Below are 122804 nucleotides of genomic sequence, written 5' to 3'. Positions count from 1 at the left end.
CCAGTTGTTAGCTTGTAAGAGTGAATTAAAATAATGTGAGTTTCATTGTTTGTGTCTACTGAAACATAGGTGTAACCTATGGATTCCAATAAATATTTGAAATAATGCATTCAGCTTTTATCTAACTTTCAGTTTCTGCCACTAAATAAATGTCCTATGCAACTTGCTGAGTTTTGCAAAACTTTAGGTCACATTTTCCTGTAAAGTTATTTCACCTTTGAGATGTGCTTCAATATGCTGAAATATACTAGGCAAAACATCATTCAGTATCGTTTCAGCTTACATTTAGTTGTTTTGGGTTAGGAAATGCAGCATCCAGGAGTTTGATGAAATTCAAATCCAATTGAAGCTTCTTCATTCAATTACAATCTGAATCATGATCTGTTTCACAGCAAAGCTAACTGATTATTATACAGTATTTTACATAAAATGGTTATTCTAATAGGTTTGTTTTTTCCTGTGGTATAATATTTCAGTTGTATTTTTGATGGCTTTAGATTAGTATCTCTGAAATGCTACTTAAATGGATATTGTGTTATAACCAACATAGGAGAGGCAGCATTCAATTATATTGATAAAATTTTGCTGTTTATTCCTTCAGTGGCCAATATGGACGGCTTGATTTTCCCATTTATGCTACAGATTTCCAGGTTAGCTATCCCTGTTTCACATCAATTATTAAATCCTTCACCTGTCGGATGCGCTAATGTATTTTTTAAAGTAATGTTTTTACTTACTGATCTTTAACAAATAGCTTGCTTTCTTATTGAACATATCCCATTTTGATGCATTTTCTGGAGGTTTCCCCCACCCCCAAATCTGCATTAACTTGCTGGGTTAGAAGTGGTACCACGATGAAAGCAGAGTTAATGTTACTACAATATTTTTTTGTTTTCATTATATTGTAAGTTTATTCACATTTCCTTTTAACTAATAGTGATAATAGCATCTCTAATGTTCTTTGGAGATAGCAATTGCAGGTCCTTTCTTAAATATAAAACCTCTTCCCTTTTAAATGCTTTTCAGAATTCTAGATTAGACAATATCCTAAAGCATTATTTAATTATTATCAAACTTTGTAATATTTTGCTTCTTTTTTCTTGATGCCTCAGCCATCACAAGGTTGTGTCTTCTTGCATAGCAAAAAAATAATACACTAGTCAGTGGAATCTCTAAGGATTATTATATCATACAAGGGTAGCCCAAGATAGCTAAGTAACAATCCTAGCATGCTTAATCCATCTATAACAATTATCTAATACACTACATGCCCTACCTGTTTTACGGACATCCACAGGGGGAAATCTCACTTTGGATTCAAAAGTAAATTTCATTAGTAAATATGGATAAAGCTTAATTTTACATAATGATTAGAGCTTTGTTTTTAATCTACTATGAATTACTAGTAGGATTTTAAAATTAATTTTATCAATACTTCCTTATATATAGCGGTTGCAATAATTCAAAGGGATTGCCTTTAAATCAGCTTGTACCAAGAAGTCATGAAAAGAAATAAGAAAGTTCTTTATTGCCATCTAGTGGTTAGGTTTTTGATGCTCTGTTTTGATCTGGACCTGAAAGTACTGTAGTATTTTCTGAAACAGAATAGCTTAGGCTACAGAGCAAAACAAAGAGATCAGGAAAATATTAACATGTTCTGAAAATTAAATATTTGAATAATCTGAAATGGATATTTAAACTGATCACCCATCTACAGTGAACATAGTCTACAATGGTTCTGCTCATGAACAAATAGTTTTTAACTTATGACCATTGGTTTAACAATCATTTGAAAGTATGACAGTGCTGAATGAAGAGACGAATGACCTGTACCCAAAGTTAGGGCCTGAAAAAACCTGAGTGCTTGGCAATCCACCTAGCCTTATGTCCAGCTCAAGGCTGTTGCTCTCACCTGCCTTTCTCCCCATCTTGTGGGTCCTCTGGCCAACTCCACCCCACAGCTATGTACCCCTGGCCTTAGTTTGTTTCGTACCTTATTGGGTTTCCACTGCCTCGCTCCACTTACATTTCCAAAGATCACCTTTGCCAAGGGAAAGCAGCCAATGCACTATGCAAGAAGTGCAATGCACTATACAGAAGCCACATGTAGTGCCATCCTGGAAATGGATGCCATATTGGGGAAGTAGCTGCAATTCTCGGATTTACAATAGATCAGCTACTTCTCCTTGTGAGCTATGGAGGTGCTGCAATTTAGGCCTGGCCCAGGCCTCCATGATCTCAAGAAATCAATGATCCACATGGCTGCTTATGATTGCAACAGGGACAGCCAGGTTTGTGGTCATTTAATGAGATGAACATGTGGCTTCTTTGTTTAACAACCTCTATGACATACAACCATAATTCTGAGCTAAGTTATGGTCATAAGTCAAAGACTACCTGTTTTTAATTATCATAATTTTCTCTTAATGGGAAATCTTCACACTGCTTTCCGATTATGCATACATCTATTGTAATAATAGCTTTTAGAAGAGTCCTTTTCATATTATTATTTGTTCATATTACAGAAACTACAAAATAATTTGATCAGATGTTAAGCTTGGTTGACTCTACAAAACCATTAACAATACCTGAGTTTGAGTAGCAGCTTTTCTTTTCAATTTGCATCTAATTATTCCTGCGTGTTGTTCTTTGCCACTTCTCCTGGAGAAAATTCTAGCGAACACCTTGTATTTCTAGGGGATATGAAAAACAACATCATTGTCTCAAGTCAAATGTAGGTGCTATGTACTAATGAACTTCATGAAACATAGTGTGGCTTCATTGACAGCTCTCCATAACTATCTTCAATTTGATAGTAGTCTGTAAATTAACCTTCCACCCTAGAGTTCTTTCTCCTGATTTTTTTTTAAATTTTCTTTAGCATATATATAAAATGCAGAACTGAATCTGTGCCTAAACTGTTATTTCATGATACCTTGCCTGAAATTAATCCTTGGCTTAAGCATTCATCAACAAAATAAATGTGTATGTTGCTAATGGTCAAAGTTAGAAGGTAATTTGAGGCAGAGAGAGAAGACTGAATCTTTTTGCCTGTAACATTTACTGAGACCAGATGCAATACGTTGAGCACGAAGCGTTTAAACTGTTTGTTAATAATAATGGTAAGTCAGAAAAAGCAAGCAAAAATATAAGCTGGGATATGAAGAAATGTACAAGATGCATTACAACAGGTGAATAAAGATAGAACTGGTTTTTGGCAATCCTGTTTGTTTGTTCCCCAAAAATTCCATTTGTATGGAGTGCTTGATTCATTTCAGGTATCCTTGCCAAGGAATCTCCCAGCAGGAGTTTTTATATTACTGCTAGAGAGAGATCTCTTGGAAGAAATCCCATTCCTAAAAGCTTGTTAATGTTTTTCTTAATCTGTGTTGGCTAATTTGCCATTTTTGCAAAGGAACAACAAATACCAGTTAATGTCTTCAGGCACTCTAATTTAGATTTCCTGTCTAACTTCATAAAACATAGTAATACAATGCCTTTTTCTTTTAAAACTTCCTAAACAAAAAGGACTGAATTATAGCACACTGGCCCATCTGCATCCAGAAAACATCTCTTGCAAACACAATGTTACTTCACAAGGTGGTGCCGTTACTCTTGATCTGTCCATTACTGTTCTGAGAATCTAAAATACATGCAAATAAATGTGCAAGGAAAATTCAAGTTGCAACAAGCTTCCTGGCAGAGCTTATTGTGGTTTTTAAAGACTTCCTAAGTACTCTGCCTTTTCTCTTAAAATATGCTTTAGCCTTACTTCTTTCAAATGATACAAAGCTAATTAAGATTGGTGGCTTGTAGAAAACAAAGCATTTATCAGAGGGCACAGCTCCATCTATTCCAGTAGAGCTGTCATTCCGTTCTAACATCCAAGGTAAGCTCTTAGACTATGAATAGCTACTAGTGCTATAATCGAAATTCAAATGACATTATTTTATGCTAGGTAAACATAAATTCTGAAAGGGATGTACTGCCAGACCATGTGACACAAAGTACTTCATTCTGTACATTCTGGCACCTGTACAATAATGTCATTGAGTGCATGCTATGTTTTTGATATCCTTGTTATATGTTCTGGATGTCACTACCCCTTTATTCTCTGTAATTTGTGGCTACTTTTAAAAAAAGGTATAAGCAAGGGCATTATGTTAATGACGATGCACTAGTAGCCCAAGGAGCATATCAGCACTAGAATTGGGTTACAGCTCCTCTCTTTTCAATGAATCCCGATAATTAGCCTTCTGCATTGAATTCTGTAGTGATTGTGTTTATATCCGATCAGTACACTGAGAGTTTAAGGTAGAATAATACATGGGAATTCTCCTTTCATGGCTGAGAGATAGTGGCAGGGCTATGGTGAAATGTGCTATAAATGGGACACTTGAACTTGACTTTCCCAGCCCTCTTCCAAAACCTTTCAAAACCCAGCCCTCTTTCAAAACCTGGAAAGAAAATCTATGGGATGCCTTGGCAATAAAAGCAGCATGAAATCAATATTATGTTTCCCATTGTCTAGATTATCATATGAATGTGCCAATGAATAGACAATTCTAATATTCATGTTTCCAAGTCAGAGCTTATGTTTGGTTTTGCTGCTTTCAGCAATCCTCCAATCATATTTTATTGTTAGAGCTCTTCATGCCTTTTTACTTTCTGGTAGCTTTTCAGTCTTTTCTCACTAGCACCTAACAATAGCCCAATAGCACAAACATATCCCAGCAATCCTCTTTTTTTTAAGGCTGCCCAACTTATCACCAAGTCATGATATTGTCTCATGTCTAATTCATACTGAAGCAGCTGTAAGCCTTAGCTTCTCCAGTTTTCAAATATTGATTCTTCTTTTAAGCAGGCAATAAGCCATGACAGCTTTCCTATAGATACAATCTGATATGCTTCATTGATCCTTCTGTTGCTGATCCTAGGAATGGGATCATTGTGACATTATTGAACAGTTTAGGCCAGTGGATCTCAACTTTGGCAAGATTCCTGAACTTCAATGCCCAGAATTCCCCAGCCAACACTGGTTATTTTGCCTTGAATGGCAGAGTCTTCATATGCCATGTCTGGAGCTGATCCTGACTCAGAGTCCTTCATCAGCCTGAAGAGAAGTTAATTAATGGCAGCAACCATACATTATGAAAGAAAGTAGGAGAGAGACAGCTCTCTTTCCATTGTTTCATGGCCCAATATTCCTGTTCCCTGTCAGCTGCTAGGTTGGATGTTTCCAAGCTCAGAAGATGGGTGGGATGGATGAGCTTGCTCTCTGTGCCCTTCATTGTGCAAATCCCCAATATGCCAATCAGACTGAGGCTATTTTTAAACTTGGCCTCAGTATGCTTTTAAAAGAGCACTAGACCCAGGTTTCAATATAGGATCATGGAGTCAAGTAGGAAGGAGCTGTTCTGCTGCCATGAAAATTTGCTTCTGGTCATCTCTTTGAATTTGTCTACCCAACTTTTACAATTCCAGGAGCTAATTTTTCTGGCTGGACGAGGAGACAGATGAAGAGAACGAACCAACTTTTTCAAACTTTTGGTTTCCTGGCAGGTAAAGAAAGACCAGTGACTTTCTGGACCTGACATTTCTCCATAACTGGGATTGATTTGAAAGGCTGGAAGAGATGGCAAGTATCATTAGAGAGGTGACTTTTTAAAAGCCCTAGTCCTGCGAAGCCTCCAGACCTGCGAAGACACTCACAGCATTAGAAAGTTGAAGACCCCTTTGCCATCTTTCCTAATTTGTCAGAGTGAATTCTAACAAAAGGCTAAACCTGCTGTGCTGTCATTGCCAGATGGTTCCCTGATAGCATGGGTGAAATTGAAAGCTGGGGATACCAGCCTTCCAAGTGTGAGAAATGAAAACATTAACCTTTGGCTACAAGCCCAAATAAAAACAATTGGGCTTTGCAAAACAAATTGCTTTATTGGTTTCAGGAGGGAAGACCATTTTAGTGAAACGTGAGAAATGGTCCCTAGAGCCTAGAGTAGTGCATCCAGTTTTGGTCACCACATTATAAAAAAGATGTTGAGATTCTAGAAAAAGTGCAGAGAAGAGCAACCAGGATGATTAGGGGCCTCGAGACTAAGGCATATGAAGAACGGTTGCAGGAACTGGGCTTGGCTAGTCTAGTAAAGAGAAGGACCAGGGGAGACATGATAGAGGTCTTCTAATATTTGAGGGGCTGCCAGAGAGAGGATGGGATGAAGCTATTTTCTAAAGCGCCTGTAGGCCAGACAAGGAATAATGGATGGAAACTGAACAAGGAGAGATTTAACCTGAAAATAAGGAGAAACTGACAGTGAGAACAATCAGTGAGAACAATCAACCAATGGAACAGATTGCCTTGGAAGTTGTGAGAGTGCCATCACTTGAGACCTTCAAGAACTGCCATTTGTCAGAAATGGTGTAGGGTCTCCCGCTTGGGCGGGGGGCTAGACTAGATGACCTATAAGGTCCCTTCCCATTCTGATTATCTGTTATCTGTTAAGCCATGGAGAAGGCTTTACTATAGAATTCCAATATTCAAAAACTGATAGAAAAATTAAATGTGCAGAAGTCTTCCTTAAGCCCTGGGAAAGGAGAGAGCATTAGGAAGAGGCTTAGCATGATTCCTTCTTACCTAATTGGGGTGTAAGAGGGGCAGAAAGAAAAATCAATCAAACCTGCCAGAGTCTGTTAGCTGATCTTGATTTTTTTTCCCCTGCAGTGTTGTTTTCTGACCTAGGCAACTCGGAGGGCTAATGGGAAGGGGGACTTTCCTGCACTCTTTTACCTCTTCTGTTGCTGAGAAGGAAAATACCTTACTATTTAAGCAAGTATTTTTTCCGACTTCCTACCAGTCCTGTCTTACATGCCTACATTCTGTTACAATACAATTCTGCATTCTGTGCAGCACCTGTTTGGAAGGGGACTTAAAGACTTCCCCACAACCTTGGGGAACCAAGACACAGGACATAGAATAATAGGTTGGAAGGGACCTTTGAGGTCTTCTAGTCTAACCCCTGCTTGAGCTGGAAACCCTACATCATTCCGGAAGAAACAGTTGCCCAACTTCTTCTTGAAAACCTCCAGTGATAGAGCACCCACAACTTTTGGAGGCAAGCTCTCCAACTGATTAATTGTTCTCACGGTGAGGAAATTCTAGGTTGGATTTCTTTTTTAAGAATCTTCCACCTTACTTCTTGTCCTGCCCTCAGGTGCTTCGGAGAATAGATTGACCCCCTTCTTCTCTGTGGCAGTCTCTCAAGTGCTGGAAGAGTGCTCTCACATCACCCCTGGTCTCTTCCTGACACTAGCCATACCCAATTCCCCCAACCCATCCCTGACTGCTTTAGCCTCCAGCCAAATAATCATTTTTGTTGCTCTTCTCTGCACTCTCTTCAATATCTTTTATATATCTGGTGGTGACCAGAACTGGATGCAGATACCAAGTGAAGGGAAACCCAAAGGTGCTTTTTTTCAGGAGACAACTGGGTTTCCTTGTTTCTTCTTTGAAGACATTTCCCTTTTCATTCCAGAAGCTTCTTCAGCTCTGACTGAATGGTGGGGAATGGGAGGATTGGAAAATCCAGTCACCATCCATCCAGTCAGAGCTGAAGAAGCTTCTGGGATGAGAAGCGAAATGCCTTCCAAGAAAAAAACAAGGAAATGCAGTTGTCTCCTGAAAAAGCACCTTTGGGACAACCATGACCTGGATGACGGAGAAATCTCCATCGACAAAGTGAGGGGAAAAGTGTGAGACCAGTTCGTGAGGGATAACCGGCCACGAAACTCGGAGAAACTATGGGGAGTTCCTGGGAAGAACGAGGGCCGGGGGTGGGGAATCTTCCTTCCGGAGGCCCTTCAGGCAGGTCGGCTATTTGCCACCGTTGCATCAACGGTGCTGTTAGTGCAGCTCTCTCCGGAGCGCGGCGCCAGGAAGCCGCGCTCGGCGGCTCTGAAGGAGCGGGACGACCAGCGAGCGGAGCCTCGTTTAAGAGCAACGGCGGCCACAACAGCTCGTTCGCTCCGCCGCTCTTGTGTGGAGGAGGCAGAGGCGCTGGGAGGGGCGCGAAGGCTGGAAGGTGCTGCCCGCGGAGCCCGAGGGCGGCTGGGCAAGCGCCTTTCTTGGACGCCGGGGAGGGGCGGGGGCAGCTGTTTCGCTAATCCCGCTGCCCGCGGAGAGAACTTCCACTCGGAGTAACACAGCCCGGAGCTTCTGCCGCCGAGGGCGGCGGCGGCGGCTGTGCTGCGGTGGGAAGCGACCACGCCTCGCGGACTCGCAAAGGCGGTCTCGGGCTCTGGGAAGCGTGACGAGAAAGAGGCGGAGGGAAAGAAGGCGGCGGCGGCGACGGGACCCGCAGCTCGGTGGGCGTCTCCTCGCGGGACGGAACCCTCGCTCGCTCGCTCGCTCTCGGTCTCTCGCCACCGCCCCATCCTGTGGCTCCCAGCATGGCCGCGCGGTCCCGGCGCCCCTGGCTGAGTGTCGTCCTGGGGCTGGTCTTGGGGTTCACTGTCGCCTCCTGGCTCATCGCCCCCAAAGTGGTCGAGCTGAGCGAGAGGAAAAGGCGCGGCAGCCACGGCGGCTCCCTGAGTGGAGGCGGCGGCGGCGGCGGCAGCAATAACCTCTGTGCTTTCTATGGCCGCGTGGCTGGTCTGCCCGGAGGAAAGAGGCAGCTGCGACCCGAGGAGCCGGCCGTGACGGCTGCCGGCTTGGGGGGCACTGGCGGTAGGCACAGGCGGTGGGAGAAGGAGCGGGAGCCCCGGCCGCCCCCGCCGCCGCCGCCCGCCGCCGATGGGCCGGTGCAGAGTCTCCCGGTTGCAGCTGCTGGAAGAGATCCTCAGGAAGAGGACGAGGAGGAAGAAGGCGGCGCTGGCCGCCACGGCAGCAGCCACAACGGCAGCGGGGACTACGCGGGCACCCCGGGCTGTGCCAAAACCCGGCACTTCCTTTACGTCGGGGTGATGACCGCCCAGAAGTACCTGGGCAGCCGAGCGCTCGCAGCGCAGCGGACCTGGGCGCGCTCCATCTCCGGCCGGGTGGAGTTCTTCTCTAGCGAAGGATCGGTCCCTCCTCCCGGCCTAAAAGGGGAGCAGCCCCTGCCGGTCGTGGCTTTACCCGGCGTGGACGATTCGTATCCGCCGCAGAAGAAATCCTTCATGATGCTCAAGTATATGTACGACCACTACCTGGACACCTATGAGTGGTTCATGCGGGCGGACGACGATGTCTACATCAAAGGTGAGAACCAGAGGTGTGTTAGTGTGCCTTTATCTTGGGCGAAAGAGAGATGAGATGGATGTGACCATGTGCAGAGGGCACCAGTGGTGTGATCCGAAAAGGGTAACTAGCACCAGGAGGCTTGCGGTTGGTATAGATAAAGGGCAGGACTTCTTGAAAGCTTTAAAACCTGCCTTTTGCAGATAGAAAAACTCTGCAGCATCTGCCCACGTATTCCATAATGTCCATGTACTTGCTAAATATTTAAAATTATGAGGGATCAAATCTTGCTGAAATTCTGCATGAACCTGCTAAATATTTGCTAAAGCTGAGCAAGTAGAGAAACCCTCTTCTTTGTATTCACTAGTCCCTTGTTATCTGCTTGTCAAAACTGACTTATAAACAAGCTGCGAAAAGTACACCTTTACAAAAAGACTGCTGTGATTTGAGTTCAACTCTTGGAGGTTGCTTGAATACACACCTTGTCCAGAATCATCTAATGGAAGAATGGCAATAGCCATGCAAACATATTCATAGATTTCAAGTTATTGCAAAATCTGGGTCTAAGGGACCATAATGTACCATACCAGTTAGGGTATTTTTTTTTAAGAAGGATTATATTTAGACACAGCCTGCTACTGTTGGGTCCATCTAGTAGTAATTTGAAGTTATTTCCACCCGCAAACTTTTTAGCACATTGTTGATATTGTAGAATTTCACTGTGTACCTTCAAATCAATGAAAAGGGGGAAACAAAATCTAGCGATGCTTTTAATTTAAATTATATTTTCAGAAAGCTTTACAAAGTAAGTGGGGGTGCTAAATTGAAGGGCCCAGAGAAAGTTGTGGGGTGGAGAGAGCGACAGGGAATAGACAAGGTGAGACATTGAATATAAGACCTCTCTAATTGATATTGATAACTGTGAATGGGACAGAATATATAATTATAAATGATATAATTCTTTAATTAGATTTGGAAAGTTAGAAGTGCCACAAAATAAACCAGATTACTGTTTGTGTAATATACCACATGTAAACAGTCTATTAATAGGATGTACAAAGTAATTTACGAAGTTTTTTTCCAACTTTATTTAATATTCTTTTATACTGCTTTATAAAAGTAATAAATTATAAAGTAATAAATTGTTAGCTAACTCTCTCTGTCCATAACTAGAATGCAACATAAATAAACTTAAGTGGAATTAGAAAGAAAAGTTTATGGAAGACTTTTTCAAGGTGGTGGTGTTCTTAAATGTTTTCAGCGACTGTTTCCATCACCTCCATTGATGGGAATTGCATTGTACACATCTGGAGGCAGCTGGATTAAGTTGTACAAGTCTGGTTTATAGTTTCTGAAATAGCAAATTGCCAGATGTGACTTTTATTTTCTCTTTATTTCAAAGATTTTAATACCAGCTCTGGCATAGTCTTTAAATTGCTGGGTAAACTCAATTGACAGGTCCTCAGAATTTTAAAGGTGTATCAGTAATATTTATCAAAGGTCTCAATTCATAAGGTTGCTTTGTAAATTCCAATTCCAACTAATTTAGCTTTTTAACCAAGTATGTCTCATTGAAACTGTGCCTTGTAATACAGATAGTCCTCGACCTACTTCAGTTCATTTAGTGACCGTTCAAAGTTACAGCCGCTCTGAAAAAGGTGACAACTAATTTTTCACAGTTACAACCATTGCAGCATCCCATGATCATGTGATCCAAATTCAGATGCTTGGCAACCAGTTCATATTTACGATGGTTGCAGTGTCGTGAGGTCATGTGATCCTCTTTTGTGACTTTCTGACAAGTAAAGTCAATGGGGAGGCCAGATTCACTTACCCAGGTGACTAACTTATCAACTGCAGTGATTCACTTAACAACTGTGGCAAGAAAGGTCATAAAAACTCACTTAACAAATATCAAAACTCACTTTATAAATATCTCACTGAACAGAAATTTTGGGCTCAGTTATGGTCTTAAGTTGAAGACTACCCATACAATTTTATATTTACTTACCTGGAATAAATATATAGGATTCTATAATTCTTAGAAAAGTATACTTTGGACAAGAATGTAAATTTGATAACTAGACAACTAAATCATTCTTTCTAGTAATTAATCAAACAACCTCTACTGCATCTATTGTATAAATACATCCCAGCTCTTCTGGATACTTGCCTGACATCCACTAAAATAGTTGAATGTAAATCATTTTTTTGCAAAGTAATACAAAGTAATACTTTATGTTTTGAACAGAGCATAGCTAGATCACTGAAATGAAGAGGGAACCCTGCGGAATGATAAAAATTTGATTAGGATCCTAAATTCTATGTAGGTTAGTGGAGTTTGTATTGCAGAACTATAAAAGACCATCCATTTGCTACTATATGTTGTGATTTCTCCCTAAAATAACAGGATAGAAGGGGAGTAGAGCTTAGTGATTGATATGCCTCCTTTCTAAACATAGACAAAGCTTTGTTCTAGTATCTCCAATCATAGTACTTTAGAGGAGTAATATGAAGCATTAAGTTATCTTTTGCCTGCAAATATATAGTTCTTTTCAAAGACAAACCATTAAAAGCATTTTTCTTTTCCTTTGTATTTTAAAGTTGTATTTTTAAATTTAGTAAGAATTTAAAGGAATTGAGCTTCAAAACACTTGTATGCATTTCTCTGGAATTAGGCAGGATTCCTCTCAAGAATATCATGTACTGTGTCTGCCTACAGCAAAATACGGGTTTTCCATACTAATCAGTGAAAAATTGGTTCTTTGAAACTTGCTTAAGAGGGGACAAACCAAACCATTCCGCTTCTGAATTTATCCAAATAAAAATATGTGCTAAATTATGAATTTATGTAAATGTGTTTGTATGAAAAGAGAGAAATACATGCAAAGAGTAAATAGATTATTATTGAAGATGGTTTTAAGACACGTTTATGAAACATGTTTATGAAAGAAGGGTTTGTGTACTGTTGGCCTTACCAGACTGTGATACTGCTAACAAAACTGATTTTCAATACACAATAAGATGCAATGTAATTCCCATTGCTTGGGAGTAAGACCCATTATACAAAGAACACTGTAAAAGGCAAATATATTATTCTTTATGTAAAAGATATATTTGTCCTGTAAATAATATCTTTTGATATTTTTTTCTGTTTAGGTGAAAAATTGGAGGAGTTCCTTCGATCACTGAATAGCAGCAAACCTCTTTATTTGGGACAGACAGGACTAGGAAATACAGAAGAACTTGGAAAATTGGGTCTTGAACCAGGAGAGAACTTCTGCATGGGCGGGCCTGGGATGATCTTCAGTCGTGAGGTTCTCAGAAGGATGGTACCACATATAGGTGAATGTCTTCAAGAGATGTACACGACTCATGAGGACGTGGAAGTGGGCAGATGTGTTCGGCGATTTGGTGGTACTCAGTGTGTCTGGTCATATGAGGTAAGGAATGGTGATGATGGCATTTGTACATTATATGAGTACGCATTTCGACTACATACTCTGACCACATGTATCTGTCCACAAAAATATACAGCATGTGAGGTGTTGCAGACCTAAACAACATATTTTAAGATGTTGTATGATTTACTCAATGGGCTGTGCTATTTTGCATTCATAACAGAACTTAAATGTATTTTGTTTTGTTGATGGCATGCTACAAATCAGCTTACACTGAGTTCAATATATGCCGAAGTATTATACCATCTTCAGTTACTGTATGTACTATTGGGCTAGAACTCAGTTAATTGGAGAAATGGGTTGTATAAATGAAATTTAGTGCATATTCATCATAATTCTAAACACCACCATGATAGGATGCATTCTTGTATATTATTTTGTTATTTCATGGTTTTGGCATTAACTTGAAAGTGCATATATAAATAATGTAATAATCCATATATTTATTTAGATTGTAGCAATACCTGTCTGGGATTTATTTCTGGTTTAGCATAGAGCTGTCTGACTTAATGGAAAAAGTTTGGCATCACTTCTCAGAATGCAGTTTGCTGTTGGAACAGAAAAGAGCAAAATTTGGGCCATTCTGTCCTATGAAAAGCAGTTTTCTTGCAATCCAGTTTGCCACAGTTTGAGCTGGATTTGGTTTTGAATGATTTCTCAGTCTCTCCCAGACTAATCTTGAGACAGCAATTTTGATCTCAAAATGTAGCTGTAATACTAAAGTAACACTTTCAGGGATGTAGGAACATAGAATATTTTTATATGGTCAAAGCATATTTCAAAGTTCAGAATGTTTTACATATGTCTGGACATACATCACTTTATGAATTAACTCTAAACTTACTGCTTTTAAGAAAGAAGTTAAAAATGTCCACTCCTGCTAGATTTTTGTGATGGTATGATTCTAGTGGCTTGTAATTCTTTATTTTAAATTGGTACTCCTCATGAGTTTCTTATAGGTAGAAAGACGGGGTGAAATAATATTTACTGTACTTACCTGTAACATTAACCTCAAATATTTGGGGCTTAACATTAAGACATTGACATATAGCAGAAATCATAATAGGTTCTTTTCTACTGTGTTTCTCACAAAATAAGGCCAGGCCTTATTTTTTTTTGACCCCCCCAAAAATGGCTAGGCCGTCTTTTCGTGGGTGACTTAATTTCCTCCCCCACCTAGAGCGGCCCATATGCACATACCTCGCCGCGAGGCCGCTTCTATTGGCCGATGAAAGCTCCCCGAAGGCAGAGCTCCCCAACTGCTTCAGGGCGTGGCGTGGCTGCCCATGTCCCTCGCCTTTAGGCAGTCTCTTTCAGGCGATGGAAGCTCCCCAAGTGCAGTCATCAGCCACTTCGATCGGCCAGTAGAAGCGGCCTCGGGCGAGTGCACACACACACTCCCTCGCTGCAAGGCCGCTTCTATCAGCCGAAAAGCTCCTGAAGGCAGAGTCCCCAGCTGCTTCAGGGCGTGGCGTGGCTGCCCATGTCCCTCGCCTTTAGGCAGTCTCTTTCAGGCGATGGAAGCTCCCCAAGTGCAGTCATCAGCCACTTCGATCAGCCGGTGAAGCGGCCTCGGGCGAGTGCACACACACACTCCCCTCGCTGCAAGGCCGCTTCTATTGGCCGATGAAAGCTCCCCGAAGGCAGAGTCCCCAACTGCTTCAGGGCGTGGCGTGGCTGCCCATGTCCCCTCGCCTTTAGGCAGTCTCTTTCAGGCGATGGAAGCTCCCCAAGTGCAGTCATCAGCCACTTCGATCGGCCGGTAGAAGCGGCCTCGGGGCGAGTGCACACACACACTCCCCTCGCTGCAAGGCCGCTTCTATCGGCCGACGAAAGCTCCCTGAAGGCAGAGTCCCCAGCTGCTTCAGGGCGTGGCGTGGCTGCCCATGTCCCCTCGCCTTTAGGCAGTCTCTTTCAGGCGATGGAAGCTCCCCAAGTGCAGTCATCAGCCACTTCGATTGGCCGGTAGAAGCGGCCTCGGGGCGAGTGCACACACACACTCTCCTCATTGCGAGGCTGCTTCTATCGGCCAATGAAAGCTCCCCGAAGGCAGAGTCCCCAGCCACTTTGGGGCGTTGCTGCCCGTGTCCCCTCGCCTTTAGACAGTCTCTTTCAAGCGATGGAAGCTCCCCAAGGTCAGTCACCAGCCACTTCGATCGGCCAATAGAAGCGGCCTCAGGGGGAGGGGAGTGTGTGTGTGCGCTCACCCCAAGGCCGGTTCTCCCAGCCGATTGAAGTGGCTGGTGACTGCACTTGGGGAGCTTCCATCGCCTGAAAGAGACTGCCTAAAGACGAAGGGACACGGGCAGCCACACCTCGCCCTGAAGCAGTTGGGGACTCTGCCTTCGGGGAGCTTCTATCAGCTATTGGGATATTCTAGCCTAGGCTACCTGCAGGGCACTCCTAAAGGCAAGTTTTCTCTCCACGCCCCCTGCCCTTCCCCCCCATTTTTCTTTACCTCATGTAGTTCTAACGAACGTTGTGAGAAATGGCAGGGAAATGCCATTTTGGGGGTGAGGCTTAATTTTACCTCATGCCTAGAAATCATGCTGGGCCTTCCTATTGGTGGAGGCCGTATTGTTGGAGAAACACAGTATCTAATACACATATCAAAATAGATCTTACCTTGCATATCCAGTAAAGACATGCATACAACCAAGTAGTCATGGATTCCTGGAAGTTATAGCACTCTATTTCATTCACTGCTGAATATTACCATATGTGGACTTTCTCATTCTTCTGCTCTGCAGTGGGACATGTTCTCCTTTCCCATCTATTGATTTTAATTTTGGTTCATGGAAAAGCATTTTTGAAATGGAAGGAATGTCAAGGAGTACATGGGATATGGTATGGTGTTTCTTATATAAAATGAAATCATTTTACTGGATGTGCTTAAAGTGATTCTTAATTATGACATTAAAAGACTATTTAAATAGATCATAAATGCAGAGTAGGTAAATAGTTTACATATTATATATTATGGAATTAATTTAGTTGGCAGAAATAATTTATATTTTCACTATTGAAACATGCAATGCATGAATAGGATACAGTGGTTCATTCTCTGTAAGATTTATAGTAATCCCAGTATTGTTTAGATATTGACTTATGATTTTAGGGAATGCCATTTGAAGGTTATCTTCCATTCTTCCATTGTGTATGGTGAGCAACAGTTTCGATGCATCATCCCAAACTCATCTCTTGATTTCTCTCACAAGGTGGCCATTTTTTGTGGTGACAACTTCCTAGTCAGAATCCTCAAAATGCAATAATGTTGCTTCACATGCCTGGAACTACAAAATTTAAACTCTTCTTCCAAACTTCAACATTTAATTGAAATATATTTGAGATCACCACGTTGATCAGATAGCATTGAGATTACCTGATTTGCCTAGATTTACTCTGTAAATTGAAGACATAAAGGTGTATAATTATTATTGTACTTATGTTCTAACTTATTGTGGTACTAATTTAGCATTAAAATATCCTTGCCCTTGTGTCACTAGCTCATTAAACAGAAAAAAAAATCAATTTAAATAGGCTAATGAATGAGGCTATATGCTATGAAAGGCAAGACACCGAAAAGTAATTGGATTTGCTGATAACATAGCATGGTTCCATTTTCTTTTGAAAAACATTTAAAAAGTAAAGCGTGCAACATAAAATATCTGCTACAATCATCCAAATTCCATTATGTTGTTAAAACACAGAATATTAAAATATAATGAGGAACAAATATATGACCTCTGTAATCCTGCAAAACCCTTAAATTTCTGAAAAGTTGGAGCAAATTTCCCCTTCTTGTCTCAGCAAATTCAGGGGCCTGGGTAAAAGTTGATTGGTACAACATTATCTGTCATCTGATTCAGAGGGAAAGCAGTTTTATTCATTTTTGACACACAGTATACCTGTTGATTAATTAAGTATCATCTGGTCAGTGTTAACCCAGACACCCTCTTCTCCAGGATGATCTATAACCAACTTTGCCCTTCAGATCTCCCATATTTCACTCATGGTCATGGTAATTATTAATCACCTTACTGCTAGTTGCATCTTCCCTTTCCTTCCACCTTTCCAAACACACTGGACTTTTCAGGGGATGTGTGTCTTGATATATTGTGTTCAAGGTAATTTGAGTGTCTTAACAACTAAGGGTTGTTTAGTTCAATGAACTATTTGTTTTTTGGTTTTTTTTTTGCTAGCCATTATATTCTCAAGAGACTTCTCCAGCCTCGAAGTTCTTTCTATCCTCCTTCAGAGTCCAGTTTTGGTTTCCCTACAATGTCCCAAAGAAAACCATTGTCTGTACAATTCTGATTTTTTAAAATAGATATAGAGGTGTAAAGCATTTGAATATCTTTCTCTTGTCCTTCATTGTTACATGTCCAAGTGATAGTCTGAGCCATATTGATTAACTTCTGGTTTCTTTCCTGTTGATACTTTTATCATAAAAGACACAAGCTTTCTGCCATTTCATTATATTGCTGCTGTGCCTGTTGGCATTAGTTTGCTCTTCCTTATATATAACTACAGTATAATCCCATTTTTTTTTCATCATGTCCCTTCATTTTCATTATTAGAATCTCCAGTAAATTTTCAATAAATCACCAGAGTAATGTCATCAGGGCAAGGCAGGTTATTGATGCCCCCCCGCAATTTTAAAATTATACTCATCTTTATACAGTCCAGTCTAATTAATATATAATCACCATATCAGTTGAGTAAATAAGGAAACAGTATACATACAGTCTTGTCTCACTCCTTTGCTGCTTGGAGCCAATCTGTTTGACCGATTTCTTTCAGACTGTTGCTTTCTGGATATAGGTTTCACATTACAGCAGTGAGATGTTTTCAGATTCTCCTTTTCCCATGGACATTCCACGCTTAACATGGTTAACATAACAAAAGGCATTTAGTCAAGGAAGCACACACTGACCTCTGTGGCTTTCTTGATTATCTATGGTGCATCTGCAATAATCTCTCTTGTTTCTGTTTTAACTTTTCTAAAACCAGTTTGAGATTTACATGTAGGGCTCTAATCTGTTTTGCATGATTGAAAAGATTATTTTGTCAGCACATGAAATTAGGATATGGTGTGGTAAATAGCACAATATCCTCATGTTAAAGTCTCTTTGCTGCTGGTATGTAGACCGACCTCTTCCAATCTGTTGACCAAATTGGAATTGTATTGTTTTTCATATTTGCTGGTAGAGTTTGAGTAGAATTGATTCTTTTTTCATTGCACATCATATTTCTGCAGATAATCCATCAGTTCCTGTAGCCTTCCAAATTCATAATGACTTTAGTTTTGACATAATTCCATCCTGTAGTACTAGGGATTATTTAAGTAGAGAATATCTTTATGCATATCCATATTGTATGGAATTTCAGTATACTCCATTTCAATTCATTGACATTAAGTGTACAGGTAGTACTTTACTTACAAACATTTGTTTGTAGAGTGTATCCCTACTCTATTGACAGTTCAAAGTTACAACAGCACTGGAAAAAGTGACTTACAATTTGCACTTATGGCTGTTGCAGCATCTCCATGGTCATGTGATCAAAACTCAGTCACTTGGCAACCAGCATATATGTACAAAGGCTACAGCATCTCAAGATCATGTGATCGTCATTTGCAATCTTCTCAGCAGGCTTCTGAGAAACAAAGTCAGTGGGAGAAGCCAGATTTGCCTAATGACCATGTGATTAACTTAATAACTGTAATGATTTGCTTAACAACTGAGACAGACAAGGTCATAAAATTTGGGTGGAACTCACTTAACAATCACCTCGCTTAGCAACAGAAATTTTGATCTCAATTGTGGATCTATGTCAACGACAACATGTATGTGATTGATTTCATCTTTTCCTGTGCTGAATTTTCCCACATTCATGCTTCTTTAAGTTCTGCATTTATAGCAGGACTACGAGATTCTGTAACAGCTTTGTTTTTTTATGTCATCCGTCTTGTAAATTTGCAGGATTCTTTTTTTTTTTGCCATGCATATGTATACATTTGAACTAGATTGTGATGTTTCTCTGTGTCATCTATATATGTGTATGTGGGTATATGCATAATGGGTATCCTTTGAGAGTAGAACAAAATTTCATTTTAATGTATGCTGATTAGTGTACATTTAAAGTGACAATAAAGTTCTATTCTATTCTATTCTATTCTATTCTATTCTATTCTATTCTATTCTATTCTATTCCATTCCATTCCATTCCATTCTATTTATATTCATATTCATATTCATTGTAATTATCCCTTATAGGACTTACTTACCAGTTGTTTCACCATTTTGGCACCCTTCTCTGGACTTAATCCAGTTTACCAATGTCTTTTTCAAACTGCAGAACTGAATGCAATATTTCAAATGAGGTCTGATCAAGAGAAGAGTAGAGTGGGAATATACTCCCTGCCTGCACTCCTCCCCATTTCCTGGCTATAATGAGAAAACGAATAAATTTTTGTTTCTGTAAATTCTGGGTTCATTCTTTTGGAGAAGGTGTCTTAATTCTAAGCTTTCTAAGATAAGAACTATCTGGTACACTTTTTTGTTTTAAATTAACACTTTTATTTCTACTTTAGAAGGTTACTATAAGAGCACTATAAGGATGAATCAGATGAACCCTGAGGGTTAGGGCTAGGTAGCAAAACACAGATTGAAGAAAGAAATCAAAAGCAGATAATTCCCACCAATCTGGGGAAAGGGGAATAACACTTTTGGTTGTTTGGTTGTGTATTTTTCAATTCTAATGGCAAGGTGGGGGGGAAGAGAGTAACTGGTAAAGAAAGTTCTTCGCTTTCCATCTCTTACCTTCTCATTGACCCATCATGGAAACAATCATATAATTTTCTCAGCAAAAATATGAAAGTGGTTAAATATGAAAGTGGTTTGCCATCGTCTTTTTCTGGAATGACACAAAAAGTTCCAGAGTCTTGGAAACTTGTAGAACTCTGGAATTTCCTCTAGAATTTCGTTGTTACCCATAAAAGGACCTGATGATTTTTTTTTCCTAGGATGGCAACAAAGTTAGAGCAATTTGTTTGGATCCAGAGTAGCAGGATGGTGTGGGAAGATAGGATGGCTTGGAAGTGTTGGGTGATAAAAGTGTCCTCCTCCTCCTCAATCTAACAACCCTGAGGTCTTGTATGTATTCTTGTGGAAGAATGTCCCACAGAATATGTCAATTTATATTCGTGTATATAATTGTCATACTTTTATTTTTCACAGTGTAGGCCCAAGAATAGCAACAGTAATAGCACTTAGGCTTATATACTGCTTCATAGTGCTCTACAGTCCTCTCTAAATGGTTTACAGAGTCACTATGTTACCACCAACAATTTGGCTCCTCATTTTACCAACCTTGGAAGGATGGATGGCGGAGTCTACCTTGGGTGGGTCAGAATAGTTCAGGAGTAACTCTCAACTTTCATTCACTGCGACTCTGATTTCTTTTGTTGTTATCTCTTCCAGTAACTCCTTACCTGCTTCTCACTGCATGTCATCTGCTCCACTGATTTCTTTCAATATCTTGCTTCTAGTGCTTTTCTCGGCAGTTATAGAAGGTAGAACACAAACTGGCAGAGCTTTCACCTTTCTCACCACATCAACTGTAAGGTAGCCCTCTTCTACAAAAGGGCCATGAGAATAAGATATTTTCACACTTTCAAGAATGTGTACAACCTTGCAAGAAAAACAATTCTCTCCATGAAGAAGAATAACAATAGCAAAAGAGGAAGCTCCCTTGAATCTCAACAGTCCCTGAAGGAATCCAGGAGGGGGGGAAATGGAAGGGGAAAAAAAGGCACAAATAATTTTGGGCACATCTTTGGCAAGTGGGACATTTAGGCAGAATTGTTGAAAACAAGACAGGCTACACCACCCCTCTCCATCATACATTAAGCATAAAAGCAGTTTTCCCAACTGGCTTTTTTGGAATTCTGTTGGAAGAATATATGAATATTTTGAAAGCTTAGATATGAGAGGCTTCTTCTAAGTATTTTTTTTTCTTATTTGGAATCCCTAAAGCTTACTGAAGGAGAATCTGCAAACAGACTGACTGTAAGGGTTGGGGAGCTGGGGGCCCATTGGGTTAGTGAGGCACATTTACTGGCTGTTAGGATTCAAGCAATAGATCTCTAGGTAAGATGGGCAGCAAACAAATCTGACAAACAAAAAATAAAACAAATAAAGTCTATCATTACTGTAAAGATAGGAAGATTCTTTTTTAACTCTGTTTTTTTTCCTTTTCATTCTTAGTTGCTTTGACACTTTAATTTTTTCTCCTCTATTCTAACCTTTATGTTGCTTTGTGTTTGCCTTTTTAACCTTGTAAAAAAATGTTCAATAAAATTATATCGCTATATGACTACATATGGTGGCTGCAATAACTATATATAGTTGCTTTTCTCCCTATCTGCAGACCTAAATAGCTATGGCATTGCCCCATTTATCTATGTGGGTAAATACTTTGGGAGCTGGGATACTGAATTACTGTGAAACATAGCAGTGGAAAAGATGGAAGAAATAGGTACCAGTGGTTATTATAAAGGACTGCATTCTTATTTTGGTGGAGGGCAATCATATGTTTTTAGTGCCTTCTGTTTGGTGTGCTATGTTGCATGACTGGGTAGCTTCAGCTGAGTTCAAACCAGATAAAGGAAGAAGCCTGATACACTGGTAGACTAAATCTACTGAACAGAATCTAATGCTGACATCCAATATAATCCATCAATATAGATCAGGGGTGTCAAACTTGTGGCCATGGGCCAGATGCGTCACATGCTGGTCCCACCCTGCCCTGTTTAGTGAAGGGGAAAAAAGTCCCGATACATCATGTGATGCCGCCATGACAATGTGAGTTTGACACCCCTGATATAGATGCACATCTCATCCAAACAGCAGATATTTAAGTTTTGAGAGACAATACCTGCAGTAGGGATGGGTATCAGGGACAGTAATCTTTATTAGAATCACTGACTGGAATTGGATAGCTAATAAAAGGAAATATTGACTGACTAATTATGTTATGTATCCTGGATCTGAAATATTTGTAGGTTTCCTGGGCATATCTTGTGACCCTAGGATATATTGATTATTTGCATGTAGCCAATCCTTCTGATTGACTTTGTTATTTGCAGAGAAAAGGGATGTGCGATTTCATAGTCATCATCTATGGAAATGGAACAAAAGATCCGTTTTAAACCAGCTTGGATAATGCTTTCTAAAACTAGTAAATGATCTCTGGAAAGCCTTTTGTATGCTTCATTTCTGGCTAAGTATTTGTTGATAATTCTGTTTTGTTTATTATATTTAATATTATTTAATATTCATTAAAATAACTTTCTTTGTGAGAAGCATTTGTGAGATACTCAGAACATCTTTTCTAGATACAAGTTATTTTTCTATGTCTTTATTCTTTCCCAGAAATACAATATAATAAATTAGTTCCTGAAATTTTCATTATTATAATAAAATTGACAGCTCTTCTGGTTATAATGCAAAACTAGCACACTATTACAAGAATAAATCATGTTTTCCTTTTGCTCTGTTCCCTAAGACAGCAACTTTTTATTTATTTATTTAAATTTATTGGTGGTCCAACTCAAGTGGACTCCATGGTTAATAGAGCTATGACAGAACTTAAGGCACCAGCAAGAATTACATTATATGGTGAGAGATGGAGCTTGGAGTGTCTTTACCCATGGAGTCACTAGAAATTAGCTCCTAATTGACAAACCATAAAAGAACACACAACACAAACCATGATTTTGACATTACTGTATATCCTAATGCAGTAATAATGGGAAAAATGCAAAAAAAAGTACGTAATTATTTTTCTGATGAAGTTTTGTGTGATTTTTCTCTTGATTTTTAGCTATATATGTTCAATTAGTATTAAATATTGATAAATATATTGATCCCCCAGGAAACATTTAGATTATGATAAATTTGTTACTGAATGTAATAGCTTAATATTATATACTAATAGACAAACAATATTCATTTGCTAAATCCGTTCAGTCAATGAGCTAGTGTAATTGGTAATGAAGAAGAACCCATTTTTATGCACATTAACCACTTAAACAGCAATAAACTAACAAATACAGAGCTAAATGTTGCCTATGCTTATTCCTTATGCATAGTAATAGTGACTTTATTCATAGTATCTTAAATTAGCAGAATTTGACAGTGTTCTGTTCAGAGTGGATATCTTGGACTATTGGATTAAATTGTGGTGTTTATTTAATAGGACTAATTCCAATCTTGCTTCTGCTCATGTGTTCACCTCTAGTATGGCTGCGAGAATCTGGAAGTTTATTCTTAGTTATCCACTGTGCCACTTTTTAATGTTAAAAAAAGGCTAATAATTTTAAATGTTATTAATATGCACAATTTCTTGGTTACATGGGCAAGAAATGGATTTGCTTCAAATAAGTTATAATTAAAATGAAAAAAATTGTTCATTTCAGGTGACACAAACTGTTCGAAATGGGAGAAAATCTGTGCTATTTTTGCTTGCACAATAGGAGATGAAAAGTAACTGATTTTACTTTTATTGCATTGTCCAGATGCAGCTGTAATGGAGGTGTTTACTTCACACACTAGATTACTCAGTGAATTTGTCCAACACATTAGATAAATTTGTGACTCAGTGTGTTCTACAAACCAGGCTGTGTTAAAATCATAGTCATAGCTAATGATTCTTCCCGTGCACAGACAGGACTTAATTCACATTGAGCATTAGTGCTTATTTTCTCTTATACTATAATATGGATTGGAATTGAACACACATACATTAGTTTTACCCTCCTACATTTATTTTTAGATTTTTAGCCCTTTTGGGGTAATTCAAACATTACTCAATTTTGTGATGGATGATTGGGAGTTCATCAGACAGCCTATCTCAACTGGAGTTCCAATTGTGATTGCTGAAATCTGTTCACGTTGTTTTCTCCACAGGAGGGCAGTGATTTTACTTCTAAGTCCTCTTTTTAATTCATTTAGCATTGTTGCTCCAGAGAGCACTTTGTAGTAAATAATGACATGAAATTCTACTACTTTCTGTTCTGATAACCAGAAATCCTTTGATACTAAAAATGCATTTTCTTTACATGGAAATAACATGATCCCAGCCTGACCAATATTAACTGGAAATATAAGAATATTAATATAAAGCCAGTATTGGTTAAGAATGTTCTAAGTTATTAATGGTTTGTGTATTAGAATATTCTTACTACACACCTACCCACTCTCTCTCTCTCACACACACACACATAAATATATATTTATTATTGGTGTGATAAATTATGTTATCCTAAATTAAATTATATTGATTAAATATCAATTGATACTGGAAACTAAAGATAAAGGGAGAAGCAGAATATATTTTCTATTGATTTTTCTCCAGGAAAAAAATGATAACAATGCTTTCCCAAAGATTCTGTCTAGCTTTATATGTCTAGTACTGTATCAGTTCATTAATAACCTTGTTCAGGTGTTTTGAAACTAAGTCATTGCCATGAGATGGAAGCTCCACAATACTTAACATTGTATGATATCTAGAGGAAAGAAGTGTTTGTACATATAGATATTTATTGTATTCCTAATAAACAGAATCCTACTACTGTAGGATTATACTTACGGTATAATTACTGTGATCTGGATCCTGGGTTAATCATGTCTAGAACAGACCAATACAAATGAATAAAAATTAAGTTAGTCTTGACTAAATTTGTTCCCACTGATTTCATGGGTCTGTTTCTTTGTTTCTGGTAGTGTGATCTAGCAATTAAACAACAGTCATATGGTTTTTGCATTCTGTTTTTACAATGTGATGACTTTACCAAATTAGAGTTGAAAAAATTAACTTATGTAGTAGTAGTTATATGTAGAGTATTAAGGAAATTGTTAATGTGTAATCAAGAGGGTGGGAAATAGTCTATATCCGTTTAAGGTAAATTTTTTAAAAAACAGGAAGCACAAGAAGTCTTGGTTTTAACTTCCTGCATTTCTTCAAATAATTGGAGGGAGGCAAAATAACTGCCTCAGTAGCAATCAAATAAGGCAAATGTTCTTATATCTGGGGAAATTATGATTTATTTATTTTACTTGCTTTATATATATGTTTTCTTAAGTTTTTGCGGGTATTTATATGTATGGTATTCAGCTTTGTTCAGGTATTTTCCCACGTCATTATAGTTATGCTTTGAAAGTTGTAGCAACATCTTGGCAGAATCTCATCTGCCATCATCAGGCTTCTGTATTGTGTTTGTCTGTGACTCACAGATGAACACAATACAGAAGCCTGATGATGGCAGATGAGATTCTGCCGAAATGTTGCTACAACTTTAAAAGCACAACTATAATGACGTGGGAAAATACCCGAACAAAGCTGAATGCCATATATATGTGTGTGTGTGTGTGTGTGTGTGTGTGTGTGTGTGTATGTGTATATATGTATATGTATGTATATGTATATGTATATATATTAATTATACCATCTTCCGAAGAAGATCAGAATAATGTACATAGAGTTCTTTGGCAGTCTTTTTTTTTCTAGAATTAAGGTTTGCATAGTTCCTATTCAGAAGTGTATTATTAAATGGTTTCTTTTATGCTTATTTTTAAAGAAAAGTTTGGTTTCTTCACAAGATTTATTTCATGTTGTGGTTTAAGATGTGAATAAGGTGTCAGTTTTCAATTCCTTATATGCAATGTTGTTTCAATTTTATCTTGAAATAAGACAAGCTGATTGCCAAAAAAAAGGTGTATTTAAGATTGCAGTTGGCATCTTGTGTTTAATGAGGCAGTGTAAATGAAAATAGGAAAAAAGGAAAAACAAGATGGGTAATGGCTTCTAAAAAGGACTTCAAACTAAGTCATATTACTATTTCTCCATTTCTTCAGAAATAAATAAAGAACCCTAGATGAAATTTCAAATACCGTATTTATTGTATTTGGGAGATAAACTGTTGTTTTGTCAAAAGAAAAAAGGAGATTTGTAAATTGGACATTAGAACATATTGGTTTTTTGCTAGAACTGTTGAGTTCTAACCCTAGATAACCACACAAATTGTCTCACAAATTATGAAAGCTTTTCTCATAAAGTGAAAGATTGGGAAAATGAATACATTCAAGCAGGGGTATAGAAATAATTACTTACCAGAGAGAAATACTGTTGTATTTTAATTTTTTAAATTTTGGTGTGTTAATTAATATTAACCAGCATTCTTTAATAAATGTATAACGGTTGCAAATAGGTAAATCTGACAGGATTCTGATTCAATTTCCATTCAGATTTTGAAAATATTAATTTTTATTGCATGGAAGAGCAAAGTGGAAATTATGTCCTCTATTTTTGTTTCATGCTTACGTAAACTTCATTTCATTTATATTATTTCTGCTTTACAAGTAATACAAAGTTAGGGACAATGCTAAGGAGAAAGATAGTTGGACAGTGAGATGGGCAGCAGATACATTTAAACAAACAGACAAATAAACAATCTATTTTGTTACGATTTACTTGTATTGATCCAGCATTTCTTAGTTTTTAAAAAATAATACAAGCTAAAATATATATATATATATATATATATATATATATATATATATATATATATATATATGTGGATCTTTGGTTGTTCGGGTTTTCTCCCGCGTAAGATTCGAAGTATCTAGGCAACGTTTCGATGAAGTCTCATTCATCATCTTCAGGCTTCTGTCTCCGGCTCTGTGCTTTTCAGAGTGATGTGAGATTGCAGCTGCTTCCTCCTTTTAACTGCCAGTGGGGTGGGACTTGATTGGGTGGGGGCTTGGCTGTGTTCTGATTGGGTGGGGTGTGTTCTCATTGGTAGGGGTTTGGTTGTGTTCTGATTGGTTGGGGGTTAGCCGTGTTCTGATTGGTTGCAGGCGTGTTCTGTTCAGGTGGGGGCTTGGCTGTGCTCCGGTTAGTCTTAGTTGCTGGGGATTTGAGCTGGTGAGTTGTGATCTTGCTGTTTGGCTTCTAGTTCGTGGTCCTGTTGCATCTTCATAGTGGGTGTCGGTTTGCTTCATGTATGGCTCGGAGGGTTTGAAGTGGGTAGTGATGCAGCTGTGTGCAGCTTCTGGTCCATGGTCGTGTCTCATCTTCTGAGTGGGTGAGAGTCTGTTTTCTACATGGAAGTGTGGTGGTGGCATCTTGTGTGGCTCTCATGGGTGTGGGTCTGGTGTCCTTCTTCATGTTAGGTACTCGTCTGTTCATGAGGGCGGGTTTCCAAATGGCTGGAAGGCGGAAGTGTCATCTCGTTTGTTCATGCTGTGTGGGCGTTTTTCTATCTCTATGGCTTCTCTGATTATTCTGCTGTTGAAGTGTTCGGTTTTGGCGATAGTTCTGGTGTTTTTAAAATCAATTTCATGTCCTGTGGCTTTGAGGTGTTGGACCAGGGAAGAGGTCGTTTCTTCTTTTTTGATTGAGTTCTTATGTTCTTCAATGCGTGCATTTATTCTTCTGTTAGTTTGTCCAATGTATGTGGTAGGGCAGGCAGTGCAGGGGATTTCGTATACTCCTTGGTTTTCTAATTCGATTTTGTCTTTGGGGTTTCTTAGGATGGTGGATATTTTTCTGTTTGTGCAGAATGCTGTTTTGATGTTGTGTTTTTGGAGGATCTTGCTGATTTTGTCTGTAGTGCCTTTTATATATGGGAGGAGGGCTTTGCCGTTTTCTTGTTCTCTGTCTTGGATTTTGGTTGGGGTTTCTTTTTGGATTAGGTGGGTAATCTTCTTTCTTTGGACAGCCAAGCCCCCACCCAATCAAGTCCCACCCCCACTGGCAGTTAAAAGGAGGAAGCAGCTGCAATCTCACATCACTCTGAAAAGCACAGAGCCGGAGACAGAAGCCTGAAGATGATGAATGAGACTTCATCGAAACGTTGCCTAGATACTTGAATCTTACGCGGGAGAAAACCCGAACAACCAAAGATCCACATATAAATACCCGAGAACCTCAGAAAACATATATATATATATATATATATATATATATATATATATATATATATATATATATATATATATATATATATATATATATATATATATAAAGTGTGAATGATTCATACAATTTTGCAAAAAAAAAATCATACTATTTTCCTCATGAATATATCCCCAGTGGATTACTAGGTAAACTTATTTTAGGGGAAAAATAGGACATAGTATATTTTGAATTTCTGGCTCTATTCATCTTACTTTGTGGTAATTCCAGTACTGTGCAACCTCCAGCCTGAGGTTGCAGAATGAGGACTACTACTGTGAGGATGAAAAATTATTTTGAACCATACATACTAATTTCAGCATGCTGACAATATTTCTCCCTTGCCTAGCCAGCCAAACAAATCTGTGGTGAATTGGTATACCACAAATTCATGTCAGTTTGCCCTACAGTTTGCTCAGCTACATCAATCATATGGTTTTGGATTCCAAAATCTTAAATTTGTCTACCTTAAACTGATGTTTTATTTTTCATTTCTCTTGATCAGAAAGCCTAGTCTGGTAAGAACGTTGTGCTTCTATTTTCCATTTAATTTGGAAATTACTGTTTGGATTTATAATTGAAAGTATGTAACTTGTTTTTATTGTAAATATGAAAATCAGCTCTGAAAATCATAGTTAATTGGAACACAGAATACAAAGTTATTTTTTTCCACTGCTAAACATTTTGTTAATATTAATGCCTTAGTAATTGGATATAATACCAGAAAGGTTTAAACTTGTTACTTACCACACTATAGTTTAGCACATAGCCACAGTACAGTTTAATCCTGTTAAACTTCAATGGGCTAATCATATTTCTACTCTTGACTGCAGAATATTATCATTAAAATGATATAGAAATATTGTTTAAATTACTTTAGATTCTTTGGCATACAGGTTTTTTTTATTGTAGTCAATCTGCATTATGTTATTGCCACATATAACCACGTGAAGTGCTATTTCTGAAACTAGGGGGGGGGGAAATGCAGAAGGAAGCCTTCATCATATGATTGCTTAATTTATTATTTACTTTTTAGAAGCTTGTTCTAAAGTCTTCCCAAGAGAAGTAATAGGAATATAAAACTTTTATTGGAGAATCACAGAACTTTGGCAGATACAGTGATGTTAGCATGTGTAAAGTCTATGCATTTGATTAGACTTCTTCTCTGTGTTCTTTAGGGCTAGTATTTTCATAACTGTTATTACAGTGTCAAAATTATATAACCTATAATAACCTCTCAATCATGAGAAAAGCTTGTACACAAATCTGAGGCATTTTAAATAAACAAGAAACATGCAATTATATAATGAAGTTATTGGGGAATAAATTTATTGTGGCAGTTTTTCATATCTATATACATTTGCAATAACAAACATGATACAGTATGGAGGAAAATAATGTATAAATCCAGACAATTGCATTTTAAGTCTGTTTCAAGGAGCCAATAACAACCATAGGAACTGTAATTATGCAATAAAAACAATACTAAAACAATGTTTTCACTCAGAATTTCCTTGAATATATCCAACCAAATTTCAGTTAATTTTTAAATTAATGTGTTATTTGTTTCTTGCATCTAGACTTCTGATAAATTACTCTTGAGTAGACATAAAGTAGCAAGTACTTTTGCTTTATTTTTCTTACACGCAGTTCATTTTTTACATTATATTGTGTCTGCTGTTATGTTGAAACAAAGAGCTAATATAAATATTATAAGACTTGCAAGATAGGAAATGTATTAATTTTCCATATTGGATTATGCTTCATTACCATAGTAGCACATAATTATCATTTCATGTTAAATTTGTATAGTTGTAAATATGTAAAATCAAGAACATGGTTTGCAACTAGCAAAATTATATTGTTATATCATCATTATAGAAATTTAAAACATGTCTTTGAAGTAAGGATTCATTCTGTTACATATTTATACAAAAGAAGAGAAAAAGAATCTAGGAAAATGATTAGAGTGTTGTATGTATCATGTGATATTTCACTTGTAAGTAAGAGTGAGTAGTTGGTAATTTTATAATTCATCAACCAGTTACTGTATGATTAAACACTGCAGAAGTCATTCCATCTTTAGAATGCTTCTTAATGCCAGCTTTTGTGTTTCGTCTCAGATGTGCTACATTTCACAAGCAGAAAACAATTTAATCAGTCTCATAACTGGAATTCAGTGATGAAGCTTTCTAAAGCTATTTTAAAAAGCAGCAGTTGGGCCTTCCTTGGTGAAAGAAGGGGAACTTGACATTGTTGGACAAAAATGTATAAGAGGGAATTTAAGAATTTATCACTTTTTAGGCTTCCACATTCTTCTCCTTTGCCCTTATCTTCAAGGACAAGATGACGCCTGGTTTCTTTACTCAATTTGGACAACATAGAGTAATTCAGTTTCCAAAGTTTATTATGGGTTTGCAAAGCCAGGTCAAGCACACATGGGCATGTTCAATATTCTCCAAACAAAAGAAGCACATATTATCTACTACAGAATAGCAAGGAAATATGAGTCTATAAAAAAGGAACACAATTGATTACCCAGGAATTCAAAGATTAAAATAAGTAGGTCAGACTGCATCTTTATAGTGATTAAAATACACATGCTAACAGTTTAAGCCACTTCCTCTCCCATCTTTCTAACTTCTATCACAATGCGAATCCTGTGCTACATGATTGTTCTGTAATGGCTTATTTTATTACTGGCTATGTTCAGGAGTTCAATACTAAAGTATTTATTAATATTCAAATTAAATTCTTTCACAGCTTACATAAATTCACATCACAGGTATGCAAAAACATTTGCCTGATCAAATACCCAGTTTCATAAAGCTAGCAGTCAATATAGGCTAATGCCATCAAATTTATGAAGTTCTTATAGCATATAAGTGATAATACAGTTGATATTGAATGCTTGGTCTAAGACTGAATGGATTCCACAGTATTCATAAAGAAATATCATTTGATCTTAGGTTCGCCTGCCCCATTAATTAATTATAGATAAATGTTGCAGTAATATACATTCCTGATTTTAATAAAGTATATAAATCGCATCAGGAGTATCATACAGATCAAAATAAACAGGTGTTCTCACACAGCTATGCCTTTTGGAGTTATATCATATGATCAATGTTAATGTTAGAAGCAGGATAATATCAATGAAAAATTAATATAATTATATTTGTTAGAACATGAAAACTCAGTAACATAAAATATTTTATAGTGCCTGCAGAAAACTTTTAAGCACAATGCAGAATAAAGTTGATCAACACTGCAAGTCATTTTTTAAAACAATGAAGCCACTGTAAGTGTAGGAAATAAATGGATGGTTTAATGGATGATAGATAAAACTAGACCAAAAAATTTATCTCATTTCTCAGATCAATTGCCAGGATCCCTGGAAGGTATTTGCAGTGTCCAGGGAATGCTTCCATGGTTTTGCGTGATGTTACTTGTCAACTGCCTTGAGTGTATATGTATGTAAATAAACAAATATTCCTGCCTAAAAACACAACAGTTTTTATAATTTTTAACAGTTATCAGAGAAAATATGGCGGTAGGGACTCTCTAGGTACTACAAAAAGAAAAAGGGGAAAAGGAAAAAGAAAAATATTTGCAGACTGCATCCACTTTAGAGTTTGAATTGCCCATTTGGGCTAGAAATAGATTTATCTTCAGTAAAAAGTAGGTTTTGGCATAGCATAATAGATATGAGATTATAAAAGACCGAAAATAATTTTTAATATTGCCTGACTCTGAAATATATAGTCTGAGCAAACATTTGCACCTTGGCTTATAACAAAGGATTTGATGCATTTTTGGTACACTTTTTGTTACTCTTTAATTCAACTGATATGATGATTAATTCAGCTGATATGTGCAGAATTTCTGGAAAAGTCTGTGGTTTATCTTATATAGACAACTGAAAAAGCTAAATAAAAGAAGCATCTTTTCTTCCTATTCTTAAATTGCTGTGCAGAGGTGTGGGAGAAAGGAGGTGTTTAGCTTTAAGGAATTGTTTTCCAATGAAAACAATGGAATGGTGGTTGAGATAGCCAGGATGCCCTGATGTATAACATTTACTCTTTAAAAAGCATTTCAAAACAGATGTAAGTCTGTAGAAGTTGAAGAGCAGGCACAAGTTTGTATACTTTTTCATCATTGCCATGCCCTATAGCATATAATCCTAGGTCTCAAGCTGTGTTCTAGTGATGATGAATTCATCATTACATCATATTTTGGGTTTTTAAAAAGAATAAGCATTCCAATAATAAGAATTGTGCAATAGATAGCTCTCCCCTTTATTTCCACAAAGATACAGTGAAAACACTTGGGGGGGAGGAGAAATCTGTAGGGGATTTAAACTAATTTGTGTAAAGCTGAAATTCAAAGACATTTTGTATGAGATGGTTTACAGATCCCTATGCCATGTATGTATATCCAGCAGACAGAAGTTAAAAATATTGCCAGGTATAGTTCATGTGCATTAATTTCTTCCCTTCTTTCTTTTATAAAATGAGCTATTTAAATTATTCTGTATTGTCTGTACAATGGACTTCAAATAGTACATGATCCACTAATTTTATTTTTTGCAGTCACAGCCAAGCACATGAATCAAAGAGATATTACTAATTTCCCTTCCAGGAGGCCTGGGGATAAAGCTTTAATCCCCACTAAAGTTTTTTGATTTATATGTGTGAGATTCAGTACAAAGCTGACTGTTAATAAATCTATTTTATCCACGCTGGCCTGTCCTAAAATGAATAGCAGCTATACTCTCGACTTTTAGATGGTTGGTGTTCAGTACTATTTAAAACTAAATAGTACTAAAAAAAACCTAAAAACCACCCAGAGTTTTGAATATCTCAAACTGATTTTTTTACAGACTAAATTAAAATCATTTTAGAATGTTAGAAGTCCAAAAGATTCATTTAAAGCAGTAATTTGCATGGTATAGATCAGGGGGTGTTCTGGATTTCTTTGAGGGCTGGATCAGAATTGTAGTTCTCCTCTGCAGGCCGGCGGGGAGAGATGGGATGGATGCCTCCTGCAGCACTCTGCCGGCCAAAACGGGGCACAGAGGGGTCGAGCATGGCCTCTTCCCATGCCCCATTTTTGGCCTGGACAGTTTCCTACAGCACTTTGCTGGCCAAAATGGGTGCCCCACATGCCTCACTTTGGCCTCCATGGCCTTCTGCAGTATTCTCCTGGCCAAAAATGGGCTGTGCAGAGCCCCATGAGGCCCCCACATGGCCTGGTTGGGGCTGGCAGAGTGCTGCAGGAGGCTGTGGAGGTCTGAAGCAGGCTGTGGGGCAGTGCACGCAGTCCTCCATGGCCTGTTTTGGCTGGCAGAGGCACCAGGGGCCGGTCCTTTGATATTTCCAGGCCGGTGCCATGGGCCAGATTTAAGCACCCCATGGGCCGGATATACCCCTGGTATAGATAGTTCTCCTTTAAGCAAGCACAATTGGAACTGGCAACTTTGTCATTAAGTCATTAAGTTAGTCACCTCAACTCTGCTTACTTCAGCTTTTCTTCACTTTACAGACCTGCAGAGGATGTAAATGCAAGAATTGGCTGCAAAGTTACTTACTTACAAGACACTTCCTTGGTCATGGGGGCAACATAACTATTCACTGAGGTGTATGGAATGCTGTTTACCTTCCCACTGAAGTAGTACCTGTTTATCTATTTCCATTTGCATGTTTTCGAACTGCTAGGTTGGCAGGAACAAGTAATGAAAGCTCACCCCATTGCATGGCACTCAGGTCTCAAACCCAGGCTGTCTGGCTTACAAGCTCAGCATCTTTAACCACTGAGCCATTGGGCCTCCATAACTACCAGTATGTCCTATTAATTCATACATTAATGAAAATGCAGCCAGTATAAAACTCAGCTTCTTGTACTTTCAAATCATTATTTAGATCAGAATTTATTTTTTGCCCGAATACATAATTTATTTGCCCTTTTTATTTTGTAATTTTCAGTTGGGGGAATCTTTTTTGTGTAAAGAATTCTAAATATAGTGACATTTGTATATTGAAGCTATTTCAGTATCTGTAGTATTCAGTGAAAAATCTATGCGCTAAAATGGATGGAATATTTTGGTTGTTTGATATTTTTCTCCAGATCTCCTTTTGGATTATATTCCATGTTTCATTGCCTTTTTTTTTTTTTTTGCCATGAATCATTTAAACCCCTTAGAGCCATAGAGATTGGGACAGCCATCAATCAATCAATTAACCAACCAATCAGTCAGTCAATCGATCAATACACAGTAATACTTAAATGCCAGGAAAGTCTCCTTGGTTTATAGTTTATTTCAGCTTTAGTCAAAACTAATTATATTTAAACAATCAAAAGCTTGTGTAATTTTGCCTGGAATCAACTGATTAAAATGGACATAACAAGGAACTCTTTGGAATCAATACATTCATCTAAAAAGCAGTTTCTACATATCTTAAATTCATCCAGGCATTATGAATCTGTCACTCTGATGACATCAGCTTTCCTGCAGACATACATATAATGAACACAAATGTCTGTAGGAGAAAAACTGTATTGACCTGCATATAGAGTTAAATATTTGGTCCTATAAGCATTCATGCTCAGTGCACATATGCTTCAGGAAACATCATTTGAATGTCACTTAGGGCTTAATTGGAGCAATCATATGGTGAGTACACTAGCTTAACTAACTCATGAATACAGCTTTAAGTATCATTGAGACCATAATTGATAGGTCAGTCCTTATGGCGTTGAGAACTATATTTTGAATGGTCACATTACAGAAAATTTTGAGATGGGGTGAAAACACAAAACTAAACTCCATTTTATCTCAACTACAATTATATATTTAACTTTATCCTCTTTCTTCTGCTTAAAATCCAATTTTGTAACAATTTCTGAAAGTTTTTCCTTCAGAATTTCTCCAAAGGCTTTGAGAAGCAGAATGTAACTCTGGGCCTTCAGTTGTGTTTTGCTGATTTAAGTAACTGTGCAGCTGGTTCTGTGTTTTAGATTAACAATTCCTGGAAGAACAGTTCCTTCTGTTGCAAACCACTTTAGAAACAGAGAAGAATTTCGAGCACATGTAGTTCACTCCGTGTGCATTTCTTTTTTTTTTTTTTAATACAGTTTTACTGAGTTTTAACAAAGCAAATAAAACATCTTATTTCACTTTTCCTTTCCGTGGGTTACTGTATCTTTTAATAAGATTTCAGTTACAATGTATCCTCAGGAGTCTTTTCAAAGTTTCACTGTTAATCCTCTTTATTTTTCCAGGTGGCACTCCATTTTTCCATTATTCCAAGTCCCACCCTTTTGCCTCCACTCTTCTCCTTTTTAGGGCTTTAAAATGACCAAGAAAAAAAATCTTTATTCTCCTTTTGACACTTAGATTTCAGCTTAAGGTTGCCTATTAGTGTCAAAATAGATTAATATAAATTCCTTTCCATACCATTTGTAATTGTCAATATAAAGGTAAAAAGGGGTTTTTTAACCTCCTTTTCTCTCTCCTTCACCACTTAAAGATCTTCTTTTAGAAGTATCCCTCTAGGTACTTTTAGATTCAGGGTACCTTGCTTAGTTGTTCTCTGTTGTTTAGCTTGGTCTGTTCTGCTTTCCTCTTTGTCTTCCTCCTGCACAATCTTATCCAGTCGGGTTCTTCTTTGAGGTGGCCATTTCTGACCACCGCTGCAACCGCCTTCGAGGAAGGGAGTTTAGACCAGCCAAGGAGGAGAGATGTGGCTCCCCTCCACTTGGCCAGCAATCTCTCCCCTCTTCACCACCTCTACAGGGTGGCTTCAGCCCCGAATCCAAAGGATAGGGGCGCTCACAGATCGAAACAGCTCACGATCGTGGATTTCGGTCTGTCGCTGAAGAGACCCCACTCTGTGTGCGTTTCTATATGCATATGTTTACATACAAATGCTTAAAAATCCTGCAATCACATCAGCCTTTAGGCTTGCCTAAAATCATTTTCAAAGACCAGTAATTTGTTAGAGTTTGCAGCAGAAATTCAAGTCCAGAAAACACAGAGACTGATTCAGCAGGATCATTAACTTCTTTATAAACATATTAATATGAGTAAAGTTCACAATACCATTTGTAGATTCTTTCATTGTAATATAACACAAACACAAGCAGCAGCTCGGAGGACTCAGAACAGATTACTTTCAGTTTAGATGGCAAGCAAGTCATTTTTTCTTTCACTTCTCAGTAAAGCACACAGAGCCAAACCACATCCAGGCTGTCAGCTCCCATTGGCTGGTCTGTCAACATGCTTACTTTGTTAACCATGTCTCTGCCAGTTAATGAATATACTCAGACACGATTACAACAGAATGAACTGAATATAGATACAGGCTCCTGAGGAAAAGTCAGATATGCTTCTCTACAAATGTGAAAATGTATGTGGGAAGTCCTTCTGCTCTCTTAGCCTGGTTGTTTGCTTGTTACCAGATTAGGTAATATGGATTTAGTGATGTGCGCGTGTGTGCATGTGTGTGTGTAGATTAGAAGGAGGGAGTGGGAGAATGAAGTGCCAAATATATTGCTGATTAGCTGTTAAGTACCATGGATGAGCTTTTCTAATTTGTTTTCTTGTCAGATATATTCCACTGTGATACACATACTGTTTAAGACAAAAATATGTCTTAATTATAATTATAAATGACTCCCATGATAAGCTTGTCAGTAGTCATGATAACTAAATAGTAACTCCAATTCCAGAGGCAGACTATTACTTAAAAGACACTGATGGCACACTTGAATAGGAGAATACAACCAGTATTCAGGTATAGTTTGCTGATTTCCTATGGCTTTCAACCTATGGCTGAACATTGCCAGGACAGAATGGTTTACTATATGAACTATTAATTTAGGATTGCTCAGATTTAAATGTGAACTTGATTATTTTAACATTCTTTAAGAAAGACTTACCTTAAAATATGGGTGGTTCTTCTAAGAGAATCACAATTTTGGAATATGGGATGGAGGTGGGGTTACCAATCATGAGAACACCTGTATAAGAACTATATTATGCTTAGTTCTACATAATTATATAGAGCTATATTGAACAAAGTTTCTTGATTTTCAGAAAAACTTACATCGAAGTTGTACTTTCATTTGAATGTCAGTAGAGGAACATTTGAAACAAAAATGACTGAAAAGAAACAAAAATCTCATGGTGATGAAAATAATGTCACCTTTGCCATCCCTGCATGGACCACTAGAATTGTTTTGAATTCATGCAGGAAGGAGCTAAGAATTAGGAGGATTCCTAATGAAGTGGTGTGATGAGGTCGTAAAACATTTTGCTGATAACAAATCTGCAATTTTGATCTACAATTTTAGAGTCTACTCTGAAAGCAAGTTCTGGGCTGGTAGAGAAGTGACCTTTTTGTCTAATTGTTATGGAACATTTCATTTTGAATGAAAAAAATTGATTAGCAGACCAGAACCAACCTTTTTTTGTTGGACCACCATCCATTCTAGTTAATAAAGAATTACAGACACTGTAACCCAATATAAGCGGCAGATTATTCATGCTTTAAAGGGGTTACCAGATAGTTAATCATAGTAATTTGAACTGGAATCTCCATTGCTAAGTGATGAAGTTGTAAAGTGTGACAGTGGTTCTGGCAATCCCTTGGTGCTATTGTTAAGTGAGGATTGTGGATCATTAAACAAAGAACTCTTCCTGACTTCCTGCTGGTTTCCAACAAGCAAAGTCACTTGGGAAGCCTGCAGGAAGTTGCGAGTCCCAGGCAGCACACAAACAAGCTGGTGGATGGGTTAGTGACTGACATGATCCAGCACAAGTGCAGCCAACCAGTTTGTGGCTGCTGATGGGGGAGAGAGATGCACAAGCCCCCTCCACACCCAGCATCCCAAATGATCTTTATTGTCTTCTTCCTGAAGTGTGTGTGTCCGCTCACACATACATCACAGCCTAGCACTTTACAAGGTAAATGTTGGGGGCCTTCCTGAGATAGTGGAAGGACTTCAAAAGCCAAGCCACCTGCACCTTGTCAGCAGTAGAAGAAGATGGCAAACTTCAGCTGGGACAGCAAGGCCACCAGGGTGAGAAGAATGGCAGAACGCAGGATGGTGGAGACAACAGAGAATAGGGCAGTGGAGTGGAGGAATGCAAGGTGGCCAATCTGCCTATCTCCTCCTTATTTCTGCAGGGCAAAATGAGGAGGTGATAGGCAGATGGATAAGTTGAAGCTCACACTATGAAGCAGCTGAACTTTGATCATGTGCTTGTGGCAGCACGACAATAGCCATAACTTCAAGAACCAGACTTAACTACCATGTGTCCAATGTCTTCTGATTACACTTCCCAGAAACCCATAGTTTGCATGGCACAAAGGAAGATGGGGGGGGGGGGGGTATATCCTACCCATTTTCCCACCACTCTCTTGCCTCTGTGCCCAGATGGCAAAAAGGCCTAATGGGCCAGTGGCAATTGGCTGCTTTGAAATCAAGATTTGAAATTTCTTAATGGTGGTGAGCAATAAGGGAAAGTCACAGAAACAATTCAGATGCCTGATGGCAAGGTACAGTTGGCTAGTGGGCACCGACAGTAAACAGGTGATCCCTCTTTCTCCCTGGAGAAACAGGGCTGCAGTTTCCCTCCCAGCTCATTGCTCTCCTGTCTTCTCTTCTACCCCAGCAAAATTCTGCAGGTCAGCTTTGTTGGGGAGTGACTTCTGATGTTCCCTGCCAGCTTCCCACAAGCAAAGTCATTGGAAAAGCTGGTTGGAAGTTAGAAGTTGGTCCTGCTCTTGCTGCTTTTTTTGCTTGCTCATGGTCATTTTGTTTCTCTGTTTAGGTAAGGAAATATCCCTGAAAGGATGACCAATCGTCATAAGTTATTTAGTGCTGAATTATCTGGAAACGATAAGGCATGACATTTGAGATTCTTTTCATGTACATATTGAACATGAGTGCTGTCCCAGTGTCTTCATCAAAAACCCCAAAAGTGACTTAGATACCTGTTGTCATTCTTAAATTTTATATGCCATAACTTCATGCTTTATGTCAGGTGTGCATTAATGTATTATAGATCACACATGTGGCTGGAAATAAACTTTGTTGAGCTTTATACATTACAGTATATAGTTTACTTATGTGGTTGGACTGGAAGTGGAGAAGAGGATTAGATAGAAGCCACAAGTTTGATTTTAATGCAGATATTCCTTGACTTCGACTGTATTTCAGTCCAAAATTACTGTTGTAAGTTATGCCAGTCATTAAGCAGGTCATCATGTGACTGTGTCTGCCTTTACAACCTTTTTTGTATCAGTCGTTATGTGAATCACTGCAGTCTTTAAGCAAATCCATTGTCCAAATTCAAAGTTTACATCCACTCACACACACCCCTCCAAAGTGCTATGGAATACTGTGGAAAGCTAGACGAGATGAAAGAAAGAAGTTTCATTTCCTGTAAGTGCTTAATTTACTATTGGCCACCTGTACCATGGTGGCCATTCCAGTTTCCAGAGCCATCATCTCACTGTAGTGACTATGAGAGATGCACAAATAATGTTTTTGATAGAGTGAATGTGAATATTTAATCAGAGAGCACCTGAGCAACCAATATGAAATTTATATCTCTATTCAGATAAACTATAAAAATGGCATATATGTTTGCACTGCCAATTCCTTTCTTCCTTCTTTTTTCAGCACCCTCTGTGATTTGCCAGAAAGTTGCAGTACTGATGGCAGAATATTCCAGATACAACTAGCCATGTGGTATCTTTACAAATAAACACCAGGTTTTACTTTGATTAGTTGTAGCTGGAAGTATTCTGCATTTGACAGAAATGGATTAGATTTTTAAAAAATGGATAGTAGTTTTCTAGTCACATGGTCATCCACAAGAATTTAAGAGGACCAAAGTTGCAAACTAGGATTGTAATTTATAAGCATAAAACATCTTGCTACATATTGCCACAAAAAAAAGGGAGTCAAGCTCTTCTCCAAAGCACCCGAGGGCAAGACAAGAAGCAACGGGTGGAAACTAATCAAGGAGAGAAGCAACCTAGAACTAAGAAGAAATTTCCCGACAGTAAGAACAATTAATCGGTGGAACAACTTGCCTCCAGAAGTTCTGAATGTTTCAACATGGAAGTTTTTAAGAAGAGATTGGACAACCATTTGTCTGAAATGTATAGGGTTTCCTGCCTGAAAAGGACTAGAAGATCTCTAAGGTCCTTTCCAACTCTTCCAACTGTTCTGTTCTATATTACTCTACTCTACTCTACTCTACTCTACTCTACTCTACTCTACTCTACTATCTTATCCATTTTTTATGTGTATTAATTTTACCGGTATATATTTTGGCAGTTAGTCCTTTTCATTAGACATTTTCACATAATTTGCCATGAGAAAGGCTCATGTAGAACAGAAAAATGAAATTATTATAATGAATCAGATTAAAGTCAATCTAGCTCAGAGTTCATGCTGGTGGATTTTACATCTCAAGAATTCAAGGCTGCAGCTTATCAAAGCCCTGTGAGATAAAGTTAGGCATTAAATCTAGATTATTCTGTCTGTAAAATAGAGTCTGTACAGTCTGTTGTTCACTTTATCTTGGAAATATTGGTAAGCGTTCTGTGGAGGAGCAATGGCAGTATAAATTAAGGAAACATTACTAGGATTTTGAGTTCATGTTTAACTTCTATATTGTTGATCAGCCTCTATTTTAATCAGCTAACATTTGGCTTTTGTGCTTCTTCCTTATCGTATGGTACCAATGCTCTTGAAATTGTAGTTTTGTCCTGGAACTGCAGATTATATGTTTAACTGTTCAGTTAATTAGAAAATGCCTGACTGTTTGAGATAATAAGTCTACAATTTCTGAAAGTTTCAATGAGTGAGCAGCCTGAACAGTATTTAGATTGACTTTGAAAAATAGATATAGTATAAGGTATTCCTTCCATGACAATTTCTTCCTAGGTTTAAAAACCCAGGGAGATGGTTTAACGTGCCTTGATAAAATATTTTTTAGAATTTTTTAGAAAATTACTGTTTTAAAAATCTGATTCAATTTATTACAGATTACGGTCTTTCTTCCAACCTTTTGTTTTTGAGTAGATCCTCTATTGATCAACTATAGCTTTACTCTCTAGACAGAATCCATATCAATTATTACTAGGGCTGAACAAGGATTTTCCAAGCTAAAAACATCGAAAAACAGGACCACACATTCTAATAAAATGTGCAAGTAATGATGACAGATTTTTCTTTATACTTCATCTTGTAAGAAGATTAAAAAGGGGGGGGGGCTTTTTAATGAAAGCAGGGAATCTGGGAATTATAGCTCATCCAGAGAGCTAAAGCTCCCTTGGCCCCCACTGAGGACTTTCATGCCTAGTTACTTCACTTGTAGGAAGGAGGTAACAGATGCTTATCATTTGTTGTGCAATCCAAATGTGTTTATTATCTAATTATAATGACAGAATCTTAATCTTGCTTGCATTATCCTCTTTTTTGTGTGGTATGATTTCCCTGTCTCTTTTATTGCTTTTTTGGCACAACATATTTTGTTTTACTATCTGAATTTGGTAAAGTACAGATTGCACAAACAATGATTTACATGGAAAACATGGGTAGGAATTACAGGATGTGAAAATCAGCAGCATATCTTCCAAGGTAGTTGTTTTGGATGTTTCAAAAAAGAAACAGTTGGAAGGATGGATGGATGGAAGGAAAAAAGAAAAGAAAAGGAAGGTAGGAAGGACTGTTTCTAAGGGTGATAATAACTTGGTGATGGCAGGAATAGATCAAACAATGGAGAACAGAGGGAAAGTAGCAGAGGTGCAATGGCAGCAGTGCTAGAGGATTGTATGGCAGTATGTTTGAGTGGGGCCCAAGACATTGGCAAGGGTGATTGAAGGCCTGGGGTGCAAGCAGAAACCACAGAGAAGCCTAGGTGCCAAGTAGAATACCAAGAAAAGGGAATTGCCAGAATCTTGAAGCTCCTACATCACAGCAAGTACATTCTCTCAATCAAAAATTTAAATAACACAACACCACTCAAGTTGGAATCAGAGAAGACTATGGAATCTGCTAGCTGCAGATTGAGTGTTGCAGATATAAAAGTATTTAAGGAAGAATAAATATATATAAAGGGTAGAGATAAGATATGCTAAGTGAAGCTAGAATAAGTATCAAGAGTATCAGATGGATTAATGAAGAAAGATATTTGGGATAAAATTGAAAGTATGAATTGTAGCAGTGTAAACATAACATTAAATAAGATTTATTTGACCATAAAATTGGCCAAATAAGGAATGAATTATATTAACCATAATAATTTTTTCCAAGAGTATGGGAGGAGAATATGTTTATTTAATCAAAAGGATTGTAATCTCATTGCACATCAGTAACTGAAATGTTTTGTAACACAAGACTCCTAATTGCGAAAAGTTTATTTCTTTCTTTATTCAGTTCACCCAACCCCAAATGTCTCTGGAAAGCTTTTATAACACACCACACAATGTAAAAATGGTGTAAAAGCAACCTCTTCCTCATACACACCCAGCCCCAAAGCACCCAATAACCCCCTCTAAGCTCGAGGTTTGGGAAATTAGCCAGATTTTCAAGGCTCATTTAAAGTGGAAAGGATAGGGGCAATTTGACTTATTCAAATTAGACAATGTTCAATTCTACTTGACTCTGGAGAGCTAGAGTTGAAATCTCTAAGACGATTTTGTTCTATAGGACATACGCTGCAACGAAGAAGGCGTACTTCTTGAGTCCTGATAGATGGTGTTGTTTAATTGAAGGAACCTGGAGCATGCCTATATTGTATGGCAGGCACCATAAAACATCAGCAGTCCTTCAACTAACTGAGCCATATGTTCTGTGATGCTTTATGGTCCACAACCAGCACCCGAATCTTGGAAGCAAATTGGTAAGCAGTGGAAGCTTACAGAGCAGTTTTCCAAAGATAGCCTCTTGAGGAGGTGGGAGACTCAGCCTTTTTAAGGCTGGAGGTACCACGAGTTCTGGTCTGGAAAAACCCTAACAAATAGTAGATTTCAGCAGACTGTTAGCTTTTGAATCCATTTCTACTGTGCATACTACTTAATTTTATTAGCTCATTAAAATACTTTGCCTCTCAAAAGTCTTCTGTGAGAGTAAGGTTAAGATTATTTAGTGTTTAATTCCATTTATCAGCTCTTAATATGGGCAGCAACAAGTCTTAACTTACTCTTGGCAAAACTAAGCTGGTCCTATCACAGTACCTTAAAGTTCACTTCAGTTCTCTGAGCTCTTGAAAACGTGTTTAATGCTGACCATTCCAATATACACTCTTGGACTAAAAGATATAGTTCTGCCAATTTAACTTAAGATTCTCTGCCATAAACCAAGTAAATATTTTAACTTTCAGTTCTGGGATGTGAGCCAACCTCATCATAAAGAGTAAAAAGTTTCTACTCACGTTTCTTGTACTATAAATTTTTATTTTCTAATCTGTCAAATTATGGTGAAGCATAAGCACTTTTTCATTACCTCATTCTTGCACAAACATAGTTCTACAGTTATTCTCCTGTACATTCCATCATTACTATTACTGTACATTACTAATATTAATTTCTTACATCGGCCAAGTTAACAATCCAGCTAGAACCTAGTAAATTAGAGAATATCAAACTTGTAAATACAGGCAGTCCTTGATTTATGACCACAAATTGAGTCCAACATTTCTGTTGCTAAGTGAGACAGTTGTTGAATGAGTTTTGCCTCATTTTACAGCCTTTCTTGCTACAGTTGTTAAGTGAATCACTTAACAACTGTAGCAAGAAAGTTCTTAAGTTAGTAACAGGGTTGTTAAGGGAATCTGGCTTCCCCATTGACTTGTCAGAAGGTCGCAAAAGGGGCAACACGATTCCGGGATACGGCAACCATCATAATATGAATCTGTTGCAAGCATCTGAATTTTGATCATGTGACCATGAGGATGCCAGTCATGAGTGTGAAAAACAGTCATAAAACCTTTTTTTACTGCCATTGTTACTTCAAATGTTGTAAGTCAAGGACTACCTGTAATACTTTTTAATCAGCACAAACATTTTGATTAGTTTACTTTACTTTATTGTCATTGCACCTCTTACAACGAAATCAAACAATGACCATGAAAATAAACACAAACACACATCCTTCACCCTTCACACATTGAACTGGAAACCCCCGACACCACATCAATACTGCACTATATAGCAGAATTCAAAAGAGTTACTGCCTGGGATAGAAGCTGTTTTTCAGACTATTTGTCCTTGTTTTTATTATTCTGTGCCGTCTGCAAAATGGTAATAATTCAAAAAAGGGTTCCCAGGATGAGATGGATCTTTGAGAATGTTTTGAACTTTCTTAAGGCAGTGGAGCTATAAAGCTCTTCCAAAGAGGGGAGAGGGCAACCAATGATCTTCTGGGCAATGACATTAACCCTCTGGAGTGCTTAGATTTCAGCTGCATAATTTAAACTAAAATTTATTTATTTCATTTGTCTTTAGACATAAAATGTTGGAGGTATCTAGTAAGTCAAATGGCAAATCTACTGTATGTACTGTTTCTTATTGTGTTTAAGTATCTTAACTTTATTTTATTTAACAAGTTCTCTTCTTTTCAGATTTGGAGTAGTGTTCCTGGTCTTTTAAATCTGCCGTTGTGAATTCTTGTCTGCAAATATTCTGTACATATATCCACTGTGCATGCAGTCTATTGACCAGAAAGTAATCACATCCCATCAACTTTGTATTTAAAGTAAGCAGAATTTCCTGGATTAATGCTGTGTCTCATCAAGAATTAAAATGAAAGACAACATGGTTTCCTTAAAGATCTAAATACTCTGATCTTTTAAAGAATATGCTTAGGATGTTTACAATTCTTTTACCTTTCACATACAATTTGTAACAAGTTTAAAATTACATTAGTCTCTAAATTAATAAAGTGTATGTGCACATTATTTCAAGATTTCACAACAATTTATAAACAATAGACTCACAGCTCTTAGAATAATGGTACGTTCATTACAAGAAAGCTCTTAAAATGTTAATTCATTTTACCTCCTCCTTTAGGATTTCAATATGTTTCAAGCTGATTAGAACTGATTTATTTTTAATAGTATAGTTTTATTTAAATTTGCTGTATTTTATATTTCTAAGTGTGGAGCCTCATAAATTCATGTTTTAAACATTTTCATGAATCATTTTCTGTACATTCTTTCTCTTTAACATAAAAATGCTAATATTAAAACACAATTTATTATGAGTCAGTTTAGTATCAAATTTGAGCATATCACTTCCTATCTTATCTATCTAGAAATATACAGCAGCAGTACTTTGGATTAACTGGCATTGATATCTTTCAGATTTTTTTTTTTTTTGCCTGATCAGCAAGGTGAACATCGGAACAATATTTTCCTCTTTAGTGCTGCTTCATTTCAGTTCCTAGGCTATACGTGGTCCAGTGATGTTTTCCTCTCTAATATTTCCAAGTTTGTTATTCAACTGCAAGCAGCACATCTTGTTTACATGTTGTGTTGATTTCAAAGTAAACTTGATAATAAAGCTCATTAGGTGTTGGAACTTAAACTTGAATAATTGTCATATTAAACGATTTCCTGTGAAGTCTAATGTTGGTTGTATGTTTGCTGTGTCCTTTGTCACTACAAAAGCAATGGCTTTTCTTTCAATCCAATTTGTGGATGCCTGAGACATCAGTTCATTTCAGCTTTCATCATATCATACTTATTTATACTTTTTATATTCTTATATTCCTGCTATGATTGCATTAGTATTTACATTTTCTTTTCCTCTATGGCAACATCAGCAATTATCCCAAAGGCTTTAATCCAGCTTCGTCATAAACACTGTTAGTATCCCAGTTCTTCAGATTAGTCTTTAGTCTTCAGTTCTTCCTCAGTAGGATGCTGAGTACCTCCTGACCTGAAAGTCCATCTTCTAGCATATCAGCGTTCATTTTGTATTATCTGTCCAAGTGATATCTTGGTAAAATGCAGGAGCAGTGAACCATTACCACTGCCTTCTCTCCCACAGTATGAAATGCTGCCTTTGTCCTGTGATTTACATCCAGTAGTATTTTTCTATACTTTTGCTTCTTCTAGTTTTAGTCTGTCAGCTGTAGTGATGTTCACACCTTTGGGTAATCCTGCTGGATATATATATACTCCTAATACCCTTTACATATCCCTTTCAGTAATATCCCCCACTGACACCAGGCTGAGGCAGCATAACAGGAATTGAGAGGAACATTGAACTAAGTTATGAATCTATATCATTATGCAAATACCATAACAAAGCAAAATCCAGAATCTTTTCCCAGAATCATTTCCCAAAATCATTTCATTATATTTTTCTGCATAAACTAGAATTTCCCAATAGATAATTTTTTATTAATGAGATATAGGATAGTACTTAAGATATTCTACTTAATAAGCACAATCATTTTTAAAATATTTTAAAAAGGTATACCTTGTACATATGCTTTGACATGTATGCTCGTTATCTTTCAAATACCGAACCAGTAGTAATGCCAGTTGAATCCCACCCCTGGTTTTTATCCTAGTCCTTGAACATCATGGGAAGACAGTTCATTGGACAGAATTGGGTAGAGTTTCATGCAACATTCTGGCACCCATATGAATCCTCTTGCATTTATGCAACCTCTTGTCTTGATTGTGTGATATGATTATGTGCGTGGTAATATTTATTATCTCTGATGGCAGACTCCATTGCTTTTTCCTCATGTGATTTTTTTTTTACAAAATTCCATGGCTGGCTGGATTAAAGATTTCTTGTATTGATGTGCCTTCTGTTGCACTACAAATCTAATACAAAGGACAACTTTGGCTCAGGGCAGATGACTGTTACAGCTGTGCTCATAAGAACAGTGCATAATTCAGGAAGAAATACATGCAGCTTAGGTTATAGTTCTCATCCCAAGAGGTTTTAAGATATAGAGCAGGTATCTCAGGATCCGGTAATCACAAGGGCTGTGTGAAAACTAGTTCATTAGCCTGAGGGGAGCAATACTAAAACCCTTTAATTCACTGATATGAAAGCTAGTGCAGGCTGGCACAACTCATAGAGGGCAAGGCGCAACACTGATATTCGTAATAATAATTGCCAAAAAAGAATAGCTGGTGGGCTGATCAGCTGTTTGGTGGCTAGTGGCATAGAGCAGAGAATGAAGCTGGCAATGCTGATGAGGCCTGGGGCATTGGAGGAGGCGCTAAAGAGATTTTTTTTTTTTTACAGCACATGAGGCTGCTGCAGCTCCTTCATGGTGGCAGTGACATTTGCTGGTAGTAGATTTGGTTATTTTTCAAAAAACACAGGCAGGCCATACAGGGTTGCTTGGGGGCCACATGCTGTGCACACTAGTCTGGTATACACAGAAAAAAAATGGACGGTATGATGGTAAACCACCAAACACAATTTAATAAAATAGAAATCCTTTACAGTGAAACAGACCTGCTTCTTTGTTATTTCTCCTTAATCTTTAGGTCACCTTTAGGTCTTAGAGGCAGGGGGTTGGTTGGAGCTGCTACTTACTATGGAGTTTGTCTAGGTAGAATGCTCTCATATCAAAAAGTGTTTAGAGAAATGAAGCAATGCCTCCACACTTGGCAGAAAGCTGATAAGCTAAGGGAGCTGAATAGAGAGACAGGAGTGATGCTGACATTACTTCTCCACCTGCCACACCCAGGTACCCAAACTTTTGGGCACCCAACCTTTTGCGACAGGTTCTGTGAAGAAAGGTTTTTCTGTGTTCAGAGGGGGCATAGTTTTGTCTGCTGCCTGTATCCCACGAATTGGGGCTTCACTTGTTTGCATAGCCCAGTTGCTGGTATGCCGCAGACCAGTGCTGGTTCACAGGCTGAAGGCTGGAAACCCCTGGTCTAGAGCTAAATGTCTGACATAGCAAGGAAGAACTGTGGCCCATTTATCCCCTTGCTGCATTTGTCAACTTAAAGGAAGGTGGGTAAGCTAATGTCCTATTTATGGTTGTTTCTGTACAAGTCTTCTCTCTGGATGCTTCTATACAAGACAGCATGTCCATGAAAGAATGCATATAACTGTTTTTAGAGAACACCGGTTCCTGCAAATATTTAGGATCAAACTATAGTAGTCATAAATGCAGCTATAGTGTATATGTGAAGAAAATACATGTTGACTTTTATATCTAAGAAAATGCACAGCTCTTGATTCTTTATCTGCACCAGATATTTCCAAAGTCAGTTCATTTGGAAGGAAAAATAAATCGCATGAGGAAATATAAAATTCAGAATAAGGTTGAATTTATTGGATCCATGAAAATATGATAATGAAAAGGATATCATGTCTTGCAAAATGCAGATATTAGAGTTATGACCACTTTCTACGGGCATTCTATATTTCTTGTCTACTTTTGATCAATTGCCATCCTTCCTTTGAATATGTTTTCTCTCTCTTCCTGAGTTTCTTGCCTTTAGATTCTTGATGTGACTTCTGTTATGTGAGCAGCTCAAATGGCATATTGCCAATCAATCATTTGAAGAAACACTTTTCATGCCAGATAATATGAGATGATGAAACCATGCGTCATTTAGCAGTGCTCTCTCTATTCCCTTTAGTAGCTTAAGATGCAGAAATATAGCTCAAGAATTAAGTTAATTGGTACAAGTAATCCTGGAGATAGACATCACGAGGAATGAGATGAAGTTCATACTTCAATTTATAGCTAAATAAAGACAATACTAGTGAATTCAGATAATGAATATTTCAGTGTCCAAATATTAAATACTGAGAATGAAATATTGTCTATTATTTTACTTTGGTTGGTTACATAAATATCTCTTCTAACATTTAAAGAGAGAAAGGAGCTAATCAGTTAATATAATTCAAGCCAGCACAATAAAACTGGCTTTATAACTCAGTTTCACAGAAGATAATATCTTACGTAAAAACTTAATTGTCTTAGACTTTTTGGCTCTGCTTTACCTAGATTATTTTTGAATATTTTTGATTTGAAATAGAGTTTAGTAAAGTTTACTTCTGTGAATCTGTATACAGAATTAAAGTTAGAAGCAAATTCTTAGAACAAGATTTTTTAAATTATTTTTTTCAAAAAATATAAGCATATATTTAGATTGTGAATAAGTGTTTTAACCTTCTTCTAAGAACTCTTTAGAAGATTAAAACCAGACAAGAAATGATACACGTAGAAGTCAAAAAAGCAGAGGTTTAGAATCTAAATATTGTTATTTTGATCTGTCTGTTAATTTGTTTATCCTGAATTCATTTCCTTTTCTTCTGCAGTGGGCAAGGGACACAATTTATCAACTGCATCAAAGAGGAAATGTATTGAACTGTATTTAAGCAGAAATTCCCATGACTGTTTTCCATTTTAATAATGTAGAACCTTTTTTCTCTTTCACATAGTAGAAATCAAAAGCTAGTTTTTCCCGTTCATTTTTAAAGTTCTTATTTGTTACAGATGGTGGGAACGCTATTTGTTCTGTAACTCATTAATTTGGCAAATGTCCAATTTTTTCTGCTACTGCTGAAGCAACATAAGTAGTTCAGAATAATGTTTCCCTTAATATGTTTTCTTTCTTCATTGGAAAAACTTTCAGTAAATTATGCTACAGTTTTTAACCCTTTTTTAAGGGTTAAGTATCTACATGTGTGCACTTGTACATGCACAAACATATAAATATCCTCCTATATTTTAAAAATGGCAATAAGCATAGCCCCCTTTTAACTTAATAATGTAACAGCATTAGTGTTGATCTTCATAAGAACAGCATTGAAAAGACTAAGGCTATGAAGCAATTATTGCATAAACATATAGACAAGATGCCAAAATTGATGAGGTGATAAATCAGAAATAGCTCATAACTAGGTACAGAATGACAGGTGGTAAATTTTAGCTAATTTAGTGGTTTTATTATATAAATTCAGGATGTTAATATTTATGGCTTAAGCTGAGATATTTCAAAGTCTACTGTACAGTCACTCAGGGATCTAAAATGTTTGAAGATGGAAATACCATGAAAATACTATTTTCATCAGCATCCTTATAACAAGTATAGTTCTTATAACAGTGTTGTTACCTATTTAGGTCATTGTTTAATGACTGATATATAAAATCAAAATCACATGAAATATTAATACTGTTTTATAAATCCTTATTTAAGACCACACCTGGAATACTGCATTCAGTTTTGGTCAGCACATTACAAAAAAGTTTTTGAGACTTTGGAAAAAATGCAAAGAAGAGAAACTAAGATAATTAAGAGCCCATAGACAAAAACATGTGAAGAACAGTTGTAGGAATTGGGTATGGCCAGTCTAGAGAAAAGAAGGACATGATAGCACTATTCCAGTATTTGAGGGGCTGCTACAAAGAAGGAAATTTTCCAAAGCACCAGAAGGCAAGACAAGAAGCGATGGATGGAAACTATTCAAGGAGAGACGCAACCTGGAATTAAGGAGAAACTTCCTAACAGTGAGGACAATTAACCAGTGGAACAGCTTGCCATCAGAAGTTGTAGGCACTTCATTACTGGAGGTTTTTAAGAAAAGACCGGATAGCTATCTGTCTGAAATGGTATAGGGTCTCCTACCTGAGCAAGGGGTTGAACTAGAAGATCTTCAAGGTTCCTTCCAGCTCGATTCTGATTGATTGATGTAAACAGATTTTATGAATCCCCTTCATAGATTGCAAGGAGTAGCTTGCCTGATGTATTTAAATAGGCAAAGCTGCTGAAGAGTTTCAACAGATATGATATGCCATTCATGATTCTTAGGTATAGATGTTTGCACAAATCATTTGAAATCAATTTGTTCAGCCCATAACTTTTGTCCATTGTTTATTTTTCTAGACAATTAAAAAGTTCAGGTTTGTAAAAGTTACATTATTTTGTATGTCCTCGTGTTTATTTATATTGCTTGTCACTTAAATAGTTTGAATATTGGTAGTTCTCAACCTACAACCATCCGTTCAGTAACCTTAGACATTACAATGGCACTGAAAAAAGTGACTTATCACCATTTTTCACACTTACAACCATTGCAGCATCCCTGAGGTCATGTGATCAGAATTCGGATACTTGGCAACTAACTCATATTGATGACAGTTGCAGTATCCCATGGTCATGTGACCAACTTTTGCAATCTTTTAACAAGGAAAGGCTACAATTGCTTTGAAGCTCGATTAACTCCATCTGAAGGTGCTGGGTGCAGTGCAGATGTCGGTGGTGAAAGGATCGGCAAAGATGGCAAAGTCTGAGTGCTGCGCTTTAAAGTCAGAGAAGCGCCAATCAAACTCATTTATTAATTGGCTCACTTTGGTAGCCAACTGAGCACATGAAAAAACACTGGGAAATGAGGCTGAAATGCTTTGACAAACAGGAAAGTGAGCAAGATTGTCCTGTTTGACTTGGCACATCCACAGATCAAGTTTACGCTGGAAAACCGTGATCATGTCGGACATCTGCGTAATGATTTGTCTACGTCCCTGCAGCTTCTGATTCATTTGGGTGAGATTCTTGGTTATGTCACATAACCTAGCAAAGTCACACAGCCAGTTGGGATCTGACAGTTCAGACACGAATTTTCCTTTCCTTAGCATGAAAAGAGCAATATCTTCCCTAAGTTCAAAAAATCGTTTGAGGACTTTATTCCTACTCAGCCACCGTACTTCTGTATGGTACAGCATGTCTCCATGCTCTGAGCCCATCTCTTGCAAGAACAGCTGGAATTGACAGTGATTCAGACCACACGCTCGAATGAAGTTCACAGTTTTCATGACCATGGTCACTACATGATCCATCCCCAGCACCTTCCCACACAACGTTTCTTGATGAATGATACAATGATACATTACCAGAGGCATCTGATAATTACTTTTCAGCATTTTGTCTTTTATTAGTCCAACCAAGCCCGCTTTTCTCCACAGATTGCGGGTGCACCATCTCTAGTTAATCCCACCAACTTTTCCCAAGGCAATGCATTTTTACTCATGGACTTCTCTACCATATCAAAAATGTCCTGTCCCGTTGTGGTCCCATGATGGCAGCTGCATCCAACAGCTCCTCAGTGACAGAGAGGTCCAACTTCACACCTTGAATAAAAATGGATAGATGCACTGTATCCGTGTTGTCTGTGCTTTCATCAAGAGCTAATGAAAAGCTATGTAGCTACATGTCTCTTGGGCCAGCTGTGTCGACAGGTTTCCTACTAGTTCTGTAACTCGGTCCACAATGGTGTTCCTTGATAAACTGACATTTTTAAAAGTCTGTATCTGGTCGGGGCACACCTGCTCACAGACCTTCAGCATGCACTGCTTCAAAAACACGCCCTCTGAAAACACTTTGAAGCGCGGGCAATTTCTTCTGCAACGATGAAGCTAGCTTTCACTGCTGCAGTGTTTTTGGTTGTGGCTTTCGTGAACACATTCTGCTGCAATTGTAGTTTGCTTTTTAATTCTTCAACAATCTGTCATTTTTCTGAAAGGCTAACTTTGGCATACTTAGCTCCGTGTTTGGTTTCAAAATGCCGATGTAGATTGTACTCTTTGACAACCAATAATGCCTCGTAACATAAAAGACATACTGGTCTCTCTCCTTGAAGCACAAACATGTATTCACCTTCCCATCTTTCTTGAAACATCCTTCCATCTGCATCAACTTTCCTCTTCCTGGACATTTTGGGATCATTTGTAATTCCACATAATTCAACTTGCAGAAAATAACATTGATGCGGATACACTGCAACCTAGTGGCGGGATGTTGACAATTTGCTGGTAACATAATTGGTATGCATTCTGGGAAATGTAGTTTGTGGTTGATGCTCTCTTTTGCTTTAATTATTTAAATCGGAACTTTGTAGCTCTCTTGGGCTACATAAAATTACGTGGCGGCCCACGAGTTTGACATCTGTGATGTAAACAAAGCACCCATTCTCAAAGCATGAAAGCAGCTGCATCAACATAGCTGTTTTTCTTCCCCTACTTTTTCTCTGCCTGACAATCACTTTGTTTTTATAATTCAAAAGGTTATCTACTAAATTATTAAGCTTGAGTTGACCTAATGAAAGTACTGCCTTAAAATTAATTTTGAATTTCCCCCTTCATTGTCACCATGGTTCCATTGACATATGAAGCTGAGTGGATTTTTAAAATGCTGTAAAAAAAAAAATCCAATTTTTTTTTTAAAAAATGGATAGATGAATTCGTATAGAGTGTCTTAACATATGCAAATTACAGTCTCATCCTGCATTGAATCTTACCTTCAAGATATCTGTGAATAATACCCTTTAAGAGTAAGTAGTCTCTTAACAGTCTAGTAGTACTTTCACAGGAGTCTATTATTTTCACACCCAGCAGCTCTAGAGAAAATATCAGGAATTTCATCTCTTTCCTGGGATAAGGTAATCTATGTAATCACATCACGCTGTCCTGTTCTTTCTATATTCACCATATTTGCCCAATGAATGGCTATGAAAAACAACTTTTGTTACTTTATAAAGGTTTTGTCTTGTTTCTATATGTAAATACTTGGTTTAGAGATCTATTTGCTTCAGTTCATCATTCAGAATTATGCTGAGTTCTGTAGTAGTCTGTATTCATTAAACAGTATTATTGCTCTCTTAGGCATGCTTACATTATGCTATTTTCATTTTCCTGCAGATATGAATCATGTTATATACAAGAATGTGTATTTCCTTTCAACATATGGCCTAAAAAAAATGTTCTTACACTTGTATGGTGGAAAGTATTGAAGAATGTGCTCAAAGTTATCAAAGTTATCATCATACTGTATTTGTCTAATTGTGTCCTTTCATCTTCTATTATATGACACAATCAGTTCTATGATCTTTCTTGGTCAACTGCTAATACTCAAAAACAATACACACATGTTCATGTGGATAGGTTAGTTATTGCACTTGGAGAAAGAATTAAAATAGCACTGTTACATTTGTTGGCTCTTGTCAACTTCTGTAACTGCCTTCTGATACTCCTTTGAAAAAAATAACCTCAAGAAATTATTAATAGACAGCTTCATAAATAAGTTAATTTTGGGTTCCATCATCTAGAAGGCTACATCTGGCAATCCCTAGGCAGTGGGCTCTTTATTCTGTAACCCCTCTCACTGTGTAATCTTCTCCCTGATTCTGCCTCAAGACCTAGTTATGCCAACCGATCTGGGAAGCCCAGGAGACTGGTGAAACTAGTGAGGGAGCTTCATTACTATTAACACACCTTCATTTATTATTGTTTTTTTTATCTCTTTTTATAATTGTTAGTGTTTTAATGTTTATTTTAGATATTAAAGTTGTACACTGTCCATAATCACTTGTTTGTGATGGCTGTATAATTGAGAGGGAGAGAAAGATTAAATAGACAGAGATGGATGGATGGAAAAAATGCCCTTGTCAAATATCCATTGTATTTATGAATAATACAAACAATATTATCTGAAGAATAGAATGGCAATACAATAGTGATTATATTTGAGAGAATAAATGAGCAATATTGTGTAGCACAAGAGATCATTCTAACACGGATAAGGCTATTGGGTTTTCTTCAAACTTCATAGTTATTAAACAATTTTATGTAGCATTGGTATTATTTATTTTGTTCTAGACTGAAGTAATATTCTGCTCATAAAATAATGGCATGGTATATTAACTGCTATATCAGTGGCATAGAAATTTAATAAATTACACAAATAAATAAATATTAATTAGCAATAAAAAGCATCCTAAATAAAATATGCATAATTGAATAAAACTGGATAATTTTGACTTTAGTGGCTGATTTCAACTGTTTTATTCATTTTTACAAGTTGCAGTTTTGACAGTTGAGCTCATGAAATAGATTTTGTGGTTTAGAGCTGCTAGACTTCCTGAAAAATGTCAAAAACTATTTGCAGTGTTTCATTTTATATTAGAGTGCTTTGCCAGTTTTCTACAGCAGATGATGTGCAAAATGTATGGTTGATTGATAAATATATTTTGTGTATTAACTCCAACATTATACACAATGCATTTGGATTAAATTAGTTCTACAGAATTCTGGTGAAGAAGAGATATTCTAAAAATGCCACTGTTTCAACCCTAAAAATTTCAGATGTTGGACCCTGAAAGATATACTCTAAAACAAGCAATTATATAGAATTTATGAAACAACAATATACTGTATCTACTCTTTACATTTTTCATTAATTGGGCTTTACAGTATTTGTATTTAAAAAACAAACATGAAATTGGCTCCTAGTGACTTGGACCCAGATATTTTTCTTTCTAATAATATGGAAAGCATTTGTATTGTCTATAGTAAATGGACTGGTAATACAATTATTTTTCACTTTTTAAGTAGTTTTTATCACAAAAAATATATAAAAATTGCTAATTAAATCAACTGAAAATAACAACATAAGGGGATGATAGTAGTTGCAGAAATATCCATTCAAAACCATCCAATAGGGGCCCCATCTTCAGCAAGATAATTGGCACTAAAATGGTTCACTTAGGAAGTCTCAGATTATTCACATCTCTTGTTTTATTAAGAGAACACATACATTTCCTAATAAACTTTTGCGTATCCTTTTGGATCTTAAATCTTAGTTTGTTACTTCAAGTTCTCAGACAATAAACACAGTGTATACTGTATATATGAATGTTATTTTTTAAAAAAAATATGGAAAAGACTGAGAAAAAAGCAGATACCTGTCAGTTACTAAAACACCTTCATAAACTGACAATGTTAGCTCTGTCTTAAATGTGTCAAGAACTAGATTATTTGTCTCTATCTTATATGTTTGAGTTTATATTATTATTCACATTATTGTTTTGTAGTTCTAATTTCCTAGTAATCTAAATGGATTTTTGTTCATATAATGAAGGTTTTCATCAAATCTTGACTTGTACATTAATGACCTAACTCAGGAGTTGTTCTTCTTTCCACAATGAATTCTTCTCTTAAATCCCCTTAATTAAAATTAATTGTAAATGAAATCCTCTTAAGTAAAATTAATTATACTGGTAGTTGACATGTTTTTCTATGATAAAATATTACAAATTTAAATCATTTTAATGAACACAGATGAAACAGATATTAACCAATTCATTATTGCAAGTTTTCTACCTTCTTCATGCACCATATGAACAGAATCTAGAAAGTGTGCTTATGGTTTTGTTTTCTTACCATCAGTATTAACAAAGCATTTTTGCTGACTTTTCTTGGGACAGTTCATTTCTGGCATCGACTTAAAAAAAGAAATAACTAGGTGCAAAAAATGAAGACAATGAGAAGATTTATAGCATATTGGGTGGGGAGAGGAAAATAGTTACACAGAACATATTAAACAAGAGCAAAAAAAATGGTGCAGATTAAAGGAGGACAAGAAATTGCAAAGTTATTTTTATGGAAACAAACTCAAAGTGGAAGAGAGTAAAAAGAGATATAACACTGAATGGACTTAAAAAATAACTCTTGTAATAATGTGGTGTGAAGCATGATGCAATTCTTCAGTTAAATATATTAGAAATTTGAATATGACTTTTAAATATTAAAAATGGGAAAAATGCAAAAGCAGTTAATATAGATGCATGAGGAATAATGCAACTGATTTTTAAAAACTTGTTAAACCACAGTCACATGGAATCAGGCTGTCTCATCTTTGCATTGCATTGGTAAACAGTCAGTTCAAAGTCTCAAAATGTGAAGTCAGGCAGTTGAAATAAAGATTATGAATCTTAGCATTCATGGGGGGAAATAATGAAGTAATAAATACTGTGAGAATGTTGAAAAAAAATTAACACGAATATAGACCATGCAAATGCAGTTATTGTAAAACACAAAGCCTGCCTGTGGATTGATGTACATCTTGCTTAATATATTGTGAGGACTGCATTTAAGTTTGACAATTGAAGAATATTATTAACCCCTTATACAATACATCAAGAGTGAATTCAAGAGGTTTAGTTGTCTAAACTTGCCTGAGTACAAGTTTAGCAGAGTTTTGGTTCAAAAGATAAAAGCAACAATAAACAAAATGTTTATTAAACTAAAGAAATGGATGGAGAGATATTAAGACACAAATCTAATAATGGGAAGTATATACTTTGTTATGAAGAATAAATGAAAATGGCTGCAAATGAATGTGTTTCTAACCACTTTGTTATATGGAATTTAGAGCTGTGTGTATCAGGCTAAACATAAAAGCTTTAAGAATGGTTTGACGAAAAGTGTTTATGATAAAAGAAAAAGCCATCAATAGACACATAGAGATCAATCATATTTACACATAATTCAAGAGAGAAAAAGCTAAAAAAGAAAGACCAGGACACACACTCTCCAGAAGCCTACTGTAAACCCAAGATGAGCAGGGATTATGACTAGACCAACAAGCAGAAAACAATACCTAATCAAGAAACCACCAAGGAGAAAACTACACTCCCACAAACATTTGCAGATGTATGTAAAATATATATAATGAGTGAACCTAACCATGTATTGACTTGTCTATCCAATTAATCATCTTTTTTTGATTGTTTCTTTTCTATACTCAGCCTTCTTTGTTATTTTCAAGAGTTTTCTTTGATGGACTTCTTTTAATAAGGCTTTTCTTCTTTTGTCTTAGTATAGTCATTCAAGCCACATTTTTCTTTCTTTCACAATTTGTTTCACCTGCAGGAGTCCTCTGCCTCCTTTGGCTCTTGGCAAATATGTCTGATTGGTTTTTGGATATACAGAATGGTCATTAGTTTGCTTTCCAAACTAAGTTATAAAATTCCATCTGAGTCAACTGTATTACTGTTACAAATAATTGCACAGTTAGCCAGATGTTTTCATTGGATTTGGCATTTTTATCCGCTTACTGAATCTTTCCCAAGGACTGGACAAAGGAAGAAGTTGTTTGATACTGTTTAAACATATTGCCGTACGATGTAAGCTTTTCCGAATAAAGCTTCCATTTGTAGTTGACTGGTAGTGATTTTGTAAGTGTCAAGAGTATTCAAATGGTGCTCCAGATGCTTTTGGATTGGACCCAAGGCATCTATTGACACTATCTTTACTTTCTTTTGTCACAGTCATTCTACTTCTATTTGCAAGTCTTTGTATTTGGGGGTTTTCTTCAGTTCTTTCTCTTCAATTCTGACATCTCTAAAAAGTTCCCAAAACATGCATGAGCACTAGTAGAATCAGAGATAATTTTGGCATAGCAGATTAAGCCTAATTTAACCCCACCCTTGAGTGATCCTTCCCATAATGATAGAGGTCATAAATTAGCCCTGCCTTTTGCCATCCCTGCCTAATTTTTAATGGTTCAGTTTTTATAAAAATATTACAAATTATCCTTTCAATATGGACAATGATTATGATAATTAACACAAACATCAAGACCTTTAAAGTAAAACAAAGGTTTACAAAATTGGCTTATTCGACCAACATTAAAATGTGTGTGATTTTTTAAAAGTAGCTTTTAATGGGTTTTTCTCAACTAGGAGTGAATGATGACGCTTTAAGTATTTGTTTATGTACAGCATATGGAAAGAAGAGTATTTCTGTTGCATTTGTAGAGAAAGCGATAAACTGTGGTGTTAAAAATTGAGGGAAGATGAAAAGATGATAAATAAATTTGTGAGACATCACTTGAAGGGATTAAAAGATTACAATTTTTAATATGTTTCTGGTAGCTGGTTTCTGGTAACAAGAAATTATTTTACTTGTTTCAAGTGTGTATATGTGTATATGAGTGTGTATGTGAGGAATTTAAGTAGTTTCTAAGTTGGATAAATAAATACTGTTATTTCTAGTAGATCTTAATGGAGTTTTGCTGAATAAAATTGAATGGTGAGGCTTTATTATTTGCCAATAGATAAAAGATGGAATGAAGAAAAGTTTGGTTGAAATACTAGAAAAAGTATTTGTACTTGTCTTGATAGAGATGGAAGTCATTTCTTTCTATATTTTTCCTTTAGTTTTAACATATTTTTCATGTATATTAATTTGTCATGGATTAATTTGAAAATAGTTGCAACTGCAAATGATTATGTGTGCTTAAACAGACAATTGTGTTTGAGCGAGTTTTTTTATAAATAACATTCCCATTATTAATTCCAGATCACCTTTTACTTTATCGAATTGATTGTTCCAATTAGTATTTCTATTCCTGTTTCTGAATATTGTAAATAATAGAATATTTGCATCTAACCATATAGAACAGTAATAATAGGACACTAAAATTAGTGAAAGTGGAAACTAATTTATCATGTATAGTAAGAGAGAAAATGTATTAAAATTAAAAAAAATAAGATACATATTTATAAAAAGTCACTGTAAACTTCTAATGTGCATTTTAATGAACTATTCTGTATCCAGGTTTTTTCAGCCTTACCAAGTAAATCAGACTGGAAACACAACCAGATGAGCCAATTCTACATTATTTTAAGCCTATAATAAAAGAATCTTATAAGTCCGAAAGCACAAACTTTATACCCCAAGAAAATAGGAATAGTCCCTTCTGAGTCTCCATTTATTATCCAGCTGCAGAATATCCCCTTTCTTATCTGACTAGGTAGCACCACTTCATCAAGTCTCCCAAGGTCTTTCCCACGTATCATTACAGTGTGTGTGTGTGTTTTTAGCTTATGGTTACAGTTTGTTTCACTTAATATAGCAAGAGTTTTCAAACAGTGGGCGTCAATCCAGGGGACACAAACAATTTTGAAGGGGTAAAACTCTGGCTATATATTGATATGTTGTGGTTTTTGTCAAGCCACTGCCTTTGTGGTCACAGTAGTAGCTCTCTTTTACTGTGCTGTACTGAGCTCATTCCTCTGCAGCTCCCCAAAGCAACCAGGCCATGACAATGATAATTTCCCCTCATCTTATTTTTTTCCCTTCTCCATGGGCTGTGACATGTAGTTCTGATTCTTGCCCTGGTTCCAAATTGTGGGAGAGAGGACTTCTTGGATTCGTGGCATATGGTGTGGGGTTTGATTTAGAACAACGTTATGTTTTGAAAAGAAGATCTGCTTGCTTGTCCATGATTTTAATTGTGTTAATTATAATGTGTATTTTTAAAAATTGTTCTATGCTGCCTTGAGTGTTTATATAAACAGATGAGGATCTACAGTCAATAATAATAATAAGTGGATTAACAGGACCTCAAGATATAGTTTTATAAATGGGCTTGGAAGAAAGTAGGAGGGGATAAAGATTGGAAGCTAACGAGAGGAGAAAATAGTACTATTTTGTTATGTTTCATTATATTACTAAGATATTAAAAAGTGCCTCAGGCAAATAGGATCTGTTTTTAAGCTAGTGCATTCTAAGTCTGTTATGCAGCTCCCCTTCCTCTTTTCCCTCTAGATATCAATATCAAATAAATGTGTGGTTGGGTTTTTTTTCCCGCAATCTCTATGAAGCTTGCAATTCCCTGTCTGATTTGAGTTTTTAAAAGTTTTTAGTAATGTGTTCATGTTAATTATGGAGTATTTTCATCTCATCTCTTAAAAAGCTATGGCTGTAGAAAAGTATTAATGCAATATACTTAAATTTTCTTTCAACAGAACACATCTTGCCATACTTATGTTATTTTAATTGGATGTTTAGCTCTAGGAAGTTCATAAGTTATTATAAAATTTTAATGTTGATAACATTAGCTAAGAGGAAATTGCCCTTAATTCTATTGATTATGCAGTAAAGACTAAGGCCTTATTTTATTATATCTAACAATAAAAATAGGTTTAGTAAAATAGCAAGGAACACTGTCTGAGATACTGTTACAGGCAAAAAAATAGATCACACCTAAAGGTTCAATTAAGCTAATTTATTTCTAATAGCCTATGCACAAGAATCTTCTTAACTAATGGTCAGCACTTGCTTAGAGTTAGATAAGGGTCAGTGGCATTTTCGGGGAGGTTGGTTTAGTTTGCCTGTGGCTACTTAGAGATTTTAGGCTGATCCATCACCCTTTTCACTCCATCTCTAGGTTCTGCCATTCCTTCTCCTACAGATATTATAAGTGGGCACTAGTTCTTCCAAATAGTATGCTAATTAGCAGGGCACTATTTACCTCTCACACTGATTAAGCTACTGAAGTATATGTTGCAGTATCTGGACACATTTTTGGACATATTCTGGACACATTGTTGGCAGTGTGGTAAGCATCAAGATTTCCTTCATTCTTTCTAAACATTCTATAAATTAGCTCTGAATTAATCCATTATAGTACACCAGATATTTCTGTCACAGTAATCAACCTGTAAATTGCCTTTTTTGACAAATGAAATGTAATAATGATGCATTTAGGGAGATTCAATTTATTGCTTTCATCAACTATGTTATATGTGATGACTGTGAAATAGATAAGGTAAAAATATGATGGGTGGTGATGGGTTTTTTTTTAACTGGGTTTTCTGGGCAACTTTATTGTTGGATTTGCTTCTCTTTTTTAACCCTGCACATTGGAATAAAATGGAATCTCAGTTGATAAATATGAAAAATAATTAAACACTTCTCTAGGTTAGATACTCTTATTCATGATTTTTACTTTGATATTGATTAAAAATGTAGGAAGCTTTTCAGTGAGCTGTATATAATTTTACGTACACTTTTCTCTTCAGTACCTATATTATTTATATTACTGTCATTGGCTATTATAAACAATTTCCTGTCAGAATTTTTTTCTTCTTTCTAGTTTGTCTTGATTTTATTCTTCATGTAATTTTAGGAAGTTATCTCTTTACAAATTATCAGAAACAAAATATGTGTCCTGAACTCATTCTTCTGAATATCTTGACTGTTAACACTTAAAGAAACTTTCTGAATTCTTATTTAAATTTTTTTAAACGGAAGTGACATTTTTTTTTTTTTAAGTATTCATTTGATTAAATATTCATTCCTCTTTTAGAGAAGATGGACATTTTCTGGCAATTGACCATATTTAAAAGTTTATACTCTTTTCATATCTTTTTAATTTTTTATATCTTTAATTTCTTTGTAACTAAATTTATAGTGTTACCACATACTCACACTCCTCATAGGAATATACGAAGTGTGTTCCCACTCCTGCAAGTTTTGAACCAACCCATATAATCCACAAATGTAATATTATTTTGGTTGTCACTTCTTTGAAGTTCAAGCAGTTTTATTAAGATTTATATATGATCTAGAATTTAATGAATCATCAAGTCCACTATATCATTAGATGACCTCTGCCTCTTCCGTCTCTTCAGGAAGCATGTGATTTCCTTTCTGATTTTAATTCTTAACATTTTTTAAGGAATTTGTTTATGTTATATTGTATATTATGTTGTATATTCATCTCATCCCCTAATAAAACATAGCCCAAAATAACCTGCTATAAATTCCATAATGAATACATTTATGCTTGAAAATTAAATTGGCATGGTTTAGTTAATATTTATCTGTTACTTAATGTTATTTTATTTTTTTCCTAGATGCAACAATTGTTCCATGAAAACTATGAACGCAACCGGAAGGGTTACATACAGGATCTTCACAATAGCAAAATTCACACTGCAATTACACTTCATCCAAATAAAAGACCAGCCTATCAGTACAAGCTTCATAACTACATATTGACCCGTAAAATTTCAGAATTGCGTTACCGCACCATCCAGCTTCATAGAGAAAGTGCTCTCATGAGCAAGCTCGGTAATGATGAAATAAGCAGAGAAGATCAGCTTCTGGGAATGACACCATCTTTCAGTCGTTTCCAGCCCCGTGACAGGAATGAAGTCATTGAATGGGATTTTCTGACTGGAAAGCTCCTTTATTCAATAGCTGAGAATCAGCCACCTAGGCAAAACATTAATAACATCCAGCGAGAAGCATTAGATGACACTGTAATGCAGGTAATGGAAATAATCAATGAGAACTCTAAATCTAGAGGAAGGCTTATTGACTTCAATGAAATACAGTATGGATACCGCAGAGTTGACCCTCTGCACGGTGTAGAGTATATACTGGATTTGCTGCTTTTGTATAAAAGGCACAAAGGAAGAAAGGTCACTGTTCCAGTTCGAAGACATGCTTACCTTCAACAATTATTTAGTAAGCCTTTTTTCAGAGAGGAAGAAGAACTGGATGTAAGAAGTGTGATGGAAAATGAGCAGAGTGACACACAATCCCTCTCTTTCCTTTCTAATTCCCTGAAGATGATCTCACCATTTAAAGACACCAAAGAATTAAGGGGAAGCAATAACAAGAAGATACACATTCTTGTCCCTCTCACAGGAAGATACAATATTTTCTTGAGATTTATGGAGAATTTTGAAAAGATTTGCCTTGTTACAAAGGAGAACGTGTGGTTGGTGGTTATTCTCTTTAGCCCAGATTCTAGTCAAGAGTCCAGTAAACACATAGAATTGATCAATGCATATCGCAATAAGTATCCAATGGCAGACATCACTGTTGTTCCAATGGCAGGAGCTTTTTCAAGAGGTTTGGGTCTTGAAACGGCTTCCTCTCAGTTTGATAATGATACGTTGCTACTATTCTGTGATGTTGACCTAATATTTACTCCTGACTTTCTTCAGCGGTGTCGAGCTAATACCATCCAAGGAAAACAAGTTTACTACCCTATTATTTTCAGCCAGTATGACCCCAAAGTAACCTATGGAGACCACCCTCCTGTGGACAGTTATTTTGTTTTCACTAAGAAAACAGGGTTTTGGAGAGATTATGGGTTTGGTATCACTTGCATTTATAAAAGTGATCTTATAAATGCAGGTGGATTTGATACCTCAATTCAAGGTTGGGGACTTGAGGATGTAGACCTTTTTACTAAAGTGATAACTTCTGGCTTGAAGGCATTTAGAAGCCAAGAAGTTGGGGTTGTGCACGTGTTCCATCCAGTTCATTGTGATCCCAGTCTAGAGTCTAAACAGTACAAGATGTGCTTGGGATCTAAAGCAAGTACATTTGGCTCTGCAATGCAATTGGCTGAAATATGGCTAGAAAAGCATTTAGGTCTTAGGTATAATCATACTTTCTCCTGATATTTTAACTGGGACTGGCTTCCTAAGAGAAGTTTACCTCATTGCTTTTTCATTTCATCACTGCATTCTTAAACTTCTCTTTGTCTTCCAAAGGATTTGTCTTTGACCTTTAACAAACATCTATTAGGAATATTGGAGATTCCTGCTGAATTGATGTGTCTTTCTGTCCTTGATCCATAAACTGAGTGAAATAATTGCAACTGAACAGTTGCATAGATAACATCCATCACAAGGAACATCAGAAAAATAGTCTCTTTGGACTTCAGGATGCAATATTGATCTTGATTGTGTCTGTCAAACTTAATGTGATACAAATATTTTTCAGTGAAGGTATCACAAAAGTGCTTTATGCTTCCTCTGGGAAAGAGACTCTGGCAAACTTGAGTTTTATAATTTATATGAGGACTGAAATAAAACTATTCTTTATAATTTTTAAGTAATAAATAATGGACTCATCTATTTTTTAAAATAAGGGAAAAATACATTTTCCAGGTGCAATGGTACTGGCTACCAAGACCCTTAAACAGCATATTAAATTGACCTCTTTGGTACTCTGCAAATGGACTGTATTTTCTCAAGAAAACATAACTTAATCAGATATTTGCATATGTTGAGAAGGTTATAAATCAATCATATTCATTTGCTGGCAAGAAGAAATAATGACACAATATGATTATTTATAATAAAGAATAGGCATGTGATCTTGTGTTTTCTAAAACAAGAATATTTTGCTTTGTTTCTGTTTAGATTGAACGTCTAATATATACATAGTTTTCTAATTCCTTTCATAAGACTGCACTTGTTATAAAGGGAAATCAAAGGGTACTTAATATTGTCTTTTTATAATTCTCTGTTCATATTCTGAATCAATTGTTGTTAAACTTTAAAGAAAATGTAATTATTTAACTATGAAAGTACTATTGCTGGTCAAAGTTCTTGCAAATATATTTATAATAGTGAAGATATATAGAAAGTGGAATGTGTTAAGGTTTCCTTCTCTGGAAAATCCAAAAATTCCAGAAAATATATTACGGTTAGTGAAAAAATATTAGATGGTTATGTTCTGTTAAAATGAACACAAACCATGACCACATTATCATTCATACAGTGATTTTGATTAAATTTATGACATGTTTTTAAAACCTGAAACATTCCCAAGAAAGATACATTAACCCTGATGACCAATATAATATGATCAACTTTAAAAAAACATATCAAGCATCTCTAAATAAATAAAATCTGGTATTTTTAAGAAAAGGTACTGAACAGTATGTTATAATGGCCACGATAGAATCTGAACTTATTGCCTGAAACATCTAATAGAATCAGCAATTCTCACAATTTAATTGGCACATAGCATGCTCGGCATGGCACTATATATATTCAACTAAATTGGGAAAGAGCAAGAGATAAGTATTCTGAATAAGATATATTTGTATCTTATTCAATTTTCTTTTACAAATAATAAGAATAACCATGGCAACTATGTTTCAGAATCAAGATTTTATTAACTTAGATTAAATATAGTAAGAAATACATATTTAGTGATGAACTGGGTAGGTTTACAAATTCAGGACAAAGCAATGTACTCTCTTGACCATTACACCAAAGATTCTTCTTAGATATTATTTTTCTTTTGTATATTTCTTTTTTTCAAAGCATGTTAATACTAGCATTTTCTCGTGGCAGTGGTAATTTCTCTCATTTTAGATATGATTCCCAACAGTGTTTCAATTCAGTGTGCCATATTTATACACAGGTATAATTTCATTTTACATCTATGAACACGTACAAATCCCACTACTGTATAATTAGTCCTGATTCAAAATTACACACTGCAAATTCTTCCCAGATCAATAGCAATTAGCATATTGTATATATATATATGATTGGGATTCTACAGTACCAACCTCAGTTGTACTCTTTTTAGCTTCATTGCATAACTGCTATAGCAAATAAGCTACTATTTTTAGTTGGCTCATTACTTAATATTTAATGTCCATGTAAGATGAAGTTTGCATACAAACTTCTTGTATTTGTGATTAGCATATGGAATATCAAAACTATAATAGGAATTTAGAGAGTTAATTTGGTGTAATGGTTAAAGGTGCTAGATTAGAAGCCAGGAACTGTGAGTTCTCATCTTGCCTTAGTTGCAAAGTCAGCTGGATGACTTTGGGTCAGTCTTCTCCCTCGACCGTAGGAATAAGGCAATGGCAAACTATTTCCAAAAATATTTGCCAAGAAAATAATGTAGTTGTCATGAATTAAACCTGACTCATAAGTGAAATAATTAAGTCAAGTATACATGAGATATGGAGGGGGGGAAGCTATTTTATCTTCACAAATGAGGTACTAGATTATCTTATAAGATAGAATATAAGCAAAGAGATTTTAAGGCAAACAAATAATTTGGAATGCTGATATAATCTGTGGCAACTCCTTAAAATGCACCTCTGGAGCTCCTCTGTCAAACGCTAACAAAATCAGAAGATACAAGCAGTTCAAATGAATATAAAGATTTATTTCAAACTTATGCTGTCTACAAGACAGCCAGGCAAATTAGTGGTAGGTAAATTCAAGGAATTCAAGGTAGGCTGGATTTAGATTTCTTGTGGGTGTGAAAGGACTCATAACTGATACACCTTTGACCCCTCCCTCCGGCTTAGCCTGATCATCTACAACCATATTCCTAGGAATAAATATGGCTGCTTTAAAAAGTTGCAAGCAGGTGCTATGCTTGCACCTCAGCATACTCCAAAACATCTTTTCCCCTTCAAATCCAGAATGCTGCCTAGACCTATCAGGTTAAAGAATTCTTATTACTTTGGGACTTAGAAAGAATAATGAAAATTAAAAACATTCTGTCTGAATTTGTTTTGTGGTTATAGAGTGACATGCACAACTACTTGTGAAAACCAAAACCTTGTCCTCCAAAATGTGTATTCTTACTACATTGTCATATTGTAATTTCCTTTTCTAGATATTTTTTTCTTTATCTGTTGTTTGGGACACATAATTTCTTGTTAACTTGAAGTTTTAAAATGTCAATTAACTGTTTTTGAAGAAGCTAAGCTCTCCCTGGTAATTTCAAATGCAAAAAATCATGAGAGTTTACCCTAACTCCTTGATAAAAATGTTGAATATTTGTCCATAGCCTTAAATTAACATAGTTTGCTCAGACAAAATTTCAATATATAGCATGAACTGAACTTGTTGACTGTACAGGGAATTCTGTGCATAAAGGACTTGCCGGATCGGGTCCTGAAATGAAAAAAATGAAATGTCAATTCTTATTCTTTAGAGATATTTATTTAGTGTATGACCAATTCATTTGTTTATATGATGGATTACTTTGTTGTAAACTGGATTATAAATGTTTGTTATAAAATATTGCGTTGTCTTTGGAATAACTGTTCTCAGATGAATTGTGTTCGTTGATTTGTGGCAGGAGCGCCATTTAATGATAACATAATCATAATCTATGCAGATTTGCTGTACTCAAGTGAGCAGGAACTGCCAAGGAACTCACTGGTGTTTATTTCAGATTATCAGGGTGCTTTGCAAGTTGACTCCCAATGAATTATACTCACCGTTATTTTTTTTTATAAAACAGATCAAATAATGTACCTTTCTCCCTCTCCCTTTTCAAACAGATTTGAAGAGGACGAAATGCGATTGATACCTTTTTCTTCTTCAAACATGGCTGTGCCCAGCACCTTCAAACCAATCAAGAGCCATACACACTAACTGCTTAGCCAAATTCCTTATTTAAACAAAGCAAACATAGTGGCCATTATAGCAGTGACAACATGAGTAAGGGGAGGAGGACCATTTGGCCAAGGAATCCTATCAAGGGCTCCCTCAAACTAACCCTATTACTGTCACAATGGGTGCTGAAGTAGTTCAGATGGTAAGAGTAAGCTTTACATCCATAAGCTCAACTGTGACTTTTAATTTGAAGTAAACCAACACTGTCACTTTCAGAAGGCTGAAAAGGATTGGACCTTTAATGTCTGTGCTTTAAGTATTGGTTAATCACACTAGCTGAGAAAAGATCAATGATAAAGTAACATAAACATTTAAAGGTTTCCTTGTCCAGTCGTGACTGACTCAAGGGGGGCAGAACTCATTTCCGATTCTCAGCTAAGGGAGCCTGCATTGTCTGAGAGATTTTTTTCCTTCATCATGTAGCCATATGAAAATACAGAATGTAGTAACCTTCCCATCGAAGGGGTACCTATTTATCTAGTTGCATTTGCATGCTTTCAAACGTTGGGTTTGCAAGAGCTGGGCCAAGTAATGGGACCTCACCTCATCTACACGACACTCAGGCCCAGGCTATCAGCTTTCCAGCTGACAAGCACAGCATCTGAACTGCTGAGCCATCACGCCTCCCTCCAAAGTGACACAAAGTAACATAACCTACTTTTAATCAGGGCAGCACTTCTCATTTTACATAAAAGCAAATGCCCAGATTAAATAAGTAGTTTGGTTCCTCTTGCTAAGTCTTCCTTTTCCATCATCGTCTAATTAACAGAATTCCATGATTCATTGTTCCAGTACTGCATCCCAAGATTTTTTTGTACTTTCTGGCTTGAATTCCTTTCTACCACATTTAAAAAAAAACAGAAAAAACCAGATATTTCTGGTCTTGGCTTAAGGGTATCCACTTTGCTGAAGGGTTTCTAGTTCTGTTGCTGATAGTTTCCACTTGCCTACCACAATAGTTCAGCAGCCTCATGAACATTATTACTTTATTGCTTCCTTCCCTGGCCTCAGTCAGCAATCCCCTTAAAGTCAAGAGAATTCCAAAACCAATCCTGTCTCGGTTTCAGAAATAAACACTGTCAGACAAGGCTTAGTTCCAGCACAGAAAAACAGCATGGTTTAGATTATTTTCAGTAGTGTGAAATTTTTAATAACATGAGTACTGGTTTAATAAATGTAAATTCAACATTGCTTGGTTAGAATGGGTTCTATGTTATTTTAAATACAGCACCATTTCTATATTAAAATCTGAAGGTTTTTTTTTAATGCATTCAAATCTTCATCTCTAACATAAACATTAATATTTTTAATCAAAATTTCCAAATTATAAACTTATTTTTCAATAAACTATTTGAAAAATGTATTTTAAAAGATCCAGTGTAGTAGTTAAAGCATTGGGCTAGATTGAGAAATAAGGTCTGGTCTTGACTTTAGACTCAAAACCAGCTGGATGATCCTTGGGTTAGTAATGTCTGTCTCCCATAGGAATAAGAGCATTACAAACACACACACAGACAATTTTATTAAGAATTTTGATTTTAAAATCTAATTTCTAAAATCTAAATCTAAAATCTAATTTCTATTTAAAAAAAAGAATAGAAAGAAGTAGAATGTGCAAGAAAAAAGAAAATAATAAAGGAAAAATAAATAAATAAAGTGAATTCCAACCTATCACACAAGTTTGAACAAATTTAAAAGGCTCTTTAACCCCTTTAAGCTTACAAAGATCTCTTCACTTCATATCCTTTCTCTTATATATAAACAAATCCATAAAACACAATATTTTCAGTTTCAACTGAAACTGAAGTCCATAAAGGATAGCTAGAAGTAACCAACTTTATATTCCTTCCTTTCCTTTCAAACAATCTTAATTTTTAGTTCATTCAGATGTTGTTATATTTGATTTACTTTCATTTAATTTGCATTTCCCTTTTAAATTTTCAACCAGTGTCCTTTGTAGGTCCAGTGAAACATTCCTTTTTAAGCTATTATCTTGGTCTAAATTTGTTCTACATCTGTCATTTCTTCAATAACATCTTTTGGAAGTAGTTTATCCATAGAAGTAATCATTACTAATATTATCGATCTTGTGGGTATTATTCTTCAAAAGTCTCCTTCAGTATTTTTATTCTATAAACTTTAACAACATTTTACAAACTTGTTAATCTTTTCTTTATCTAAAAGCTTTAGCACTCTTTTGTGTCCAGCATTTGAAATCATGAAATTGCTCGTCTTTGTTTTGCCTTGTAACAAAACAAGATCTATTTCCCACAAAAAGCTGTTTGTTCTTTATCATTAATTCAAAAATCTTAATATAAATATTTCAATACTTTAGTTTTATCTGGACCCTTACTCCATTTATGATTTTCTAAGATGAAAAAGCTCCTTGCTGTTTAGTTCAGATTCTTTACATTCTTAAGCTTATGATTAAAAATTTCCTTCATTCACCACTGAAGGTAGACTCTACCCAACATTTTCAAATTTGTCATTCTAAAGGTCTCTAAGATCACCAGTTCCTTGGTCTTTTCCATAGTCAGTGGCTCTGCTTTTATAGAGCCCTCTTCAATTTTGCATACCTTCCTTGCTAAACTTGCAATGCTAAACTTTTCCCCAAAAACCTTGTCAAGAAAACTGCAGGATCCAGGCACATTGACTTAAATGCACCCCACTCAAATCACAGTTGGAAGAGCTGCCACCTGAAGGGTATCTACAGTCCAAATTCACATACACAACAAAATCATTACTACGTACATCAAAATATTCGACAATGTTCATATTTTCCTACCCTGAAGATCAGAGCTATATTTAGTTGTGAAAGGGTAATATGATAGAAAAATGTGATTAAATGACATAAACTACAAACATGATATTTAAAGATGATTGAATGCTTTGCTGATGATTAGAGTGGAATCCTTATCAAGTATTTGGATCAAGGATTTGGATTTTAGAAATATCAAATTCCTTATATCAAATGTATCTAATTTTATATAAATACTAGACAACCCATAATCCACTAGGTCATTTTTTTCAGCAATATTTATCTAAACAGGGAAATGGAATAGCCACAAGTTGGCAAAAATACAATGTGAAGAGGAGCAACTTCCAACTTTACGGCAAGAAGTTTGGAAATCACTCCCTCCTCAGGTCTCCCTTTTACAAAATTACCTGCCATTTTACTGAGGGAAGAACAAATGGAACTGAGAACTGCACGGAAAACTCCCATTCATCCCCGAGGATCCCCCCCTCCAGCGATGAAAGAAGCTCACCTGTTGACAGCTGGCACCCTCCAGTCAGCCTTATCTCACTAACAGGCATAGTCTCTCATCCTTCTCTCACCACCTACCATTATTATTTTTTTTCCAAATTTTAGCCTTGTTCCAAAACAGGCAATCTCCACCTGTCTATCAGGTCTTGCCACCATCCAATTAGGTGCAGGAACAGAGTGATGTTGCAAATAGTGCAGGGATACCATCTTCCCTTGTGCAACTCAACCTACAAGTTTCTGGAAAGTACAGTTGGAAGGTTCGGGGGGCCTTGAATGGCCACAACTTCTCCAAAATTCATTTCTCCAAGAACCATTAGTTCCAGCATTCTAAAAGTTAGCTCATTTGTTTTTCCTTGGTACAATAATAGTTACCATATACCTTCCAATTTCGCACAATTGAAGGTTATAAACAGAAATGTAAGTTTTAGTAGTGTATAAATAGATACAGAATATAGACCTTGATAATGAAACTTAGTATTTATAATGTGAAAGGAATATTTGCCCAATTATCAGAAATTATTAAAAATCTCCACTTTGCCAACTGAACGGTAGGATGGATCACATTTCAAGATATTTCCACTTATTTCAGAGAAAGTCCAAGAAGTCAATAAATAATTTGAACAGTGTGTTCATTTCTTCTGAAAGGCTAAATTTAACTGTGGAGAGGGAAAAATTATCAGTCATTCTAGATGAATAGCTTGATTATTGCAGTTATGTTATTGGCTTCTAAACCATAATGATCTCTTAATGTATGAGATTTAATATGGATTTCATAGAACTGGGCTTTTACTAGATAAGATTTTTAGACTCATTAAAGAAAAGCCTGGGCTTTATTCCATTCTCATGGTAACATGGTTTTATTGTATCAGCCACTAACAGATGTAATTAAACTAGCAAGTGTAAATTCTGTGGTTTTATTTCTCTTGAGCATAAAACTCCTTAGAAGAAAAAAATAAAGAGTATACATTGAGGAAAGAAATGGATGTAAGCAATATAAACTAAAAATATAGATGAATTTAGAAGGGTGTTTCTCAATTCTGTGCATAGATATTTTTTTGTGTGCCACAGTCTTGAAGAGACCTCTAAAAATTCTTCACAATCTAGGAGAGTAATGTTCTCCTAAATTAACATTTTATGCTTTAGAAGTTTGCACATTCTTACTGACATGGTATGCAGTTTTTATGGACTATCTTTTAGAACACATGGAAAAGACCAATGATTTAAAAGGTTGGAGGGTTAATCAAGGTTCAGGTACCCTCAAGAATTGCTACAGTGGAAGTTTGAGCAGCGTAGCTGATGTCATACAAAATAAGTCCTTCTGCAGGAGTCATTACAAATCCCTTGGCCTTGAATTTGGGATAGACTTGCACAAGGAACAAACTTCAGTGTATTATTGGCACTTCTGTTGTTTGGGGCTAGTAGAACATATAACTAACTTTTTCAATAGCAGCAAAGGTAGCAATGCAGGAGAAAGTAAGCACAACATTAGAATCAGGGCCATGGAGAACATGGTGTGAGAGGAATGGGATATATTTTTTAATGTTGCAACAGTGACAGTGGAAAAAGCCTCTCCTTCCATAGACCCCCAATATTCTGTTTCCCTGAGTAAAATCCCATATTTCTGAATGTTTGATTAGCATTGCAAATAGTGGGGCATCTTTTTCCAGTCCATTCTCATGAATATTTATTGCGTTTCAATCTCAACAGTTTCTCTGGAAGCTCAAGGCAGCATGGATGAGAGTATCCCATAATCATGTTCCCATAACAGTTACACACTAGAGGAGAATCTTTGAAGAAGGACTGCAAGGGCAGTTATATAAACATCAGTCTAACTTTGAAAGAATGGGGAAAGTGAGAAGGATTCTCTTTGGTATAAAAGAATGTTGAGAGGCTTCCAAGGTTTGGCTATTATACCCTGCAACAATAACATAAAAGGATGGAATCTGTTTTTGGTCTGATCTACCCTGTAGGACTGGTACTCTAAAGTAGAACCAAAATGACTGAAGAACCTTGATGAATTCTCTGCAACCTGGGTCTTTTCAGTCCAAGTACATCCTACTAGAGCTTTCTGCAAGCTAATGCCTTCAAGATGTTTTACACTAGGAAAGTAGAGAAAATGAATGAAAACTTCATATCTCATGTCTTCATACCAATTCTTACCACAATTTCAGCTTGTTTGACATTATTTTGGGGAGGAAAATAGTTGAAAGTTCTAATCTGGCAGGCATATGGAGGGATTATTTAACAGGGACTGGTTAAGGAAGCAAGATCTTCTAACTAAAAATGCCACATCTCAAAGCAGGCATTTAAGAAGATTGGCAAGTGAAAGCACTATTAAGTACGTTTCTAATTCTTTTTAATTTTTTTGGTTACTTTGTTTTATTTTATCAGATCCTACCATTTAACTGCATGCAGCCAGCCTTACCTAGTAACTGGCTAAGAAACTTTTTATTTCCATTTGTCTATATAAGAAAAGATAATAGGGAAACTAAGAAACAACAGAATGAATTTTGATGCACTGATATTGCTGAAACCATTTAAGTCAGTGGTCACTAACCAGTGGTCCGTGGACCATTGGTGGTTTGTGAGAAAATGTTGGTGGTCAGCAGAAATATTATTTGCATTTTTTATATTGCACTAATTACTATTTATCTTTTTTAAAAATTCATATTAGGATTTAAAATTATGAATTTAGTGATCTCTGATGTCCAAAAGGTTGGCGACCCCTGATCTAAGTGACAATCCTTCTTCCTGATCTTACAAGATTAAATAACAGGAATGATACTGTAAGTAATAAGCATAATAATAACAATACTAATAGAACAAACCTTGGATACCCTTAACAGATGTGCTGTGCTGGGATTGGATTTGCCAGATGAGTGCAATAGTCATTTACCCCAAGGAATTGGAGATCCCTAAACTCCCAGATGTAGTAGCTCCACCTCTGTGGTCCATTCATCTGCTGCACTTACCACAAGCACTTGCCCCAAACAAATCCTTAAAAATGATAACAAAGATTTTATATCCAGGTACAATTTATTGGCTATACTGACTTCAATTTCATTTTTTTTCAGAATATAAAAGCAATATAAGCAAAAGTGGATTCTCCAAGGGAATCCTTTGATATATTTATTCTGTTATTCCCAGTAAACTAGCAAGGATTCCTGTAGCACAAAACTCTAGGTTTAAAAATGAACAAAATGGCTTAATCCAAAATTGAGACTTTAATATTGAATCCATCAAGAAATTCTAATTGGATTCAGAAAGAGGTTACCTCCTGGTCCATGTGAGACTGAGGGCCCAGAAGTAAAAACAACCAAGCCTTACAAACTAACTGGATTTTTTTTTTATATCACTCTTAACTCAATAGTGATTGGTGGGATTCAAAGAAAGCAACTACTTTTTCCTTAAGCAAGTTTCTATGCTGTACTGCTGCATCAATACACAATTGATTTCTTGGGAGTGAAGTGATGTCCCAGGGAAAAGAGTAGCAAGTGAATTTTATTGACATTTAAGCACCCCACAATTTAAATAAACAATTACCCTTCCTGACCACTGTCCGTACTTCCAAACTGGATATTTTGTGAGGCACAGATTCCTTCACTCTTTGAATTATGCCACCAAGTTTCCTCAGCACTTTAACTGTGAAACTCAAAGTGGCAGCTGCAGATAGCACAATGGCACCAACCAGGAGTACTCTTGAGAGCAGCCTCCTCTGATAAAACAGCCGATGGTAAGGATAGCAGGGAGAGGGCTGCTGAGCCTCTGGTGGCAGAAGTAATTCGTCTCTTTGAAGCCCTGCCAAGTTGCAAGCAGGAGGATTTATTGAAGAGACTGAACGATCTCAAGCAAACTTTATGTGCGAGGCATGAAACAGCTGTCCTACTAATCAATTTGATTTCCCTAACCCCATAGATAGCTGCAAAAATGGAAATGCTTTAGCCATTCTACAACCCCTTTCCTAAGTTAGAAGACCTGAATCTGTCACCAAATCTGTTCTTGTTGATTTAAACATATCACCCAGAGATACAAGTCTAGCCCTGCAGACTCCTGTACCATCCTTACTGATATCTTTTGACACAGAATGTACTCAGTAAAAACAAAAACAAAATAAAGCAGAGGAGTTATGGGGCAATACTATTCAGACTTTCCCCCAGTAATACTTGCAGTGGCACTCTTATGACAGAAGGATGAGCAAAAGGATGAGGACACTATGCATTAGAGCTACCATCAACTCTTACTCAATTCTGGATGTTTTTGCTCATGTAATAATGTCCCCTAATCAAATTAACTGGTAATTAGCAGATTCAAGTCTGTTCTCATTATTATCATGGACTAGGGCAGGGTGGCATTTGAAGGTAGGAGGTGCTTCTTTGACCCATTTATATCTCTATGTGACATATTTTATTTTAAAACAGACTTGCACCTTATAAGAACAGTACAGTAAAGGGTGTTAAGGTGAAATGGAGACCCAGCAATATTAGCAGTATATTTCTCCAGTTCTTCCTAACTGTCCCTTATGGCCCAGTGGAAGGGACATGCTCTGGGTGCCAACAGTTAAAGAGTTTTGGCTGATGTGATCTAGAACAGGGGTCTCCAACCTTGGCAACTTTAAGCCTGGAGGTCTTCAACTCCTGGCTGGCTGGTGAATTCTGGGAGTTGAAGTCAGTTGCCAAGGTTGGAGAACCCTGATCTAGGAAGTGGGCCTTAACTGTTGTGATTCTCACTCATCATTTCAACTGAAATTAGCCCCAAGCATGTTGGCCTTGTGCAAGCCTGGAAAAGCTTGATTTTATATCTTAATTAGAGATCCCATAAGTACGATGGAACCCATATCTTGGCTTTGTTGATGGTTTTTTTAGGAACCTTCATCTGTCATGTTTTAAAATTTTTATTATAAGTTGCCCAGAGTCCAATATGTGAAATGTACAGCTTTATAAATCAACTAAAAAGTAAATAGTAAAATAAAATAATCTCAATGGTTTTACAGGCAGAGATTAACCTCCTACCAGATCTGTGGTAATATCCCTGTGCTTGCATATCTAAGATTTCAATATTTTTGTCAATATATATTTCATAAACACAGAGCAAACAAATATGGAAAGAACTCAATAATTATTTGAAAATTGTATCATGTCTAAATCTTCAGGTTCCATCATATTTGATGGTTATATTAATCCAGAATGGAAGCAGATCAGAGGTGGTATTCAGCAAGTGCTGACCAGTTCTGGAGAACCGGTAGCGGAAATTTTGAGTAGTTCGGGGAACCGGCAAATACCACCTCTGACTGGAGATTTTACAGTATCCTTCCCCTGCCAGGCCCACCAAGCCACGCCCACAGAACCGGTAGTAAAAAAAATTGAATCCCACCATTGGAGCAGATGCAGTAGTCCCCTTTTCTCATTATCATAGCTGCCTTCTTAAACAGAAGTGGGATATTTCTTCCCTTTTATGTAGATAAGGATGGGATTTGCAACTTTTCATGATTTTCTCTTGCAAGGTTCACCAATTGTTTCAATATATGGTGTTAAATGAGTCTGTAAGAGGACATTTCCCTACTGAAGTCACATAATGAATAAGGTTTTGTATGTCTCCAGCATATTATTGGCTGATCTCTTCTAATTATCGATGTAAATTGTATGAAAGTTGAACTATGCAGAGACATAAATCTTTCCCCCCTGTTTGTAAGGGTTGACATGCTTTATAAACTAGAACAATTTATAAAGAAGTATATTCCACCTATAGAAACACAAACACAAATCTCATATGTTAAGTAGTACGAAAAAGGACATTTTTTCTTTTCCAAAATCTTCATCTCCTTAGATGAGGAAGAATCATGCAAACATGGCAAGTATAAGAGCCAATTCCCATTTACTTGAATTTTACTTATGTTGGTGCCTTCAAGTCAGTATTGTCTCCTAGTGAGTGGCTGGACAAGTCCCTGCAGCTGAAACTGCATTTTAATCAGAATTTACATAAATATGTTGTCAAAGCAAAAGTTGAGTTATAAGTATAGCTGAAATATAGTTTGATCAGGAATCTGAGGCTACTAAAATATCTTCGAAATATGCCCACAAACACCAACATCTACGTTTTAAAAAACCAATAAAAATCACATTTGAACATTAAGAAAAAAGAAACAATGACAGGTGTTCATTGCAGTTCAAGATAAAAATCAATTTTGACATATGATAGCAGAATGGATTAATGACAATCTTTTCATATACTGCATTTAATCAGATTCCCATATGGTTAGGAAGTTTATTTTAAAACTATATAAATTTTAGAAACTCATGGCATCAGATCAAAATAATGAAACTTTGTCAGACTGGGTTGATGTCTGAAATGAAAAAGCTTATCAGTGGCCTGACAGTGATTGTATCTGCCTAGAAATGCTGAAATCTCATCCTTTTCTTGAGAGGGCAGACAAGAAACCAGAACAAAATAAACAGAGAAATAGTCAAATGTAAAATACAAAACAAGAATCCCAGCCCAAAGTCATCTCGAATGCTAGATAGAAGGAGCATAAAATCGTATTATGAGATTACAGTGTGTCTCTAAACCAGATTATAATCTGTAAGAATAAAACAGAATGAAATTAAAACCATTACAAGATAGCTTTTAAAACAAAAAATGTAGGATTGTAAAAGTATAACTAGGACTGTATGGGACTGGGGGAAAAACCAATAAAAAATATGTGCATCAGTTTTGGCCTTATTTCCATCATGACAATGTAAAATTTAGCTACTGAATGAGTGATGGAGGGTGTTCGAGAAGACTGGATGAACTAGAGGAAGGAGACAAGTGGTGATTTAGTTAGGAATCCCTATGTAGTATTAGAGGGAAAGGTCCATCCCTTCCTCCCAATGCCTTTGAAGTTTATCTAGTTTGGCCCATGTGAGAATTGTTAGTCTGGGAAGATCCCTCTGAAAGAGGCATGAGCAATAATGTGACTAATTAATTGTTCATGTGTGGATTATTCACATCTGACAGAAGGTTTCAAATCTAAAAGGAATCTTACAAGATTCTGATCTTGCAGCTTGTTGTGCAATAAAGATAAATAAAATTGGCCCAAATGGCCTTCTAATTTTTCAGTATAGTAAAAGGAAACCTGGCTCAAAAACAACTGTGACAGGGACCTTGGAGTCCTAGTGGATCACCTAAATATGAGCCAGCAGTGTGCAGCAGCAGCCAAAAAAACTAATGCAATCCTTGGTTGTATAAACAGAGGCATAGAATCAAAATTACACCGCTTTATAAAATCTTAGTAAGGGCACACCTGGAATACTGCATCCAGTTTTGGTCACCAAATTACAAAAAAGATGTTGAGACTTTGGAAAAAGTGCAAAGAGCAACTAAGATGATTAAAGGCACGGAGACTAAAATATATGAAAAACGGTTGCAGGATTGGATTTGGCTAATCTAGAGAAAAGAAGGACTAGGGATGACTTGATAGCAGCATTCCAGTATTTGAGAGGTTGCCACAAAGAGGAATTACAGTACCTGTAGACAGGACAGGAAAAAATGGATGGAAACTAATCAAGGAAAGAAGCAACCTGGAACTAAGGAGAAACTTCCTAATAGTGAGGACAATTAACCAGTGGAACAGCTTGCCATCAGAAGTTGTAGGTGCTTCATCACTGGAGGTTTTTAAGAAGAGACTAGACAGACACTTGTCTGAAATAGTATAGAGTTTTCCGCTTGAGCAGGGAGTTGAACTAGGGTTAGGGTTGATCTGATTAGCGCCACGTGGCGGTTATTTGATTCATGGGATGTTTTTAGCAGCGCACATACTAAAATTGGAAACCTCAATATTAATGATTAACAGATTTGCAAATGGATAAAGGATGGCTTATGGGAGGAAAAGATACTTATATGTAATGTTTGGAGGGGTTGATAAATTATTAAGTTTGTATTTGTGATAAAGACCATAATCTACTTCTTTATATTTCTGTTTTCTGTTATTAACTTTTTAATTAACAATTATTTCAAAAAATAAAATTGGAAATCTATATATTAATCTGTGGACTCCTGTTTTGCCCATGCTTTCCACATCAACAAATATGGAAATATATCTTCAGATTAGGGATTGGCCATTATTTTCAAGAAAAGTGATAGGATGATCCTGCCAACTATCAAACTATAAACCTGTCACCAGCAAGTTTAATGTATGCCATTTCCACTGAAAATTTCAAAAATGACTGGCAAATGAAGCTACTTTTGGTTGTAGACTGATGGGCCTTAGATTTGTTCATTCTATACTTGATTAAATCACTATATTGTGATTTAATCAAAAAATACAGTGGAAAATCTGATACTTCATGTGGCCTTTGTTAGTGTTAAATCAGCATTTGATTGAATTTTGAGACCTGAATTTTGAGAAAAATACATAGGGAATTGGTTCTGATTGGTTCTGGTTACTTTTCCTAATCCAGAAGCTCCCAAAATATTTTAGAATAAAATGTGAATCACAAGACATATCATCAATTCCAATGTCTGTTCATTGTGGAGTAGGACATCCTACTCCTCTTTTGACTTATTTATAATTTAACTGGCAAAAAAGTGTTGGAATCCAAACCTAATCACACACACGCACTCTAGAATAGCAAATATGAATGTCCAACTCTTGCTTTAGGCAGTCCGCATTTCAAGGACTCCCAACTGGCCTCAGACATGCACTGAATAGCTTAGTGAAGCTATTCGCTTATTGCAGAGAAAATTCCCCTGTAATAAAATTCCAGAAGACTAAAGTAATGATCTTCATTAAAACATTCAGGAAGCTTCAGTTAGGGATAGAAGGCCAGGAGAATGAGTAAGTGGGGACTCTTAAATATCTGTCTCAGGTCCTTCGAGTCTGAGGTTCATGAAATACACACAATGATGCTTTGCTCTCATAGGCCCAAATAAGTTCTCCAGCTATTCTAATCAGGTTTATTTCCATGCGAAAGATAGGGAATGTATCTCTACAGATCTAAAACTGCTTACAGTAAAATCCTGGGCTTGACTGCTTGATGGATCCCAGTTAGACCTTTACCCACATTTTAGCTGATGGAAGAAATACAAACTGAGTTCATTACAGCAATGCCTCAAGCCTCAAATGTGTATTCAGTATAATTCTGAGGCTAGAGACTGGCCAATTGAGGATTGAGATAAGAGCTGTTTATCCATGTTCAATTATTGGTTTAAACCCCATTGTTTCTCAGTCAATCTGATTCCATTTCTTCTATCTGACAAATTATAATCCTTCTGGTTCCAATTTTTAGAAAACTTTCGCCATATGGCCTTCTCCCTTGATTTCCTACATCTCATTGAATTTACTCAAGTTAACAGAAGTATCAGGGAATGGCTTTTAGATATTGCATGAAGTAATGAGAGAGGCCTTATTCCAGAATCTATCCAAAGAGAGTTTAATTACCCTAGATGGAAACAAGCTAATTACATTATTTCCCTGATCTTCCCATTTCAACAAAGTTTTTTTCTTCTTCAGAGCCAGATACAACAACTTGCCTTCAGCACTTTTATAGGGGACTTTTAATAAAGTTCCAACAGCTAGTCAAGCCTCTCCTTGTAGTGATGGTTCAGTTGAATCACAGCTAGATTAAGGCCAACTAATGTTCTATGCACAACCTAACCATGGTGTTCCTCAATGGAAGCAAAGTTTTCACACCATGAGACAGCAACAGTGTGATAGCTGACATCTTCAAACCAAACTATTAAACTACAATCACTCCCTTGACAAACATATCTCTGGGTAGAAATGATCACTGATAAGGTTACCCAGTTTGGATAATGAAACATCTGCATGAAAACAACCAAGTTCAGATAGCACTAAGGACCCCTCAATGTTTTTAAAAAAGCACATTAAAGTTGAACAATTCCAAAAAGAAATGACTTAAATCAAGAGTGGCAGTGAAAGAGTTAAGACCATGGCTGTTGGGGGTGGGAGTCTCTGGTGCAACTCCTCCCTTGATGCTCTAAGCATGTGCTTAGTTTGCTTAACTAAGGATGCAATTGAATCCATCATCCATATATTATTACATTTGTTTTTCTATAATGATATCCAAAAAGACTAATGTTACCATTGCTGTTACATGCTACAGGCCAATCTGAAGAATTCTATGTGGATTTCCTGCTTTCAGATTTAAAAAAGCCTTATTATGCATAATGTAGCAAAGTCAATATGTGATTTCTTGTCTTTCAATCTTTGGTCAAGTATGAATTAGTTACTAATTGTAACCTAACATTTTAGATTATTAAATGTTACAGTCCAATTTATATCTACTGCACAGTATATTGTTAATCTATTGCACTATAGATTTGGTATCTGGTTTTAGACTTCATTCATAATTAATTGTATGAGATTTTTTTCTTGTGTTAACTGATTTTAACTCTCGGAGTTAATAAATTACAGTGCTGTATTAGTTTATATATACTTAAGTACACCAAGATTGGCAAATTCACCACTGGCGCCCTGTGCTCTTCACAGATGAATGCAGGTTCACACTGAGCACATGTGACAGACGTGACAGGGTCTGGAGACACCGTGGAGAATGTTCTGCTGCCTGCAGCATCCTCCAGCTTTGGCAGTGGGTCAGTAATGGTGTGGGGTGGCATTTCTTTAAGGGGCCTCACAGCCCTCCATGTGCTCGCCAGAGGTAGCCTGACTGCCATTAGCTACCGAGATGAGATCTTCAGACCCCTTGTGAGACCATATGCGGTGGCCCTGGGTTCCTTCTAATGCAAGACAGTGCTAGACCTCATATGGCTTGAGTGTGTCAGCAGTTCCTGCAAGATGAAGGCATTGATGCTATGGACTGGCCTGCCCATTCCCCAGACCTGAATCCAATTGAGCACATCTGGGACATCATGTCTCGCTCCATCCACCAATGCCATGTTGCACCACAGACTGTCCAGGAGTTGGGGGATGCTTTAGTCCAGGTGTGGGAGGAAACCCCTCAGGAGACCATCCACCACCTCATCAGGAACATGCCCAGGTGTTGTAGGGAGGTCATACAGGCATGTGGAGGCCACACACACTACTGAGCCTCATTTTGACTTGTTTTAAGGACATTACATCAAAGTTGGATCAGCCTGTAGTGTTTTTTTCCACTTTAATTTTGAGTGTAACTCCAAATCCAGACCTCCATGAATTGCTAAATTTGATTTCCATTGATAATTTGTGTGATTTTGTTGTCAGCACATTCAACTATGTAATGAACAAAGTATTTAATAAGAATATTTCATTCATTCAGATCTAGGAAGTCTTATTTTTGTGTTCCTTTTATTTTTTTGAGCAGTGTATTTTGATTTAGCTAGTCCCCAGCCAAAATAAAATGATCTATCCAACATCCCAGAAAGAATGTGGATCTCCAAAAAGGCTCCATGCAGAGAGAAAGGATGGGCTTGGAGGTGACTGAGGTACAACAAAATGAAAGTATGGTGGTAGGAAATGACAATGAATAATAAAGTAGGAGAAATATAGTAGCACTCAATGGGGAAATAAAAAATATGCTTTGTTGAAGAAACAGCAATAGAAACATTCACAAGCTACTCAATGGGAAAATTAACAGGCATACTAGGGGAAATAGTAATTAGTGGGGAAATAGCATTTAAACAATAATTGAGAGAATAACTGGGAACAATACTCTAGGGCTAGTGCTGTGGTAGTTGATACCAGTGCATATGACTTTACTGCGAGAATCAGATGTTCATGAGCCAAAGGAGGACTAAAAAGCCAGTTTATATGTGCTAGACAGGGAGAGAAAATTTAAGGAATAAATAAAAAACAGGAAAGTGAGGGCTGAGAAATTGGTCTGTAGATATGGCAGCTCAAGAGATCCAGGTTGTAGAGAGGGAAAAGAAGGACTACTGGTATATGTATTTTTGCCACACAGTCCTTGAGATTTGGTGTAGGACAAAGCTCTAGAAAATCGGGGTGGGGGTGGGGGGGAGGAGAGAAAGATAGTAGGCCCACCTCAATAGCAAGTCTTTTTTGTCTGGACAAGCTCAGCATAATCTTTGGCTTCCTGAAGCTATGTTTCTCCTGTAACTGAGGATTCAGACTAGTTCAGAGGGTTGGCACTAATGTATTGCTATTTTATCTGACTTCAGCCCAATGGATCGATCAAGTTATACCAACTGGTTCTGCCACGCTATGAAATTCAATTCAACAAGAGTGCTGTGGAGATGTCATATCACAAAGCCTGTCTCCTAGACATGGGTGGACCAGGTCCCACTGGGTGCTGTACCCACTGATTCAGCAGTCACTCTATTCAATACTGGCAGTCTCCTAGATCCCTCTTGAGCCAATACTGATCCTTCTTTACCCAACATGGATGCCAAGAAGCAGGGTAACTCATCCCCTAAGCTGAGAATCCTGCACCCTGTTAAGGTGAGAACCTTGCAAGCAAGCCTGTGCCTCATTATTGACAACTACCAGGCAAGGAAAACCCCAGCTGTGCATGTTTGGCAGGAAGAGGTTTTAAACTGTGTAACATGCTTTTTGTCTTCCTTCCCAATTTCTCTTCTGTAGCCTCTCTCCTTCCTATTTTCTGCCATCTCTCCAAACAAGTTTTCTGACATCTTCCCATGCCTTGCTGAAAACACTTGGCTCCAAACATTGTATTCCTTCCACAGTGTGTGTTTTCCCACCTGGCACCATGGCCTTCCATCCAACACAATTGCATGGGCAACTTCACTGAGGCCAAGTCACAGTAGGAGATACAAAGAAATAGTCTCCTTCAGAAGTCTAAGCAGGCAAAATCATAGAAATTTTATGACAGCAGTCCAATTAAATGGATGACTCCAACAAGCTTCTGCTTACTTTGTGATTCTATTGGCTGGACTCAAGTTTAGTCTTTTAAGAAAACCAGGCCTTAGATGATTCTAGAGATTCCTTAGGATAAACAGAATTTTTACAAAGAGGATAGGTCAGAGGAAGTTGACTTCAGTGGGAAAGAAAAGCCCACCAAATAAATTTCTTCACTCTGGCTGGTCAAAAGTCTTGCCAAAGTCTTTACAAAAGTGTATTGAGTCATCCCCCTCATCCAGGGCAAATTCACAAGATTCATCAGTTCTCCTTTTCTTAAAAATATTTGCTTTGAAAATATCCCCTTTCCTCTCCCACTGAAATGAGTCAGCATTTATAAGATTTTTGTAACTCAGTCAGCCTTTCAGCAGAGTCTCTATATACTTGTTTGGTCTCACCACAATGCAAGTCTTATCCCTATAATTAGTGGAAATAATCAAACACAATCACAGTTGCAAGAGGTTGAGCATAGAAGATGGGGAATGGGGATTTGGGATTCTTCATAATCATTGCCTATTTACAAAGCTTTGGTTCCTTTAATATTTGTCACGTTATAATAACTTTTCTTCCTGTATAAAGACTACAATGGTGCAATGTTCAAATTTTAGGAGGAAAAGCTGAAGAGGGTGGGGATTAATCAGCTTGAGGCATCATTACCTCATCTCTTTTTTATGACTGAGCTTTTTATGCCAAGAAGAATATAGAAAACAGACTGGCGTTTTGAGGATTTAGTGCAATATTAGATCATAACAGAGCTTTCTCTCTCCCAAGCATGCACACTCATAAGTGATGTACATGATAATAGGATCAATATGTCTGGAATCCTGTCCCTAAGTTCCCTTCCCTTTCACAAGAAAATTAATTTCCTTTCCATTATGTTTCCTTCTGGTTGCATAGTTTCAGTTTATGAGATATGTTTTACTTACAGAGCATAATATCCTAAGAGGCAAAGTTTAGCTCTTCATTAAAAATGAAAAAAAATTAATGCTGCAGGATGCAACAACTGCTTCCACTCCATTCCCCACTAATTCAGTGTGGAAGGATTGGGTTTATGCTAATTCTAGAATTAAGAGATATGAAATAAAGATCCAAGGGCCACTATTTTTCATAAGAATAGGTTGCTCACCATTTTTCTTGTGTTTGTAGGAGAGTTGGGGTCAAATAAGTTTAAAATATTTGTGATTTTATGAAATGAGTTGTACTAGGCATCTGGTTGACTACTGTGGAAAATTGAACATTGAGTCTCCTGACTAATCCAACCAGACTAGGGGGGGAAAAAACCTACCAAAAATTACAATCTAGAGTTTGTCTCTAACTGAATTCTGAGTGCATTCTCAACTACCATATTAACTGTGAACCAGTTCTTATAGGAATCTCTTTCAAGGGATTATACATTGAACACAAACATACACATAACAGGAAAGGAACTATATGAAATCCTTCAGATGTTATTAAGCCTTTGTAACTATGAAGAAAATTATTTAGGGAGAATATGTGAAAAGCATGGAGGCTGCATGGTTAAAAACTGCTGTATTTTTGAAGAACCTTCACATATTCCTTATACTTGCAAACAACTTATAAGGCAAATTCCCCCCCCCAACTTCTTCAGCACAATATAGGGGCTAATGTTATGCTATTGTCTAATTTTTATGCAGGTAATCCTTAACTTACATTCACAATTAGGACCAAAACTTCATTCGCTAAGTAATGTGGTTAAGCACCTGAATTTACAGCTTTTTGCCACAGTTAAGGAAACTAATGTGATGTGGTTGTTGGGTAAATCATGCAGCCATTAAGTGAATCTGGCTTGACTCTGCATGTCAGAATTCCCCTGGGAAGATTGCAAATAGCAATCATGTAACTCCAGAACAGTGCAACCCTTGTAATAAATAAATAAATGCCAGATGCTAAGTACCTGGATCTTGATTATATGACCATGGGATATTGTAAGGATTGTAAGTGCAAAGACTAGTCATAAGTCATTCTTTTCAAAACTGTTGTTAAATGAATGAACCATTGTTTCAGTTGTGCCTAAAGTCTGTGGCAGGCATGTATGTTCACTTCAATGATTCTCTGAAAGTTGGATCATGTTTCCCAAAAGGGTATGGTTACCCTAGACAAGTACAAGTCTGAGATGCTTCATAGGATGTAAGATAACTCCAGATCTGAAATAAATTACTTATAAGAGATTAGTTGAGTCTTGGCTCTTTGGCAAGGTGTTTGAAATATTTTTGTATAAATTTAAATATTTTATATACATTTCTGAAAATCTACCACAAATGGTAAGCACCAGGCATCGAAAGGAAAAGGGGAAATTTCTTCTCAGGTTTTTATGATTGACTTCAAAAGGGAATTACAATTACTTTACACCAGTAGTCTTATTTCCAATTGGAATATGTCTGGGAGGGACACCAAACAAAAGAAGTCTTTTATGTGTGTTTTTCAATTTCTGTCCAGAATTGAACTGGACAAACAACAGTGGTAGCTGTAGTAGACCTACCCAGTCTCTGTGTCTCATTTTTGCTGGCCTTTTTGGGCTAACACCCTCCCACTGATGTTCTGTCTGTGCTTTGTAGGCACACGCTGCTTCTTGGCTGTTCCAGATGTCTGTTGTTCTACTTTCTGCCACTCCCTTAGCTTTTATTTTTACTGTTGGATATGCTAATTCTCTCCTGATAAAGAATCTAGAACAATAGCATTGTCAGGTGAGTAGGTTAACTGAGATATCTTAGTAATTTCATCTGCTCACAAACTAGTTTTCTTCGCTTCTGTTACAGTCTGAATTGGCATCAAGAACCACAGGGAGACCATCACGACACTGGCTCTGGCTCTGGCTCTCCTCCAAAATACATTCAAGAAGAGAACAGCTTCCCAATGAAAAGAAAACTCAGGGAGCCACCGGAAGTCCATCTTTTTTTTTTTTGACTAGCATTGTCTGACACAGCAGCAGATATCCAAGTAGCTTGATTTCTAAGCACAAAAAGAGATAAATGAAAAATGGTAATATAAGAAAGGAAGCATTGTGTGCAAGGTTTGATCTGCATGACTAGATTGCCTCAGCATGAGCAAAGCAAGTAACCTTTTTTTAAAGGATAAAAAATGTACATTATTAGCCCCCCAAACCACTGAGAAGTAATTTTTAGCTGTTCTTTTCTGCTTATGTTTACACCAATCAATCAATTAGAATAGAGCTGGAAGGAACCTTGAAGGTCTTCTAGTCCAATCCCCTGCTCAACTTGGAGACCCTATACCATTTTAGACAGATGGTACATGTCAATATCAGTATTTTCCAATTTATATCATCTCAAGCAGCATTTTCTGATTAGTCTGCAATGCTTCATTTCATTGTAGGTAAACACACCCAATCCACCTGGCTATTGGATATCCTGCATATGCTGCCGGACCTGTGGACAAGCAGGCCTTCCTTCCTTCCTTCCTCCTCCCTCCCTCCCTCCCTTCCTTCCTCCTTCCCTCTCTCTCTCTATTAAATTGACAAGAGTTCTACCATTACTTTTAGGATCCATGACAGAAACATAAAAAATTACTTCCTCTCCTCTTCTTGTTCATTTCCCATTCTAGCTCAAGTAATACCGGTAGGAAAAATTGTAAACTTGTGTTTTTGCTGGCCCACGATGAACATATCAGGTACAAAAGTGTCATATATGAAACAGAATCAAAGAAGAAGCTCTTATAAAAGAAATATATTTAAAAAGTCTTCAAAGACCACATATCGAAAAGAAGGAAACTAGTTCTTGCTGTCCCAGGAAATGTGAGAAGATAAAAAAGCAGGGCCATAGTACCTGTGGTCTACATAGAAGAATAGGGCATCACTGTGACTGACATGGAGAAAGGCTGAAATCTAGAAAGAGATTTCTTAAGCCAATTTCATTTTCAACCAATCTACACATGGGAATTAAGTAGCTAAAGCCTACACTTCAAAAGAGCCCTAAGCCAAAATTGACATAGAGAAGCCTTATTTGGAGGAAGCATGCATGGGAAAACCTCAGACAAGAAAACTCCCATTAAAAAAGTATTAAGATAAAAAGCTGGCAGAGTTAGGATCAGTCAGCCAGATATATCTCACTGGGTTTAAGAAAAAATAATTGGAGTTGCCAAAGAAAGGTAAGACATAGATGTGATAAATTAATTTTTTTCTCCAAATAAAATAGTCTTACAGATATTTCTTACTATTCTCTTTTAGCCATTGGGGAAAACATTCAGGAATTCAGAAAAATAGTGAGGTGAGCCACAGGTACATGATAAAGCATAATGTCAGTTCAGTCTTACTACTTAAGCCTATAAAGGAGATTCTAAAATGAATATATTTTATGTTCAAATATGTGTTTGATATAGTGAAACTTGAATACATTTTACATCTGATGTTTCTGTTATTTATTTATCTTATGTAGAATTTCACCATTCATCAGAACCAGGAAATTATGCCAGTTTTCATAACAACTATATTTCACATCTTGACTAAAAACTTGGCTATTTATTAATACATGGACCCATCAGACTGCACATTTCTGACGTTTATTTTCAGACTAAAGAGTGTTCCTTTTATATTTGCATACTACAAAGACAGAACAAAATAAACCTTGAATCTATGACAAATGTCTACATCTCCCCATAAATTAAATTGAAAGGTCAGAATGCTCTTGTGGTGTCTTTTGTTTCCTTTTGATATTCACTCATTTCCCACCTTATTTTGATTTTGTCAGCCCTTCTAGATAGTTCAGACAAGAATCTGAACTAAACCAAACTAAACTACCAAACTAAAACCAAGAATACTAATATTATTGTAACTATTACAATTATTATTGTAAACTTACAGTAACAGAATCTTGAAAGTCTGAAAGTACTTTTTCCTTTCCCTGCCTTTATATCCCAGAAAATCAGTGAAGGTCTGAGATGCTTTCTCCACTCCCTGTTGCTGTCTTGGACTGAATAAAATGTCTCTTATCAAAACATTGTGTAGACTATAGTTCTTCTGCTTCTTAAACTTATTTTCACAGCCCACTAGAGACCTTTTATAGTTGTTTCTAGTTAGGGACTGGCATGTATCCCCTGACTAAAGCTTTCCAATGTCTATCTGTCAGATTTCTTTTTAGAGCTGATGAACAAACTGAGAAAATAGCAAAAGGTGTAACTGGGGGAAAAAAGTAGAATGAGTTATGTAATGCCGTCACATTTGAAAGAATTTGAAATACCACAGCTTCTTCCTTTTTGAGATTAACAGCCTCAGAAATTCAAGTCTTCCTTTTTAAATCAAATATTTTAAAATAGTAATATTACAATATTTCTTAGTAGAGAGTTCTATTTAATATTCTGATACCATATGGTAGTTGCTTCCCTAAAAAGAAATGAATTCTAGAACCAGTATTTCCAATACCTGGCAGACTAGGGGTATGTGGTCATCCATGGTCTCAGTGTAGATAAGAATGTCATCCAAGTAGACAAGAACCCTCTCTGTTTTGGGCAGCATGACAGGCCATCATCCTGAATGGTGGCCTGGTCAAATTCCTCCCTCAGCTGCTCTATGGATCTCCCCAGGGATTCCATCAGGGACTTATCTATTTTTCTTTATGCCAGGCCACCAAGCCTATCATTAGGAGTTTAACCGCAAGTATAGATTCTAGAAGATCTTGCATAAAGCCTTTCTTTTTATGGTTTCTTTTATTTATTATTACTTTATTTGTACCTGTGATTTATTACACTTGATGGAAAAGGCATGTTTGAAGTTGTTTTGAAGATCACAGTTTTATGTATGCATGTTTTAAGTATACATACTTCTAACTTCAATCCACTTCTGGTTGTTGAAGAAGCTTGTGCAAAAGTAAAACCTTTTTTAAAAATACAAATAGCGAAAGAAAGAAAGAAAGAAAGAAAGAAAGAAAGAAAGAAAGAAAGAAAGAATAGTCACCCGTCTCATTCATCTTTATTCAGACTGATGTGTTCCTATCTATCTTAGTTAGGTCAGAAGTTGATGTAAGCATAAGATTGAAAAGAGTGGGGTTTGTCTGCACGTTTTCACTCTTCTATGTTTTTAACCTTCACATGTATATAGAAGAAGAATGGAGAGTTAAGACTTCTCTAAATACCTATCTGTGTGCACTTTGTCTTATGATATGTATCTATCCCGCTTGCAGGCTGCTGTGCCTAAATAGAATATTAGAAGACAAGAGAGCCTGAGCTATCAAATTAGAGGTGGTATTCAGCAGGTTCTGACCAGTTCTAGAGAACTGGTAGCGGAAATTTTGAGTAGTTCGGAGAACCAGCAAATACCATCTCTGACTGGAGATTTTACAGTATCCTTCCCCTGCCACGCCCACCAAGCCACACCCACAGAACCGGTAGTAGAATTTGAATCCCACCACTGTATCAAATAGCCACCTCTGCCTGCTTTATAAGATGCCGGCATGGGCTTTGATTGCCTGACAGACTCAGCTATCTTTCTCAGCAAAGCTTTAGTCACTTTCTTGATGAGCTACTTATAATTCAGTGCTGTTCTGTTTTCACACCACACCATGGTCTTTACCGTCTGTTCTTTGTTGGGCTTCATATCTGGCTGCAAATATTTTGTAGCATAATTTTACCTTGAGGGCTACAACTGTTCCTTTGTGGAGAATTATATGCAGTTCCCAATAATACTAATGGAGTTACATGCGTCGGTAACTCCAGAGACCATAAAATGTCACATTCCTCCAAAGCATCATTCCAGTGAATGGTGATAGTCCACTAGTGTTTATCACAGCAAATTGTATTGAGAAAAAGGCAGCTCTTTTGTAAGGTGCTCAAATCCCTTCATACATTTTTATCTTCTTTTGCAGTTCCTACTTATTTTAGGATGTGCATAATTTAGAACCTTTTTATTTTCTTCAAACAAATAACTGTTGTGTAAAATGTATGAATGACGAGGAATGCTCAGTTTGGAACAAATTTATGTCCCAATAACTTGGTCTAATACTCTCCTTTTCTGCCCTAGCTCAGTAAAAATCATTAAAGGACTGAAGAACGTTAACAAATGTTTAACAATCCTTTAAACAGGCCAAACAATAAAGCAATTTTTCAATGAAAAGGTGGTTACAAAAATGATTGAAGAGAGCAATGAAAAAAACTAATGAGACACCCAATAGAAACATATAATGGAACATCTGGTATTATGCTCTCTTGAAGTCTTCAAGTTCCTCTAATTGCTGAAGTGACACTTGCTGCCATTTAAAAGTTGTTTCTGTACACCCCACACTCCAGGCTGTCTTCATGCTTTCTACAGTATGCTGAGATGCTAGATTTCATTCCAGAATTTCCAGATATACTGTAGCTGAAGAACTATTGCTAATGATAGTCAACAGAGGCAGTACCAGAATAGATGGATCAAATGAGTTGATTTGATATAAGGCAACTTTCTACATTCTCATATTCTCATCTGCTGCAGTTTCTGAATAAACATTGAAAATAGGCCCTTGACTACATGATTTCCCCTCTTATAATGGTCTACTTGGGATCTTCTATTTCATGGAATATGAAGAACAATATGTTAGCTTACAGAGGTTAGATGTCTTTGACAGAGAATGGTGTGAGCATAATTGAGATATAATTGAACTTTAGTTGTGCTTGCAGTATAGTGATGAGTATATGCCAGAAGTAACTGGTATTCTCCTTACTAATAGGTGGTAATACTATATGTGAATGGATATGACAAAGTCTACAGTCTACATTTTCTCTATCTTACTGGGAAAAAAGATAATGAGGGCAATGTGAGAATTAGTGATAAGCTTTGGAGAAAATGTGCAATATTCTCAAACAACGTGATCTAAGAAGAAAAAAAAGATTCTACTAAAATGATTAGCACCCAAAAAATATTAGCATTACAGAGTGCTGTATGTATGAATGTATGAAAAAAATGTTTGGTTCAGTGATGAAATGAAAGAAGCTGTAAATGTGAAAAATGCATGTAAGAGAATGATCCCTGTGAAAAATAAAAGAAAGAGAAACATCCTGTATAATGCATACACAGAAAAAGATAGTTGCAGAGAATTTAGTTAAAAAGAAGTGGTTAAGATTAAAAAGGCAGAGAAAACACAAAGTGATTTTGGGGGAATTAAAAATAATTATTTTGGAAGGAATGATGAGCACTAAGTAAGACGCCTCTAGCAGATTGAATGGTATTAAAAATAAAGGCGATGAAATGTCTTGGGAGAAAGCAAGTGAATGAATGCTGGTGTGCAATCTGTATAAGAATGATACCGATATGCTGAAGTCTGGAACTGAAACAAATGCTATAAAGCTCACGTCCGAGTGGAAAAAAAGAAGAAAAGCGATTCATAAATGCAGCTGAGAAAGTTGAAAAATAACAAAGCTGCAGATGTAGATGGAAAAACTGGAAAATGTTAAACTGGGGTCATTATTTGCTTACAGAGTAGTTATGCAGCTTGGTTTACTTATTTCTGTTAGCCCTTTGAGGTAATCCAGATCAGAAGCAAGACTCGGAGCACTGATTCTATCTTTATTGCAATCTCACATGAACCACAATCTAGCAAGACTACCCTCCTTTGCTTTTACTCACCAGAAGACTAGGGAGGGTCTGTTTTGAAACACTTTCCTAAGCTTTTCCTTAGGGAAACATTTGATCTGTGCGTGCAAGAAGTTTTTGAATGTTTAACTCTAGGCATTATTGAAAAGGAACACGCCCCACTAAATGACAGTGACTTACAGGTTAAATGAAAAATAGTGGTTTACAAAGAAGAGACAGAAATGGTTTTACAAATGAAAAATGATTACTTCAAAACGGAAAAATATATGCAAATAACAAATCAATTGAACGATCTAGATTATTTCCTTAGATTAGAGTACAAGAGAGATATGTTAGATTTGCCATCTTGACAGTACGCAGGGACACTGACAAAGATGATGGTAAGAATTTTAAGATAAAAGACAAAGAATTGGAGAGGGCAGATGCTAGACTTTTTCTTAATGAATTAAGATTGTTTGCAGAAAGAAGAAATAATTCAGTATTGATTTATTTGATCAAGGTTAAAATAATGGATTGATATTTTAAGAGATTTAATGGTTTTTGTGATTAGGGCTGAATAATGATGGTAATTTTTGGAATGTTGAAATGGAAAGGAAGGATTTAGAATGGGTGTAATAGATACATTTAGCAACGTTTATATTTCTGATAACCCTTATTGAATTTTTGGTGTTTAAATGGGAGGAATAAAGTTCTAGAAAGGATTTTTAAAAAATAAAGTGAGGTATGGAATAAAGACATGTTTGGTTGTATTTTAAGAGAAAATGATAAGTTGTTAGCATTGATTATACTTGATGACTTGAAGGGAATGAACAGCCTGTGTGTGTGTATACATATATACACATATACATACATATACATACATACATACATATATATTCCTTTTTCTGCACTTTTTAATTTTTTAAAATTTGTAATATTTCTCTATTTTTGTAGCTGTATACATTTTATCTGTATAATTTTAATAATTTTTAAAAGTATTATAAGAGGAAGTTTTTGCTGGTTACAAGGATAATACTAATAAGCATTTCCTATTGTATGCACTTTCTATTATACTGAATCTGCTAAACTCTTCAGGTATGGATAAGATTACATGTATCATTTGCAGCCTTAATGCTACTTAACACACAGGGAAGTAACAATGTGCTTTATAATCTTTTTTGCTTCATCAAAAAGTAAATATTTGTTGAGGTGGGAATCTGTGTTGTTGCAGGGAAGATTTTCAGAGCTTCAGCATGAAATTATTGTAAGTGTTTGGAGAGTTATATCCTAACATCTATTTGCTCAATACTTCACCTTTCCTGGCAGGATGAAAAGTTAAATCTTGGAAGTGATATATGATTCACTGAAGGAGGTAATGCTCCTCGGTGGTTTGGAGATAGTTGGAAAACAAATAAAACAAAATGAAATTCAGCTTCTCAGGACTCAAGCAGTGACCAAATAATGCCTTTTTCAGTGAGATGAAGGAGATTCTCCAGACTACCTTTAATAATACATTATCTGCCTTCTGGTCTCATATTGAAATTGTCTTAATTACCATGAAAGATGATTTACACCAGGATACATTTTGGAGTAGTGTAACTATTTTCATTTTAGATGAAATCTCATTTCATTTCAGTATATTCAACCATAGTATTCTTCTAAGCTTTCCATCTGGGTTCGGAGTAAGATAGTGTAATTATTTTCATTTTATTTGAAATCTCATGACGTTTTAGTATGTTTAATGATGGTATTCTTCTAAGCTTTCTGTCTGGTTGAAAGTACTGCATTCTGAAAAGGCATTTGCAATATAGCAACTCATTCCTGAATTAGTTAAGTCCTCCTACTTTACATCTGTGTGAAACCACTAGAAATGTATACTGTGATGCTCAACTGTATTTTTCCTTTTATATAAATTAATGCTAGTAGATCGTATAAAATACATGGCTAGAGGGAAACTCATTTCTGACAGATGGAATCCACAGGTGACAAATTTCTTTTCCTTCCCCATCCATATTGCATGTATTTCAAAAGTGTATTAGTAGAACATTCCAAAGCATATTTGGATGCATATGGAAGATATTCAGGGGAATTAAACTGAGCAAAATTTCCATTACATTAATGTTGGATGCAGTCCTAGAATTTTAACTGGACACTGCTAATCTACTCAGATTTAACCAGTTTTAAAAGATTTTTGTATCAAAGGGCAAATCAAAATTTGGATCTTTGACCAATTTTTTTTTAAGGGGCTCTTGCTTTGTACCAATTAAATCTCATTTCTTTCCTCAAATCTGTAATGCCTGAGTTTATAATTATTCTACTATTGTTGTTTTATTTTGGGTAAGGATTCTATTGTACATTTTTAGTATTTATTATCAGTTTGGAAAATCAACTAATTGTTTTATGCCATGTATTAGTAAAAGATAAAGGTTTCCCTGTCCAGTTATGTCCAACTCTAGGGCATGGTGCTCATCTCTATTTCTTGGCCAAAGGAGCCAGCATTGACCAAAGACATTTTCTGTGGTCATGGCTATATGTCAAAAGTGCATAGAATGCTGTTATTTTTCCACCAAAGTGGTACCTATTAATCTACTTGCATCTGCATGCTTTCAAACTACTAGGTGGGCAGGAATGGGACCTCACACCATTGTGTGGAGCTGAGGTCTCAAACCTGGGCTGTCAGCTTTCCAGTTGACAGTCTCAGCATCTTTAAGCACTGAACCATCATGCCTCCTCTCATGTGTTAGTTCTATGATGAAAATCAAAATGGCAGGAAAACAGCATAGTCATTACCAGGTTTTTTTAAACATGAGAACTGTACTGGCTTCCTAATTTAATATAGAAGCAGTTTCTATGGTTCTGATCTAATTTTGTGTCTGTAATGTTTTTTCCATGTCTTATTACTGTTTGGAACATACCTATATTTCTTCTATAATGTAGATATTTCATTCGGTATTTGTAAAAGTCTGTTGTAAAATCTGTTCATTAACTGAGTAGTTAAAATATATTTTCTTCCTGGAAACAAACTGACATAATATGAAAAAATGTGAAGCTTTATTTTTTCTAATGAGGACATTATCACTGATGACATTTTCAGCAAATAAAAAGGAAAGAAATTTGTAGTTTTGAGAAGCTGCTGAGATTTCCACTAATAATATAGCATCTGTTGAAATTTAATGAAAGTTCCTATTATTAAAACAAGATAAGCCAAGAAACTAATGAAAGCTATAAATTGTATGTTACTGTATAATGCACTGAACATTGTTAACATTGTATGTTAGAATATGGGGAGCAAATATCCAGGAGTAAATTAACAAAGGTATATTGGTGTACTCAATTTTGCTTATTTCCTAGAATAGGATTGTATACGTTTTTGTAGAGTCCAAAAATGTGACTCTGTTGATGCAGAGAAGAATATTGAAGTGTGTTTATTTATTTAATTTGTTTGCTGCCCATCTAGCCACCAAGTTGACATCATGTCAGGGGATCAATAGTCAATAATTTATTTTTAATTAATAATTGATAAATAGTCAAATTTAGATGGAACTGCAGGTGGGAGAAAAAGGTAGAAAAAAAATCAAGATGGTGCCACAGCCAATCAATTGTTTTTACCTATTCCATTTCATCCAATAGGAAAGGTATTTGTGAATTAATTTCATCTTGAATAACATGTGAATGTAAGTCACCTAACAGCTATTTGGGTTGGAAATATATAAACCAGGATAGACATTTTAATACTGTCTCTTTAAGAGAATCCTAAAAGTGTAATTGGGTGTGGTTTCTCAAACGGCCATAAGATGGAGCCAGAAACCTGGGTTGTTTTGTCTTAGTCTTAGTCTTAGTCTCAGTGAGTTCTGTTTCCTTCTGTTGGAGAGTTTTGGCGTTCCTTCTAATTGACTGCTATTCTTGGATTTGATGTAAGTCTGATACTGAACTGTTTTTGATACTGGACTTTGTTATTGGATTATCCCTGGACTAAAAACTGACTGATCTTACCTGTGAATGACTTTGGACTGCTTGTTTTGAACTTTGCTTAAACCTTTATTGAAAGTAAAAAACCTACATTTACTGTACAGTGTATCTGTGTGCTGTGTGTGTATTATTCAAACACTTCTCTCACTACATCTCCTTGTATGCGCTCATTGTCCTAACAGGGAATTACCTCAACAAAACTGAAAGTAAAATCCCCTTTTTTCTAAGCACCCAAATGAGCCTTGTCAATTTGCCAGCTGTGCACTGGATGAATCATTTAAAGGTAAGTAGGCATCTTCATTTCAGCTTCATTAATAAAAACTTATTTTCCCGAGTAAGAATTGTTTTGCAGAGTTGAATCAGACTTGTTAATCTTTAGGGAGGAAGGTTCTATTTTCAGAGTTTTCCACAGAATTTTTCCTTCTTTCAGGGAGCCACATGTGTTGAAGCCAGTCATTTAATGATATTCATGTATGAAGGACAACAGATAATGGCCGAAACAGAACTGTATATATACTCAGAGGTTACTTTCTTGGCATTCCCCCTGTCTCATTCAGGTGGTTTCTTGTTAAAGAAAGCCATGTGAGACTACAGAATCCTGCCTCTGAAATATCCGGCTTAATGAGATATCTGTTTTGCTGTAGGAAGGCAAAATAAGTTTCCTACAAATTCTTCTAGCAGCAGGTTTGGAAGCTTCCCTTCCACAGAATATCTAATGAGATTTTCTTATTTTGTTCAAACTGGTAGCTGGGGATCTTTCTATTTTAAAAAGCCCATGACATATAAATTATGAAGTACAATATGATGAACATAATAATCAATTACAGAAATGACTCCTTCTCATTTAAATGGATGGACTACTTAATGAGAAACACAATGAGCAAATGAAGGAGTTACTGCAAGTAGATGAATCAAGAGTTCATACAGAATCACTTCTGACATTTTTCTTAAAGGTGGATTTTCCACAAAAGTCCAACTAAAAGTTAGAAGGCGCCAGCATTTTACAAAAGCCTTTACTTGACAGATTCTGTACTTGAACAAAAGCCAAATGGGTTTCTTTGCATGAATGAACACAAACTGGCAAAAGGAACTATTACATTGTAGTGATTGCTTTAATTAAAGCAAGTATTCCTGGACATAATTTATTTTCATAGCAATGCAATTCTTTTTAAAACATTACCATAAAATCTTTGTCCTTGAAGCAGCTCTCTTAATCATCAATTTCATCATCATCAATTTCACTTAATAACAGTAACTTGTTCTGAGCCTACATTTTTAGCCTTGATAACCTTCAACAGCTTAATAAAACACCTGTCATATTTAATAATTGTTTCTATTAATTAACCATAAATCGGAGCAGATAACGTTGACAATGACAATTATGTTTCTTAACCTACAGATATATTAACAAGGTGACTTCACTTTTTCAAATGTCATGTTATAATATCTTAAAGCCACATTCAGTTTTGCTTTGTTTTTGAAAACTGTGCTGAAATGATGCAACTGTCCTTTATATCAGCAGCACATGTGTCAGGATAATTTTTTTTTTTGAAACATTTTGTCTTTGAAACCAGAAACCAGGATAGCATAAATAATGGCAGATACTGCAAATAAGAAGAAAATTGATGTTAGCAGGAACAACTAGAATCATAACGAAAAAACATAAAACAAAGAGATTAGGCATAGATATTATATGCCCCAACATTACCAGAGCTGTCGCTAACTTACAGAAGATGAGCAGAGTTAGAAAATTATTGAGGGAAAAATCTATATGAAACTGCATAATTTGGTAATCACAGTAATAAACACAAGTCAACTGCTGAAAATAGATTGCTGTGTGTTAGTATCATCATGGAAACAATCTGGCTTTTAGGAAATTATCTTTTACAAATTAATATCCAATGTTAGTGCAAAATGTTGATGAGATAGCCAACATATATTTGTTTCTTCAAATCTTATTTGTCTGTGATCTCTTTAGGACAAACACAAAACAAATCCAACAATCCTAGCTCATGCATTCTATCTATGATGTTTTTCATTCCTTCACAGATTCTAAATAGAGCCTGAAGCCACCAAAGTTTGCTCATCCCCAGACATGGAATTATTGTACAGTAGGATAGAGTAGTAAGATATAGTAGGATATATATTATGTTTCTTATATCTCTATGATTTATATTGTTTTATTTAGTTCCTAGTATGATTTAGTTCCTAGTATCCTATGGCTATCACTAAGTGTTGTATCTTATGATTCTTAATGAATGTTTTTTTTTAAGGTACACTGGGAGCATATGCACCAAAGACAAATTCCTTGTGTGTCCAATCACACTTCTCCAATAAAGAATTCTATTTCATGTGATGGAAGAACGTGATAATCTTTTCCACCTCTTAAAAGTCACCATTTTTTATCTTCTTTGTACCTGAAAAGATCTACTATTTTGTTCTCAAAATGACTGTACAGGGGTGTCAAACTGGCAGCCCACAGGCTGGATGCATCATGTGCCAGCCCAACCCAGCTCCTCAAAGGGGAAAAATGTCATGATACATCATGTGATGGCAATGTGATGCTACGAATTTGACACCCATGAACTACAGGCTTTTGAAAAGTTACTAGTGAGTAGCATCTCACATTCAATTCTTCAACAACTAGAATTGAGAATGTACTGCCTCTAATAATTTGATTTGACCTGTTAATTGGAGAACTTCAGAAATCATGTGAACAAAATACAGATCTTACTACCAAGCAGTTGTTCCTTGTCTTTCAAACCAAAGATGAGTACAATGGATGACACATTATCTTACCAGTTCCATATCTAGGAAAGGCAAGGGGGTATAAGTAAAAAAGGATGCACATTTATGTTTCACATTTTATAGATTTTGGTGGTAAGCAAAAGTGCTAACAATCAGGGAAATTTACATTGAAGGTGAGAATTATATATCAAAAAAGTAAACAATCTGATATCCTGCCCTTTATCAAACCCATTATAGAGTAATTCATTTATTAAAAAGGACAAGTGGTCTCACAGCTTTGTTTTAAAAAGTAATTAAAAAAATATAAATGGCTCTGGGATTTCTCAATATTTTTAGGCTGTAGTTTTTGTGATTCTTTCCAGCAGTTGTTATCTACCAAAGATCACCACTTTCAATCTCATCTTCTACCAACAAACTTGTCATCCATCAAATTCATTTTTTCAATGGTCTTAATAAAGAGAACATATACTGTGCTACTTCAGCAGTACAATAATTCTTGGTGATCACTTTTAGGGGGAACTTTGTTGGAGGGATGGGGCTAGAAGAATGGACAGCAGAAGATTACCAGCACTGTCCTAAATCACAGCTCTGACAAAACAATTTAAGTAAGGATAGAAACTTTTGACAACCTAAAACAACACCTAATAATGACATCATCTCTGACATTCCCTCAATTGCATTTTTATGGAACATGGTCATATTATCCTCATGGGAATTCTTAAGTCTAGGTTGTTTGAATGTAGAGTGCCCCAAATAAATGCTGGTTAACATGAATTGACAACCAGTAACATTCTGAGCTATTTCAGTAGGAGCTGGAATGCCCCAAGAAGAAAATAGTAAGAGGTAGATATAACTCAATTATTTATTTATTTATCTTGCTTGTCTAATTGAGATGTGTGGACACAGCAGGAAACAGTCTAGTAGAAAGTAGAATCTGTTGGAATACTAATATCTTGAAGTCAAGCTAATGACAACAGATACAACAACCATTCTTGCATTTGATAATGAAGATATCAAAGTAGTTTCTGCCTTGCACGATCAATACTAAAGGAATAAGCTGTCAAGAAATATGTTGCAGAACTTGATAAAACAGCCATGAAGTCTTTGGCAAATATATTCAGATGGCATGATTTGTCTATACCTACAAAGACTGAAATAATCAGTAATGTTATTCCCTATGATATTCTATAGAAGCAAAAGTTAAACTTTGAAGGAACAAGATAACATTGTTGCTTTTCAATGTTGTTGCTGGGAAGATTTCTGAAAACACTATGGATAGCCAAGAAATAAAACAAATGGATAACTGAATAAATAAACCCTGAGTTTTCATTCAAAACACATATGACCAGGCTCAAATTATTATCCTAATTCACATACATTTTGTTTGAGCTCTCTAGAGAGGATTTAATGCTAGGAAGGATAGAATGAAAGAGAAGAAGAAGAGAACAACTAGCAAAAAGTGGATTCAATTACAGTAGTGATGGAGTGATTGCTGGAAAACCTAGAAGACCAGGTTGTGGACAGATTATCATGGAGAAAATATGTCTTTTGGTTGCTAAGAGTTGACACTAACTTGATGATACATAATTTAAAAAATTATTACATTATTTTGTAACATTAGTGTTTTCTTTTCATGACTTCACCTCATGGTGACTGAATGGAATTGAGTGTTTACTGTCTGTATGCTCTTCCTTGACACCTACGTGGAGTTCACAGCAGATATTTTCTCTTTGCACTCTGATAGAGAAACATCTGCCGCTGCCTGGGATTGAACCTTCTGAGTGGGAGGAGGGAAGTATCTTCACCTGTAGGCCACCACATTGCTCTTGTATAATTAGTGTTTATTACTGCTGAATTAAAATTGAATGTATGTGCGGTAATGGTGGCATTCATATCAATTTCAAAATATAAATGTAGTCTTTAAAATAAAGTGCCATCCTTTCTTTTCTTTTACTTCCATGCAAAATGAAGCTACTTTATCAGCCATACAGACACATACTTTTCTTTGGCACATGATTCTCTCTATCCTTCTAATAAAATTTCCTTAGAGAAATATTTATGTAGTCATGTAATACATTTTTATATTTTTCCTATGTAAACATATGAAAGTTATTAAATTATTACATTTTAAATTACAAAACAAAATTAAAATGTTAATTGGAAAGTCTATAAATTAATGTGATTGTTCATCACAGCATTCATAGAAAGATTTCTTTCTAAATAGAGATGTTTTAATTATATATGTAGAGGGGGGGGGAGAGAAAGAAGAAACATTTTAGACAGCTGTCATTGCAAAAATTGCCTATTCTCATTATTTCTGATGATATTAGTATTGATATAACTTCCTTTTTGTCTCCTCTGTGAATAATGTATAGTGAAATAAATGGGCTAACAATAAAAAATCATTTCACAGCTTCTCTCCAAAAAGCAAACAAATCTTTTCTTATAATTGTGAAATATGTTTGTCTCCCATGTCTGCCACTCTAGGCATCTGGATAATGTGAATTGGGGAAAAAAAAACATTTTTATTCATTACTGGGAATGGAATGCACGTCCAATTCACTTACATGACAATATGTTTTGTTCTGTGTTGAACACAATTTTCTCTTTTAATCAATAGTAAACATGGGGGTAGGGATTGAAAGCTTGCATTCACACATAGAACTTATATTTCTTTTCCAAAGCTTCTTTTATTAGGGCTTTGAAATGTGCAAATGATGGTTTCATTCTTAAAATCAAATGGGTCCTTTTCTTTTATTATTATCATTTACTTATTTTTAGATTTTTTTAAAAATTCCCTCCTTAATTACTGTATAAGTAACTCAAGGTGGTGAATGTACATAATACTCCTTCTGCCTATTTTCCTTAGTTGTCTGTTAAGATCCTTTATGACTCAGCTTTTACATTTTAAAAAGTTACTTTCAAGATGGATTTCTTAGGCTTATTACCACTGTTTCACACTGCTGTTTTCTGAATATGCTTGATATAGATCTGAACCATTTTTTTCTTATGTCATTGATATTTACTGTATCACACAGGAAAATGCAAAAGGACTCCTGTGGTGAGATGAAAAGTCTCTTAGTATTAATACTTTCACAGACTCTCCCTTTTAGTATGAGGATAGGTAAAGATTTTGCAATTCTCAGCTTAACACACAGACTATCTGGCATGATGATGGAGAAGTTTGTGTGTCTGTTTTGGTGTTTGTGTGTGCATTAGGAATAAATACTTTTATTAATTTTTACACTTCTAAGAATGCATTAGCTGATTGAATTTCTTTTGGATTTTTGAATTAATATGGAGTTTAGTTATTTTGGTTAAAAAATGGAAAGCTCTTCATTGTGGATAAATTGAATAACTTTCCACATTAAACCATCTTCAATGGCTTGTTCAATTTTCTTGTTCATCCCTTGGATATTGTTCCCTTCTCAGAATCATCAATTCTAATTCTTTCAGACCCTTGTGGGATAGGGAATCATGTGATAAACGGCTATCTTCTGCAATAATAATCTTTTTTTCCTTCTTTTTCTTCTTCACATGCTATCTCTATTAAATAGAATTTCTATTTTAAAATGAATTCATTTTACTACTCAGCCTGATGGCGCTTTTAATTATTTTTCATATAATTTAGACCAGGATTTTTCTACCATCAAATCCATATAGGATGAGACCTGAAAGTAGAATTTTTGCAAGTTGTAATTAATACTTCTAGAGAATAGAAGGCTGAGGAAGTGCAGCCCCAGAAACCAAGTTTGTTTGCCCAGATCTAAATGCCTTCTGATTAGACCATAGTTTAGTAGATAATACTGCCTCTATACCCCTCTTTCAGTTAGATTCATATTCCTGGCCAAAGAATATATTTATATCCTGTTTTTCTATAATATCATCAACATCAGAAATTCATTACTGCTTTCTCTGTTTTATACTCAAATAAACCTCTATAAAGAAAGCTCAAGCACAGGCTAATAAAATCTCTCCAGTTATATGCCTACAATCACTATCCATATTTATTTGTCTGGCCCTAAGCTTCATTGAATTCCCTGCTGCTTACTTCTGAACTACATAGTCACACAATAAAGCACATATAGCTTTAAAAAGAGACCATCTGAAATGCAGCATTAACTTTTAATTACAAATGCAGCACCTTTATACAGACAAGTGTTACTTATTGTCTGATCTGGGAGAGGTCAGGTTTGTTACTAGGTCAAATTAAGCCTCTTTTCACACTTAAGGCATATGTTTCGCACAACCCTGTCCTAAAATAACCATGAGCCAACTTTCATATGTAAAAGTCTTTTAAAAATATAAGTACAACATTAAACAAGTCAGATATTATGTAGGCATTTTGTGCAGTAATTTTAAGGCTTGCTGCCAAACAGCTCATTGGCCATTAACTACTTGATGGCAAGGAGGATTCCTAAGAAGAATAACTCCAGAGTCTCCAAAATGAAGGACATGTTATCCTTATTCACTCCACGCTAATCTTGATTCCAACACCAATGCCTTCTTTGCTTAAAACTAAAGCGATATAAATAGCATTGGTGAAGAAGCACAAACATTGCACAGAAGGCTTTTTGTACCCAAAAGGCTAGGTAGTACTCTCGAGTTCTGCTATAGAAAGGCGTCACAAAAAGAGAGAGAGAAAAAATCCATTTTAACTACAGGCAAGATTAAATGACATAATTTGCTCAGCACACACTAATCTAGCCCATTCATTTGGATTCAGATGGCAGAGATGCCATCCATTCATCATATACTTTTGTCAGAGGGTAGGGAAAAATAGATTTTGCAGATGCATAATCATCTGCAAGCGTATTTGCCAGAGCTTGGCCTTGCTGAATGCAATCTGTCAATGGTTTGCCTTTCAGAATTGAATGCTGCGCATGATACTTGAAGTAAAAACAGCAGGGCATAATAATAATAGGCTCCCTGAGGAGGCTGAGTTCTAAAAATGCTTTCAAGAGCAATGGGCAATTGTGACAGCTCCCATTGTCGAATCAGGTATATTTCCAATCATACAGTAATATGATTGGAAATATACCAAAAATATATATTGTTTGCTGTTTGCTCGTCAAATGCCATTTTGCAAATATGTTACAATTACAGATGGCATATACTGTAAAGAATAAAGAATATTTTCTGTGGAACTTTTTTAAAAACCACACAATAACTAACCCTTTGGTGGAACTCTAGTAATTCTCATGAAGAAAGTTGGCATTGCTTTGCCATAGGTTTAGGTCCATCCCTCTATCGCCTCCCCCTCTGCGCCATTTAGGAAACTTTGTTCATGTGAAGTTCAGTAACAGTAGGTATGATTCAGAGGTGGTATTCAGCAGATTCTGACCAGTTCTGGAGAACTGGTAGCGGAAATTTTGAGTAGTTTGGAGAACCGGCAAATACCACCTCTGACTGGAGATTTTACAGTGTCCTTCCCCTGCCAAGCCCACCAAGCCACACCCACAGAACCAGTAGCAAAATGTTTTGAATCCCACCACTGGTATGGTTCCTAAGATGGCGAGAAATAAAGCATACCTGCTTGCAATGTAGCGCTAAAGATTTTTTAAAAACACAAAATATTGGTGAAATGTAACAAACAACAGAAAAGATACAGCAGTGACTGTTAATTTTTAAAAAGCTACATAATTACGGTGATTAAACTAAATTTAAAAGATAAACAAGAAACTAAAAAAATAAGAACCACATAGCATTCAACATGAGATTTATTCAGTCCTTAATCATAATTAAATCTAGATAGTACAGAAACATGTTTCATCTTCTCATTTCTAGAATATAAAAACATTTCTCTGTCTCTGTCACACAAACACATATAAATACGTATACATATTCAAAGTTTTAACATCAGGAAAATAACTTATTCACATTTATATAAAAGGACTCTTTCTGCTGAGCTATGGTCTCAATAAAGTCAAATCTCTTAATAAATTCAACATCCGATTTTTGTCTTTACTGACTACCATGTTTCTCATATAATAAGGCCGGTTCTTCTTATTTTTTGAGCCCCGAAAAAATGGCTAGACTGTCTTTTCGGGGGGTGACTTAATTCCCGCTCGCTTGCATCTTCGGGTGGGCGGGCGGCGATGGCTTGGATGTTGACCTCGGCGTTGGTGGGGCACTTCGTATCGGGATCAGTGCAGGCAGCACCATATCCGGGTGTGCAACAAAAGTACTTCCTAACGGCAAGCTCCCACACCATTCCCCCCATTTCGCATGTTTTAATATAGGCCTTAATTTGGTGGGAGGAGCTTAATTTCATTTCATGAGTATACAACATGCTGGGACTTCCTATTGGGGGAGGCCATATTGTTGGAGAAACAGGGTATATTTTTTCACAGGATTGTGTTAACATATGCAATAATTTAAACAAAAAGAAACAAGCCAAAATCATACGAATTCATGAACCTTAAATTTCTTACAATAATAATAGCAAAAAGTTACCTAACCTCATTTAAACATTCTTAGAGGAATCTAATAAACACAAAACAATATTGTCTGATAAATTAGCAGCATTCTTAAATAGTAAAACATGTATAGGTAGTCCTCACTTACCTCATGTCTCATTCAGCAACTGTTTAAAATTACATAACTGTTATAAAAATTTTACAACTAATTTCATTTATGACGTTCACAGCATCCCTCAGTCACATAATTACTATTGCTGTCTATATTCATTGTCTTGTGCCTGATAAGTGGCTTTCTCTTCTCTTCTAAGTTCTGATTTTAAAACATGAATAATATAAAATTTTCCAATGTTCCAATGGACAAAATAATAGAGCAAGCAAACATCAGATCATCCTGTCACCCTATTCTTCAAAATATTTGGAAGAGGCAAATTCTAAAATATGACTGACATGAGTGGGTCTTAACTCACACAAGATGACAATGATGATAACCAAATCACTGAATAACAGAGATGGAAGGAACTTGGAGGTCTTCTAATCCAGCCCCCTTCTCAAGCAGGAAACTCTCTATACCATTTCAAAGATTATTATCCTTCCCCTCATTCTTCTCTCTTTTTGCTGTTACTTGAATGCAAATTCCTTTTTTTTCATTTTGGGGTATGCTTTTTTTTTTTTTTTGCTGTTTGAATAAAAAACAGCTGGAAAATTTGGTAGATTTCTCTGTTTCCCATAGCATTTCTTATTCTAAGTTTAGCATAATTAAATTTGTATTAATCTGCTTGGAATATTGGATTGCAAAATATTTTCCATTGGATAAATGAAGATGAATGTAAAAAATTTTAATTTTTTTTTTAATGAAGCCACATCTTGACCATAGATATTATCAAAATAGGTTATTATTCCTTTTTTTAAAAGGACTTATGGGTCAATATACAATACTGTTTGGGGTTATTTTACTGTGGCAGTTTTCAGAGCAACAAAAATACTTCTCTTTTGACAAGGGTGAAGGGCCTTTTCTTTTCTCTGCCACATAATTCTGGATGATTTGTCTCACAGAGGATTAAACCTGAATTGACATCTGTAGAAATGCTACAGAACAAGATAAAAAAACATTTCTTTATTTCCACAGAGACCAAATTTTAACCAAATGCTGAGATTCACCTGAAGTCCAGGAACAAAAATAGAACACCTAATTATAAAAGACTTCAGGCCAGGAATTAATTCTGAGTCCAAAATTAAGCTGAGCACATAGCGCTTTATATAAAAAAAATAAAAAATGCTAGTATTGTTACTTAAATGCAAATTTAAACAAGGTTGTCATCATAAGCAAACATTTTAATGAAACTATTTGATATTCTGAGTCATATCAAAACTAATTTTATACTTTTTCTGATTCTTTTTTCTGAATGAATTTTCCATAACTTCTTTTATCAATTATTCTAAATCTTAACAGCTATTGCTATACTCAAGTACAGAGTTAGATTTAAATGTATCGAGGATCTTGCATGGTAATTTGAACTCCAAAACTTTTTTTCTTATTTCTTATTCCACAATATATATTTTTAAATCTCAGTTCTGATAATTTTATTATATTTTTATAGATTTGCTTTGTTTTCACAGAATTCAAGGCAGCTTATATGGTATTTTGACATAGTGACCTACCTAACTCTTAATCATTCTAGATGTCATTAACTTCCCTTATTACTTGGTCTTATGTAATAAGGGACTTATTACATGGTCTGCCTTTGTAGCTCATGCGCAAAGAGAGTATTCAGTCTTCACTGCTGCAGATGAACATCTGACTCCTGTCTTACATTTCCAGAAAGTTGCAAGAACCTGGAGTTATAGCAGAACAAAGCATTTCCCAGTGTGAAAGGACTATGCCAGGGTTCCAGAACATTTATTTCTTACTTAGGTTGAACAGGACAAAGTGAACCTTGGGTTATACTTAAATTGACTGAGAAATGCACTTTTGGGAAATTAAGTTTATAGAAAAGCTAGATTAGTTTGCATCCAAAATGCAAGTATTATAGACTCCAAAATAACATTTGACTAGTATTAGTCCAGGGCAGTGTTTCTTAACTTTGGCAGCTTTAAGACACGTGGACTTCAACTCCCAGAATTCCCCAGCCAGCATAGCTTCAAATCTGGGAGTAGCAGTCCATGGGTCTTAAAGTTGCGAAAGTTGAGAAACACTGGTCTAGGGAATGTGAAACTGCCTTGGTGCCTCTCAACCTTCTCATCTCACATAAATATTTAAATAAAAGAAATGCATAGGAATCTGGCCTATTCCAAAGTGAAAACCAGATTCTAACCTGCATTTTTGTTTTACAGGAATAATTTTGGTCCTCTCAAAAACAACTGGGATGGTACAAAATATCCTAAAAAGTGTGTTCTTATTCAATATTCTGTGGTTGGCCATGCCTCACTATGGCAGACATTTTGTGAATAAGTAAGTTTGTCCTGTTACCGATATTGGGAAAACACCCATTTCTCATAATTCTAAACATGCAGTTGACTCCAAAGTTGCCCACTACAGATTATTACATGTATCACGGGAACTAGAATTTTGTCTGTGTATCTATGCTTAAATTATTGCAAATGTTAGCTTTTAGGATCTGGAATATCAAGTGACAATAGCTGTAAATATCTGTAGAGCTATAGAAATGTATCAGGTTGTGCATAATTAATTCTGTGAGAAGAAGTTAGCATATCAAGCAAGGACATATGCAGCCTAGGCAATAATTTTGTCTGCAGATTTCATATCAGAATGAATGAAGAAATAATAGAAAGAATCCAGAACATTTGTTTTCCAGTGCTTGGGAATAGTCCATGACTTGGTCTCATTAGAAGAACTCTTCTCTTCTCTTCTTCTCTCCTTCTCCCCTCCCCTGTTCTCCATGCTTCTCTCCTCCCTCTCCCTTTTCCCCACTTCTCTAAAAATTGTGAATGATGCTATATACTGCATTGATTTCAATGAATTTCAAGAGGGTCAATTTGGTGTAGGATTTAAGAGGTAGCCCATTCAATAGATAGGTATTGGAAATGAAAGCTTTGGTCAAAAAACAATCTGGCCCATTTTAAATTTTCTGGAGTAGGCTTCCTTTAAACTTAACAAATGACCCAGCAAAGCAGCTGAACAGAAGTTTATTATGGAAATAAGATATATAAATATGTAGAAGAAGAGAAAAATGAAATATATTCAGATATGCTGTACATCAAATACAAAACTTATGTTTTTGGTCTTGTTTGCTTTTCCACAAATCTTGAGATTTTTGTTCAGACAACTCTTTCTGCTTTCAAGAACTTATTTCTTTTCCTGCTCCTTCTACTTTTTTGCCACCAAACCTATTTTTATATTTCTCAGTTGACTTTTAATATTTTATTGTTAAACCAATTCTATTTTCTTATTGATTATAAGCTATCTCAAGAATGTAGTTGTTAGCTGATCTAAAGATGGAGTCAATCAAAACATTCTTTATTAGTTAGGCTCATTCTTTATGGAGTTAGACAAGTGAGGTTTTTGACCTATAGATTTTAGAGTTGTACAAAGATCAACATGATAGACCTTGAGAAATAATATAATATTCTTTAAAATAATTGGCCCGAGGAAGTGCAAAATCATTCTACTTTGCTCCAGATTGATTGCATCAAACTATTTTCCTTAAATTTGTTTATTATGTTTATTATTAATTGTTACACAAGTTCATAAAAATAGAACCAAAACAATTCAAATGTACAAAAGGTAATGGGGTAAAAATAAATGCTATAATCTCTATTCCACTGAACCTTTCTGATTGTCAGACTTTGAACATTATGTTATTTGAGAACTTTCTTTACGTATTTTAGAAAAGAATAAATACGGACGTGAGGCACAAGAACTGTGAATCTATAAAATGAGTTTCACATTCACAATAACAGCAAGAAGAGAAAAGTTTCACTTGTACAAGAACCTAGTGAAAATGCATTCTAAATTTTCTGTTTGCCAAATTTTCTGTTTGCCAATAAGGCAGTCAGAAAGATGATAAGAGCTGGCTTCACTCAGCTATTCCTGATGCCTCACTACAACCGGCATGTCGTACTATCCACCGACAAGACCATAATAAAGACTCTGGTTAGACTAAAGGAGGTGGACTTTGTTTATATGTTCATAATAACTGGTGCACTAACAGCCATGTTATAAACAGACACTGCTCTCCTGATTTAGACGTGATGACAGTCATGTGCAGACCCTTCTATCTACCTAGACAACTGACAGTGGTGATTTTTACAGCCATTTACATACCTCTTGATGCAAATATTAGTACTGTACTTGCATATTACAATAAATAAACAACTTAAGGCTTATCCTGATAGGGCTCTTATAATAACTGGTGATTTTAATAAGGCATACTTAAAGACTGTATTTCCCAAATTTACTCAGTATGTGACATGTACCACCAGGGGAAACAACACACTTGATCATGTGTATTCTAATGTAAAGCATGCATATAAAGCAGTGTTCCTTCCACATCTGGGATTTTCAGATCATTTATCACTGTTCCTTATACCAGCATATACCCCACTCAGAAGGAAAACTAAGCCTGAAATCAAACTCGTCAAGATCTGGCCGGAGGGAGCATTTGATCAGCTGAAGGATTGTTTCTCAAATACTAATTGGAATTTATTTGAACAAGAGGATTTGGAGGAATATACAAAAACTGTACCGTTTTACATCTTGACCTGTGTGAATACGGTTACTGTGAATAAGCGCATCTGGATTTTTCCAAACCAGAAGCTCTGAATGAACAAGGACGTGCAATTACTTCTCAGGACACGTGATATGGCATTCAGGTCTGAGGACAGGGTTTGGTATAACAAGGCAAGAGTGGAACTAAGGCGGGGCATCAAGGAGGCAAAAAAGGACTGTAAAGAAAAGATTGAGGACTACTTCACAAATAATGATCCATAATGGGCTTGGCAGGGAATTAAACACATCACTAATTACAGGGGCGGCAACCCCATATCGATCAATAAGGATGCATCACTGGCAGAATAATTGAACTGCTTCTTTGCCCGATTCGAACTGAATAGGTCTTCGAACTCACTGCCTCTACAAACCACCGGTACTCAGCTGTTCACAGTACAAGAGTATGATGTGAAGCAGGTGCTTAGAGCAGTGAATATAAAGAAGGCCACTGGTCCTGATGGGGTACCTGGGAAAGTATTCAAAGCATGTGCTGACCAGCTCACAGATGTGTTTACAAATATTTTTAACCTTTCTCTTACACAAGCCATTGTTTCATCTTGTCTCAAAACTTCCATTATTATTCCAGTTCCCAAAAAGCCCTCTCCTGATACTTTAAATGACTATAGACCAGTAGCTCTCACACCCATAATTATGAAGTATTTTGAGAGACTGGTCTCAAAATGTATACAGAATTGCCTCCCATCAAATCTTGACACATACCAGTTTGGCTATCAGAATAACAGATCCACAGAGGATGCTATTGCCATGGCTCTCCATGTTGCACTGAACCATCTGGAGCATAGTGGGAGCTATGTAAAGATGCTTTTCATTGATGACAGCTCGGCTTTTAATACCATCATTCCGGATATACTGATTAAGAAGTTGCTAGAAATGGGCCTCTCCCCTCACATCTGCTGTTGTATAAAGGACTTTCTTACTAACAGACCCCAAACTTTTAGGATTGGCAGCTATTTGCTCTTACTCTCAGCACTGGCTCTCCACAAGGTTGTGTGCCCCCTTTTGTATTCACTCTACATCCTACAACTGCACTTCCTCTTGTCCCATTCTATAATAAAATTTGCAGACAACACCACGTTGGTGGGACTCATATCAGGAGAAGATGAGACAGCCTATAGGTCAGAGGTTCTCAGACTGGTCTTGTCATAACCTTGCCCTGAACATCAAAAAGACCAAATAATTGATTGTAGACTTCAGAAGACGCAAAGCAGAGCCTCTCCCACTATATATCAATGGAGATTGTGTGAAAAGAGTTCATAGTTTTAAATTTCTAGGAACTCATATTTTTGACAACCTTACTTGGTCGGTCCATACTATGGCCACTGCAAAGAAGGCCCAACAGCACCAGCATTTTCTGAGGCTGCTGAAAAAGAGTGGTCTGGGTGAGAAGTTGCTGGTTACTTTTTACTGTTCTATCATTGAGAGCATACTGTGTAACAGTGTGGTATGCTGGATGCTCTGTAGTGGATAAAAAGATGCTCCAGAGAGTTATAAACACAGCACAAAAAGTCATTGGTTGGTCTCTTCCTTCTTTGGAAGAGATTGCGAAGACCAGACTCCTCTCTAGAGCACTAAAAATCTCCATAGACCATTCTCATCCTGGTCATTCATATTTCAAACTGTTACCATCAGGGAGACGTTACAGGTGTCTTAAAATGAGGACTAATAGACTGAGAAACAATTTCTTTTCCAAGGCAATAATTGTTCTGAATCAAACAGTGCATTTTGTGATTTCATCCTATGTAGATAGTGGCATTTTAAAACTATCTTACTATATGTTTTAGATAGGTTTTAAACTAGGTTTTTAATTATTGTTATTATTTTAATTATTTTAATTTTAAATACTCTGTAGTGTGATTGTGATGTGGTGTTTGAGACACTGTGCTGGAGTAGCTTTCAAATTTCATTATATTTGTAGAATGCAATGACAATAAAGGTATTCTATTCTGTTCTATTCTATTAACAGCCTGTTTCATTTCTGAAACAGTAGAATTTGAGACATAATTCTGACATACATTGACTTAATTATCTCTTTCTTTCTGATGATGGTAATGAATCTGCATGTATTGTTTGAGATAAAGCTTGACCTCAAAGTGCCATCTGGAAATCACAAGGAATTAAAAATAGAAGCAGATGCCCAAAGAACGACTATAGTTAAGCAAGATGTTCTCTGACCTTTCAAAAAGTACAACTTCTGGAAAAAACAAATCTTTGGGCAGGAGGAAGGCCTGGGATTTCCATGATTAAAATCAGGCAGCTGTTCTCCAAGAGGACCTTCACTGGAAAAATTTGGTAGTTTGTCCCTCATGCTCAGGTTTTGATTGAGTTATCTGCTTATAGGAAGAACAATTCTAGAAGCAAATCTAAATTCCCATCAGTGTTTGATCTGACTCACTTCTGAATCACCTGGAGGTTCTGATTTGCAGCATCTCATGCGATACTGTATATCTATCTATCTAAAAATGAAATACCACTCATGCAGTATCACAAAATCTCCAGAACTGTAAAGCCTACAAACTTGAAATTTGGCATGTATATTCTTCTTGGCTTCTAGGTGCTCGCTAAGAAAGGATTTTTCAAAATGACCATCAGATCTTTAGTATTTCTTAATGCAGTAATTTACACGCTCTGATGCTAAGGAATTCAACTCCCCCTCCCCACCTGAAAAGAATTCTGTTCCAACTGCCAGTTGCCTCACATTCCGGTACCTCACATTCCATTACCTTAGTAATTCCACAGCCATTTGCACCACTCAGATGACCTGAGGACACAGACAAACCTCCATGTTACCTCAACAACTCTCTAAAAGGATGTCAAACTACACTTCCAAACAGGAAGCTTTGGCATCAAAGGTTGTAGAATTTTTATTACCCACCATCCAGTCAGAGCTGAAGAAGCTCCTTGGATGAAAAACAAAACATTTTCAAAGAAAAACCAGTTGTCTCCTGAAAAAAAAAGCACCTTTGGGATAACAGTTGAAGGATTGTATTTTACAACACTTTTGATAGATAGATAGATAGATAGATAGATAGATAGATAGATAGATAGATAGATAGACAGATGATGGAGAGATGGAATGAAATGGAAAGGGGAAAGGAAAGGGAAAGGAGGAAAGGAAAGGGGGAAGGGAAGGGAAAGGAGGAAAAAAGGAAAGGTAAGGAAAATAGGAAAGAAGAAAAGGAAAGGAAAGGAATGAAATGGAATGGAAAGGGGAAAGGAAACCCTTATGTGTTTCCATCACCAACCGCCACTGAGCCAACGGATTGTGAATTGAATTTCTCCTGCATAGCCTGATCACTTACAACAGTTTCATTGCGAAGCATGGCTATCCAGCTAGTCAAAGATAATGGAGAAAAGTAAAGGTGATCACTTTGACATATGGGGAGTAGTAAATAGCTTTTAGTGTTATTTCACAACACAGAAAGAGCATAAGCAAACTTTCCTTGCAAATATTTATCTTAGCTCAGCATATATTTTCTGGCCTAAATAATCACAATTATGCCCATAGAGTTTTTGATGTGAGGCTGGTGCTCCTATAACATTTGCAGATGAATTATGCTTTCTGAAAATATCAATATATTTGGGAAAACCAAAGAGTAATAATGACAAAAGGATGCTTCATATATATATATATATATATTTATATATATATATTTTGGGGGAGGGAGAACAAATTCATTTACATTATGTTGACTTACATTTGGTTGCATCCTCAGGCCTGGTTGTCTTTATGTAGCTCTCTTTCATACTTAGGCTTGTTGTTTACATATAGAAAAGCCACAAACAAAAAAATATCTAGACTAAGGATGTCCAACTTCGGCAACTTTAAGACTTGTGGACTTCAATTCCCACAATTCCCCAGCCAGCATGGTCATGAAGTTGCCAAGGTTGGACATCTTGGTCTAGATATTTTTTAGGCATTGTAGATTAAAAAAAAAATCATCACTAGAAAACAGACAAACCTAGTTCACGTGGCTCAGATTTATTTCCAAGGCCTGGGTCTGTGGTCCACCACTTAGAAGAACTCACTACCGATCCAAATGTCTGAAGTCCTGCTAATATTTCCTTAGAACCTTTGTTTAGAACCTTTGAATGTGTGACATATGGGACACCTCCTACTGCTTGGCACTCATTGGAAGCCCTCCATCTTCTCATCTTCCTTTTGTTCTAATACCCATCTGAGGTCCCAGCTTGACGTATTTAAAGAAGGGGAAAAACCTGACACTACTAATTGGTTCAATTAGAGCTACTGCTGTTAAAAAGCAATCATGATTGCACATGTTAAAAACAAAAACATTAATGGAGGAAAAAAACAAATTCACTAGCAAACGTATTACAAAATGCTGTATATTAGTAGATTTGTTTACATAAGCAGAGAAGACTCACCCCCCCCCTGCTTTTCTCAACTCAAAAAGACTGCTTTCTCAAAAAGTAGTCCCTTGAACAACTTGCATAGCATGGGAATTGCTTCTTATTGCTCTATAGAAAACAGCTGTATCTATATAGACGCCTGACATCATTATGCTACTTCTTTTAAGACAGAAGAAGCAAAATTGTAAGTTTATTCTGGAGCTGAGCGCAGGTTGTCCTTTAAACTTCTGTACAGGTATCAACCACAATTGACCACCAATTTTGTTGGTTGTTAAGTGGAAAAAATCACATGGCTGCAGTGGGCTTATGACCTAACATCCCCTTCAGTTGTTAAGCAAAACATCATGCGAGAGTGATGTACAATTTTACATTTGCCTTTCTATTAACTCTGCTTGTTGAAGCCAGTTGAGAAGCATGTGGGATGCTGTGATGATTGAAAATGTAAAGATTGGTTGCAAAGGGATTTTTTTACACCATTATAACTTTGCATGGCCACACAATGAGGCAGTCAGTAAGTGAGGAGTACCTGAACTAAACTGGCAGACACAAAAAGTGACTGGATGATTTCTCTCTTTTTTTTTTTTTTACAACAGAATAAGAAATTCTATCATTTCTCAAGAGTATGTGTGTGTGTGTGTGTGTGTGTGTAAGACACACACACACACACACACACACACACACAGAGGGAAAGAAAGAGCGAGAGAGAATAAAAGAGCAAAAGAAGAGCACTGTATAAAATAAGAGCATGTGATAAAACCTAACTTTAACACACACTCCTGGTAATTTCTTAATAAAATCATTGCAAAAAGTCATCCTCTATCTATGAGAGGTTCTCAAAAATCTTCTCCTTTGAAAAAATTAGTAAAAACAGCCCCTCTTTGCTTTCATCAAAATGAATTAATTGAGCTTGGAAGAGGAAAAAAAGAATATAAGTAACTTGTTCTTAGTACTAGGTCATCTATGGTAAATTGAATTACATAATTCTTTTGGAATAGTATAATATAGAAAGGATCAAAGACTAAATTCTTACAACGGTTTAGGAACTACTGCCCTGTTTGTCTCATGGGATAAGAAACAAATCCTTCTTCTTCCTATTAATGATGGAACATAACGTTGAGATATCTAAGAATTCCAGCTTTCAATATAAATTCCAGCTTTATTATAGTTACTTTGAGCTCTTCCTTCAAGAAGCTCAGCTGCTTTTCATACTAAGGCAGTCTTCTCTAAACTACTACCTTGTAAATAATAGTAGTAACAAAAATAGTAATGAATAGTAATAAAAATATTCCAAATACATCTCCAACTAAAAATAACAATCAAAAAATAAAGAAAAGTTATAAATAGTCAAAGCATATCAAATTCAAATACACTCCTGAAGCCAGATACAAACAAGATATTGGATAAAAGATGCTTTATATCCATTTATCCATATACATATCTATATATAAACATATATATGCATACATCTAGTACAGAAAAACAATAAGCGTAATAGAGTCTAAAAATAATGGAGAACACAGACACTAAAATAAACCAGAAAAAAATACTATTATAAGAAGCATATTATTATAAAATCACTCTAACTCACATCTTGGCAAGATGGATGACATAGACGTTTAATAATAAATAAAAAATAATTAAAATAAGAAGTTCCAATCCTAAACAATGAAACAGCATATCATACAAATGTAAGCATAGGACTTTCCAAAGGTGCTTTTTCATGAGGCAACTGGACTTTCTTGTTCTTTCTTTTGAAAACATTTCGCTTCTCATCCAAGTAGCTTCTTCAGCTCTGACAGGATAGTGGGGAATGGAAGAGCTGAAGAAGCACCTTTGGGACAACCATGACCTGCAGGAATGAGAATCTCTACAGACCTTTAGCACAGGACTTGGTGACTTGAGAAGTTATTTTCAAATTGTTGTATGAGAAAAGCAGCATTAAGTAAAAAATTGCCCTCGCTACCTGGAAATAGAGAATTTCTCCAAGACTAACATTAAACATTGTATTTAAAACATCTAATTTAAAAATGGATGAGATTGTATTTCCTAACATGTAATGAAATTTAAACCAAGAGAAAAGACTGCCTGTATAAGCTTGATAAATTAAACATCTCCTTAATCCAGCCTTTAATATGTTGAATAGTAATACTGTTTTCCAATTTATCAAACTATTTCTCTCAACAATTACCCACACTCAATATAGCCAAATAACAAAACCCCATATATGGCAGGAGGAAATATAATTCAATATAACATTAATTTATTTTAACATGAGATTTTTTCCCATAAATCTATGCAAATATTGTTCTAAAAAGGTTCCAATAATGCAAAATAAGCAACTCGTGCGACTCAAGAAGTCTCATATTTTTTTTACCTCACTCAGAAACTATTTTTATTTGCCAGAAATAATATTTAACCTTGAAGTGTCCCACATTCCATATTTGGAAATATTTGACTGACATGGTCTGGTTTCTACCAAAACTAAACAGCTGGTGGAGATTTGGGGGTTGGGACAATCAACACCAATTTGGTTTACATAATTTGGTGATCTGTTAGGAATCAAGTATTTGATTCCCCCAGATGTACAATATATTGTATACCGCTAGTCAAAAGCATGAGAATCTGATAAAACAACTGAATGTTATGAAAGCCACATTTAAATTTATTACCCAGTTGGAAGCCACACGTGTTTCAGAGTGAAAATGAGGCCAGAAAAGAATGTTATTTTTGGCACAAAATGTTACCTGCTGTTCTATATCTTTATTCATTTTCATGGCTTTGGCCTATTTCAACATAACGATTCAGTGCTTTTTCCTAAATAAATCATGCTGTGGTGACATTTTGAACTTACAATCACTGTATAAATATCATGGAACATATACGGAACACTTTTGGCATGTCAAAGCATTTCACAATAGCAATATAGTTCTGCTACCTTGTCTCAATCTGTTTTCCTGCTTTGTCTACTAAGGTAAGTCACTAGTTATTGTTATCCAGCATTTTGCTTCTGTAAGCTATTCTCTCATCCCTCCCAGCTTTACATCAATTATTTTCCTCATGCAGTATCTTTATCCAATATAATATCATGCACTACATTTTCTTCCATATAGCTCCCTTTGCTTCTCTTGCTTCAACTTAGTCCCTTCCAATGGATTTAGATACCTTTGGAAATTCTAAGGACAAAAGAGAAGGAACGTGTTCTCATTTGAAAGGGTTCTTTGCTTTCATTCCATAACTCTCAGGTTATGGAATGGACACCTGGCTGCAAAAGACTGGTATTGCAGATAGTCCTTAACTTACATCCACAATTGAGCCCAAAATTTCTGTAGTTGACTGAAACATTTGCTGAGTGAGTTTTGCCCCATTTTACGCCCTTTCTTGCCACAGTTGTTAAGTGAATCACTGCAGTGGATAAGCTAGTAGCATGGTTGTTAAGTGAACCTGGCTTCCCCATTGATTTTGCTTGATCTTGGGACACAGCAACAGTCATAAGTATGAACCAGTCGCCAAGCATCTGAATTTGGTTCACATGATCATGGGGATGCTACAAAGATCATAAGGGTGAAAAATGGTGGTAAGTCACTTTTTCCAGTGCCATTGTAACTCTCAATGGTCACAAAATGAACTGTCATTTAAATAGGATTACCTGTATTTTAGATAGAGCAGTTACTATTGCAATCCTATGCAGAAAGACTTAATGACAAAATTCTCTCTTTATATGCATTTAACCGGTGCGGCTGTTGCTACTTCAGCAATTGACCGGAGACTGCAGAGTATACAGATCAATTTCTTCCACCAGGGTTTTTTTTAATGTTAATATCCAGATCTCCAGATAGAGCAGGGAAAGAGTTTTACTTGAAACCTAGAGAGTTAGTATCAGTCATTGTCAATGTAATTACTCCATGAGGACCCAAATTGTTGGGGGCAATATGCTGACTCTGTAAACCGCTTAGAGAAGGCTGTAAAGCACTATAAAGCAGTATATAAGTCTAAGTGCTATTGCTATTCTAAATTAAAATTCCTTTTGAGCAACAATTTCATTCTGGGAAACTCAGAGGCATTTTGATGTTTGAAATGAAGTGTAAAAACCACATAACCTTTCCATTGCCAGCATTGTGCAGACTAGCAGTTGAATCTGGATTTCCGCTTGAATGACATGAAACTAGAGGGATCCATTCACATCTGAAGGCAGCAGAATAGATTAAAGGTAGATCTGATTGCATAACATAGTCCACATAATACCACTCTATGATGCCTTGGTAAGACCACACTTGGAATCCTACATCCAGTTGCCACAATGTAAAAAAGATATTGAGACTCTAGAAAGAGTGCAGGGAAGAGCAACAAAAATGATTAGGGGAATGGAGGCTAAAACATAAAGAATGGTTGCTGGAATTGGGTATGTCTAGTTTAATAAAAAGAAGGACTAGCGGTGAAATGATAGCAGTGTTCCAATATCTCAGAAGCTGCCACAAAGAAAAGGGAGTCAAGCTATTCTCCAAAGCACCTGAAGGCAGGATAAGAAGCAATGAAGAGAAATATACAGAAACTGTTACCTAGGCAAAAAAAAAAAAGGGCTGAAATACTTTTTAAGTCCAGAACAAGATTTGGAAGCAGCTCCGATAGATGCTGCTTAATTCACTGGAGTAAAAGGAGTTGTAGCACAATCAGATTTGCAAGATTCTGTTAGTATAGCAAGTCTCAGTAAAAGTAGTTGTAACTTTCTTGTGAAGTTGATTTCCAGGTCTAGTCTACCTAGTGAGACTGAAGGAAGCCAAATAATGTAATCAGAAGCTCTTTTATATGCCCAAAACAGTGTGAAAACTGTTGTACTGCAAAGACAACTATGCCAGTAAAAATATGTGTGTCGAGGCGTGGACTCAGATGCACTTATGTTTGAGCAAACATGAACTAAATCAGGCCATTGCCCTGTGTACTAAACTACAGACTGGAGAGTTTTGTGCTCAACAGGGAATTGCAAGCATTTCCAGCTTTTTCAGGTTTGTGGTCACATTGGAATTTTTAGAAAGTGTTATGGCAGCTCTCATAAGATGACTACCACCATGAAAATGGCCAGTCAGAAAGCACTCATTTCTTCAAAGACAAAGTGTTAAGACTAAAAGGAAAAAGAAGCTTGTTTAAAGACATAAATTCAAGACATGTCTGAGCTTCCAAATACAACACCTCTATTTTGAATGCTCATTTTTCTGTCAGCACAGAAAAGCCTTTGGCCGAGGAACTCAGGAAAAGCCAGAAGTGGTTACTGAATTACAAATGCACCTTCTTGTCTCCTTCCCTGGCAAGCCGTAGAAAGGAAAATGAAGGGCAAGAGGTCTGGCAGATGCCAGATTGGCATGTTATGGACACCTGAGATATCCTGTGAAGTTAGCGTGATGTCTAAGCAAAGTGCACATACACTCTGTGGAGTATAGATTCATTTGCACATCTGTGTCAAGAGAAATGGGAAAGTATGTTTTTTAGTTCTGATTCTTGAAATCAGTGCAAACAAGTGAAATTCAATTGTTAAAACAAATTTAGTAAAGCAAAATTTTTGCTATAATTCCCATGGGTTATTTGTCTTTTGGAAATATGGATTTCTGGGGCAGATTATCCTACAGGTAATATGTATTATATTGTACTCTATTCTACTCTATTCTAATAACACCCTGTTAAAACATTCATTTATGAAAGGTTACAACATCTGGTTTATATGAGGAACTATTGCAAGAAGGAAGGAAGGAAAGAAGGAAATTCAATCTGCTACTGAACAGAGTAGAACATTACTTAAATGGAAGTTATTTGAATTGGCTGATGCTTATTTGAGACATATTGAGAGGCAGAAATATCTGGCATCCATGAAGAAACAAGGTTTGTTGCAAGATGAGAAAACAGTTTCTAAAATCAGTTATCTTGGATTCTCAGTATTAGTCTGCTGTTGAAATTGAATATTTAATCCAGAAAAGCAAAGACATTTTTGTTTAAATTTATTCTTGTTTCCATTCACTAGAATTCTTGATTAGTTGGTTAGTTAGTTGCTTAAAGCAAATCCCCATTAAAGCAGGAGCCATGCCAGAATAATAATGGGTATGTGAGCTGCTGCTGTAGTTTAATTAGGCAGTACCAAACTAATTCCATCTTTCATTAACAATAAAAAGCTAAAAACAAGAAATTACTTTTCTGTGTACCCCTAATTTAATCAGATGCAAAATTTACTTTCTCAAGCGGGGACAAATTCTGATATCGAAGTGCATTTTTTTTTGCATGTGAGCTCTACATTTTCAAAAAAAATGTTCTGTGTATTAATGTTTTTCTAATCACTAATATATGAAGGATTGCAAAAGATAATGCAGTAAAGATGGGTGGGATTCTACCAGTTCACACCTATTCGCTAACCAGTTGTTAGTGAATGTTAACCAGTTGTTAACATTCTAAGCAGTTTGGAGAACCAGTTGTTAGAAGAAATTACTGGCCTAATCCTGTAAGGAAGGCAGGAAGGAAACATTCTGGTGTTGCTTACAGAAACTGCCTCTCCATTAACCTTTATTACATTCTTGGCAGGACTAGATTTCCTGTCTCTGGAACATCTTTGGAGTTTTTCCCCCTCCTCTGCTGGTACTTTGCTTGCGTGGAGTGACCATTCAAAGTTACAATGGCACTGAAAAAAGTGACTTATGACCCTTTTTCACACTTATGACTGTTGCAGCATCCCCACAGTCATGAGAAGCCAGGGGAGGAGATGGTGCCTTGATGTGAGTGATATGGAGTTTGCCACACCCAGCCACTAACATGACCACCAAGCCATGTCCCCCCAGTCACATGACCATCAAGCCATGCCCACCACCTAAGCCACACCCACAGAACCGGTTGTTAAAAATTTGAATCCCATTCCTGAATAAAGATAATTCTTGAGCACTCAGTTAAGGAAAATGTATTTTACTTTTTATTCAGAAATTTGGACTTTTTAAAAAATCAAATGGCTATGGAAGTCTTCCGTGGCTGGTATGTATACAGAAAGAATATTCAGAGCTCAGAGAAAGGCCCATCATCTGTCCCTTTTATACAAAAAGAACCAAGGCAGTCTTAATTTCTTATGCCTTTCCAAAGCCTGGGTTGTCTTGTCTTCACTGTTCCTGTATACCTTCCTCAAAGGTCCACATCACTGTTCCCATATATCCCTCCCCTATATCTATCTATCTATCTATCTATCTATCTATCTATCTATCTATCTATCTATCTATCTATCTATCTATCTATCTATCTGCAAAATACCACTCATGCATCATCACAAATTCTCCAGAACCGTAAAGCCTACAAACTTGAAATTTGGCACATATGTTCCTTCTGACTTCTAGGTATTCACTAAGAAAGGATTTTTCGAAATGACCATCAGAGCATTAGTATTTCCTATATTATTATTATCACGCTCTGATGCAAAGGAGTTCTATTTTCCCTCCCCACCTGAAACAAAACACAAGCAGAGGAGAGAAGTTTTAGTTTCAGTTTTACTTTCACAGCAGCAACCAGCTTTAGTACAGAACAGTTTAACTAAACCACACCCAGTCTCCTTGCTGTCTCTTTCTTGCTCACACAGCAAATACTGTTTCAGTTTCTATGTTTCAGTTTCCAAACAGGCCTCAACTCTCTCTCACACACTGAAAGGACACTAGCCAGATGAATACTGATGGATGCTGGTAGGCAGAGGCAGAATTTTCCCCCTCTTATTTTCCTCCCAAAAACTAAGCCCGACACATAGTTTTGTAGCAAAGGACAAAACATTGTCTATTAATAAATGGTGATGAATAGTCTTCTTCTTCTTCTTTTTCTTCAGCGTTTGTCTCGCGCTCGGGCGAGGTCCGCTAATGTCCTTGAGTACTGCTTCCACACCTCTCTGTCTGCCACGTGTGTCGGGTCTGCCTTCGCGATCTCTAGATCGGCCTTGATCGTGTCCATCCAGCGTTGTTTAGGTCTACCACGCGGTCTCGCTCCTCCGACAGTCACCTTCATTACAGATTTGATGATGGATTCTTCCTTGGCGCGGCTCACGTGGCCGAACCATCGTAGCCGGACTGCCTCATGACCGTGGGGATGGGCACGACGTTGAACCGCTCTACGCACTTCTTCGCTTCCTGACGCGATCGAGTAGGGTGAGGCCTACCGACCATCGGAGCATTCGCATCTCCATTATCTGGAGTCTGCTTTCGACTTCTTTGGTCGTCGGCCAGCACTCTGCGCCGTATATGGCCACGGGCGCACCACAGAGTTATAGATTTTCGCCTTCAGGCGCATCGGCATCTTCTTGTCACAGAGGACGCCCGTGACGGACTTCCATTTGCCCCACGCTGCATTGATCCTGGCTGCCACCTCAGTTTGTAGTAGGCCTTCTTCCCCAAGAGTAGTTCCCAGGTACTTGAAGGTGGAGGCGCGCGGTAGCTCCTG

General features: G+C 36.4%; 1 protein-coding gene across 1 annotated transcript; it reads left to right on the top strand.

Moving 5' to 3' along the window:
* The first annotated feature begins 8319 nt into the window (after window positions 1-8319).
* CHSY3 (chondroitin sulfate synthase 3) lies at window positions 8320-64459 on the top strand. Its single transcript, XM_026703974.2, has 3 exons — window positions 8320-9235; window positions 12374-12657; window positions 62196-64459. The coding sequence occupies exons 1-3, from the start codon at window positions 8446-8448 to the stop codon at window positions 63756-63758; spliced, it is 2637 nt and encodes an 878-aa protein (XP_026559759.1). The 5' UTR covers window positions 8320-8445; the 3' UTR covers window positions 63759-64459.
* The last annotated feature ends 58345 nt before the right edge of the window (window positions 64460-122804 follow it).

Source organism: Pseudonaja textilis, chromosome 2 (genome assembly GCF_049901715.1).
Source record: "Pseudonaja textilis isolate UNSWEBS1 chromosome 2, rPseTex1.2, whole genome shotgun sequence".
Classification (NCBI taxonomy): Eukaryota; Metazoa; Chordata; class Lepidosauria; order Squamata; family Elapidae; genus Pseudonaja; species Pseudonaja textilis.
The sequence above is the reverse complement of the archived record's forward strand: the minus strand, read 5'-3'. Positions and strand labels throughout refer to the sequence as shown.

Bases quoted from the DNA above. Each gene is read 5' to 3' on its own strand.
- CHSY3 (XM_026703974.2), top strand. From the start codon at position 8,446: ATGGCCGCGCGGTCCCGGCGCCCCTGGCTGAGTGTCGTCCTGGGGCTG. The intron at 9,236-12,373 runs GTGAGAACCAGA...TTTTCTGTTTAG, and splicing joins CGACGATGTCTACATCAAAG to GTGAAAAATTGGAGGAGTTC. The intron at 12,658-62,195 runs GTAAGGAATGGT...TTTTTTTCCTAG, and splicing joins AGTGTGTCTGGTCATATGAG to ATGCAACAATTGTTCCATGA.